At 46.6% G+C, this 144,179-nt stretch overlaps 1 protein-coding gene across 1 annotated transcript; it reads left to right on the forward strand.

Annotated features, from left to right (window-relative positions):
• Positions 1-18,958: 18,958 nt before the first annotated feature.
• On the forward strand, positions 18,959-19,921 carry LOC123065132 (uncharacterized). The gene has a single exon (XM_044488490.1). The coding sequence runs from the start codon at positions 19,075-19,077 to the stop codon at positions 19,627-19,629; it is 555 nt and encodes a 184-aa protein (XP_044344425.1). The 5' UTR covers positions 18,959-19,074; the 3' UTR covers positions 19,630-19,921.
• The last annotated feature ends 124,258 nt before the right edge of the window (positions 19,922-144,179 follow it).

The following is a 144,179-nucleotide window of genomic DNA, read 5'->3' on the forward strand; positions in this document are numbered from 1 at the left end:
GGCGCTCTGTCTACACTATAATAAGACCGCACGCCAAGTTTCAACTCATTCCGAGAACATTTTTATGCCACTAATAAAATAATATTTCGGAGGTGCCGCAGGCGCGTGCGAGTGTGAAAGGGCTCGGAACGGACAACGGAGAGAACCGGGGAAACCCGAACGGATGCAAGTTTTGAAAAAACATGCATATGCAATGCAGATGATGACATGGCAAAATGCAACACACAAGCAAATGACATGGGAACAACGATGAATAACTGGAAGACACCAGGCGCATCGGTTCCGGGGCGTTACAATGCCCATGGCACCCCAAGATATTCAAGAATAGCCAAAAACCTAAGCTTGGGGATGCCCCGGAAGGAATCCCCTCTTTCGTCTTTGTTCATTGGTAACTTTACTTGGAACTATATTTTTATTCGCCACATGATATGTGTTTTGCTTGGAGCGTCTTGTATGATATTAGTCTTTGCTTTTTAGTTTACCACAATCATCCTTGTTGTACACACCTTTTGGGAGAAGCCCACTTGATTGGAATTTATTAGAATACTCTATGTGCTTCACTTATATCTTTTGAGCTAGATAATTTTTGCTCTAGTGCTTCACTTATATCTTTTAGAGCACGACGGTGGCTTAATTTTGGAGAAATTGTTGATCTCTCATGCTTCACTTATATTATTTTGAGAGTCTCTTAGAATAGCATGGTATTTGCTATGGTTATAAAATTGGTCCTAGAATGATGAGCATCCAAGTTGGGTATAATAAAAACTATCATAGAAAGTGAATTGGATACTATGATCAATTTGATACTTGATAATTGTTTTGAGATATAGAGGTGGTGATGTTAGAGTCATGCTAGTTGGGTAATTGAGAATTTAAAGAAAACTTGTGTTGAAGTTTGTGATTCACGTACCGTGCACATATGGTGAACCGCTTTGTGATGAAGTTGGAGCACAATTTTATTTATTGATTGTCTTCCTTATGAGTGGCGGTCGGGGACGAGCGATGGTCTTTTCCTACCAATCTATCCCCTTAGGAGCATGCACGTCATACTTTGTTTTCAATGGCTTGTAGATTTTTGCAATAAGTATAGGAGTTCTTTATGACTAATGTTGAGTCCATGGATTATATGCACTCTCACCCTTCCACCATTGCTAGCATCTCTTGTGCTGCACAACTTTCGCTGGTACCATACACCCACCATATACCTTCCTCAAAACAGCCACCATACCTACCTATTATGGCATTTCCATAGCCATTCTGAGATATATTGCCATGCAATTTTCCACCGTTCCGTTTATTATGACACACATCATCATTGTCATATTGCTCTTTGCATGATCATGTAGTTGACATCGTATTTGTGGCAAAGTCACCTCATAATTTTTCATACATGTCACTCTTGATTCATTGCATATCCCGGTACACCGCCGGAGGCATCCATATAGAGTCATATCTTGTTCTAAGTATCGAGTTGTAATTTTGAATTGTAAATAAATAAAAGTGTGATGATCTTCATTATTAGAGCATTGTCCTAGTGAGGAAAGGATGATGAAGACTATGATTCCCCCACAAGTCAGGATGAGACTTCGGACTTTATAAAAATAAAAGAGGCCAAAGAAGCCCATGAAAAAAAGGGAGGCCAAAAAAAAGAGAAAGGCCAAAAAGAAAAAAAAAAGAAAAAAAGAAAATAAAAAAATGAGAGAAAAAGAGAGAAGGGACAATGCTACTATCTCTTTTTCCACACTTGTACTTCAAAGTAGCACCATGGTCTTCATGATAGAGAGTCTCTTATGTTGTCACTTTCATATACTAGTGGGAATTTTTCATTATAGAACTTGACTTGTATATTCCAATGATGGGCTTCCTCAAAATGCCCTAGGTCTTCGTGAGCAAGCAAGTTGGATGCACATCCACTTAGTTTCTTTTGTTGAGCTTTCATATATTTATAGCTCTAGTGCATCCATTGCATGGCAATCCCTACTCACTCACATTGATATCTATTAATGGGCATCTCCATAGCCCATTGATACGCCTAGTTGATGTGATACTATCTTCCCCTTTTTGTCTTCTCCACAACCACCATTCTATTCCACATATAGTGTTATGTCCATGGCTCACGCTCATGTATTGCGTGAAAATTAAAAAAGTTTGAGATCACTAAGGTATGAAACAATTGCTTGGCTTGTCATCGGGGTTATGCATGATTAAATACTTTGTGTGATGAAGATAGAGGAACAGCCAGACTATATGATTTTGTAGGGATAACTTTCTTTAGCCATGTTATTTTGAGAAGACACGATTGCTTTGATTAGTATGCTTGAAGTATTACTATTTCTTATGTCAATATGAACTTTTATTTTGAATTATTTAGATCTGAACGTTCATGCCACAATAAAGAAAATTACATTGAGAATTATGCTAGGTAACATTCCACATAAAAGATTCTATTTTTATCATTTACCTACTCGAGGACGAGCAGGAATTACGCTTGGGGATGCTTGATATGTCTCCAACATATCTATAATTTTTGATTGTTCCATGCTATTATATTACTTGTTTTGGATGTTTATGGGCTTTACTTTACACTTTTATCATTTTTTGGACTAACCTACTAATCGGAGGCCCAGCCCGTATTGCTGTTCTTTTGTGCCTATTTTAGTGTTTCGAAGAAAAGGAATAACAAACGGAGTCCAAACGGAATGAAACCTTCGGGAGTGTGATTTTCTGAACGAACGTGATCCAGAGGACTTGGAGTGCAAGTCAAGAACCTTCCGAGGCGGTCACGAGGGTGGAGGTCGCCCCCCTACAGCCCCCCTATCTCGTGGGCCCCTCGGGCGTCCACCGACGTACTTCTTCCTCCTATATATACCCACGTACCCCAAAAACATCAGAAGCGACCATGAAAAGCTATTTCCACCACCGTAACCTTCTGTATCCGTGAGATCCCATCTTGGAGCCTTCGCCGGTGCTCCACCGGAGGGGGAATCGACCATGGAGGGCTTCTACATCAACACCATAGCCTCTCCGATGAGTTGTGAGTAGTTTACCACGGACCTTCGGGTCCATAGTTATTAGCTAGATGACTTCTTCTCTCTCTTTGAATCTCAATACAAAGTTCTCCTTCATCTTCTTGGAGATTTATTCGATGTAACTCTTTTTGCGGTGTGTTTGTTGAGATCCGATGAATTGTGGGTTTATGATCAAGTTTATCTATGAGAAATATTTGAATCTCCTCTGAATTCTTTTATGTGTGATTAAGTTATCTTTGCAAGTCTCTTCGAATTATCAGTTTGGTTTGGCCTACTAGATTGATCTTTCTTGCAATGGGAGAAGTGCTTAGCTTTGCGTTCAATCTTGCGGTGTCCTTTCCTAGTGACAGCAGGGGCAGCAAGGCATGTATTGTATTGTTGCCATCGAGGATAAAAAGATGGGGTTTATATCATATTGCATGAGTTTATCCCTCTACATCATGTCATCTTTCTTAATGCGTTACTCTATTCTTATGAACTTAATACTCTAGATGCATGCTGGATAGCGGTCGATGTGTGGAGTAATATTAGTAGATGCACGCAGGAGTCGGTCTACTTGTCACGGACGTGATGCCTATATACATGATCATGCCTAGATAATCTCATAATTATTTGTTTTTCTATCAATTGCTCGACAGTAATTTGTTCACCCACCGTAATACTTATGCTATCTCGAAGAAGCCACTAGTGAAACCTATGGCCCCCGGTGTTGGGGAACGTAGTAATTTCGAAAATTTTCCTACGCACACGCAAGATCATGGTGATGCATAGCAACAAGAGGGGAGAGTGTGTCCACGTACCCTCGTAGACCGAAAGCGGAAGCGTTATGACAACGCGGTTGATGTAGTCGTACGTCTTCACGGCCCGACCGATCAAGCACCGAAACTACGGCACCTCCGAGTTCTAGCACATGTTCAGTTCGATGACGTCCCTCGAACTCCGATCCAGCCGAGTGTCGAGGGAGAGTTCCGTCAGCACGATGGCGTGGTGACGATCTTGATGTACTACCGACGCAGGGCTTCGCCTAAGCACCGCTACGATATTATCGAGGTGGATTATGGTGGAGGGGGCATCGCACACGGCTAAGGAACGATCCGTAGATCAACTTGTGTGTCATGGGGTGCCCCCCTGCTCCCGTATATAAAGGAGGGAGGGGGAGGTGCGGCCGGCCTAGGAGGGGGCGCGCCAAGGGGAGTCCTACTCCCACCGGGAGTAGGACTCCTTCTTTCCTAGTCCAACTAAGAGAAGGGGGGAAAGGAGGGAAGTGGAGAAGGAAGGGAGAGGGGGGCCGCGCCCCAAACCCTTTGTCCAACTCGTACTGGGCTTGGGAGGGGCGCGCGCCACCTCCTGGCTCCTTCCTACTAAGGCTCATTAAGGCCCAATACTCTTCCCCGTATTCCTGTAACTCCCCGGTACTCCGGAAAATACCCGAATCACTCGAAACCTTTCTGAACTCCGAATATAGTCGTCCAATATATCGATCTTTATGTCTCGACCATTTCGAGACTCCTCGTCATGTCCCCGATCTCATCCGGGACTCCGAACTCCTTCGGTTCATCAAAAATCATAGTCTCATAATAAAACTGTCATCGAAACCTTAAGCGTGCGGACCCTACGGGTTCGAGAACTGTGTAGACATGACCTAGAAATATTCTTGGTCAAAAACCAATAGCGGAACCTGGATGCTCATATTGGCTCCTGCATATTCTACGAAGATCTTTATCGGTCAAACCGCATAACAACATACGTTGTTCCCTTTGTCATCGGTATGTTACTTGCCCGAGATTCGATCGTCGGTATCCAATACCTAGTTCAATCTCGTTACCGGCAAGTCTCTTTATTCGTTACGTAATGCATCATCCCGCAACTAACTCATTAGTCACATTGCTTGCAAGGCTTATAGTGATGTGCATTACCGAGAGGGCCCAGAGATACCTCTCCGACAATCGGAGTGACAAAACCTAATCTCGAAATACACCAACCCAACATGTACCTTTGGAGACACCTGTAGTACTCCTTTATAATCACCCAGTTACGTTGTGACGTTTGGTAGCACCCAAAGTGTTCCTCCGGTAAACGGGAGTTGCATAATCTCATAGTTACAGGAACATGTATAAGTCATGAAGAAAGCAATAGCAACATACTAAATGATCAAGTGCTAGGCTAACGGAATGGGTCATGTCAATCACATCATTATCCTAATGATGTGATCCCATTAATCAAATGACAACACATGTCTATGGTTAGGAAACATAACCATCTTTGATTAATGAGCTAGTCAAGTAGAGGCATACTAGTGACTATATGTTTGTCTATGTATTCACACATGTATTATGTTTTCGGTTAATACAATTCTAGCATGAATAATAAACATTTATCATGATATAAGGAAATAAATAATAACTTTATTATTGCCTCTAGGGCATATTTCCTTCAGTCTCCCACTTGCACTAGAGTCAATAATCTAGTTCACATCACCATGTGATTTAACATCAATATTCATATCTGTATATGATTAACACCTATAGTTCACATCGTCATGTGACCAACACCCAAAGGGTTTACTAGAGTCAATAATCTAGTTCACATTGCTATGTGATTAACACCCAAAGAGTACTAAGGTATGATCATGTTTTGCTTGTGAGAGAAGTTTAGTCAACGGGTCTGTCACATTCAGAGCCGTATTTATTTTGCAAATATTCTATGTCTACAATGCTCTGCACGGAGCTACTCTAGCTAATTGCTCCCACTTTCAATATGTATCCAGATTGAGACTTAGAGTCATCTAGATCAGTGTAAAAGCTTGCATCGTTGTAACTTTTTACGACAGGCTCTTTTATCACCTCCATAATCGAGAAACATCTCCTTAGTCCTCACTAAGGATATTCTTGACCGCTGTCCAGTGATCTACTCTTAGATCAAAATTGTATTCCTTTGTCAAACTGAGAGCAAGGTATACAATAGGTCTGGTTCACAGCATAGCATACTTTATAGAACCTATGACTGAGGCATAGGGAATGATTTTCTTTTCTATTTTCTGCCGTGGTCGGGATTTGAGTCTTACTCAATTTTACACCTTTGCAACACAGGCAAGAACTCTTTCTTTGACTGTTCCATTTTGAACTACTTCAAAATCTTGACAAGGTATGTACTTATTGAAAAACTTATCAAGCGTCTTGATCTATCTCAATAGATCTTGATGCTCAATAAGTAAGTAGCTTTGCCGAGGTCTTTCTTTGAAAAAACTCCTTTCAAACACTCCTTTATGCTTTGCAGAATAATTCTACATTATTTCCGATCAACAATATGTCATTCACATATACTTATCAGAAATGTTGTAGTGCTCCCACTCACTTTCTTGTAAATACATGCTTCTCCAAAAGTCTGTATAAAACCATATGCTTTGATCAACTCATCAAAGCGTATATTCCAACTCCAAGATGCTTGCACCAGTCCATTGATGGATCGCTGGAGCTTGCACATTTTGTTAGTACCTTTAGGATCGACAAAACTTTCTGGTTGCATCATATACAACTCTTCTTTAAAGAATCCATTGAGGAATGCAGTTTTGACATCCATTTGCCAGATTTCATAAAATGTGGCAATTGCTAACATGATTCAGATAGACTTAAGCATCGATACGACTGAGAAAATCTCATCCTATTCAACACCTTGAACTTGTCGAAAACCTTTTGCAACAAGTCGAGCTTAGTAGATAGTAACACTACTATCAGTGTCCGTCTTCCTCTTGAAGATCCATTTATTTAACATGGCTTGCTGATCATCGAGCAAGTCAATCAAAGTCCATACTTTGTTCTCATATATGGATCATGTCTCAGATTTTATGGCGTCAAGCCATTTCGCGGAATCTGGGCTCATCATCGCTTCCTCATAGTTCGTAGGTTCATCATGGTCTAGTAACATGACTTCTAGAACAGGATTATCGTACCACTTTGGTGTGGATCTTATTTTGGAAGACCTACGAGGTTCGGTAGTAACTTGATCTGAAGCTTCATGATAATCATCATTAGCTTCCTCACTAATTGATGTAGGAATCACAGGAACTGATTTCTGTGATGAACTACTTTCCAATAAGGGAGAAGGTACAATTACCTCATCAAGTTCTACTTTCCTCCCACTCACTTCTTTCGAGAGAAACTTCTTCTCTAGAAAGGATCCATCTTAGCAACGAATAACTTGCCTTCGGATCTGTGATAGAAGGTGTACCCAATAGTTACCTTTGGGTATTCTATGAAGATGCACTTCTCCGATTTGGGTTTGAGCTTATCATGCTGAAACTTTTTCACATAAGCATTGCAACCCCAAACTTTAAGAAACGACAGCTTAGGTTCATTGCTAAACCATAGTTCATATGGTGTCGTCTCAACGGATTTAGATGGTTCCCTATTTAACGTGAATGCAGCTATCTCTAATGCATAACCCCAAAACGATAGTGGTAAACCGATAAGAGACATCATAGATTGCACCATATCCAATAAAGTGCGGTTACGACGTTCGGACACACCATAATGCTTGTAGTGTTCCAGGTGGCATGAGTTTGTGAAACTATTCCACATTGTTTTAATTGAAGACCAAACTCATAACTCAAATATTCGTCTCCATGATCAGATCGTAGAAACTTTATTTTCTTGTTATGATGATTTTTCCACTTCACTCTGAAATTCTTTGAACCTTTCAACTATTTCAGACTTATGTTTCATCAAGTAGATATACCCATATCTGCTCAAATCATCTTGTGAAGGTCAGAAAATAACGATACTTGCCACGAGCATCAACACTCATTGGATCGCATACATCGGTATGTATTATTTCCAATAAGTCAGTAGCTTGTTCCATTGTTCCGGAGAACGGAGTTTTAGTCATCTTGCCCAAAAGGCACGGTTCGCAAGCATCAAATGATTCATAACCAAGTGATTCCAAAAATCCATCTTTATGGAGTTTCTTCATGCGCTTTACACTGATATGACCCAAACGGCAGTGCCACAAATAAGTTGCACTATCATTATTAACTTTGCATCTTTTGGCATCAATATTATGAATATGTGTATCACTACGATCGAGATCCAACAAACTATTTTCATTGGGTGTATGACCATCAAAGGTTTTATTCATTTAAACAGAACAACAATTATTCTCTGATTTTAAATGAATAACCGTATTGCAATAAACATGATCAAATCATATTCATGCTCAACGCAAACACCAAATAACATTTATTTAGGTTCAACACTAATCCCGAAAGTATAGGGAGTGTGCGATGATGATCATATCAATCTTGGAACCACTTCCAACACACATTGTCACTTCACCCTCAACTAGTTTCTGTTTATTCTGTAACTCCTGTTTCGAGTTACTAATCTTAGCAACCGAACAAGTATCAAATACTCAGGGGTTAATATAAACACTAGTAAGGTACACATCAATAACATTTATATCAAATATACCCTTGTTCACTTTGCCATCCTTCCTATCCACCAAATATTCAAGGCATTTCCGCTTCTAGTGACCATTTCCTTTGCAGTATAATCACTCAGTTTCAGGCTTTGGTCCAGCTTTGGGCTTCTTCGCGGGAGTGACAACTTGCTTGCCATTCTGCTTGAAGTTCCCTTTCTTTCCCTTTGCCCTTTTCTTGAAACTAGTGGTCTTGTCAATCATCAACACTTGATGCTCTTTCTTGATTTCTACCTTCGTCGATTTCAGCATCACGAAGAGCTCGGGAATCGTTTTTGTCATCCCTTGCATTATAGTTCATCACGAAGTTCTACTAACTTGGTGGTGGTGACTAGAGAATTCTGTCAATCACTATCTTATCTGGAAGATTAACTCCCATATGATTCAAGCGATTGTAGTACCCAGACAATCTGAGCACATGCTCACTAGTTGAGCGATTCTCCTCCATCTTTTAGCTATAGAACTTGTTGGAGACTTCATATCTCTCAACTCGGGTATTTGCTTGAAATATTAACTTCAACTCCTGGAACATCTCATATGGTCCATGACGTTCAAAACGTTTTTGAAGTCCCGATTCTAAGCCATAAAGCATGGTGCACAAAACTATCAAGTAGTCATCATATTGAGCTAGCCAAACATTCATAACGTCTGCATCTGCTCCTGCAATAGGTCTGTCGCCTAGCGGTGCATTAGGGACATAATTCTTCTGTGCATCAATGAGGATAAACCTCAAATCACGGATCCAATCTGTATCATTGCTACTAACATCTTTCAATACAATTTTCTCTAGGAACATATTAAAATAAACATATGAAAGCAACAACCAAGCTATTGATCTACAACATAATTTGCAAAATACTACCAGGACTAAGTTCATGATAAATTTAAGTTCAATTAATCATATTACTTAAGAACTCCCACTTAGACAGACATCTCTCTAGTCATCTAAGTGATTACGTGATCCAAATCAACTAAACCATGTCCGATCATCACGTGAGATGGAGTAGTTTCAATGGTGAACATCACTATGTTGATCATATCTACTATATGATTCACGTTCGACCTTTCGGTCTCCGTGTTTCGAGGCCATATCTGTATATGCTAGGCTCGTCAAGTTTAACCTGAGTATTCCGCGTGCGCAACTGTTTTGCACCCGTTGTATTTGAACGTAGAGCCTATCACACCCGATCATCACGTGGTGTCTCAGCACGAAGAACTTTCGCAATGGTGCATACTTAGGGAGAACACTTCTTGATAATTAGTGAGAGTTCATCTTATAATGCTACCGTCAAACAAAACAGAATAAGATGTATAACAGATAAACATCATATGCAATCAAAATATGTGACATGATATGGTCATGATCATCTTGCGCCTTTTGATCTCCATCTCCAAAGTACTGTCATGATCTCTATCGTTACCGGCACGACACCATGATCTTCATCATCTTGATCTATATCAATGTGTCGTCACATGGTCGTCTCGCCAACTATTGCTCTTGCAACTATTGCTATCGCATAGCGATAAAGTAAAGCAATTATTTGGCACTTGCATCTTATGCAACAAAGAGACAACCATAGGGCTTTTGCCAGTTGCCGATAACTTCAACAAAACATGATCATCTCATACAACAACTTATATCTCATCACGTCTTGACCATATCACATCACAACATGCCCTGCAAAAACAAGTTAGACGTCCTCTACTTTGTTGTTGCAAATTTTACGTGGCTGCTACGGGCTGAGCAAGAACCGTTCTTACCTACGCATCAAAACCACAACGATAGTTTGTCAAGTTAGTGCTGTTTTAACCTTAGCAAGGACCGGGCGTAGCCACACTCGGTTCAACTAAAGTTGGAGAAATAGACACCCGCTAGTCACCTGTGTGCAAAGCACGGCGGTAAAACCAGTCTCGCGTAAGCGTACGCGTAATGTTGGTCCGGGCCGCTTCATCCAACAATACCGCCGAACCAAAGTATGACATGCTGGTAAGCAGTATGACTTGTATCGCCCACAACTCACTTGTGTTCTACTCGTGCATATAACATCAACGCATAAAACCTAGGCTCTGCTACCACTGTTGGGGAACGTAGTAATTTCGAAAAATTTCCTACGCACACGCAAGATCATGGTGATGCATAGCAACGAGAGGGGAGAGTGTATCCACGTACCCTCGTAGACCGAAAGTGGAAGTGTTATGACAACGCGGTTGATGTAGTCGTACGTCTTCACGGCCCGACCGATCAAGCGCCGAAACTACGGCACCTCCGAGTTCTAGCACACGTTCAGCTCGATGACGTCCCTCGAACTCCAATCCACCCGAGTGTCGAGGGAGAGTTCCGTCAGCACGACGGCATGGTGACGATCTTGATGTACTACCGACGCAGGGCTTCGCCTAAGCACCGCTACGATATTATCGAGGTGGATTATGGTGGAGGGGGCACCGCACACGGCTAAGGAACGATCCGTAGATCAACTTGTGTGTCATGGGGTGCCCCCCTGCTCCCGTATATAAAGGAGGGAGGGGCAGGTGCGGCCGGCCTAGGATGGGGCGCGCCAAGGGGAGTCCTACTCCCACCGGGAGTAGGACTCCTTCTTTCCTAGTCCAACTAGGAGAAGGGGGGAAAGGAGGGAAGTGGAGAAGGAAGGGAGACGGGGGCCGCGCCCCCAAACCCTTTGTCCAATTCGGACTGGGCTTGGGAGGGGCGCGCGCCACCTCCTGGCTCCTTCCCACTAAGGCTCATTAAGGCCCAATACTCTTCCCCGTATTCTCGTAACTCCCCGGTACTCCGAAAAATACCCGAATCACTCGGAACCTTTCTGAACTCCGAATATAGTCGTCCAATATATTGATCTTTACGTCTCCACCATTTCGAGACTCCTCGTCATGTCCCTGATCTCATCCGGGACTCCGAACTCCTTCGGTACATCAAAACTCATAAACTCATAATAAAACTGTCATCGAAACCTTAAGCGTGCGGACCCTACGGGTTTGAGAACTGTGTAGACATGACCTAGAACTATTCTTGGTCAAAAACCAATAGCGGAACCTGGATGCTCATATTGGCTCCTACATATTCTACGAAGATCTTTATCGGTCAAACCGCATAACAACATAAGTTGTTCCCTTTGTCATCGGTATGTTACTTGCCCGAGATTCGATCGTCGGTATCCAATACCTAGTTCAATCTCGTTACCGGCAAGTCTCTTTACTCTTTACGTAATGCATCATCCCGCAACTAACTCATTAGTCACATTGCTTGCAAGGCTTATAGTTATGTGCATTACCGAGAGGGCCCAAAGATACCTCTCCGACAATCGGAGTGACAAAACCTAATCTCGAAATACGCCAACCCAACATGTACCTTTGGAGACACCTGTAGTACTCCTTTATAATCACCCAGTTACGTTGTGACGTTTGGTAGCACCCAAAGTGTTCCTCCGGTAAACGGGAGTTGCATAATCTCATAGTTACAGGAACATGTATAAGTCATGAAGAAAGCAATAGCAACATACTAAACGATCAAGTGCTAGGCTAACGGAGTGGGTCATGTCAATCACATCATTCTCCTAATGATGTGATCCCATTAATCAAATGACAACACATGTCTATGGTTAGAAAACATAACCATCTTTGATTAATGAGCTAGTCAAGTAGAGGCATACTAGTGACTATATGTTTGTCTATGTATTCACACATGTATTATGTTTCGAGTTAATACAATTCTAGCATGAATAATAAACATTTATCATGATATAAGGAAATAAATAATAACTTTATTATTGCCTCTAGGGCATATTTCCTTCACCCGGGTCTATCTTTTATCATATAAGCTTTCAATCTACTTTTATTTGCATCTTTACTTTTCCAATCTATATTATAAAATACCAAAAATATATTTATCTTATCATATTATCTCTATCAGATCTCACTTTCGCAAGTGGCTGTGAAGGGATTGACAACCCCTTTATTGTGTTGGTTGCGAGTTCTTTGTTTTTTTGTGTACGTGCGTGGGACTTTTGAGGAGCCTCCTACTGGATTGATACCTTGGTTCTCAAAAACTGAGGTAAATACTTACGGTACTATTGCTGCATCACCCTTTCCTCTTCAAGGAAAACCAACGCAAGCTCAAAACGTAGTAGTGCTAAACACGTGCTCTATGCTACATTATAGACACCTAGCATTCTACCACCGAATGGCTCGGGTGGTGAGAAATACGAGAATGATATGTTATTGGTGACTATCTTGCCTGACATGGGCTCGACCCTAGGGTAGGGCGAGCGGAGCGACTCCCTTGGGTGCTCTTATGGCAAGGGCACCGACCAAGTGTTGTCATTATAGATGTACCAGTACCAACTTAAGGTCCAAAGCAAAAAAAATATCTTAAGCTCACAATGGGAGGTAATGACCCACAAGTGTAGGGGGTCTATCGTAGTCCTTTCGATAAGTAAGGGTGTCGAACCCAACGAGGAGCAGAAGGAAATGACAAGCGGTTTTCAATAAGGTATTCTCTGCAAGCACTGAAATTATCGGTAACAGATAGTTTTGTGATAAGGTAATTTGTAAGGGTAACGAGCAATGAAAGTAAATAAGGTGCAGCAAGATGGCCCAATCCTTTTTTTAGCAAAGGACAAGCCTGGACAAGTTCTTATATGAGAAAAGCGCTCCCGAGGACACATGGGAATTATCATCAAGCTAGTTTTCGTCATGCTCATATGATTCGCGTTCGTTACTTTGATAATTTGGTATGTAGGTGGACCGGTGCTTGGATACTGCCCTTTCTTGGACAATCATCCCACTTATGATTAACCCCTATTGCAAGCATCCGCAACTACAAAAGAAGTATTAAGGTAAACCTAACCATAGCATGAAACATATGGATCCAAATCAACCCCTTACGAAGCAACGCATAAACTAGGGTTTAAGCTTCTACCACTTTAGCAACCCATCATCTACTTATTACTTCCCAATGCCTTCCTCTAGGCCCAAATGATGGTGAAGTGTCATGTAGTCGACGTTCACATAACACCACTAGAGGAAAGACAACATACATCTCATCAAAATATCGAACGAATACCAAATTCACATGACTACTTATAGCAAGACTTCTCCCATGTCCTCAGGAACAAACGTAACTACTCATGAATCATATTCATGTTCATAATCAGAGGGGTATTAATATGCATTAAGGATCTGAAAATATGATCTTCCACCAAATAAACCAATTAGCATCAACTACAAGGAGTAATCAACACTACTAGCAACCCAAGAGTACCAATCTGAGGTTTTGGGTTTGAGAGGAGATGGTGCTGGTGAAGATGTTGATGGAGATTGACCCCCTCCCAATTAGAGGATCGTTGGTGATGGCGATGATGATGATTTCCCCCTCCCGGAGGGATGTTTCCCCGGCAGAACAGCTCCGCCGGAGCCCTATATTGGTTCCGCCAAGGTTCCGCCTCGTGGCGGCGGAGTCCCGTCCCGTAAGCTTGCTAATGATTTTTTCTAGGGTAAAATACTTCATATAGCAGAAGATGGCCACCGGAAGGCTGCCAGGGGGCCCATGAGGCAAGGGGCGCGCCCTAGGGGGGGGGTTGCCCCCACCCTTGTGGACAGGGTGTGGGCCCCCTGACATTGATTCTTTTGCCAGTATTTTTTATTAATTCCAAAAATGACTTTTATGGAGTTTCAGGACTTTTGGAGTTGTGCAGAAGAGGTCTCTAATATTTGCTCCTTTTCCAGCCAAGAATCCCAGCTGCCGGCATTCTCCCTCTTCATGTAAACCTTGTAAAATAAGAGAGAATAGGCATAAGTATTGTGATATAACGTGTAATAATAGCCCATAATGCAATAAATATCAATATAGAAGCATGATGCAAAATGGATGTATCAGTAGGCCACAAACCCCTAATGTATACTGCCTTTGTTCTTTCCTCTTCCCCTTACCCGGGTCGCCGCCATCAACGAAGAAGGTAGGATTTGCAATTTCATATGCTAAAGGCTCATAATCGATCCCACTTTACTAATATCACACATGTTTGGTCCCAATCAATTCCACCCTCCCCTCTACGTGATGTGAACCCCCCAAGTCTATGATGACCATGCCTACTCGGGTGTCCTCATAGAATCCATGGAGGGGCTATGGCTATTCTGCTAAAATGTGTCTTCTTCGCCAAAGGTTTCCTACTACCCGTTATGCTCGGTACAGTAAGTTCAAACTCGAAGGAAACACAAAAAAGTTGCTTCATAGTTGATTTACTTAAACTTCCATCCACCTATTTTCTTCATGGATTTGTTCCTATGTAGCCATCCAAATGTTAGGTTGGTTCATTATCCCGAACAATGCTTGCAAAAATCGAATGTTCAAATAACTTGTTTGCTTTATATCCCGAATACAATCAGGAATTTCTTATAAGTATATACTTCAATTATTCTACGATTATATACAGAGAGAGAGAGAGAGAGAGACTTTTTTTCCAGTGTCTTGAATAAAAGGCCTTGTATTCCAATCTCGTCGTAAACTCTGAAATCTTAGGACCGACCCCAGCTTGACATGGCACCAAGGAGGTAAAATTGGCTGATTGGGTAGCTTAAAATCGTTGTGAATCTCTACAACTCACACTATGCTAGGATAAGTATGGCCTCCTCTCGCAATTCGTGAATGTTAGACACATGATGATTGAGTGTAAGTTTAGCTTGTCCGGGTCGAAATTAGAGTAGTATATTTTATTGTGAGGGTATTACCAAAGACTAAAGAAGTAGACTTTTTTTCCTTCTTTTCTAAAAAAAAAACTTTAGGATAAATTCCAATTTGTACCCTATGTTTCTGTATTTTGGATAGGAATTGTCACATTTAAAGATTTTCATCAAGATTACCTCATTTGGGGAAGCCACATTTTACCCTTTTTAGTTTTTAGCACATTTATATCATGTGGGTCCTAGCAGTTGGCGTGCCAATTCGACGGATTTCCTCTACAACTTGTTTCTTCCACGCACCCGAGAAAATCTTTAGAGTTCTAGAATGAATCATAGTGTATATGTGAATTTCTCACTGTATGTTGTATGTAACATATACCTACAATCAGAGCATGCAATATATAAACTTATTTTTCAAAACGAAGACATGAAGCGTATAAATTGACTACAAATTTAGAATGTACAAATCATCTTGCCAGAGAGAAACTTGTCTTTGACATGGTATGTTGATGTCTGCCACACAACTACACTATGTCTAGGTGTGTATGTGATTTAGTCGAGGATGACATCATATCGTTTATTTGCATAGTTCAAGAACCAATGACAAAGGATTGGCTTTTCACTGTCATGGAAGCTTTGAGCATGAAATCATGGACACGCGTCCTTGTCATGCTTTGGGCTGTATTGTATCCGAGAAGGAGATTAATCCATGTGGGCAAACATCAAAGCTGTTCGCCAGCTATTTTTGGAGAGAACTTGACCTAGTTCAAGACAGTGTGAAAGTGACCAGGGGAGGGGCGCTTGTTGCCAATGTTCAGAATTGGATTGCACTACCATCGGGATTAGTGAAGATCAATATCCATGTGGCGGTGAGAAAAGGAGGTGGGTCTAGGGTAGTGGTTGCAATCTGTAGGACCATCAATGGCGCGTTCATTGGGGCCTCGTCCATCACCATCGTGGGTTGCTTCGATCTGACAATGCTCTAGGCCATGATGCGCAAGGAGGCGCTTGCTCTCACTATGAATTAGGGTGTTATGCATGTGTGGCGTTGCCTCAAATTGCCTTTAGGTCATTCAGAACCTCAAGTGACCGTTTCTGGGCTCATACGGTCATATTGACTATTGTTTGGGAGACAGAGGCATCAACAGCAGTTCACAATGACATCCATCCATCATGAAAATCGAAGCAACAAAGAGATCACAACCTCGCACGTTCTTTGACCTTGCTTCTTACGAGATGTCAATTTTGGTTTGATGAACTACCTTCGGGTTTATGCATTGCTGTCGATTTTAGTTTGATCAGATTTTGAACTAAAACCATGACATTTATTTCAAATTTGACGAAGTATAGTACGTATGTGATAGTGCGAGTTTGTTCCCTAAAAAAATACGAGTTTGGTACTACTTTCGATCAATCTTAGTTTAAAACTGCGACACTTATTTTGAATTAGATGGAGTATTTAAAAAACAATCCATCGTAGCAAAAAAATGTAGTGAAAAAAACAAAAAGGTCCACCGGTTGGCTGACACGAGTCCAAGACCGGAAGATCCAAGCGCAGGAGCGAGAGGGTGAGAGAGAGAGTGCGCAATCTACACAGCCGCAAAAACCCAATGACGAGGGCGTAGCTGTCGGAGCGTGACGCGCGGGAGTGGGGAGTCCAAGTGCAACGAAAAAGAGCCATGCACGCATGCACATCTTCTCGGCCCGGTCGAGCCTCTCGTGATTGCGCACTCCTTGTTTCTTCCTTTTTTTTCTTCATGCAACGCACGGCACGTCGGTACGTACTTACCCGCTTTGCTTGGCCTAGGGTGGCTGGGCAGTTCTGTGGATATCGTCGCGCACAGTGCGGCGGTATGTGGTACAGTCACACCACAGTGCCCGTGATCGATCACTTGCTTTGCTGTGAAGAATTTCATTTTGGTTTCTCCAAATCTTGTTTTTATCGTCGAAAGACATGTTCACTTCACTACTTGTTTAGGGTCAGAAGAGAGGAATGCCCATATACTTTTGGTTGATATAACTGTCTTTCTACTTGTACTAGCATTTGTGTCTGATCTGCCGTATGTGGGGGATTACTGGCAGTTATTATTATTTTCTAAGAAAATGTGTCTTTCTCTAACAGTTTTAAGTCTCGGTGCAATCGTAGTTCTTCACGCACGCATCATTTCCACCATGTCTCGCTCTTGATCCTGGAGAGGACAGGAAGTGACCAGCGCGACAGATCCGTTAGTGTCGATTGCAACACACTGCAAGTTGCAACCATGCACGAATGCAGTGGCGGAGCTAGCGAGATATTACTGAGGGGGCAAATAGCCAAATATAATTGTCTGGAGGGGTCATATATTGTATTTATCTTAACTTGTGTCATCCTAAACAATGTTTCTTCACAAAATATTCTTAGGCTGGGGGGCCATGGCACCTGCAGCATAACAAATAGCTCCGCCAGTGCACGAATGGTGTTCTCTTGCAATTCAGTCTCGAAGTAGGATTATTACTCGTGGCCCAGAAAATTCGAGCAAGTCCATCAACTTACTATCTGCACAAATGTCTATCACGATGACCAAGTGTAACAGTCGTTCTTCATCGTGGAGACTGGAGAGGACAAGTAGTAACCAGCCTGCGACTTTCAATAGTTTGGAGATGAAAAATAAAAGCAATGGTACCACTGAAAGTTGAGACCATGCATGCATAAATAACGGGCTTATGTCTTTCCAATTAAGATTTTTCGCGTACCACAAACACTAGCTACTACTCCAGCCTACTGCTACTGCTACTTTTTTTTTAAATACGGTACAAACGCAAGCATTTATATACACACGTATACACTTATCCCTAAATGCGAGCATCATCATTTAAACCCTGGTGGGCTGGAATACCATAATCCCTCTAATCATTCAATCACGGATTGGTTCGCGCTGCTACTGCTACTAGTATATAGGGCCTGTTTGGTTTCAAATAAGTCACCAACTTATAAGTCGAAAAGTAAAAAAAGTGACTTATTTTGCCAAACAGACCCGACTTATAAGTCACTCCGACTTATAAGTCATAAGTTGCTCCACCCCAACTTAAAACTTATAAATCACCTCCTTTTGCATGGGTCCCACCACTTGCATGATGTTGATTGGTGTGAAAAGGTATGGAAAGGTGACTTATAAGTCAGGTGACTTATTGGAACCAAACATGCCCTAAGTCATAAGTTGCTCCACCCCAACTTAAAACTTATAAATCATCCCCTTTTGCGTGGGTCCCACCACCTGCATGATGTTGATTGGTGTATGAAGGTGTGTTAGGTGACTTAGCCAGGTGACAACCAAACAAATGTGACTTATAAGTCACTGGTTTTAAGTCACCGGACTTATAAGTCAGGTGACTTATTGGAACCAAACAGGCCCATAATTACTCGTGGATAAGAAAATTCGAGCAGGTCGATCAGGTAGCTCTGCCACCTTCCCAAGCTACATTAAGATCTCGCTGACGGGTCACGAGCATGAGACGTTGAGGCCAGCTAGCTCAGCACTAGCTGAACCAAGTAACCGTTAGCTAATCGTAGCCATAGGAATGTTGAGAGATCTACGGCTTCCAGGTGATCCCTCTCGCCTTCTTAATTATGAATGTCACGAGCAGAGACGAGGCACCGACTCGTCCGCTCCACACGTATCGGCGGCGCTCCGTGAGCGGCGAGGTGGATGCATACGTACCCTATCCCTCGACGGTATAAAAAGCTCGCCCCCTCCTTCACATTGATATTCAACTCGCACTTGCAATCTGTCAGAGTTCACTAGCTGCTATACATCAGCTGCTTGATAATCTGCCAGAGCTTTCCACTTAGTTTGCGGTTGGTTTCTTGCATCAAGGGTAGCTTAGCTGCTTAGCTAGATCGATGGCGCCTAATGGTGACGCGGCGGTGGCGGCGGCGGCGGAGGCGGTGCCGATGGGGCGGCCGAGGCAGCAGCCGAAGCCGCGGAGGATCTCGATGGAGGGGCTCCAGCGCGCCATGTCCGACCTGGCCCTGGAGTTCACCAAGAAGGCGGCCGTGTTGGACGCGGCGGCCAAACTGCCGGCGGTGTCGGAGCAGGTGGACGACGCGCGCTGCGAGTGCTGCGGCATGACGGAGGAGTGCTCGGCCGAGTACGTGCGGCGCGTGCGGGAGCGGTACTGCGGGCGGTGGGTGTGCGGGCTGTGCGCGGCGGCGGTGACCGACGAGGCGGACAGGAGCCGGAGCACGACGGAGGAGGCGCTGGCTGCGCACATCGCCGTGTGCGGGCGGTTCAACCGCCTGGGGCGCGCCAACCCGGTGCTCATGCAGACGGAGGCCATGAGGGAGATCTTCAGGAAGAGGGGCAAGTCCAACAGCCCCAGGGACAGCGCAAATGCCGGTGGCCTCACCAGGAGCTCCAGCTGCATGTCTGCCATCACCAAGGACCTCATGAAATAGTCAAGGAGTATCCGACCTCTTTTTCAGCCGGCGGACGCAAGAGGATCGTGAAATATATATATCTCATCTCATAAAGCTACTCCGTCCGTTCCGATTTACTCGTCCTGGTTTTAGTTCAAATTTAAACTAAAATCACGACGAGTAAATCAAAATGGAGGGAGTATGTATGTATGTACATACAGCTGAAGCTCAGTGTGGAATCGTCAGTGGTATATGCTGCATGATATTAGTATAAGGTTTAGCTAAAGAAAGAAAAAAAATCAGTATTAGTAAAGGGCTCGTTCAAAACGAAGGAAATTGGGAGTACCTAGAACTCATCTAGATGAGATATAATTTGGTCTCATTCACTTTGTAAATAAAAAGAAATACAACTCACGTCAGCAACACGCATCTTATAGCATCACATTCAATAGCTATAAAAGGTGAATGAGACCAAATTATATCTCATCTAGATGAGTTCTAGCAAAACTGAAGGAAATTTGTCTACGTGTAGAGCCTTTCGGCCTGTTTTTTTTTTTTTTTGGTTTCTGCGCTCGGCTTGGTGTATACGATGCATGTATATATACCACCCTGTCTTTGTTTTAGGGCACCATGTGTGTATGTGTGTTGACTGAACCTGTTGCAAGTATATACAGTTTCTGAGGCTCGTTACGAAGGAGAAAAAAAGAATCAGATATTAGATTTTCCTTTTAGGAGAACATGCAACTTTATTAGTACTTAAAAGTTAAAACATGTATGGGATTTCATCTGATACAATTTGCAAAATGCAATCAGGTGGATCTTGGAGCCACAACTTGCACATCACATGACTTACACCTTCCTAGCTAAAGACTCTCTGTTTCGCATATTAGCTTTCTTTTGGGTCAAACTTGCTAAACTCTGACTAAGTTTATAAAAAGAGAATCAATATCCGCAGTACCACGTCAATGCCATTAGAATCATCATTCAATATATTTTTGTACCATATATATTTTTCATTATGAAAGTTTAAATTGTTTTCGATAAACTTGATCGAATTTTATAAAGTTTGACTTAGGTTAAAACTAATAAAAACGGAGGGAGGAATAAGCAACTTTGGCCTTCTTCTCATGTCTCGAATGCCATTCCTGTATATGGTTGTACACCGATTCCGCCACCACACGCGCACAGCGACCCCCTTTCCATCGTTGGCGTCATATCTGCTATCCATAGACCATACACCGTTCTGGATCATCACTTCATTTTCCTCATCACTCACATAGACAATCCACTCCTGCAACCAAATGGATAGAGCGCCTCCGGAGTTAACTCACACTCGTGGGATCGCCACCGAAACCCCCCTCTCGAGTGAAGAAATTTCCAAAACATCGCAAGTGCGGACAAGCCCATAACCTATGAAATATTGTTTCCTTTCTCCCACAGGCAGTACAGAACACACCTTGCTTGATTCTTCGACCATGTAACTTCACGCGAAAAGCCATTCCGTTTCTCATCAACCTCCACATGTGAATCTTAGCTTTGCCTGGTGCGTTCATATCCGACAGCAACAACCAGCTCCTATGCTCCTATCCGACAGCAACAACAATCTTAGCTTAGGCCGCTCAGACCTCGCCATGTTGATCCCCATACAGAGACTGTTTCAGAATGAATGAACTTTACATGTTCTTTTTTTGCGGGATAACTTTACATGTTTTCGAGAGAAAGATCAAAGGAATTTTTCCATCGGTGAAGTTGTTTCCCTTGTTTCCTCTATGATTTGTTTGCTCTGTAAGAGCATCTACAACTGCATTTGCTTAATATGATTCCCTATACGTGGCATGTTTGCGAACAACGACTGGTCACCCCTCATTTGTTCGCGTTCACAGTCGTCCCCCTTACATGCAAACCTCCAAATTCATACAATCTCATGCAACATAGATTAGATGATGTACTTCATAGTTCATATATGACATAGGACATAGTTAGGACATACCATACGGGAGTTCATTATACATGCCATCGGTCTATCAAAATTAGGCATGTTCTATTAGTTAAAATCGGGCTATAGAAAAAGTTCACCCACAACTGCCCTTGCCCTTGTCTTCTTGGTCGAGATAGTAGCGCTAGAAGACGACATAGGGGTCGAGGCGGGTCTGCTCGGCGGGAGGTGTTGGATGTAGCACATAAAACCCGGATTTTCTCCACCGCGAGGGCATGCGCCACCCAGGCTTGCCGCTTCACCATGATCCCGGCAAGGGTGTCATCCACGACCTTGTCCACCACAACACGCCTTCACCCTCTCACGCCAGGCACACCAGGCCTCGATCTTGGCTTTGCCACCATAGCTGGTGCATACCTGGTCATACATACATGCGGAGTTCACCTCGGACTTGGAGTCCGACTTCGTAGGGACTAGGTGCCAACTTCGAGGTTGCTCGGATGCCGCGGGGCCACCCTCGGGGGTGCGTCATTACCTCCAGCCGCCTCTCGCCAACTCCAGATCGAAAACGTACACGCGCCTCGATCCACCGATGTATGCATTGATGCTGCTAGATCAAAGCCCCACTGGCTCGTACGTTGCAAAGGCACGGGTGAGGGCGCGCCCGACCCTTCAATAGGTGTGCGCCTATTACTCCATTCACCGCGAGCTTCAGATGATGGATTCAAGCAGCGAGGCAGCCGGAGCTTGGGTTTCCTCCCGGGGCCGGCGAATAACCAACCGGACGGTTATCTCCTTCCATCCGAGTAGTGGACGAGGTCCCAGTCGACGGATCCGAAGTTTTCGGACTCACATCCACTACCCGCCATGCCGGAAATGGTCGAAGGTCACTGGAGAGGAGCTTTCCGGAGCGGACTGGAAGTTGAGGGGGAAATGGCTAGGGTTCAGACCGAGGTGCAGATAAGGACGAAGTATTTTTTAGGACCGGGGTGGACAGGTCCAATATGGCGGACGCACCTAGGTGAGTCTGGGCACCCCAAAAATGTTCATGAAGCTTTAATAAGTGTTGTGAAATTTGAAAAGGTGTCAAAGGGTTTTGAAAGGTGTTAATGTATTTTTAAATGTTCATGTATTTTGAAAAATGTGTGTGAAATTTAAAAGTGCTCATTTTTCTAAATTTTTGGAAAAAAATTCTGTTCATGGAAATAAAAAGTTTCAAATGTAAGAAAGAGTTCAAAATCTGTAGAAAACATTTGTATATTTTAATTTAATGTAATTCTAATAAAGTGTTCATGTAGTATAAACAATATTTGTGCAAATCTAAAAATATACATTTTAAGAAATTTTTGTGTAGTTTTTTAAAACTTCCATGTCAAAAAATCATTTTTAAATAATACTTTTCAAAATTTACTGTTCATGGGATGGAGATGAGCCCGAGTTCATAAATGGTTATTCATATCCCAGCCCACTATCTTACACGATAAAAATTTGTTTGTTTAGCTAGCCTAGCCCACTATCCCGAAGTTTCCGATCCGTGCACTATGGGGAGGTAATATGTGTCGGTTATAGCGGTGCATACACTCAGCAGGTCTATATGTCGCCCGTACCAATTCCTGGGAGTTCCTATGCGCCGCTTGCTGCGGCAAACAGTCCCTCCCGCACAGGAGTGGCCCAACTGGGCCGGCCCATGTATAGCACAGCAAAAAATCAAGCCATCCAGCTCTCTACGCGCGATACTAGCCACCACACCAACTTTTCTGCTTATAACAAGTCACCAGCAGCATCGTATTTACTGTCGTGTACAGATTTTTCAATTATTGCACACATTTTAGGAAACACGGATTTTTTTTGGAAAATTTAACATTTCGAAATGGTATTTGAATTATACAAAAAGAATTAGAATTAGAAACAGTTTTTGAAAAAAAATCAGAACATTTTCAGAAATAATAACAAATTTTTAAACACGTTTTTTTGAATTACGAACATTTTTACAAATGATTCGAACATTTTCTGAAAAAGTGAACAAATTTCAAAATACTGAATGTTGTTGAAAGAGTGAACAAATATGTGAACCGAATAATTTCTGAAATGTTCAAACAATTTTTGAATACTTGCACATATTTTGTAAAACTAGACAATTTTGAAAATTCCAAACCTTTTCCTAAACGTGATTTTTTTTGAAAATCCTGAACCATTTTGGAAAAAGTGAATAATTTTCAATATGCCGACCATTTTTTAAAACGTGAACAAAAGTCGAAAATTCTGAAAAACTTTGGGCAAAATGAATAATATTCATAATTCCGAACATTTTCTAAGACTCGAAGAAAATTTGAAATTCCTGAACATTTTTGGACAATAATGTTTCAAAAATTCTGAACATTTTTTAAAAACATGAACATAATTTGAAGGTCTTGAACATTTTTTGAACAGAAGAGAATAAAATTTGAATTTATGAACAATTTTTCAAAACATGAACAAAATTTGAAATTTCTGAACATTCTTCGAATACATGGGAACATAATTTGAAATTATAAATATGTTTTGAAGAGTTGAACAGTTTTTAGAAAAATTTATTTCTAAAAGTTAAAAAAGAAACAAAAAAGGAAAAAGAAGATAAAGGTAACCAAAAAAGGAACAGATAACAAAAGCCAAAAAAAGAAAAATGGAAAATAAGGAAAAAGTTATGAAAACCGAAGAAAACAATAAAAAACAGCATGAAAAAAAAGAAAAAACCAGACCTGGACCGGTTTGGAACCTTCTAGAAGGTTCCCAAAACCGGGATCAGTGCAACGCGCAACGGGCTGGCCCATTTAGTCGCTCCCGTCGGCAGGTCTGTGCGTTTGCACGACAACTTGACGCAGTAAGCGTCGTATAGGGTTTTCCCCAATTCCTAATAGGAATTGCCTGCCTCTATGGGCGATGACTAGTAGGCCGGCCATTAACGTGGTTGCTCGCTGCGCGCTGTAGGTCTGCTATGTTCTGGTTTTCTTTGTTTTTCCCGTTTTTATATAATTTATTTTTTCATCGGTGTTCTGTGATTTTTTTTGTCATTTTTTGTTTTCTGATTTGTATTTTTGGTTTTATTTCTTTCTTCATTATACTTTTGGTTTTCTTTTTGTTTCCTTCTTGGTTTTCTATGTTTTTTTTCCTTTGTCAGTTTTATCGGCATTCCTTTTTTTTTCTAACACATGTCTACTTTTGCTGGTATACAATGTACATTTGCAGAGCACACGTGACACATATGCATGCTACACATTGGACATTTTTTTAATATATGATGTATATTTTTAAAACACATGTTTTGAACACTTTTTCAAACTCGCGATACATACATTGCACGTTAATATCAGGTAGAAAAGTTATTGCATATTAATATTAGTTAGGATCCGAATTACGAGTTAGTTACGTTGATGCTCTATATTTAATATACAATTGCTTGCACACTAAACATGCTATGCGCTCACCATTGGAGCAATATTGGTCGGTGGATTGACATTGTTTGATGGCTAAGATTTGTTGGATCTGCATCTTTGGGTCCTTTTACATTGGTACAGATACATGCTAACATCTTCTAAATGCACATGGTGCATTTTAAATTTTCTAAAACCGCACAAACATTTTTTTTCATTGTATAAATATTTTCGAAAATTTCACGGACATTTTTTGGAAACACGTGAAATTTCTTTAAAATGTCATGTAGATTCTTTTAATGGAAAAACATTTTTAACCTCCATAAATATTTTTTACATTGTATATAATTGTTTTATAAAAATCCATGCACATTTTTTTGAAACATGGTAAAATTTCCATAAAATGCACATATTTTTTAATGGTATGAAATATATTTACATTACGGGCAAAATATATTGTATACGCATTTTTCAAAATTCCACATATTATAGTTATAAACACGTGAACATTTCTTCATTGCACAGACATTTTTTCTGGAAGTCAACATTTTTGTTAAAGTGTGTCACAAATTTTATATATTGTGTTCACATTTTTACAATTTGTGGTTTGATATTTGTTGTGTAAAATTTAATTTTTGAAAATAGATACATTTAATATATAAATATAACTAAAAAAAGGAAAACAAGGAATTCGAGTGACATCAGTATGATATCATCATGACAAACCACATCCTACTGGGCCGGCCCACCACCAATGTCTTGTTGGCGAGGCAGCCGTCTGGCTTGCAGCAAGAGACACATAGCCCTCCCATATACACGAGGCATCGCTCATGTACTTCTTAGAGCATCTCCAGCCGCGCTCCCAACATAGCCTCTTCACGCAATTTTTTCGCACCGGGGCCCAAAAAACGGTCCAGTCGCGTCCCCAGCAGCCCGTTTTTCGCCGGTTTGGGCTGAAATCAGCGCCGGCGGACACAGGCCGAACCCGGTGCCCTGGGGGCGTCCGGGGGTGCCGGGGCAAGTGTTTTAACGCGAAAGAGCCGCGGGCACGCCGAGTCAGCGAGACGGCCGCTTCAACGCCCTCATCGCCTCGGTTCCCGCGGGAATCAATGCCAAGGCTGTCGCGCCGGTCAGCCTCCATTGATGCCTGACGGGCGGCGCAGTGAAGACGCCGACGACGCGCGTTCCGCCCGCTCCCGCCACGCGTCCTCCCGCATGCCGCCTCCCCGCCGCCCCGCTTCGGCTATAAAAGGCGCCCACTCCCCGCCGGTGAGCGCCACAGCCTCCCCTCTCCCTCTCGCAAAAGCCTTCTCCTCGCCGGTGAGCGCCACAGCCTCCCCTCCCCCACTCTCCCCCGCCGACGAGCAAGTCATGTCCGAGAGGTTCCCAGGAGAGGACGCAGCTGCGAACGGCTTCGACCGCCGACACCTCCAAGAGCCGGAGGCGTGCCTTCTCTACGAGGCTGAGTACCCGGCTCCCCCTGACATGCGCGTTCCGAGGGCATGGAGACTGAGCGCCGCCGGTGTCGTGGTTCTAAGACTGACAGTAGAAAGGGGGGTAGGTATGGAGAGGCAAGATCTCAGCTATGGCGAAGGTGTACACATCGGTTTTACGAGTTCAGGCCCTTCTCGGAGGAAGTAACAGCCCTATGTCTCGGTGGTCGATTGGATTATGTGTGTGATATTACAGGGGGTGCGAACCCTTGTCCCAGAGGAGGGGGGTGGCTTATATAGAGTGCGCCAGGACCCCTGCCCACCTCCATTACAAGGGGCTTAATGTACATAAAGTAAGGGGCGTTACTGGTAACGCCAACCTTAAGTGTTGTGATTGCTTATAAAGACTAAGGGGTGAACGTCCGACCGTTGTGGGTCCTTCTGACTCTTGGTCTTCGATATGGTCGAGTGACTCTTCATATGGTCGAGTGACTCTTCATATGGTCGAGTGATGGTAGCGAGGAGGACTTCCGAGTGATGTGGTCGTTGAGTGGATTGCACTCGACGTGTTCGACTGACGCTCCCCTATCGTCTGTTGGTCCTTTTGTCTTGCAGGGTAGTGACCTTGGGTAGGGCGTATAGGTCAGGCCTATGACCCTACCCCAGGTCTGTATCCTCATCAGTAGCCCCGAATGGATTAAGGTATGAGTGAAAAGTAGGTTGAAGTTGAACCTACTCCGAGCTTCGTGTCTTCACGAGTGTCTTCTGCAGGACTGAACGCCCACGTCGATACTTCGGTGTCGACTCAGTCGCCTTGATCCATTCAGTGAGCTGTCGATTGAACTGGTGACCTCATGTGTCGAATGCTCTGTTGGAGCGCGGGATCTTGGGCGCGATTGTCTGCAGTGTATCCCGGATTTAGCGGGATATGAAGTTTTAGGGAAGTGCGCGGGGTGGAGATCGCCGAAACGGGCAGGCCGGATAAGTAGCGATGCCTCGATTACCGCGCTACCTTTTTCGCCACGTACGCTGCGTGCAACTGTTGCGGGATTTGATGGGATTGCCTGGTCCCACGCGTCAGCCACTTGGAGGTGGCCCTTTATAAGGTGACGGGTCCGAGGCGCTGACACTGTGCATGCCTGCTCCTTCTTCTTTCTCCTCTGCTTCTCCATCGCGCCCAGCACCTCCGCTCTTGACGCCGCTGCTCCCCGGCCATGGTGAAGGACAAGACGGCGGCGCTAGAGCGTGCTACGAAGGCGACGGGGGCGGCGAAGGGCAAGAAGTAGAACCGCGGGTCATCGTCGCGTGTGGGGCTGCCGTCGGGCTGGATCCAGGGCGATTGGATCTGGTCTTCGGTCCGGCAGGAGGATCTAGCCGAACTAGAGGAGTCCTGATTGATCGCCAAGCGAGCGGCGAGGCTGCCGAAGGGGGAGATGGAACCGCAACCTCGACCGGGTGAGTGCGTTCTGCTCGCCACCCATGTCGACCGGGGTTTCTCGCTCCCTCCGCATCCTTTCTACCAGGGATTCTTGAACTTCTTTGGCGCTCAGCTCCACCCTTTTTCTCCCAACACCATCACATATTTAGCTGCGTTTGTATCGATGTGCGAGAACTTCTTAGGGTGTCGATCGCACTGGGGTCTTTTCAAACACATCTTCACCATTCGTTCCCAGTCGGTAAAAAAGGCGAAGTCAAGTGACTCGAAAACCCACGTCATCCAGATGTGTGGGGGTTTAGGTATCCAAAAGAGGAATAGGAGTGCCTTTCCCACCATGACTCTCCCTAAATCTATTAGAGGCTGGCAGTCGACCTGGTTCTACTGCCAGGACGTCGCAGCTCCAGGTCAGTCGACTGATCTTCCCCCTTTCTCGTTTGATCGTGTTCAGACTCCTGCTGCACTAAAAGTAACCGCTGATGAGACCATGGAGACGAGGATGTTGGTGGATAGAGTGGTCCAGCTCATCAACGATGGTGTTACCGGCATGGACTTGTTGGAAGTGTTCCTCAGTCGACGCATCCAGCCTCTCCAGGCCCGCGATCACCCGATGTGGTTATATTCCGGACCGGACGACACCGCTCAGGTCCATCCAGAAGAAGTGCAGTCTGAAACCGTAGCTTTGTGGCTAAGTAGCATCACAGGCAACCAGGACAACCCCATAGGATCCAGGAGAGTTGTCCCCTTCGGCGACGGAAACCCACCCGACAAGGTATACTTTTTGTTCCGACTATTTCCCGCTTACGCTCCAACTGTACTTGATGTTGACTGACTCTCGCTCGACCAATTTGTTCTGCAGGTATTCACTGAGATGCATTCGATGCCCAACGGTGAACAAGCTTTGGAGCAGGGCCAGGAGGGGGAGGACAGTGCGGAGGAGAGTGGCGAGTGGGAGTCTCTGGGAGAAGAGGAGGAGGAGGAGAGCGAGGAGTCGGACAAGGAGGAAGAAGTCGACTCGCCGCCGCGCTCTGAACATCGATCCAAACAACAGCAAGATCCGGCTGGCGGGCGCGGAAAAAGCATGGGCCCGAGTGTCAATACTCAGAAGCGCACTCGGATGTCGACTCCGGAGCCGATGGAGAAGGTGGCCAAGCAGCCTAAAGTTGCTCCTCCCAAGGCCCGGAAGACGTTGCCGCGAATTAAGATGGACGTCCCCATTGCTTCGGGGTGAGTATCTCGTCTGTGTTTTCATAGGTCGACTGAAGATTTTCTTGTTCTACCGACCAATTCATGTGTCTTTCCAGTCCCACCTCTGCTGCTACTGACATGGATGTCGACAAGGCTCCAGGAGACGAGGAATCCACCTCCCAAGCTGGTAAGTTCATTCAACCGAGTGTCATTTAGTCGAGTGGGCGGTCAATCGCCTGAAAATTTGATACTTCTCTCTTTATGTAGCTCCGCAAGAGATTGTTGTGCTCCCTGATGACAAAGAAGAAGAAGCGCCTCTACTGGAGAGGAGGAAGAAGAGTGGAGGCTCAAGCAGGAGGAGGCTTGAAATCCAAATCCCTCAGTCGACACCGGTGCTTGAGGCGGTAGTCGAACATTCCGAAGGGCCGGTTCGGACCAACGTCACATTCGCCAACCCTTCAACGACTGATCGTCCGTCGGGGTCGATTGCACAGACACCTGCTGCACCGGTGCAACTCCACTTGTCCGACCTGGTAACCACTTCGACCACTCTGGAGCCATCCCTCTTTGCTACATATCAAACTCCAGACGACTCGCCGGGCACCGCTAGGGAAGCTCTTCGTCAGGTGAACCTTGTCATGGAGCAGGTGAAAGTGATGCATGAAGCTAGTCAGGTAGCTTACAACGCCAGCACTGCCCTTCAGACCAATGTTCATGTCAGCAAAATTCTGACTGAACTTTTGAGTGTTGCTTTATATCTGATCACCCACTGGGTGTTCCTTCGTTTGGAATTTAGGAAATCTTCAACTCTGCTTGCCTCGAGCTGAGTCCCAGTAAACTGTTCGAATCAATGGGGGCACGCCGAGTGCACCCACTGGGTGTAGTCACCGAGACCACGGTTGACTGCTGGCAGTCGACTGAGGTCTAATGATGTATCTCTCTTTTTTGAACTCATGCTGGGCAACCCTTGCTGAGTATTGATCTGATTCAGTGGGGGCACGCTAAGTGTACCCACTGGGTGTAGTCCCCGAGACTACTGTTGAATATTTGATTCGGTAGTAGTCTTAGAGTAATTTTTCTCCATCACTGTCTCTTATTTCTGTCAACTGACATGTATCTCTTGCTGGCTGCAGAGGTCTTGTGATCTTGGAGCTCGGCTCACTGAATTAAAGAAGAAGCATATTAGCGTTGAACTTGACCTTGAACTCTTGAAGAAGAATCTCCAGACTGCTCAAGAAGAAATGACCATCATGGGAGGTAATCATTCGGCTGTTTGTCTGCTTTGCAGTTTGCACTCCGCACTGGTTTTTCTTTCAGTCTCTTTGAACCGAGTGGTTTCACACAAGCAGATGTGCGTAGTGAAAATCGCCAACTTCAATCTCGTCTTAAGAGTGTTGTTTTTTTAGAGAGGATGAAGGAGGCTTTGGAGAAGAAGGACCTGGACCTTGCCGCTGCTCAGAAGGAAGCACGTGAGAAGATGAAGCTTGCGGACCAGAAGCTGGCTTCAGTTGGCAAATTGGAGGAGGAGAACGCGTAGTTGAAGGCCACCATCTCGGAAGCTAATCAGGAAGTCGAGCAGCTTAGGAAGGACAAGGAGAACCTGACCACAGAAGTCTGTGGCCTCAGAGCCAAGACAGACAAGCTAGAGTCTTATCTGGAACAACTTCCTTCAACACTTGTTCTGAAGCTTGAAGGTATGTTCATTCGACTAATCAATCCGTTGCTGACTAAACTTTGTTGTTATGCTGTCGACTCATTGTTTTTCGCTATGGGACAGAACTGTGTCAGGACTTTGAAGCTGAAACTGGGCGGGTCGAGACGGGTCTCGACCCCATCAATTGTCTTGTGAAAGATGATGTTGCAATAAATCTGCCGCGATTGGAGTCGCGCTTAGATGGTGCGGTTACTTATCCTGCTCGACTGAAGGTGGCAATGACCCAAGTGGATGCTGAACTCTGGCCTCGGGCGGAGCTGTCTCAGGACCTTGAGTCCCTGATGTTTCGGCGCTCTTCTTCATGGTGTAGCCTTCGGGGTGGGGGGAGGGGCAGAACTTGCAAACTTAGGCAAGTGCTGGACTGCAGCTAGCCCCCGAGTGGGAGGATTGCTCCTCACTCGGTAGTATTTTTCAAACTTAGGCGAGTACTGGACTGCAGCTAAGCCCCTGAGTGGGAGGATTGCTCATCACTCGGTAGGATTTTTCAAACTTAGGCGAGCACTGGGCTGCAGCTAAGCCCCCGAGTGGGAGGATTGCTCACCACTCAGTAGGATTTTTCAAACTTAGGCGAGCACTGGGCTGCAGCTAAGCCCCTGAGTGGGAGGATTGCTCAGCACTCGGTAGGACTTTTCAAACTTAGGCGAGCGCTGGGCTGCAGCTAAGCCCCCGAGTGGGAGGATTGCTCACCACTCGGTAGAATTTTTCAAACTTAGGCGAGTACTGGACTGCAGCTAAGCCCCCGAGTGGGAGGATTGCTCACCACTCGGTAGGATTTTCAAACTTAAGCGAGCGCCGGGCTGCAGCTAAGCCCCCGAGTGGAAGGGTTGCTCACCACTCGGTATGATTTTTTGAACTGAGGTCCGGGCTGCAGCTAAGCCCCTGAGTAGAAGGGTTGCTCACCACTCGGTAGGATTTTTATCACTTAGGCGAGTACTGGACTGCAGCTAAGCTCCCGAGTGGGAGGCAGACTCACCACTCGGTAGGATTTTTATCACTTAGGCGAGTACTGGACTGCAGCTAAGCCCCCGAGTGAGAGGCGGACTCACCACTCGGTAGGATTTTTATCACTTAGGCGAGTACTGGACTCCAGCTAAGCCCCCGAGTGAGAGGCGAACTCACCACTCGGTAGGATTTTTATCACTTAGGCGAGTACTGGACTGCAGCTAAGCCCCCGAGTGAGAGACGGACTCACCACTTGGTAGGATTTTTATCACTTAGGCGAGTACTGGACTACAACTAAGCCCCCGAGTGAGAGGCAGACTCACCACTCGGTAGGATTTTTATCACTTAGGCGAGTACTGGAGTGCAGCTAAGCCCCCGAGTGAGAGGCAGACTCACCACTCGGTAAGATTTTTATCACTTCATCTGAGGCGAAACAGATTTGCAGCTAAGGCGATACGTACAAAAGAAATAAACAACAATCATTTGGAAGAAAGTAAAATTATGTCTTTTGATAGCCAAACTAAGAGGTATTTCTTATTACATCTCATCAGTCTAAACACTTAAGAGTAAAAAGGGCGAAGCAGATCCGCATTCCAAGTGGGCGGTTCATCTTTGTTGTGCTCGACATTGAAGAGGTGGTATGCTCCGTTGTGGAGCACCTTGGTGACGATGAAAGGGCCCTCCCAAGCAGGGGCGAGCTTGTGTGGCTTCTGCTGATCCTTTTGAAGAACCAAGTCTCCTTCTTGAAATGCCCGACCCCTTACGTTCCTGGCATGGATTCGACGCAGGTCTTGTTGATAAATGGTCGACCGGATCAAGGTTATTTCTCTTTCTTCCTCTAGGAGGTCGATTGCATCTTGTCAAGCTTGTTCTGCTTCCTCTTCCGAGAAGAGTTCAACTCGGGGAGGATTGTGGAGCAAATCACTCGAAAGCGCGGCTTCGACTCCGTAGACTAAGAAGAATGGAGTCCGTCCGTTCGACCGGTTGGGAGTTGTCCTTAGGCCCCAAAGCACTGATGGGAGCTCATCAACCCAAGCTCCTGCTGCATGCTTAAGGTCACACATCAACCGGGGCTTCAGTCCTTTGAGAATCAATCCATTCGCTCGCTCAGCTTGCCCATTCGACTGAGGATGGGCGACCGAAGCGTAATCGACCCTCGTACCTTGGGACGCACAAAAGGCTCTGAATTCATCGGAGTCGAAGTTCGATCCGTTGTCCATGATGATGCTGTATGGCACACCATATCTGAATATCAATTCTCTGATGAAACTCACGACAGTACTTGCTTCAAGGTTTTTAATGGGCTTAGCTTTGATCCACTTGGTAAACTTGTTGACTGCTACTAGCACGTGGGTAAATCCGCTCCTGCCAGTCCTCAGGGGTCCAACCATGTCCAATCCCCAAACAGCAAAAGGCCAGACGAGTGGGATAGTCTTCAGAGCTGATGCAGGTTTATGGGAGATGTTGGAGTAAAGCTGACAGCCTTCACACTTGTCCACTATTTGTTTTTCCATCTCATTGGCACGTGGCCAGTAAAATCTGGCTCGGTATGCTTTGGCCACGATGGTCCGAGAGGACGCATGGTGACCATAGGTCCCCGAGTGAATATCATTGAGGATCATTCGGCCTTCTTCTGGCATGATGCACTTCTGGCAAACCCCAGTTACACTTTCTCTGAACAACTGACATTTTATCACAGTAAAGGCTTTAGACCGTCGGCCAATCTGTCGACCCTCTTCTTCATCCTCTGGAAGTTCTTTCCTAAGAATGTATGCAATGTACGGCACTGTCCAGTCAAGAGTGATGACCAAAACCTCCGTGACTAAGTCGACCGCGGCTGGGATTTCAACTTCAGTCGGATCTGTGGCACTCTTGGGCTGTGGTGACTCTTCGGTGAAAGGATCTTCCTGAACTGAAGGTGAATGAATATGTTCCAAAAACACATTTCAGGGAATGGCCTCTCTCTTTGAACCTATCTTTGCCAACTCATCTGCAGCTTGATTTTTCAGTCGGGGTATATGGTGAAGCTCCAAACCTTCAAACTTCTTCTCTAGCTTTCTCACTGCATTGCAATAACCAGTCATGGCTAGAATCCTGACATCCCATTCCTTCATCACTTGATTTACCACCAAATCTGAGTCGCAGTGCACCATAAGGCGACGGAAGCGAGTGAAATGGCCATACGCAACCTGTATAAAAGTTATTCATATTCGGCTTCATTATTGGAGGAATCAAAATGAATCTGGAGAACATAACTAAGCTTGTCTCCACGGGGGGATACCAATACTACTCCAGCGCCTGAACCATTCAACATCTTGGAGCCATTAAAGAACATAGTCCAATGCTCCGAGTGAACTTGAGTCGGCAATTGCTGCTCAATCCACTCGGCAAGGAAATCTGCAATTGCTTGGGACTTGATAGCCTTCTTTGCCTCAAACTTGATATCCAATAGAAGGAGTTCAATCACCCATTTTGCCACTCGACTAGTTGCATCTCTATTATTCGGAATTTCAGATAGTGGCGCGTCGCTGACGACTTTAATGGAGTGATCAGAGAAATAATGCGCAACCTTCTTCATGGTCATGTATATTCCATAGACAAGCTTCTGATAATGTGGATATCATTGCTTGGATGGAGTCAAAACTTCAGAGAGATAATAAACTGGGCGTTGAACCTTGTAAGGTTTTCCTTCCTCTTCTCGCTCGACCGTGAATACTGTACTGACAACTTGTCCAGTGGATGCAATGTAAAGCAGTAAAGGCTCTTTGCTGGGTGGAAAGCAGGGCTTTGAGCTCTGCAAGCGCTGCATTAGCTTCCCCAGTCCACTCGAACTTATCAGATTTCTTCATCAGTCGGTAAAGAGGCAAGGCCTTTTCACCGAGACGTGAAATGAATCGACTCAAGGCGGCCAAACAACCAGTCAGCTTCTGAACATCATGCACTCGCACGGAGCGTTTCATTCGGAGAATGGTATGAACTTTTTCTGGATTGGCGTCGATCCCTCGTTCGGAAACGAGAAAACCGAGCAACTTTCCTCCTGGAACTCTGAATGTGCACTTTGACGGATTAAGCTTGATATCGTACCTTTTTAGGTTGGCAAAGTTTTCTGCGAGATCATTCAATAGGTCGGAACCTTTGCGAGACTTGACCACAATGTCATCCATGTATGCTTCCACATTCCGACTGATTTGAGTGAGCAGGCACTTCTGAATCATTCTCATGAATGTGGCTCTAGCATTTTTAAGACCAAATGGCATGGTAACAAAAGCACCCGAATGGGGTGATGAAGGCTGTTTTTATTTCGTCGGGACCATACAGTCGGATCTGATGATACCTGGAATATGCATCTAAGAAAGACAAGCGCTCACACCCCGCAGCCGAGTCAACAATTTGATCTATGTGAGGGAGAGGGAAGTGATCTTTCGGGCAGGCCCAATTGATATGCTTGAAATCAATGCACATACAAAGTGAATCATCCTTCTTAGGGACCATGACTGCATTGGCTAACCACTCGGAGTGGTAGATTTCACAGATGAACTCTACTGCCAACAGCCGAGCCACTTCTTCACTAATTGCCTTTCTCTTCTGCACGGCGGACCGCCGAAGGTGCTCTTTGATGGGTTTTGCCTTGGGGTCGACACGCAAACGGTGCTCAGCCAGTTCTCTGGGTACACCTGGCATGTCAGAGGGTTTCCATGCGAAGATGTCCCAGTTCTCATTGAGGAACTAGATGAGCGCTTCTTCCTATTTGCTGTCGAGTGTTGTTGATATATGAGTGGGTGCAGCATTGGGATCAGTCGGGTGAATATGAATTGACTTCGTTTCACCGGTCGACTAAAATGCAGAGTCTGTAGCAGGCTTCTTGGCTCGGAGCAAATCACTCGGATCTGCACTCTTCTGATAGTCTTGGAATTCAACCGCTGCCATCTATGCATCAGTGATTTTGGAACCTTTCTGGAAACATTCTTCTGCCTTCTGCCGATTGCCAGTGACTGTGATCACACCTTTGGGACCAGGCATCTTCAGCTTGAGGTACACATAACACGGTCGAGCCATGAAACGTGTGTATGTCGGCCTCCCTAGAATGGCATGATAAGCACTCTGGAAATCCACGACTTCAAATGTCAACTTGTATTTACGGTAATGCTTGGAATCACCGAAAACCACGTCGAGAGTGATCTGGCCGAGTGATTCTGCTTTCTTTCCAAGGATAACACCGTGGAAGCTCATATTGCTCTCGCTAAGCTTGGACATCGGGATGCCCATCCCCTTCAAGGTTTCAGCATACAGGATATTTAGACCGCTACCACCATCCATCAGCACTTTAGTCAATCGAGTGCCACTGACCACTAGGTCGACCACCAGCGCTTGCCTCCCGGGGGTGGCTACACGAGCAGGATGGTCTAACTGGTCGAATGTGATGGCTGTCTGGGACCATTTCAGGCACGTGGTCGTCGTCGCCGGAGCAACCATATTCACCTCTCTGTTGATAACCTTCAACCGGATCTTTCTCTCAACATCAACAAAAATCATGAGAGTGGAATTGACCTTGGGATAACCATCATCTTCATCTTTGTCCTCATCCATGTCTGACTCTTTCTCCTTCTCATTGGGTTGTTTCTCTTGGAACTGTTGGATCAGGAGTCGACATTGTCGAGTGGTATGCTTTGGGTAAATCAGATTGCCTTCTTCATCTTTCTTCATGTGGATGTGACATGGAAAACCCAGCACATCGTTTCCTGCTTGATCCTTTACCTTCTTAGGGGGCCAGGGCCCCTTAGGTTTTCCCTTAAACTTTCCTTGAGCCACTGCTGCAATCTCGTCGGGTGCCGCTGGCTCGGCTTTGCACTTCTATTTCCGATTGGAGTTACCCCCACCGGCCTCTTGGCCGACTGGTTTACTCTTCCCGCTACGGAGTCGATCCTCTTCGTCTCCGTTAGCCTACCAGGTGGCTATCTCCATCCTCCGGGTCAGAGTCATATCCCCAGTCCTACCGAATTTCAGAACCAACTCTCAATACTTGACGCCCTCCTTGAAAGCGCACACTGCCTGATGCTTTGATACATTCTCAACGGTGTGATGCAATGTGGTCCACCTCTGAATGAATTCCCTCAAAGTCTCATTCGGCTTCTGCACACAATGCTGCAACTCGGGCAACCCTGCTGGCCGCTTGCACGTGCCCTCAAAGGTTCTTACGAACACCCGAGATAGCTCCTCCCAACTATGTATACTACCTGGAGTCAACTGAGTCAACCAAGCTCGGGCCGACCCTTCCAACATAAGAGGGAGATGTTTCATTGCGATCTCATTGTTTTCGCCTCCAATTTGCACAGCCACTCGGTAATCTTCAAGCCAAGTTTCAGGCTTGGATTCTCCAGTGAACATACTGACTCCTATTGCCAACCTGAAGTTGGGAGGAATCACTGCTGCCCTGATGGCTCTGCTGAACCACTCTGGGCCTGAAACATGCAATCTGCTGCCACTCGGACGATTTCTGCCAGGGTCTTCTCTATGCGCTCTGTTTCGGTCGACCAGGCCTTGGACGAGAATGGATCTCGCATCAAAGCCCAGCTCTCTTGGGTCGACTGGAGCTCTGCGCTCGTCCCTGTGACGGCGTGTGTAATCGTTCTGCCGAGGCACGTACGACGCACTCCTCGGAGGAGGTGTAGGCACTCGACGATGATTGTCGCGGTCGAACTGACGATCATGCAGCCCACGGTCTTCACGTCGCAGGGGCGATCTTGGGCTATGGGCCGACTGGACTGTATCCTCCACCACGGATCTGCTATGGATCCTATTCCGCGACTGAGACACTGTAGAATTCTGCTCTCGTGCTGCTCGGAGCAAGGCCCGGATCTGCTCCAACCCTCGACCAGCCTCGAACTGGGAAGGTAGGATCGACTCTCCAATCCGGTCCGCAGCTATGAGGTTCTGAATCGGAGTATGGTATACCTTAGGTGGAGGCAGGAAAAGTTGCCGTCGACTGGACTCAGGGACCCGCTCCCGAGCCCGCTCGTCGAGAGCGTGCTGCAGGTTCTCCAGTCGAGTGCGCTCAGCCAAATTACCCAAGCGCGCCTCCTCCAAGGCCCGAGCCTCGGGAGTTTCTCGAATGATGGGCGTGTGGAGTGCATCCATGTTGCGGCGACGAAGTTCCTCTCTCTGCTGCAAAGAAAGAGGTTCGGGACGATACTCCTCGTGGACCCTTGACAGATCGCCGCCAGCATCTTCACCATCCTCACGGTGAAAGCCAGGTGGGCCACGTGGACCATCGACCATCAGGACTTCAGCTGTAGGATCGCTGCTATCGCACTCGGATGCAGTCTTCGTGGAGCCAGTCGACAGATCGAACAAGCCGTGAAGAGTTTCGTCGGGATCGATTGCCGCGACTTGATGGGTGGCCGAACGTCGAGCCACCACATGCTTCACCCACCGCTGAAGCCGCGATCGACCGGATCGCTTTCGGCGGCGGACATCAGGGAGGGAAGATATCATCGGAGCCGACTGATACTGGGTCGACGGCTATTGAAGAAAGACACCGTGAACGCACGCGTGGAAGTGTGTCGCCCCTCGGACGGGGAGCGCCTCAACATCGAGCAGAGCTTAGTTGAGTCGTCGGCGACGAAAACGAGCGTGCCGAGACGGATCTTGCGTCCCTTAGTCAACTCGCCGCTGGAAACCATGATGATGATCAGAAAAACTTGCAACTTCACCAATAAGTCGCTAAGACACCTGCCCCACGGTGGGCGCCAACTGTCGTGGTTCTAAGACTGACAGTAGAAAGGGGGGTAGGTATGGAGAGGCAAGATCTCAGCTATGGCAAAGGTGTACACACGGGTTTTACGAGTTCAGGCCCTTCTTGGAGGAAGTAACAACCCTACGTCTTGGTGGTCGATTGGATGATGTGTGTGATATTACAGGGGGTGCGAACCCTTGTCCCAGAGGAGGGGGTGGCTTATATAGAGTGCGCCAGGACCCCTGCCCACCTCCATTACAAGGGGCTTAATGTACATAAAGTAAGGGGCGTTACTGGTAACACCAACATTAAGAGATGTTAATGCTTATAAAGACTAAGGGGTGAACGTCCGACCGTTGCAGGTCCTTCTGACTCTTGGTCTTCGATATGGTCGAGTGACTCTTCATATGGCCGAGTGACGGTAGCGAGGAGGACTTCCGAGTGATGTGGTCGTCGAGTGGATTGCACTCGACGTGTTCGATTGACGCTCCCCTATCGTCTGTTGGTCCTTTTATCTTCCAGGGTAGTGACCTTGGTAGGGCGTATAGGTCAGGCCTATGACCCTGCCCCAGGTTTGTATCCTCATCAGCCAGCGTCCCGGTGCCGCCGGTACCCGAAGGGGCAGCACGACGGGTGGAGATCGCCCACATCCGCTCCTCACTAACGGAGGAGCAGCGGAACCAGCCGAGGTACGCGCCCGACAGCGAAACACTATGGATGATGTACTTCTAGCACCGCCGCAAGGAGCAGATCGCCTCCGTCAACGACATCATTCCCCGCGGCCATCTCAACGCTGAAGGACGGCACGAGTCGTGGGGTGTCCTTGGCCGCACCCTCGACGCCGTCCTCGACCACATCGAGACCAGCAACGTGTCGCGGCTGGAGTACCCGACGCGGCCGTCCTTCTCCCGCCGCCGCGGCAGTTCCTAGATGCCGTGGTGAATGGAGCCGGGGTCGTCCTTGTCGTCGGACTCTGGCTCGCCGGCCCTCCACCCCGTCAGGCCCGAGCCAGAGGGGACACCGCTCGGGCGACGCGCTCGCAGCGGCGCCCTCGTCATCAACGAGCCCTCACCGCCTGCAACGGCACAGGCGAGGCGCTCCCTGCGCCTGGTCGGGCCGAAGCCCAAGCCGAGCTTGCTCCCCGTGAATTCGGAGCACGTCGACATGGTGGCCCCCGATGACGAGTCCGCCCTCAAATGGGCGAAGGAGGACTACGTCCGCGAGCAGGTGCGCCGCCAGCGCCGGGCGTACCTGGAGCACCAGGCCCGTTGCCGCGCCGAGGCCTGTAGATTCTTGAACTTCTTTGGCGCTCAGCTCCACCATTTTTCTCCCAACACCATCACATATTTAGCTGCGTTTGTATTGATGTGCGAGAACTTCTTAGGGTGTCGACCACACTGGGGTCTTTTCAAACACATATTCACCATTCGTTCCCAGTCGGTAAAAAAGGCAAAGTCGAGTGACTCGAAAACCCACGTCATCCAGATGTGTGGGGGTTTAGGTATCCAAAAGAGGAATAGGAGTGACTTTCCCGCCATGACTCCCTGAATCTGTCAGAGGCTAGCAGTCGACCTGGTTCTACTGCTGGGACGTTGCAGCTCCAGGTCAGTCAACTGGTCTTCCCTCCTTCTTCTTTGACCGTGTTTAGACTCCTGCCCCACTGAAAGTAACCGCTGATGAGACCATGGAGACGAGGATGTTGGTGGATAGAGTGGTCCAGCTCATCAACGATGGTGTTACCGGCATGGACTTCTTGGAAGTGTTCCTCAATCGACGCATCCAGCCTCTCCAGGCCCACGATCACCCGATGTGGTTGTATTCCGGACCGGACAACACCTCTCGGGTCCATCCAGAAGAAGTGCGGTCCGAAACCGTAGCGTTGTTGCTGAGGAGCATCACATGCAACCAGGACAACCCCAGAGGATCCAGGAGAGTTGTCCCCTTCGGCGATGGAAACCTGCCCGACAAGGTATACTTTTTGTTCCGACTGCTTCCCGCTCACGCTTCGACTGTACTTGATGTTGACTGACTCTTGCTCGACCGATTTGTTCTACAGGTATTCACTGAGATGCATTCGATGCCCAATGGTGAACAAGCTTTGGAGTAGGGCCAGGAGGGGGAGGTCAGTGCGGAGGAGAGTGGTGAGTGGGAGTCTCCAGGAGAAGAGGAGGAGGAGGAGAGCGAGGAGTCGGACGAGGAGGAAGAAGTCGACTCGCCACCGCGCTCTGAACGTTGATCCAAACAGCAGCAAGATCCGGCTGGCGGGCGCGGAAAAAGCATGGGCCCGAGTGTCAATACTCAGAAGCGCACTCGGACATCGACTCCGGAGCCGACGAAGAAGGTGGCCAAGCAGCCTAAAGTTGCTCCTCCCAAGGCCCGGAAGACATTGCCGCAAATTAAGATGGACGTCCCCGTTGCTTCGGGGTGAGTAACACACTTGTGCTTATACATACCGACTGACTTTCTGTCCTGACCGATTGGGTTGTGCATCTTTCTAGACCCACCTCTGCTTCTACTGACATGGATGTCGACAAGGCTCCAGGAGACGAGGAGGCCACCTCCCGAGCTGGTAAGTTCGTTCAACCAAGTTCCATTTAGTCGAGTGGACGATCAATCGGATGAAAATTTGATACTTCTCTCTTTATGTAGCTCCGCAAGAGATCGTTGTGCTCCCTGATGACGAAGAATAAGAAACGCCTCTACAGGACAGGAGGAAGAAGAAGGAACAGGCGTGCACAGTGCCAGCGCCTCGGACCCGTCACCTTATAAAGGGCCACCTCCGAGTGACTGGCGCGTGGGACCAGGCAATCCCGTCAAACCCCGCAACAGTTGCGTGCTGCATACGTGGCGAAAAAGGCGGCGCGGTAATCGAGGCATCGCTACTTATCCGGCCCGCCCGTTTCGGCACTCTCCACCCCACGATCTTCTTGATGGTGTAGCCTTCAGGGTGGGGGGGGGGAGGGGCAGAACTTGCAAACTTAGGCGAGTGCTGGACTGCAGCTAAGCCCCCGAGTGGGAGGATTGCTCCTCACTCGGTAGGATTTTTCAAACTTAGGCGAGTACTGAACTGCAGCTAAGCCCCCGAGTGGGAGGATTGCTCACCACTCGGTAGGATTTTTCAAACTTAGGCGAGCACTGGGCTCCAGCTAAGCCCTCGAGTGGGAGGATTGCTTACCACTCAGTAGGATTTTTCAAACTTAGGCGAGCACTGGGCTGCAGCTAAGCCCCCGAGTGGGAGGATTGCTCACCACTCGGTAGGATTTTTCAAACTTAGGCGAGCGCTGGGCTGCAGCTAAGCCCCTGAGTGGGAGGATTGCTCACCACTCGGTAGGTTCAAACTTAGGCGAGTACTGGACTGCAGCTAAGCCCCCGAGTGGGAGGATTTCTCACCACTCGGTAGGATTTTTCAAACTTAGGCGAGCGCTGGGCTGCAGCTAAGCTCCCGAGTGGAAGGGTTGCTCACCACTCGGTAGGATTTTTAAACTGAGGTCTGGGCTGCAGCTAAGCCCCCGAGTGGAAGGGTTGTTCACCACTCGATAGGATTTTTATCACTTAGGCGAGTACTGGACTGCAGCTAAGCCCCTGAGTGCAAGGCAGACTCACCTCTCGGTAGGATTTTTATCACTTAGGCGAATACCGGACTGCAACTAAGCCCCCGAGTGAGAGGCGGACTCACCACTCGGTAGGATTTTTATCACTTAGGCGAGTACTGGGCTGCAGCTAAGCCCCCGAGTGAGAGGCGGACTCACCACTCGGTAGGATTTTTATCACTTAGGCGAGTACTGGACTCCAACTAAGCCCCCGAGTGAAAGGCGGACTCACCACTCGGTAGGATTTTTATCACTTAGGCGAGTACTGGACTGCAACTAAGCCCCCGAGTGAGAGGCAGACTCACCACTCGGTAGGATTTTTATCACTTAGGCGAGTACTGAACTGCAGCTAAGCCCCCGAGTGCGAGGTAGACTCACCACTCGGTAGGATTTTTATCACTTAGGCGAATACCGGACTGCAGCTAAGCCCCCGAGTGAGAGGCGGACTCACCACTCGGTAGGATTTTTATCACTTAGGCGAGTACTGGGCTGCAGCTAAGCCCCCGAGTGAGAGGAGGACTCACCACTCGGTAGGATTTTTATCACTTAGGCGAGTACTGGACTGCAACTAAGCCCCCGAGTGAGAGGCATACTCACCACTCGGTAGGATTTTTATCACTTAGGCGAGTACTGGACTGCAACTAAGCCCCCGAGTGAGAGGCAGACTCACCACTCGGTAGAATTTTTATCACTTCATCTTAGGCGAAACAGATTCGCAACTAAGGCGATACGTACAAAAGAAATTAACAACAATCATTCGGAAGAAAGTAAAATTATGTCTTTTAATAGCCAAACTAAGAGGTATTTCTTATTACATCTCATCAGTCCAAATAGTTAAGAGTAAAAAGCGCAGAGCAGATCCGCATTCCAAGTGCGCGGTTCATCTTTGTTGTGCTCGACATTGAAGAGGCGGTATGCTCCGTTGTGGAGCACCTTGGTGACAACGAAAGGGCCCTCCCAAGTAGGGGCGAGCTTGTGTGGCTTCTGCTGATCCACTCGAAGAACCAAGTCTCCTTCTTGAAATGCCCGACCCCTTATGTTCCTAGCATGGAATCGACGCAGGTCTTGTTCATAAATGGTCGACCGGATCAAGGCCATTTCTCTTTCTTCCTCCAGGAGGTCGACTGCATCTTGTTGAGCTTGTTGTGCTTCCTCTTCCGAGAAGAGTTCGACTCGTGGAGCATTGTGGAGCAAATCACTCGGAAGCACGACTTCGGCTCCATAGACTAAGAGGAATGGAGTCCGTCCGGTCGACCGGTTGGGAGTTGTCCTTAGGCCCCAAAGCACGGATGGGAGCTCATCAACCCAAGCTCCTACTGCATGCTTAAGGTCACGCATCAACCCGGGCTTCAGTCCTTTGAGAATCAATCCATTCGCTCGGTTAGCTTGCCCATTCGACTGAGGATGGGAGACCGAAGCGTAATCGACCCTCGTACCTTGGGAGGCACAAAAGGCTCTGAATTCATCGGAGTCGAGTTCGATCCGTTGTCCGTGATGATGCTATGTGGCACACTATATCTGAATATCAATTCTCTGATGAAACTCATGGCAGTACTTGCTTCATGGTTTTTTAATGGGCTTAGCTTCGATCCACTTGGTAAACTTGTCGACTGCTACTAGCACGTGGGTAAATCTGCTCCTGCCAGTCCTCAGGGGTCCAACCATGTCCAATCCCCAAACAGCAAAAGGCCAGACAAGTGGGATAGTCTTCAGAGCTCATGCAGGTTTATGGGACATGTTGGAGTAAAACTGTCAGCCTTCACACTTGTCCACTATTTGTTTTGCCATCTCATTGGCACGTGGCCAGTAAAATCTGGCTCGGTATGCTTTGGCCACGATGGTCCGAGAGGACGCATGGTGACCACAGGTCCCCGAGTGAATATCATTGAGGATCATTCGGCCTTGTTCTGGCATGATGCACTTCTGGCAAACCCTAGTTACACTTTCTCTAGAAAACTGACCTTTTATCACAGTAAAGGCTTTAGACCGTCGGACGATCTATCGAGCCTCTTCTTCATCCTCTGGAAGTTCTTTCCTAAGAATGTATGCAATGTACGGCACTGTCCAGTCGGGAGTGATGACCAAAACCTCCATGACTAAGTCGACCACGGCTGAGATTTCAACTTCAGTCGGATCTTTGGCACTCTTGGGCTGTGGTGATTCTTCGGTGAAAGGATCTTCCTGAACTGAAGGTGAATGAATATGTTCCAAAAACACATTTCGGGGAATGGCCTCTCTCTTTGAACCTATCTTTGCCAACTCATCTGCAGCTTGATTTTTCAGTCGGGGTATATGGTGAAGCTCCAAACCTTCAAACTTCTTCTCCAGCTTTCTCACTGCATTGCAATAACCAGTCATGGCTAGACTCCTGACATCCCATTCCTTCATCACTTGATTTACCACCAAATTTGAGTCACCGTAAACCATAAGGTGACGGACGCCGAGTGAAATGGCCATACGCAACCCGTATAAAGTGCTTCATATTCGGCTTCATTATTGGAGGAATCAAAATGAATCTGGAGAACATAACTAAGCTTGTCTCCACGGGGGGGTGCCAATACTACTCCAGCGCCTGAACCATTCAGCATCTTGGAGCCATCAAAGAACATAGTCCAATGCTCCAAGTGAACTTGAGTCGGCAATTGCTGCTCAACCCACTCGGCAAGGAAATCTGCAATTGCTTGGGACTTGATAGCCTTCTTTGCCTCAAACTTGATATCCAATGGAAGGAGTGCAATCGCCCATTTTGCCACTCAACCAGTTGCATCTCTGTTATTCAGAATTTCAGATAGTGGCGCGTCGCTGACGACTTTAATGGAGTGATCAGAGAAATAATGCGCAACCTTCTTCATGGTCATGTATATTCATAGACAAGCTTCTGATAATGTGGATATCGTTGCTTGGATGGAGTCAAAACTTCAGAGAGATAATAAACTGGGTGTTGAACCTTGTAAGCTTTTCCTTCCTCTTCTCGCTCGACCGTGAGTACTGTACTGACAACTTGTCCAGTGGATGCAATGTAAAGCAGTAAAGGCTCTTTGCTGATTGGCGCAGCGAGCACCGGCTGGGTGGAAAGCAGGGCTTTGAGCTCTGCAAACGCTGCATCAGCTTCCCCAGTCCACTCGAACTTATCAGATTTCTTCATCAGTCGGTAAAGAGGCAAGGCCTTTTCACCGAGACGAGAAATGAATTGACTCAAGGTGGCCAAACAACCAGTAAGCTTCTGAACGTCATGCACTCGCACGGGGCGTGTCATTCAGAGAATGGTATCAACTTTTTCTGGATTGGCGTCGATCCCTCGTTCGGAAATGAGAAAATCGAGCAACTTTCCTCCTGGAACTCCGAATGTGCACTTTGACGGATTAAGCTTGATATCGTACCTTCTTAGGTTGGCAAAGTTTTCTGTGAGGTCAGTCAATAGGTCGGAACCTTTGCGAGACTTGACCACAATGTCATCCATGTATGCTTCCACATTCCGACTGATTTGAGTGATCAGGCACTTCTGAATCATTCTCATGAATGTGGCTCCAGCATTTTTAAGACCAAATGGCATGGTGACATAACAAAAGCATCCGAATGGGGTGATGAAGGCTGTTTTTATTACGTCGGGACCATACAGTCGGATCTGATGATACCCGGAATATGCATATGAGAAAGACAACGCTCACACCCCGCAGTCGAGTCAACAATCTGATCTAGGCGAGGGAGAGGGAAGTGATCTTTCGGGCAGGCCCGATTGATATGCTTGAAATCAATGCACATACGACGTGAATCATCCTTCTTAGGGACCATGACTGCATTGGCTAACCACTCGGAGTGGTAGATTTCACGGATGAACTCTGCTGCCAATAGCCGAGCCACTTCTTCGCCAATTGCCTTTCTCTTCTACACGGCGGACCGCCGAAGGTGCTCTTTGACTGGTTTTGTCTTGGGGTTGACACGCAAACGATGCTTAGCCGGTTCTCTGGGTACACCTGGCATGTCAGAGGGTTTCCATGCGAAGATGTCCCAGTTCTCACGGAGGAACTGGATGAGTGCTTCTTCCTATTTGCTGTCGAGTGTTGTTGATATATGAGTCGGTGCAGCATTGGGATCAGTCGGGTGAATATGAATCAGCTTCGTTTCACCGGTCGACTGAAATGTAGAGTCTGTAGCAGGCTTCCTGGCTCGGAGCAACACTCGGCTCTGCACTCTTCTGATACTCTTGGAATTCAACCGCGGCAATATGTGCATCGGCGATTTTGGAACCTTTCTAGAAACATTCTTCTGCCTTCTACCGATTGCCAGTGACTGTGATCACACCATTGGGGCTAGGCATCTTTAGCTTGAGGTACACATAACACGGTCGAGCCATGAAACGTGCATATGCCGGCCTCCCCAGAATGGCATGATAAGCACTCTGGAAATCCACGACTTCAAATGTCAACTTTTCTTTACGGTAATGCTTGGAATCACCGAAAACCATGTCGAGAGTGATTTGGCAGAGTGATTCTGCTTTCTTTCCGGGGATAACACCATGGAAGCTCATATTGCTCTTGCTAAGCTTGGACATTGGGATGCCCATCCCCTTCAAGGTTTCAGCATACAGGATATTCAGACCGCTACCACCATCCATAAGCACTTTAGTCAGCCGAGTGCCACCAATCACTGGGTCGGCCACCAGCGCTTGCCTCCCGGGGGTGGCTACACGAGCAGGATGGTCTGACTGGTCGAATGTGATGGCTGTCTGGGACCATTTTAGGTACGTGGTCGTCGTTGCTGGAGCAACCATATTTACCTCTCTGTTGATAACCTTCAACTGACTCTTGCTCTCAACATCAGCAAAAATCATGAGAGTGGAATTGACCTTGGGATAACCATCATCTTCCTCTTCGTCCTCATCTCTGTCCGACTCTTTCTCCTTCTCATTGGGCTGTTTCTCTCAGAACTGTTGGATCAGGAGTCGACATTGTCAAGTGGTATGCTTTGGGTAAATCAGATTACCTTCTTCATCTTTCTTCGTGTGGATGTGACACGGCAAATCCAGCACATCATTTACCGCTTGATCCTTTACCTTCTTAGGGGGCCAGGGCCCCTTAGGTTTTCCCTTAAACTTTCCTTGAGCCACTGCTGCAATCTCGCCGGGTGCCGCTGGCTCGGCTTTGCGCTTCTGTTTCCGATTGGAGTTACCCCCACCGGCCTCTTAGCCGACTGGTTTACTCTTCCTGCTACGGAGTCGATCCTCTTCTTCTCCGTTAGCATACCAGGTGGCTATCTCCATCATCCGGGTCAGAGTCATATCCCCAGTCCTACCGAATTTCAGAACCAACTCTCGATACTTGACGCCTTCCTTGAATGTGCACACTGCCTGATGCTTTGATACATTCTCAACGGTGTGATGCAAAGTGGTCCACCTCTGAATGAATTCCCTCAAAGTCTCATTCGGCTTTTGCACACAATGCTGCAACTCAGGCAACCCTGCTGGCCGCTTGCACATGCCTTCAAAGGTTCTTACGAACACCCGAGATAGCTCCTCCCAACTGTGTATACTGCCTGGAGTCAACTGAGTCAACCAAGCTCGGGCCGACCCTTCCAACATAAGAGGGAGATGTTTCATTGCGATCTCATCGTTTCCGCCTCCAATTTGCACAGCCACTTGGTAATCTTCAAGCCAAGTTTCAGGCTTGGATTCTCCAGCGAACTTACTGACTCCTATTGCCAACCTGAAGTTGGGAGGAATCACTGCTGCCCTGATGGCTCTGCTGAACCACTCTTGGCCTGAAACATGCAATCTGCTGCCACTCGGACGATCTCTGCCAAGGTCTTCTCTATGCGCTCTGTTCCGGTCGACCAGGCCTTGGACAAGAATGGATCTCACATCGAAGCCCGGCTCTCTTGGGTTGACTGGAGCTCTGCACTCGTCCCTGTGACGGCGTCTGTCATCGTTCTGCCGAGGCACGTACAACGCACTCCTCGGAGGAGGTGTAGGCACTCGACAACGATTGTCGCGGTCGAACTGACGATCATACGGACCACGGTCTTCACGTCGCAGGGGCGATCTTGGGCTATGTGCCGACTGGACTGTATCCGCCACCACGGATCTGCTGTGGATCCTATTCCGCGACTGAGACACTGCAGAATTCTGCTCTCCTGCTGCTCGGAGCAAGGCCCGGATCTGCTCCAACCCTTGGCCAGCCTCGAACTGGGAAGGTAGGATCGACTCTGCAATCCGGGCCGCAGCTATGAGGTTCTGAATCGGAGTATTGTATACCTTAGGTGGAGGCGGGAAAAGTTGCCGTTGACTGGACTCAGGGACCCGCTCCCGAGCCCGCTCATCGAGAGTGTGCTGCAGGTTCTCTAGTCGAGTGCGCTCAGCCAAATTAGCCAAGCGCGCCTCCTCCAACGCCCGAGCCTCGGGAGTTTCTCCAATGATGGGCGTGTGGAGTGCATCCATGTTGCGGCGACGAAGTTCCTCTCTCTGCTGCGAAGAAAGAGGTTCGGGACGATACTCCTCGTGGACCCGTGACAGATCGCCGCCAGCATCTTCACCATCCTCGCGGCGAAAGCCAGGTGGGCCACGCGGACCATCGACCATCAGGACTTCAGCCACAGGATTGCTCCTATCACACTCGGATGCAGTCTTCGCGGAGCCAGTCGACAGATCGAGCAGGTCGTGGAGAGTTTCTTCAGGCTCGATTGTCGCGACTTGATGGGTGGCTGAACGCCGAGCCACCACATGCTTCACCCACCGCTGAAGCCGCGATTGACCGGATCGCTTGCGGCGGTGGACAGCGGGGAGGGAAGATATCATCGGAGCCGACTGATACTGGGTTGACGGCTATCGAAGAAGGAAATAGCGAACGCACGCGCGGAAGTGCGTCGCCCCTCGGACAGGGAGCGCCTCAACATCGAGCGGAGCTTCCTGAAGCCATGCCGAGTCGTCGGCAACGAAAACGAGCGCGCCGAGACGGATCTCGCGGCCCTCACCAACTCGCCGCCGAAAACCATGATGATGACCGGAAAAACTTGCAACTTCACCAATAAGTCGCTAAGACACCTGCCCCATAGTGGGCGCCAACTGTCGTGCTTCTAAGACTGAGAGTAGGAAGGGGGTAGGTATGGAGAGGCAAGATCTCAGCTATGGCGAAGGTGTACACACGGGTTTTACGAGTTCAGGCCCTTCTCGGAGGAAGTAACAACCCTACGTCTCAGTGGTCGATTGGATTATGTGTGTGATATTACAGGGGGTGCGAACCCTTGTCCCAGAGGAGGGGGTGGATTATATAGAGTGCGTCAGGACCCCTGCCCACCTCCATTACAAGGGGCTTAATGTACATAAAGTAAGGGGCGTTACTGGTAACGCCAGCCTTAAGTGATGTTAATGCTTATAAAGACTAAGGGGTGAACGTCCGACCGTTGCGGGTCCTTCTGACTCTTGGTCTTCGATATGGTCGAGTGACTCTTCATATGGTCAAGTGACGGTAGCAAGGAGGACTTCTGAGTGATGTGGTCGTCGAGTGGATTGCACTCGACGTGTTCGACTGACGCTCCCCTATCGTTTGTTGGTCCTTTTATCTTCCAGGGTAGGGACCTTGGGTAGTGCCTATAGGTCAAGCCTTTGACCCTACCCCAGGTCTATATCCTCATCAGTCGGCGTCCCGGTGCCACCGGTACCCGAAGGGGCAGCACGGCGGGTAGAGATCGCCCGCATCCGCTCCTCACTAATGGAGGAGTAGAGGAACCAACCGAGGTACGCGCCCGACAGCGAAACACTGTGGACGATGTACTTCCAGCGCCGCCGCGAGGAGCAGATCGCCTCCGTCAACGGCATCATTCCCCGCGGCCGTCTCAACGCTGAAGGACGGCACGAGTGGTGGGGCGTCCTTGGCCGCACCCTCGACGCTGTCCTCGACCACATCGAGACCGGCAACGTGTCGCGGCTGGAGTACCTGACGTGGCCGTCCTTCTCCCGCCACCGCGGCAGTTCCTGGATGCCGCGGCGAATGGAGTCGGGATCGTCCTCGTCGTCGGACTCCAGCTCGCCGGTCCTCCACCCCGTCAGGCCCGAGCCGGAGGGGACACCGCTCGGGCGATGCGCTCGCAGCGGCGCCCTCGTCATCAACGAACCCTCCCGCCTGCGACGGCATAGGCGAGGCGCTCCCTGCGCCTGGTCGGGACGAAGCCCGAGCCGAGCTTGCTCCCCGTGAAGTCGGAGCACGTTAACATGGTGGCCCCCGAAGACGAGTCCGCCCTCAAATGGGCGAAGGAGGACTACGTCCGCGAGCAGGTGCGCCGCCAGCGCCGGACGTACCTGGAGCACTAGGCCCATCGCCGCGCCGAGGCCGTCGCCGCGTCGAGGAGGGCGGTGTTATCATCATCGACAGCAACGAGGAGGGCGAGGTCGGGCCGTCAAGTGCCCCAACACGTGTCGGCAACCCCGGCCAGGGCTGCAGCAGGGACGTCGCAGGCGAGGCGCGCGACGACGACGACGACGGCAACAACGGCGACTACACCCGCTTCTACAGGCTTCTCGGTATGTAGACGACGACGGCGGCGACGGCGGCGGCTAGGATTTTTAGTTTGTTTTTTAAGTTAGGCGTAGTTCTTGCATGTTTTTTATGTTTTTGTATAAATTTCGATGAAGTATGGCCGTGTTTCTGCAAAAATCGCTGAGTTTGCAAAAATTTGAAACGAACTTCGCCAAACCTGCGTCGACCGTGGGCCTATGACTGAGAGCGAACCGAACCCCAGGGGCCAATCTAGCGCCGGTTCGCCCCCAGCCGCTCTTTTTCGGCACCCTGGGGGCCGAACGGCTGGAGATGCTCTTAATAGTGTCCCTCTAGTTGGGCTAGCGCAGTAACACCTCACCACTTTCACCATATTCTTTGTTTTAAAAAACCATACTGTAGAATCTGGGTGGATCCTTTTACATACATATCTATCTGCTGTGTCCAAGAATGTACCTTTTTTGTTTAACTAAGTAATTGCCCGTGCATTGCAACGGAAGAGCAACAATCATGTATGCATGGGTGATATATTTAGGGCATACTTTCTATAATAAATTTACTAAGAGCTCTTTACCATCCTACTGTTACAGTATAAAACATGTGCAATACATATATTAGTTGAAATAGACATATGTAGATTGTACATAGTTAAAATCCACATGCATTGCTACGGAGAAAATAATAATATGATCACCAAAATGCAACTTTCTCATTTCCTAATTAATCTGTGGCACCTTGTTCCACCGTGAATTATATTTTCACTCAAGAACCAACTAACCTAGTTTAGTGTTACAATCAAATGGCATCAAAGTACTAATAAAATAGTCTTTCATATCTACTTTCTTATGCATTGTTCGTGGACAGATTATGATAAAAAACAGCATTATTCAATTCCTTGTGTATATCTGAGTCAAAAGATGAAACCATGGTAATTATCCAATTCAAGGGCGAAGAAGATACATAATTTAGTTTATCGTGTATCTGCATGAAAAAAATAGCCATGGTTAAACTATACAAAACATTGCATCACTGCTTCTGCAGTTGTGTCCACTGTGATCTTTTCTCTAACAAAAGAAACATTGAATAACAACTTGTCAGGAAAGTCTACGGATGGGCAACATCCACTCTCCAAGGTCACAGCTGAACACAGAAATCACGAATATAGTTTATCACCTGTGAACTTGCTCTTGCGCGGCCAAGATAGTGTGTTACCTACGCGTACGCGCATAGGTATGAAATCAATCGGCCATGCTGCCACCGACAGGATCTGCTTCGACACAACCACCGACGCTCGAGCTCTACTTCTACACAGCCACCGACGCCCGAGCTCTCCACACAGAAGTATTCTGACTGGAAAAAGGAGCAGCAATGTCATGTTGTTTCCAATATAACTGAATGTAACAAGAATTAGCATGATCAATGGCAGATTGAATTAGCTAAACACAACCCCCATCTTTTGAAATCAACGAAGATTGCACGACGGGGATCGCGGTGCTCATGGGACCAGCCTAATTCGCACCATCGGACATGGATGCTCACCTTGGCCTATAGAAAATAGCCTCTATCGGAGGCGGCGGGGACAATGGATCATAGGAGGTCATCCTCGTTGGCATCGGATGACGTCAGGGTATGGGAAGGGGGGATCATCACCTCGGGGCATGTAAAATAGACGGCGGCTGGGATGAGGCCGATATTGAATTCATCCCAGCGAGATTTTGGATGATCGTGGCTGCATCACCTCCTTGGCATCGGATCACGCAGCAGTAGGGGAGGGAGTCTCTAGTGGTGGCTGCGGGCAAGGGTAGCGCTAGTTTTTTTGGGTAGCATGCCGCTAGGGCATTCCGGCGTCTCAAGGGAGTGAGGCTACGATCCCAGGACGGGATTGAAAACTGGGCTGACATGCTCTCATTGTTTTGTTTTTTTAATCGAGAAAACTAGCGCTCGCGAGGGGATGAGGAGCGACGAAGGACGAAGGTTGGGTCGACGTAAGGGGGGAGACGGAATCTTACGTAATTTTTAGGTATATAAGTAGAGATTGCGGCGACCTTCATTAAACAATAATCACTGTTACATGAGAGTAATTTAAGAAATCAAGCAGATGCTCCCATCACCCCTAGTACATTTCCCTGTGTAACTCTATAGAGCGAGACAATGCGCAACAACATTACTTTTATGAGCACAATGCTCTATCGTCGCCTGCCGAAAGAACTCATCACCTTTTGCCAATATTTTGTAACCACCGTTGCGGAAGCACGATACTCTCACGGATCCAGGGTGGCTTGAACAAGTTCCAAAGAATCACATTCCACTGCAACGGGCAAGATCCCCATATCGTCAGCTAGACGCAACCCTTCTCAAGCTCCCATCATGGCGACATCCCTAGCCTACTGCTTGTACGAGCAAGAAGCGGCAATAAAAACCCTTGTACAATCGGCAATCATGCTCTCGTACTTCCTGAGCTAGCATCAAGATGATTGCTAGCATCCACGTTCAACTTCACTACGCCGACCGTCGGTCTAACCCATCTTTGCGATCACATTGGTACCTTCACTTTAGTAGCCAGTGTGTTTACTACTATGCCTCTTATACTCATAGTCAATCAAACTAGAGAACCACAATTTCCATCATGGGAAATATTTCATTTGGTCACACCATAAGTACCATCCAGCCACCATAATCGTCTCAATTCCATTCGTAATTAATCATGCCACCTAGAATTTCTGCACACAACTGCCACCCCAAAATAACCAAACCAGACCGCTCATGAGCTGATGCAGATTCAATAGTTTCTCTCGGACCTAGTTCCTCTCACATAACTTTTGCTCTGTCACATGTGAATAGCATAGGCCAGAGATCCTCGGGATCAGTACGACACACATGACATATAACTAGAGTTTCTCTATGACGGCCCGATAATATACAGTAGCATGGTACAATTCCATGCAATACTCTTCAGTTGGAGGTATGCACTATTGGAGGAACTATTTTTTCCTAAATTTCCTTCCAAATTTGGTGAGGATCCACCCTTCCTTCTCCTTCATTTAAGCGATCTCTCAATCAACACTCTCATCTCCGGGCCATATAGTATGCCGAGAGCACTGTAAAACAACTAGATTCGGTATGAACCTATGAGATAAAATCAGCTTGTCCATGAGTTGATAGCGGTATTTGTAAAATCCTCTCAGCATCGACATGCCAAAAATGCCCCTGACATGTGCTCATCCCAGATTCCAATGATTGGGCCAATTAGATCTTGGAATTGCAGTAAGCACTACCCCTAGGGGTCATAACGTTGAGAGGAATCCACTGATCCTCCCAGATATTTATTGATGTACCATCCTCAGGTCGCCATATTGCCCCTTGTTTGAAAGTTTTCATCCATGCCATTATACTTTGTCATGTATAAGAAGACGCCTTTTCAATGTAGCATTCAACAAATCCCCATCCGGGTAAATACTTAACTCGGTAAAATCTGTGCACAAAGTGAATCTGGTTCAGATAGTTATCTCCAACTGTGTTTTGCTAACATCACTTGTTGAAGCTATGTAATTCTTGAAAACCCATGCCGCCTTCATTCTTTGGAAAACATCTTCCACCACGCTCTTCAATGCATTTTCTTTTAATCCCGTGTGTCCGCTCACCAGTATGTCGCAACATCATAGATGGCCCCGTAAATATTCTTTGGGATATTAAAAACTACATGGCATAGGCTGGAATGGCGCGTGCCACTGCCTTCAAAAGAATTTCTTTTCCACTAATAGAAGCATCTTTGAAATCTAACCATTAACAATCGCACAAACTCTGTCAACTAGATGTAGAAAGCAAGCACTATGGTCGATGCCAACCTTCGACGGTAATCCAAATATTTACAAAACCAAGCCCTAGAAACAATGTTAAGTTGTGTGCATACCTCAGCTTGGACCTCCACTGACGTATTAGGACTGAAAACACACTCGATTTGCCATTACTAACCAACTATCCTGAGCTAGCACAACCCAGGAATGTACACTGGAAATACTACGTGCATATTATATGTGGCCCCTAAAACAACTTAGTGTGTACGTATTGTAAAAGAAAGACAATGTATACATGGCCACGTAAAGGGATATGTTTTCCTTTTCAAACAATTAGTGTTTTTTTTGGGAAAATGATGATGTTTAGTGTCGGTGTTCTGGGAACGGGGGTATCCAGACTTGCCTGCCTGCGGCCTGCAGCGTGGCTCAAGGAGTGGCCCAGTGCAGCCCATCTTCGTCAACACATGCTCAAGACCCTCGCGAGGGGCCAAGCCTCGCGGGGCGGACGACAGAAAGCTTCCACAGGCGCAGCCTCGTCAGACTGGCTCGCGAGGAGGCGGAGAGTTCAAGGCGGGGTACCTCACGAGGTGCCCATGACGCAAGCCATGACGACCGGAGCCAGGCGGGCGCCAGGCGGGCGCCGGCCTGCGCAATATCCTTGTTTCCTCTTTGGTGCAAAGGGGGCAAGCGCAGGCCAATGTATCAAGCAAAGGGAAGCATTTCGGTGCAACAAGGCCAAGACCGGCAGAACGGCAGGATGGAGGTCATCGTGGAGCCCAAGCCGGCGTCATCATCAGAGCCTTTGGCAGGCGAGGACCAACTTTAGTCAGGATAAGTGTACTAGATGTTCCCCTTCAAAATGGCCAATTGTTGGCGCCCTTCCCGCTCAATATTTAGGACGAGGACCAGGGCCTCGCTGTATAAATAGGGCTAGCCACCATAGTATAGAGGCATCTAAAGGTCAACCAATCGAACCTGAGCCAGAACCATCAACACAAGAACCCCTCCCCTCACGAGGCAGTTCTTCCTTTGTATTGTTCATCATCAGCCCCCGAGGCAATCCACCACACCACAAACTAGAGTAGCGTATTACACCACAATGGTGGCACGAACTAGTATAAACCTTGCGTCTCTCGTGTTGTTCTTCATGTAGCCTAGATCCTTTGCGAGGCGACGAGGCGTGAGCCGGTAGAGGGGGTGATCTTCGTGCGCACCCCAGAGTTCGAACCTTAAGGGTCTGCCGGAACCCGAAATCCGATATTTGGCGCGCCAGGTAGGGGTGAGCCGGAGCTTTCCCTTCCGTCGACCCGCTCTTCATTAGCACCGCGCTTCGCCCTCATGACGGGCAACGCGCCGCCCGCTCCGGCTGCCGATGCCAGCACTGGGGCCAGGGGGCTCCGAGCCTTGGCCCCCGCCTTGTGGCAGGTGCAGTAGCCGCACAAGTTCAAGCTAGAGATGCCACCGCGCTACAACGGCATGGCGGATCCGCTGGCTTTCTTGCTGCCATACGAGGAGGCCGTCCTCAAGGCCGGGGGCGACGATAGGGTCATGGCTAACTGGTTTCCCATGGCCCTCACCGACATTCCGTGCATGTGGCTGCTCCACCTGCCAATGGCTTCTGTGGCCTCTTGGGAGGAGTTGCGCGGCCTCTTCCTCGCCCATTATGCTGCACCGACGCCCCCGGTCGTCGCAACTCTCTTGGGTGGCTCGCAGGCGCCACCCTCGGGCTGCCATATCAAGCCATTCATCCGCCAGATTGGTGCCGCCCTCGCGTGGCATGGGGCTCCTCCGGGTTGGGCGGCGCCCAAGGCCGATCTGACCTTCAGCTCGGATGACCACCCCTCCAACTCAGCCTGCTCGGGCACGCTCCCAATGTTGTGCACCCCCACCATCTGCCAGGTGATGGGGAACGTAGTAATTTCAAAATTTCCTACGCACACGCAAGATCATGGTGATGGCATAGCAATGAGAGGGGAGAGTTTTGTCTACGTACCCTCGTAGACCGTTAGCGGAAGCGTTATGACAACGTGGTTGATGTAGTCGTACGTCTTCACGATTCGACCGATCCAAGTACCGAACGTACGGCACCTCCGTGTTCAGCACACATTCAGCTCGATGACGTTCCCCGGGCTCCAATCCAGCAAAGCGTCGGGGATGAGTTCCGCCAGCACGACGGCCTGGTGACGATGATGATGTTCTACCGGCGCAGGGCTTCGCCTAAACTCCGCGACGATATGACCGAGGTGGAATATGGTGGAGGGGGGCACCGCACACGGCTAAGGAACGATCTGTAGATCAACTTGTGTGTCATGGGGTGCCCCCCTGCCCCCGTATATAAAGGAGCAAGGGGGGAGGTGGCCGGCCCTAGGAGGGGGCGCGCCAAGTGTGGAGTCCTACTAGGACTCCCTAGTCCTAGTAGGATTCCACCTCCCTTGTTGGAGTAGGAGAAGGGGGAAAGAGGGGGAGAGGAGGAAGGAAAGGGGGGCCGCACCCCTTGTCCAATTCGGACCAGAGGGGGGCTGCGCGCCTCCTTCCTTTCGGCCTCTCTCCTCTATTCCCGTATGGCCCAATAAGGCCCATATACTCCCCGGCGAATTCCCGTAACTCTCCGGTACTCCGAAAAATACCCGAATCACTCGGAACCTTTCCGAACTCCGAATGTAGTCGTCCAATATATCGATCTTTACGTCTCGACCATTTCGAGACTCCTCGTCATGTCCCCGATCTCATCCGGGACTCCGAACTCCTTCGGTACATCAAAATTCATAAACTCATAATATAACTGTCATCGAAACCTTAAGTGTGCGGACCCTACGGGTTCGAGAACTATGTAGACATGACCTAGAACTATTCTCGGTCAATAACCAATAGCGGAACCTGGATGTCCATATTGGTTCCTACATATTCTACGAAGATCTCTATCGGTCAAACCGCATAACAACATACGTTGTTCCCTTTGTCATCGGTATGTTACTTGCCCAAGATTCGGCCGTCGGTATCCAATACCTAGTTCAATCTCGTTACCGGCAAGTCTCTTTACTCGTTCGGTAATACATCATCCCACAACTAACTCATTAGTTGCAATGCTTGCAAGGCTTAAGTGATGTGTATTACTGAGAGGGCCCAGTGATACCTCTCCGACAATCGGAGTGACAAAACCTAATCTCGAAATACGCCAACCCAACATGTACCTTTGGAGACACCTGTAGAGCACCTTTATAATCACCCAGTTACGTTGTGACGTTTGGTAGCACACAAAGTGTTCCTATGGTAAATAGGAGTTGCATAATCTCATAGTCACAGGAACATGTATAAGTCATGAAGAAAGCAGTAGCAACATACTAAACGATCGTGTGCTAAGCTAACGGAATGGGTCAAGTCAATCACATCATTCTCCTAATGATGTGATCCCGTTAATCAAATGACAACTCTTTTGTCCATGGCTAGGAAACTTAACCATCTTTGATTCACGAGCTAGTCAAGTAGAGGCATACTAGTGACACTATGTTTGTCTATGTATTCACACATGTATTATGTTTCCGATTAATACAATTCTAGCATGAATAATAAACATTTATCATGAAATAAGGAAATAAATAATAACTTTATTATTGCCTCTAGGGCATATTTCCTTCAGTCTCCCACTTGCACTAGAGTCAATAATCTAGTTCACATCATCATGTGATTTAACACTAATATTCACATCTGTATGTGATTAATACCCATAGTTCACATCGTCATGTGATCAACACCCAAAGGGTTTACTAGAGTGAATAATCTAGTTCACATGGCTATGTGATTAACACCCAAAGAGTACTAAGGTATGATCATGTTTTGCTCATGAGAGAAGTTTAGTCAACGGGTCTGTCACATTCAGAGCCGTATGTATTTTGCAAATATTCTATGTCCAGAATGCTCTGCACGGAGCTACTCTAGCTAATTGCTCCCACTTTCAATATGTATCCAGATTGAGACTTAGAGTCATCTGGATTGGTGTAAAAGCTTGCATCGTTTTAACTTTTTACGACTGGCTCTTTTATCACCCCCATAATCGAGAAACATCTCCTTAGTCCTCACTAAGGATATTCTTGACCGTTGTTCTAGTGATCTACTTTTAGATCAAAATTGTATTCCTTTGCCAAACTCAGAGCAAGGTATACAATAGGTCTAGTACACAGCATATCATACTTTATAGAACCTATGACTGAGGCATAGGGAATGACTGTTCATTCTTTTCTATTTTCTGCAGTGGTCAGGATTTGAGTCTTACTCAATTTCACACCTTGTAACACAGGCAAGAAACTCTTTCTTTGACTGTTCCATTTTGAACTACTTCAAAATCTTGTCAAGGTATGTACTCATTGAAAAAACTTTTCAAGCGTCTTTGATCTATCTCTATAGATCTTGATGCTCAATATGTAAGCAGCTTCACCGAGGTCTTTCTTTGAAAAAACTCCTTTCAAACTCTCCTTTATGCTTTGCAGAATAATTCTACATTATTTCCGATCAACAATATGTCATTCACATATACTTATCAGAAATGTTGTAGTGCTCCCACTCACTTTCTTGTAAATACAGGCTTCACCGCAAGTCTGTATAAAACTATATGCTTTGATCAACTCATCAAAGCGTATATTGCAACTCCGAGATGCTTGCACCAGTCCATAGATGGATCGCTGGAGCTTGCACATTTTGTTAACACCTTTAGGATTGACAAAACCTTCTGGTTGCATCATATACAACTCTTCTTAAATAAATCCATTAAGGAATGCAGTTTTTTTATCCATTTGCCAGATTTCATAAAAATGCGGCAATTGCTAACATGATTCAGTCAGACTTAAGCATAGATACGAGTGAGAAACTCTCATCGTAGTCAACACTTTGACCTTGTCGAAAACCTTTTGCGACAATTCTAGCTTTCTAGATAGTAACACTACTATCAGCGTCCGTCTTCCTCTTGAAGATCCATTTATTCTTAATGACTCACCGATCATCGGGCAAGTCAATCAAAGTCTACACTTTGTTCTCATACATGGATCATATCTCAGATTTCATGGCCTCAAGCCATTTCGTGGAATCTGGGCTCATCATCGCTTCCTTATAATTCGTAGGTTTATCATGGTCTAGTAACATGACTTTCAGAACAGGATTACCGTACCACTCTGGTGCGGATTGTACTCTGGAAGACCTACGAGGGTCTGTAGTAACTTGATCTGAAGTTTCATGATCATTATCATTAGCTTCTTCACTAATTGGTGTAGGAATCACTGGAACTGATTTCTGTGATGAACTACTTTCCAATTCGGGAGAAGGTACAAATTACCTTATCAAGCTCTACTTTCCTTCCACTCACTTCTTTCGAGAGAAACTCCTTCTCTAGAAAGGATCCATTCTTAGCAACGAATGTTTTGCCTTCGGATTTGTGATAGAAGGTGTACCCAACAGTTTCCTTTGGGTATTCTATAAAGACGCACTTCTCCGATTTGGGTTCGAGCTTATCAAGTTGAAAACCTTTTTCATATAAGCATCGCAACTCTAAACTTTAAGAAACGACATCTTAGGTTTACTGCTAAACCATAGTTCATACGGTGTCGTCTCAACGGATTTCGATGGTGCCCTATTAAACGTGAATGCAGCTGTCTCTAATGCATAACCCCAAAATGATAGCGGTAAACTGATAAGAGATATCATAGATCGCACCATATCTAGTAAAGTATGATTACGACGTTCGGACACACCATTACATTGTGGTGTTCCAGGTGGCGTGAGTTTGTGAAACTATTCCACATTGTTTTAATTGAACACCAAACTCGTAACTCAAATATTCTCCTCCACGATCAGATTGTAGAAACTTTATTTTCTTGTTACGATGATTTTCAACTTCACTCTGAAATTCTTTGAACCTTTCAAATGTTTCAGATTTATGTTTCATTAAGTAGATATACCCATATCTGCTCAAATCATCTGTGAAGGTCAGAAAATAACGATACCCGCCACGAGCCTTAATACTCATTGGTCTGCATACATCAATATGTATTATTTCCAACAAGTTTGTTGCTCATTCCATTGTTCCGAAGAACTGAGTTTTAGTCATCTCGCCCAAAGGCACGGTTCGCAAGCATCAAATGATTCATAACCAAGTGATTCCAAAAATCCATCTTTATGGAGTTTGTTCATGCGCTTTACACCGATATGACCCAAACGGCAGTGCCACAAATAAGTTGCACTATCATTATTAACTTTGCATCTTTTGGCATCAATATTATGAATATGTATATCACTATGATCGAGATCCAACAAACTATTTTCATTGGGTGTATGACCATCAAAGGTTTTATTCATTTAAACAGAACAACAATTATTCTCTGATTTTAAATGAATAACCGTATTGCAATAAACATGATCAAATCATATTCATGCTCAACACAAATGCCAAATAACATTTATTTAGGTTCAACACTAATCCCGAAAGTATAGGGAGTGTACGATGATGATCATATCAATCTTGGAACCATTTCCAACACACATCGTCACTTCACCCTCAACTAGTTTCTGTTTATTCTGTAACTCCTGTTTCGAGTTACTAATCTTAGCAACCGAACAAGTATCAAATACTCAGGGGTTACTATAAACACTAGTAAGGTACACATCAATAACATGTATATCAAATATACCCTTGTTCACTTTGCCATCCTTCTTATCCACCAAATATTCAGGGCATTTCCTGCTTCTAGTGACCATTTCCTTTTGCAGTATAATCACTCAGTTTCAGGCTTTGGTCCAGCTTTGGGCTTCTTCACGGGAGTGACAACTTGCTTGTCATTCTAGTTGAAGTTCCATTTCTTTCCCTTTGCCCTTTTCTTGAAACTATTGATCTTGTCAACCATCAACACTTGATGCTCTTTCTTGATTTCTACCTTCGTCGATTTCAACATCACGAAGAGCTTGGGAATCGTTTTCGTCATCCCTTGCATACTATAGTTCATCACAAAGTTTTACTAACTTGGTGATGGTGACTAGAGAATTCTGTCAATCACTATCTTATCTGGAATATTAACTCCCACTTGATTCAAGCGATTGTAGTACCCAGACAATCTAAGCACATGCTCACTAGTTGAGCGATTCTCCTCCATCTTTTAGCAATAGAACTTGTTGGAGACTTCATATCTCTCAACTAGGGTATTTGCTTGAAATATTAACTTCAACTCCTAGAACATCTCATATGGTCCATGACGTTCAAAACGTCTTTGAAGTCCCGATTCTAAGCCGTTTAAGCATGGTGCACTAAACTATCAAGTAGTCATCATATTGAGCTAGCCAAACGTTCATAACGTCTGCATCTGCTCCTGCAATAGGTCTGTCACCTAGCGGTGCATTAAGGACATAATTCTTCTGTGCAGCAATGAGGATAAACCTCAGATCACGGATCCAATCCGCATCATTGCTACTAACATCTTTCAACACAATTTTCTCTAGGAACATATCAAAATAAACATATGAAAGCAACAATGCAAGCTATTGATCTACAACATAATTTGCAAAATACTACTAGGACTAAGTTCATGATAAATTAAAGTTCAATTAATCATATTACTTAAGAACTCCCACTTAGAAAGACATCCCTCTAATCTTCTAAGTGATCATGTGATCCAAATCAACTAAACCATAACAGATCATCACGTGAGATGGAGTAGTTTTTAATGGTGAACATCACTATGTTGATCATATCTACTATATGATTCACGCTCGACCTTTCGGTCTCCGTGTTCCGAGGCCATATCTGCATATGCTAGGCTCGTCAAGTTTAACTTGAGTATTCTGCGTGTGCAAAACTGGCTTGCACCTGTTGTAGATGGACGTAGAGCTTATCACACCCGATCATCACGTGGTGTCTGGGCACGACGAACTTTGGCATCGGTGCATACTCAGGGAGAACACTTCTTGATAATTAGTGAGAGATCATCTTAAAATGCTACCGTCAATCAAAGCAAGATAAGGTGCATAAAGGATAAACATCACATGTAATCAATATAAGTGATATGATATGGCCATCATCATCTTGTGCTTGTATCTCCATCTCCAGAGCACCGTCATGATCACCATCGTCACCAGCGTGACACCTTGATCTCCATCGTAGCATCGTTGTTGTCTCGCCAATCTTATGCTTCTACGACTATCTCTACCGCTTAGTGATAAAGTAAAGCATTACAGGGCGATTGCATTGCATACAATAAAGCGACAACCATATGGCTCCTGCCAGTTGCCGATAACTTCGGTTACAAAACATGATCATCTCATACAATAAAATATAGCATCACGTCTTGACCATATCACATCACAACATGCCCTGCAAAAACAAGTTAGACGTCCTCTACTTTGTTGTTGCAAATTTTACGTGGCTGCTACAGGCTTAGCAAGAACCGTTCTTACCTACGCATCAAAACCACAACGATAGTTTGTCAAGTTGGTGCTGTTTTAACCTTCGCAAGGACCGGGCGTAGCCACACTCGGTTCAACTAAAGTTGGAGAAACTGACACCCGCTAGTCACCTGTGTGCAAAGCACGGCGGTAAAACCAGTCTCGCGTAAGCGTACGCGTAATGTCGGTCCGGGCAGCTTCATCCAACAATACCGCCGAACCAAAGTATGACATGCTGGTAAGCAGTATGACTTGTATCGCCCACAACTCACTTGTGTTCTACTCGTGCATATAACATCAACGCATAAAACCTGGCTCTGATACCACTGATGGGGAACGTAGTAATTTCAAAATTTCCTACGCACACGCAAGATCATGGTGATGGCATAGCAACAAGAGGGGAGAGTTTTGTCTACGTACCCTTGTAGACCGTTAGCGGAAGCGTTATGACAACGTGGTTGATGTAGTCGTACGTCTTCACGATTCGACCGATCCAAGTACCGAACGTACGGCACCTCCGTGTTCAGCACACGTTCAGCTCGATGACGTTCCCCGGGCTCCAATCCAGCAAAGCGTCAGGGATGAGTTCCGCCAGCACGACGGCGTGATGACGATGATGATGTTCTACCGGCGCAGGGCTTCGCTTAAACTCCGCGATGATATGACCGAGGTGGAATATGGTGGAGGGGGGCACCGCACACGGCTAAGGAACGATCCGTAGATCAACTTGTCTATCATGGGGTGCCCCCTGCCCCCGTATATAAAGGAGAAAGGGGGGAGGTGGCCGGCCCTAGGAGGGGGCGCGCCAAGTGTGGAGTCCTACTAGGACTCCCTAGTCCTAGTAGGATTCCACCTCCCTTGTTGGAGTAGGAGAAGGGGGAAAGAGGGGGAGAGGAGGAAGGAAAGAGGGGCCGCACCCCTTGTCCAATTCAGACCAGAGGGGGGTTGCGCGCCTCCTTCCTTTCGGCCTCTCTCCTCTATTCCCGTATGGCCCAATAAGGCCCATATACTCCCCGGCGAATTCCCGTAACTCTCCGGTACTCCGAAAAAATACCCGAATCACTCGGAACCTTTCCGAACACCAAATATAGTCGTCCAATATATCGATCTTTACATCTCGAGCATTTCGGGACTCCTCGTCATGTCCCCGATCTCATCCGGGACTCCGAACTCCTTCGGTACATCAAAATTCATAAACTCATAATATAACTGTCATCGAAACCTTAAGTGTGCGGACCCTACGGGTTCGAGAACTATGTAGACATAACCTAGAACTATTCTCGGTCAATAACCAATAGCGGAACCTGGATGTCCATATTGGTTCCTACATATTCTACGAAGATCTTTATCGGTCAAACCGCATAACAACATACGTTGTTCCCTTTGTCATCGGTATGTTACTTGCCCGAGATTCGACCGTCGGTATCCAATACCTAGTTCAATCTCATTACCGGCAAGTCTCTTTACTCGTTCCGTAATACAGCATCCCACAACTAACTCATTAGTTGCAATGCTTGCAAGGCTTAAGTGATGTGTATTACCGAGAGGGCCCAGAGATATCTCTCCGACAATCGGAGTGACAAAACCTAATCTTGAAATACGCCAACCCAACATGTACCTTTGGAGACACCTGTAGAGCACCTTTATAATCACCCAGTTACGTTGTGATGTTTGGTAGCACACAAAGTGTTCCTCTAGTAAACGGGAGTTGCATAATCTCATAGTCACAGGAACATGTATAAGTCATGAAGAAAGCAGTAGCAACATACTAAATGATCGTGTGCTAAGCTAACGGAATGGGTCAAGTCAATCACATCATTCTCCTAATGATGTGATCCCGTTAATCAAATGACAACTCTTTTGTCCATGGCTAGGAAACTTAACCATCTTTGATTCACGAGCTAGTCAAGTAGAGGCATACTAGTGACACTATGTTTGTCTATGTATTCACACATGTATTATATTTCCGGTTAATACAATTCTAGCATGAATAATAAACATTTATCATGAAATAAGGAAATAAATAATAACTTTATTATTGCCTCTAGGGCATATTTCCTTCACCAGGTGGCCGTCACCAGGACCCTCATCGACGGTGGTGCAGGCCTCATCGTGCTCTCGGTGGAAGCCTTCAGCCTCCTCCAAGTGCCGCCAGAGCGGCTTCAGCCCAGCCGGCCCTTCTTGGGCGTCGGAGGCGGTTTCACCGGCTCCCTGGGACAGATCTGCCTCCCGGTGACCTTTGACACCTAGGACAACTTCCACATAGAGCTGATCGACTTCGACATCGCCCCCATCGGCCTCCCGTACAACGCCATCCTCGGCTACCCGGCCCTAGCCCAGTTCATGGCTGCAACTCACCCAGCGTACAACCTCATGAAGATGCCCAGAAGCAACGGCGTCCTTACCGTGTCCGGAGACACCGAGGATGCATTGCAAGCGCTCAAGCTTGCCTTCAAGACTGCGGTGGTGGCGCAGCCTGCCGGCTCAGTCGCCCCCAAGCCCAAGAGGGCTACGCCGGCCAAGAAGAAGCAGCTATTCAGCCAAGACAAGGCTGAGACCAAGCAGGTACCAGTCGACGAGGACGAGCCCACCGGTGCTACCTTCATGATAGGCACCAACCTCGAGCCTGAGCAGGAGAAGGCCCTGGTCAGTTTCCTGCACGCGAACAGGAAGGTGTTTGCATGGGAGCCTAATCAGCTGGCGGGAGTCCCGAGGGATGTAATTGAGCATCATCTCAACGTGTGCCCCAACGTGCACCCTGTGAAGCAGAAGGCAAGGCGGCAGTCCACTGAAAAGCAGGCCTTCATCGTCCAAGAGACCCGCAAGTTAGAAGGAGCAGGGGTCATTCGCGAGGTCCGCTACCCTGATTGGCTGGCCAACCCTATCGTCGTGCCAAAGAAAGGAAGAAAGGAACACATGTGTGTCGACTTCACCAACCTCAACAAAGCCTGCCCGCAGGATCCATTCCCGCTCCCTCGCATCGACCAGATCGTTGAATCCACCGCCTAGTGTGACCTACTGTGCTTCCTGGATGCCTTCTCGGGCTATCATCAAATCAAAATGGCGATGGAGGACGTGGAGAAAACGGCCTTCCTGACCCCGTGTGGGGTATACTGCTACACCTGCATGCCGTTTGGGTTGCGCAATGCAGGCACGACCTTCCAGCGATTGATGCACATCACTCTGGGGTGACAGCTCGGGAGGAATTCTAAAGCTTACGTTGATGACATTGTGGTGAAGTCTCGGGAGGCGAAGACCCTGATACAGGACTTGGAAGAAACCTTCGCGAGCCTCAGCGAAGTGGACCTGCGGCTCAACCCAGAGAAGTGTGTGTTTGGAGTCCCCTCGGGCAAGCTCCTAGGCTTCCTCGTATCTCACAGGGGCATTGAGGCTAACCCAGAGAAGGTCAAGGCAGTCGAGGACATGAGCCCGCCAAAGACCCTCAGGGAAATGCAGAAGCTCAACGAGCGTGTAACCGCTTTAGGGAGTTTCATCTCCAAGCTGGGAGAGCGGGCGCTGCCTTTCTTCAAGCTGATGAAGAAGAAAGGCCCCTTCGAATGGACTGAAGAGGCCGACAAAGCATTCCAAGACCTCAAGAGGTACCTTACCAGCCCCCCGGTGATGGTGGCCCCTCGCCCTCGAGAGCCCCTGGTGCTCTACCTTGTAGCCACCCCTTACTCCGCCAGCGCAGCCCTGGTGGCAGTCAGAAAGGAGCGCCAGGCCTCGGCCGCCGTCGCACTCCCAGCCGAGGCAGAACAGTGCCAGGAAGGACTCGCAGAGACCACGACCTTAGCAGAGAAGGATCAGCCCCACCAAGGGAGCGCACCTGGAACAAAAGAGGCCCCTTCAGGCGACCAAGGACCGAGGGCCACGCCGCCTCAGGAGGCGCTCCGACCTCCAGAAGACGCGGGCCGCGCCAGCACCCTCAATCTCGTCGAGCACCCAGTGTACTTTGTCAGTACCTATGCTGCGGGACGCAAGGGCGCGGTACCCAATGCCTCAAAAACTCCTCCTCGCACTGTTGGTAGCCTCGCGCAAGCTGCGACACTACTTTCAAGGCCATCCCATCAAGGTCGTCTCAGCCTACCCCCTGGAAAGGGTACTCAGGAGCCCCAATTCAGCAGGGAGGGTCGCCGAATGGAACATCGAACTGCAAGCATTCAAGTTAGAATTCAGCACCACCAGGGTCATTAAGGGGGCTGCGCTCGCAGATTTCGTGGCGGAATGGACAGAGGCGCCAGGGCTCAAAATGGGCGAGGACTGGTCGCTCTCCCCGGGGAGCGAAGCGCTGGACGGTTGGGTAATGTACTTCGACGGAGCATTCGCTCGATAGGGCGCAGGGGCTGGTGCAATGCTCATATCCCCCACCCAGGACAAGCTTTACTATGCCGTGCAGCTCTGCTTCCAGCATGGGGAGAAAGTTTCCAACAACATAGCAGAGTACGAGTGCCTGATAGCGGGCTTGAGGGCAGCCATCGCCTTGGGAGTAAAACGAATCACCGTCAAGGGCGACTCGCAACTCCTCGTCAACTTCTCCAACAAGGTATACGAGCCGAAGGATGAGCACATGGAAGCGTACCTCGCGGAGGTCCGCAAGATGGAGAAACAATTTTGGGGGTTGGAGTTGCAGCATGTGCCTCGCGGTACCAATCAAGAGGATGACGACATCGCCAAGAGGGCATCCAGGCGGCTGCCTCAGGAACCTGGCGTCTTCGAGGAGCGACTCTTCAAACCCTCGGTGGCACCGTCATTATCAAGCACAGCGCAACCTAGGGAGGAGCTCCCTCAGCCACCTGCCTCGGGAGCCCTGGCCTGCGGCCTGGCCTCAGGAGCACGCCTGCTCCTGGCGTTGGAGCCTCAGGAAGGATGCTGGATGGCCGAATTCAAGGACTACTTGGCGCAAGGGACTCTGCCGGAGAAGGAGGAGGACGCGGAGCGCGTGGCACGGCAGGCCACGGCCTACAACATCAAGGATGGGGAGATCTACCGGAGGCGACCGAATGACGTGTCCCTGCATTGCATTCCCAAAGTGCAAGGGAAGGAGCTGTTGGCGGACATACACGATGGAGACTGTGGGCACCACTCATCTTCGCGAACCCTCGTTGGCAAGGCGTTTCGCAGCGGGTTCTACTGGCCCACGGCTCTCAACGACGCCGTTGAGCTGGTGAAGGCTTGTGAAGCCTGCCAATTCCACGCCAAGCAGATCCACCAGCCGGCGGGAACACTACAGACCATACCCCTCTCATGGCCATTCGCAGTTTGGGGGCTGGACATTCTGGGCCCGTTCCCTCGAGCGCTAGGGGGCTACCGCTACTTCTACGTCGCCGTGGACAAGTTCACCAAGTGGGCTGAGGTGGAAGCTGTCCGCACCATACCCGTGGGCTCAGCGGTTAAGTTCATCAAGGGCCTCGTGAGCCGATTTGGGGTGCCTAACCGCATTATCACCGACAACGGCTCACAGTTCACCAGCAATCTCTTCAAAACATATCGTGCTAACCTGGGAACGCAGATAAGCTACGCCTCGATGGCACACCCCCGGAGAAACGGCCAGGCCGAACAAGCCAATGCGGAGGTCCTGAGGGGCCTCAAAACCAGGACCTTCAAGAAGAAGCTGGAGGCCTGCGGCAGGGGATGGTACGACGAGCTCCAATCCGTGCTGTGGTCTATCCACACGACCGCGACCAAGCCGACTGGCGAGACCCCGTTCTTCCTGGTCTACGGAGCTGAGGCCGTTCTCCCTCACGAGGTTAGGCGTCATTCCGCACGGGTCCTGGCGTTCGACCAGGCGCAGCAGGACGCCATGCGGGGGATGGATCTCGTGCTGGGGGAGGAACATCGTCGAGAAGCCGCACTACGAGCGGCAAGGTACCAACAGGCGCTACGGCGATACCACTGCCGCAACATCCGCCCCAGGACTCTTGAGGTAGGGGACCTCATGCTCAGATGGGTTCTCAAGGAGGGGCTGCATAAGCTCTCTCCCATGTGGGAGGGCCCATTCAAGGTTGTTCATGTTTCCAGGCCCGGCTCCGCGTGCTTGGAGACCCAGGAGGGGGTGCTCATCCAGAACGCGTGGAACATTCAACATCTCCGAAGATTTTACCCCTAAGCAAGGCCCAGTGCCTGAGAAGAAGGCGAATGCTTGTGAAGTTGCTGCATTTTGGAAAAGGCCCGGTGCCTGTGAAGAAGGCGAATGCCTGTGAAGCTGCCGCATTTTGGAAAAGGCCTGGTGCCTGTGAAGAAGGCGAATGCCTGTGAAGCTGCCGCATTTTGGAAAAGGCCCGGTGCCTGTGAAGAAGGCGAATGCCTGTGAAGCTGCCGCATTTTGGAAAAGGCACGATGCCTGTGAAGCTGCCGCATTTTGGAAAAGGCCCCGTGCCTGTGAAGAAGGCAAATGCCTGTGAAGCTCGCCGCCCGTGACACTCTCACGTAATAATGAGTGGGGCTGTACACGCCCTGGAGTCTCTGGAGTGCTGCCCTCGGGCCTCGGGGGCTCCCGCCCACGCCCAGTGGCAGCACTTAGCTCCGCACTGGTGAGAAGACGTCGGAGACTAGATTAGGTGCCGGACGCGGCTTTTCATTTGCTTTCTGCAGTTGGTTTGTTCATTCCTATTTGAAGTTTTATTGAAGCTATTACCGTCTCTAGATCGTGACCCTTTGTCCTTTTCACTCGTTTGCTTCGTTTTCTCCCGCAAGTCTCGTGAGGGAGGTACACGGGCACCCTCGCGAGTGTTTTCTGCCCCGGTGGTTTGAAACTTCCCTATCCGAATATGCTGTGGGAGCACCCCTCCCAGTCCATGCCCACGGGCATCGCGACGCGATCGCGGAACCTGGGTTGGTCGTCCCCGCTACCAAGGTTGGAAACTACCCCTACTGACAAACCCTTGCAGGACATAAGACGCATGGTGAGGCCCTGGCCTCAGGAGGCGAAGACCACGACGAGCTCCCCCGGGCTAAGTAATTTTCGCACATGAGCACGCGGAACGAAAACATAGCGCAGAAATAGCAGGAACAATGCGATAATTAAACAACAACAGTTCAACACGCCCCCGCGGGACCCCAGACTACCTTCTTTTTGCGCAGGGAAGGAAGAAAAGCAAAATGGGCGCGACTTGCTCGGCACCGACTCACGGCAAGGGCTCGTACTGCCTCCGGAGCTTAGCTGGATTCCATCTCCCGCTTCACCGGGGCGCGGAGGTGGACTGACCCACTGCCTTCTCCCAGGCGGGCGCGACAGTGCGGGGGCTGGTCGCGACCACCGCTGGAGGAGCTGCCGTCTGAAGGAGAGTCACCAAAGCTTGGCGGGCCTCGGGCACCGCTGCCCGCGCGCCTGCCACCACCTTCATCCTTATCAACACTGAGGCTGGGCGCACGGCCGCGTCATCGTCTTCGAGGCAGCACCCAGCGTGGCGGCCGTCCTCCCCGAACACCCTCACGTAGAGGATGGCATCGCCGTCAAACTTGAAGTGTAGGGTGCACCGTCGGCTCAGGCCACGCGCACGGGCAAACGTTTGCCAGCCGCGAGTCAGAGCCACCTCCCCGGCGGTGGAGACCTCCAGCGTGGCCCAGGAGGCCTTGCTGCAGCAACCATCCGCCTGAAGCCAAAGGCCCCCCGGAGCACCAGCCAGAAGTTCACCTACAAAGAAGTGGGGGAGATGGAGCCAGGTGCTGATCGGGTCCGCTGACCACACGGCAAACTCCGACAGCACCTCCGCCGAGCAGGAACGCGGCCTAGGAGGTCGCGCAGCTGCAGCGTACCTCCCATCGGTAGCCGGGCGCGCACCGCCGCATAGAGGACTGCCTCTACGACCGCAGGAAGCCGCCGCGGGGGCCGTAAGATGCTTGCGGGGGCGGCCCCGGCTACGCTTGGTCGGGGGAGAGCCAGGCCCTTCCTGACGAGCTTTTCCCTTCTCCACGGCCGAGAACCTCTTCGGCAGGGCCATGGGGATGGCGAGTGGTTGGGAAGAAGAAGGAGAGTAGCAGGAAGGGATGGACTGGAAGGGCTCGCGTCGTCCGTACATATAGCCGGAGGAGGCCAACCGTCGGCCTCCACGATCACAAGTAATCATGACCCGTTTTGCATGCAGGGACTTGTCAAATCGTGCGGTTGCCGAGGCGTCGTGGGGAAGCGGGGACGCCCATGTCCAATCAACCGCCATGCGGCGCCCAAGGCCACAGGCTGTTGGGGCCCACAGAGCTTCGCACTTGCCCCTTCGCTTCTCTGCTAAGCCAAGTCCGGGCGCGCCTTGGGCCCGGGGGCTACTGTCGGCGTTCTGGGAACGGGGGTACCCAGACTTGCCTGCCTGCGGCCTGCAGCATGGCTCAAGGAGTGGTCCAGTGCAGCCCATCTTCGTCAACACATGCTCAAGACCCTCGCGAGGGGCCAAGCCTCGCGGGGCGGACGAGAGGAAGCTTCCTCAAGCGCAGCCTCGTCAGGCTGGCTCGCGAGGAGGCGGAGAGTTCAAGGCGGGGTACCTCACGAGGTGCCCATGATGCAAGCCATGACGACCGGAGCCAGGCGGGCACCGGCCTGCGCAGTGTCCTTGTTTCCTCTTTGGTGCAAAGGGGGGAAGCGTAGGCCAAGGTATCAAGCAAAGGCAACCATTTCGGTGCAACTAGACCAAGACCGGCAGAACGGCAGGATAGAGGTCATCACGGAGCCCAAGCCGGCGTCATCATCAGAGCCTTTGGCAGGCGAGGACCAACTTTAGTCAGGATAAGTGTACTAGATGTTCCCCTTCAAAATGGCCAGTTGTTGGCGCCCTTCCCGCTCAATATTTGGGAAGAGGACCAGGGCCTCGCTCTATAAATAAGGCTAGCCACCATAGTATAGAGGCATCTAAGGGTCGACCAATCCAACCTGAGCCAGAACCATCAACACAAGAACCCCTCCCCTCGCGAGGCAGTTCTTCCTTTGTATTGTTCATCATCAACCCCTGAGGCAATCCACCACACCACAAACTAGAGTAGGGTATTACACCACAATGATGGCCCGAACTAGTATAAACCTTGCGTCCCTCGTGTTGTTCTTCGTGTAGCCTAGATCCTTTGCGAGGCGACGAGGCATGAGCCGGTAGAGGGGGTGATCTCCGTGCGCACCCCAGATTTCGAACCTTAAGGGTCTGCCGGAACCCGAAATCCGACATTTAGAAATATATTTGTGAATTTAAAATTGCTCATGAATTTGAAAATTATTCATAAACTTAAAAAATCAAAAAAGAAAATATAGCCGCCAATTTGAAAATTTTCATGAATTCAAAAAAATATCCATGAATTTGAAAAGTCTCCGCTAATTCTAAAAATGTTCACGAATTTAAAACATAGTCAAGAATTCAAAAAGATCATAAATTTGGAAAACATGCGCACGAGCTTGGAAAATGTTCTCGAATTAGAAGATGTTCACCAATTTGAAAAATGTTCATGAACTCAAAAAAATGTTTGCAAATTTGAAAAGTGTTCATGAATTTAAAATTTTGTCACAAATTTTGAAAGGTCCAGTAGTTTAATTTTACATCAATTTGTAAAAATGTTTAAGAATTGGAATTTTTTCATGAATTTGAATAAAATGTTCACAAATTTGAAAAGTATCCGTGAACTAAAAAAATCAAGAATTTTAGAAAAAAAATCCAAATTTTGTAAAAATGTTCGCAAGGTTTGAAGAACATTCGAGAACTTGATTTCTTCCGCAAATTTAAGAATGTTCCCGAAAGTGGAAAACAAATCATGAGTATGAAGAATGATCATGAATTCCAAAAGGCGTTCATGAATTCCAAAGATAATCCCAAATAAAAAAAATATCACAAATTTGAAAAGATGTTCACATTTGGAAAATGCCCACGAGTTCGTAAGAGGTCCAGGAATTTAAACGTATTCACAGATTTAAAAATGTCTACAATTTCCAAAAATTATTTCAGAATTGTTAAAATGTTCATGAATTCTAGAAAAATATTGAAACTTTTACAATATTCACTACTCCCTCCATTCCTAAATATAAGTCTTTCTAAAGATGCCAACAAGTGACTACATACAAAGCAAAATGAGTAAATCTACACTCTAAAATATGTTTACATACATCCTTATGTTGTAGTCCATTTAAAATGTCCAAAAGACTTATATTTCGGAACGGAGGGAGTACCAACAAACTGAGAAAGAAGCAATAAAGAAAAAAGGAATGAAAAGGAAAATTATTAAAAACGGAAAAGAATAGTAGAAAATAAAACCAAATGAAAAAGAAAGGCCAGGCAAGGAAGAAAAAGGTACAAGACCGGTCAGAGTGTCGAATCGATTAGAAGCTTTTTTCAGCCCCGGGCTTATTGGGCCGCTGGAAAACCAGCGTGCCAAGGGGCGAAATCACTAATTAAGGAGTACTTTTTGCGGAGATCGCTCCAACTTTTCGCGCCACTTGTTGTAACCTGGGTGTTTTCGCTTTTTTCATAGATCCGTTTATGCAAAACGTTTTATCTCTTAAACCGTGCGTCCAAATCTCGAACCGCTTTCGCTGTTGGATTCCCCGCGTCAAGATCTTCAAAACTAGATCCCATGTTGATAGGTTTTGACGAACTTTTTTTTCACGAAAAAACCGAACGAAAAAAAAACGACGAAAAAACCGAGTCAGGAACACGGGTTTTTTCAGTTTCCGAAAGAGGCACGCCCGTGCCTCTGACGAAATCACAACCGTGCCTCTCGCGGAAGAAAAACCGTGCCTCTCACGGAAAAAAACAGAAAACACGTTTTTTCCTTTTCGAAAGAGGCATGCCCGTGCCTCTCGCGAAAGCACAATTGTGCCTCCTGCGGAAGCAAACCCGTGCCTCTCGTAAAAGAAAAAAAAACAAAAAACGCATTTTTTCCCTTTCCGGAAGAGGCACGCCTGTGCCTCTCGCGAAAGCACAACCATGCCTCCCGCGGAAGCAAAACTGTGCCTCTCGTGAAAGAAAGAAAACAGAAAACGTGTTTTTTTTCGTTTCCGAGGAGGCACGGCCGTGACTCTAACGAAAGCACAACCGTGCCTCTCGCGGAAGCAAAACCGTGCCTCTCGCGAAAAAAAAAACAGAAAATATGTTTTTTTCGTTTCTGAGAAGGCACGGCCATGACTCTCGCGATAGCACAACCGTGCCTCTCGCGGAAGCAAAACTGTGCCTCTCGAAAAAGAAAAAAACAGAAAACACATTTTTTTTCCGTTTCCAAGAGGCACGGCCGTGCCTCTCGCGAAAGCACAACCTTACATCTCGCGAAAACAAAACCGTGACTCTCGCAGAAAACATGCGTTTTTTTGGGTCTAAAAGTTAGGGAAGACCAGTGGAAATCCAAAACATAAAAAAACCCAAAAAAACCCGTTTAAAAAGTCGAAAACGCGTGCAGAAAAATAAAAAAATCGGAGGGAGCGCCCAGAGCGCCATGTGGCGAATAGCTGAGAGCACGCCAAGTAACGCTGATCGTTGCGACACTCCCAAAGGAGCGCTCGTTAATTAGTTGCTCCCGCCAAGGGGGAAACCGCAACCAACAGAAGAAGTCGAGAAAGCTGGGCCGGCCTAGATTGTGTTCCGAGCAATACGGTGTTTCTCACTATAAGCGAGATATACCAATTCCGGTACCATGAGTCGATTCCTGAAATCACTAATTGAGGAGTACTCTTTCCAAAGGTTACTTCCAGCTCTCCGGGTTGTGACAAGTGGCGTGCTGCATGTGTGCCATTTGTCGCAACCTAAGAGTTTTCGCTTTTTTGCAGATTTGTATATTCAAAACGTTGTATCTCCTAAACCATGCATCCAAATCTTAAACCGTTTTCACCGTCGGATCCCTCGCGCCGAGATCTTGAAAACTAGATTTCATGTTGATAGGTTTTGATAAAAATCCATGCCTCTCGCGGAAGGAGAAAAAAATTAGAAAATATGTTTTTTTGTTTCTAAGAGGCATGGCCGTGTCTCTCACGGAAGCAAAATCGTGCCTCTCGCGGAAGCAAAATCGTACCTCTCATGAAAGGAAAAAAAAGAAGAGAAAATGCATCTTTTTTTCGTTTCCTAGAGGCACAACCGTGCCTCCCGTGAAAGCAAAATCATGCCTCTCGCAGAAGCAAAACCGTGCCTCTTAGGAAAGGAAAACGAAAAAAAAAAACACATTTTTATTCGTTTCCGAGATGCAGGACCGTGCTCCTGTGAAAGCAAAACCGTGGTTCTCAGGGGAAAAAAAGAAAACATGTTTTTTTCGTTTTCGAGAGGCACGGAAGGAAAAAGAAAGAGAAAATGCATTTTTTTCTGTTTCCGAGAGGCACGACCGTGCCTCGCGGAAGCAAAACCATGCCTCTCACGGAAGGGGAAAAAGATAAAACACATTTGTTTTTTCATTTCGGAGAGGCACGAACGTGCCTCTCGCGGAAGTAAAACCGTGCCTCCCGTGGAAGCAAAACAGTGCCTCTCATAGAAGGAGAAATATGAGAAAACGCATTTTCGCACAAAAATAATATAAAAATCGATTTTTTGTCTAAAAGCTAAGAAAGACTAGTGGAAAACCAAAAAGCCAAAAAAAATCGTTTAAAAGAATGAAACGTGTGCAGAAAAATGTTTAAAAAAATATGAAGGGAGCGTCCAGAGCGCGATACATGGTGGCGGCTGAGAATGCGCCAAGTGACGTGCTCTTCACTCTTCAGCCCATCCCAAGTGATCGTTGGAAGGCTTCTGAAGGAGCGTTCGTCAACCAGTTGCTCTCGTCGATTCCAAATTGACGCATTTTTAACTCCAAAATGGCGATCCTTAAAACAAACAAATAAATCCAAAATGTCACGATAACATCTACTAACTCTAGTCTTGCTCTTTCTTTTTTGCTCGCCTCGTCGCTTGCTCTTATTGGCTCAGCAAAAATACTGGCAACATTTTTTGTTAGTTTTGGAAATGTTGATGAAATCAGAAAACCTTCATGAATTTTAAAAGTTGTTTACGTATTTGAAAAAATGTTCACGAAAGTTGGAAAAGTTCATGAATTTAATAAATGTTTACAAATTTTAAAATATATATTCATGCATTTTAAAAATGTTCATGAACGAAAAAATTACTGAAAAATGTACAAAAATTTAAAAAAACTCTCAATTTTTTTATAAATTCATGAATTAAAATATTTCAGGGATTTAAGAAATTTTCATGGATTTAAATAAAATTATTAAAAATAAAATAAAATGAACATAAAATCAATAAAAACAAAATAAAACCCAGAAAAAACTGTAAAAAGCAAAAAAGAAAAATTGTTCCAAAACCCAAACCGGGTGGAAGCTAGATGGGTTGGCTCATTATCAAACGTAAGTGTGTGTGGGGGGGGGGGGGGGGGGGGGTGTGCTTGTTTCTATGGATAAGGCACCTCACACAATAAGGGCCAAATAGGAGATTCCTCGATGAACATGGAGTTTGTGAGCTCAAGCTCACATGCACTCTTTGCTACAGTAAGATCCAAAAAAATATTTTGCAGGAAAAAATCTTATTTTTTTCGGAAATATACATTGATGTGTTTCTCACATGCGTGTAAATTTTGGCGATGGATTGACATTTGTGGAGGTCCGGGAAAAACTAAAATTGATGCTCTGTTAAGAGTATTTTTGGAAGTATTTTGGAGAATAAATTTTGTTTTTATTCCCGAGACCTACATGAATGTCATTCCATCGTGAAAATTTTCAGGTATGTGAAACACTCATCAACGTTCATTGCCGAGAAATTTCAGTTTTCTTAATTATTTTAGTATTTCTTTTGTATTTTACTGTAGCAAAGGGTGCATGTGAGCTCAATCTCACAAAGCACTTTCTATTCCTCCATGTCCAACCCCCTCTAGGACATAGTTGCACCACCTTTTGTGGGACGACGAGAATAGAACAAGGCGATAATATATACATATGAGACCACCAATACTACTAAAAACTACAACTTATTTCACTTTTGGTTTTATTTTTGCAAAAAGGATTTAGGTTTATTACAAATGTTCATCGGAAATATAGAGCATCCCAAACATAATAAAAATACATAAAGGTCTAATGACACTGAACAACACTACCATCGCCAAAGCGAGTCATTGGCGCACCACTGTAGTCGCTCCCATACCGGAGCTGGCTTGACCTCGTCGATGACAACCGGAAAGTCTTCCTGCACGTGTCCCTAAGAAGCAGCGTCCTGGAGACATCGTCGTTGTCGTTGAACCCTTGAATCGATCTGAAAAACCTAGCACCAAATTAACCTCGCCATCACGTATGCATGACGAGGAACACTATCCTCCCTATCCCCAAGGAGTCTGCAAGAATCTATGCCGGAGCTTTGTCGAATCTGTCCTGACAAATGAACTTGAGGATGATCAAAGCCTAGAAGACTGGCTCAAAGATGAAGCATCACCATCCGCCCATGCGTCGCCCCTGCAAGGAGTATAACCCTAGCCTATCTACTAGCCAGAGCGAGACAACATGATTCCCCTTCCCGCCACCGATCGCAGAGGGGAACCGAATCCATAGGCTTGCCGATGGAGATTTAGGGAATGAACTTTCTATTCCATTTTTAGGGCTTGTTCCCTACTTTCGAAATTAGCTTCATTCCACCAAATTCATTTTGGAGCAAATCCACCTAGGAGTTGCAGCTGCACCATAGAGTAGTGCATCATGTTTGGCTTCCAGCTAGCTCCAGCTTAAGAAAAATGAAAAGTTTTGGTGGGAAAAGGTCTATTGTGAGGCTATATGACACGGGAAAAGAAATAAAGAGCTATCCACTTACCTGTGATAGTGGTGGGTAATTTCTCCCAACTCCACGAGGACTATTCGAACTGAGTTTTTGAACAACCCCTTGAAGAGCTTGACGAAATACAGGGAGTTGGATCCCAGATTTCAGTTTTTCATGGAGTGGGACATCATGGAGCTACCATGTTTGGCTTAATTACGTTTTTAGAGTGGGGCTGAATTTTAGGGAGCGAAATGTCTCAAATAATCCCTTAAATTCTTAGCTACTCAATTTTCTGTGTGTTGCAGCTGAAGTATAAACATATAATGAGGCAATATTATTGTGTAAAGATAAATTATAATTATTGATTGATTCAACACTTATTAATTTACCAAAAGATATATGATTTTATTTAATGCACTTTGCTATCAAACTCAACCTCTGAAGTTAGGGTTTCTGCCTCGCGCCGCCGCCACCGCAGGTCCGCCTCCTCTCCGGTGGCCCTAGGGCCATGGGGGCGCGGTGGATCTCGGCAAGGGCCGGCGGGAGGGCTCCGTTTTTGGTCGTTTCTTTCAGTTTTGCTAGGGTTTGTGTCCTGCTCAGGAAGACGAGACGGCGGCGGCTCCCTGAAGATGGAATAAAGGTCTCCCCGCCTATACCCCGTTCCGGCGGCGCGTCTAGCACCGTTGGTGGGTGTGTGGAGGTGTGTCTCCGGCGGATCTATCTTTGGTGGATTTGCTTGGATCTCATCGTTGTTCGTCTACGTTCGCGTGTCTTCGGATTGGATCTTTCTGATCTACGTTATTCTTCATCTGTGGCGATTGTTGTTCTGGTGCGCTGGTCCTACGGGGCCTTAGCACGACGACTTCCCGACTGTCTACTACAACAAGTTGTGCCCGACTCCGGTGATGGAGGGGCGATGACGGCGGCGCGCCTTCGGCTCGCTTCAGTGCTGGTAGTCGTCGCTAGGTGGTCTATGGATTTGAATGTAATTTTTATTATTTCTGGTATTCGTTGTACTGCCATGATTGAAGATGAATAGATCGGAAATTTTCTCGCAAAAAAAGATATATGATTTTATTTGGTAAGAAAATAAACAGTGGGCAGTTGAGTTTAGAAAAATTGACAAAATCAAAAGTAAATAGTATGGGACGGAGGACAAAAGAAAAATAGTAAGATGGAGCCTTACGTATTTTTTAAGTATATATATAAGAAAAATACGTATCGGATAGGTATTGTCGTTACCGCTAAATCACTCTTCTCCTAATTAGACATACAATCTCCGCCCCATGCCTCCCCGGTGCAACCTCACTACCTCTGTCCGTCTCCCCCCCTCCTCCCCCTCTCCCTCTCAAACATAGATCAAAGCATGACTCACTGTACCATATGACTTCTAGATAGTAACAAACGAAGAGGGAGTGAGGTTGCAGAGGTAGACAGGTAATTACAGTGATGCCGATAATTACCAGTGTGTATGCTCCGAAAGTCCGAATTTTTGGGCATGTTTGGTGTACCTGGATCACCCATTGCCTCCGCAGAAACGGTGCATCTCATGGATCATGTTTCGTTTCCGCGATGACGTGCGAGCTATATACTCTCTCCTTATTTTTGTTCTTTTTTTTTGCGCATTTCTTCTCTGGGCATGGCCAGTTGTCACCACACGGGCCATACAGTGCGCTCTTCACAGTGCAGTCGATGGAGGCAGGCAGTCCGGCCGGCCGGCCGGCCACCTCCTGCATGCAATTTCCCTTGATAGGATCGACGAGTCCGACTGCATCGATCCCGGCTGTAACGTCGTTCTCACCCTCCCTGCTGCCTTGGCCACTCCGATCTCCTTTGCGCTACTGTGACAATTTCATGGGGGCGACGCACCCTCTCGCTCTCCTACCTATAAGGCCAACTTCACCGCGCGACCTTAAACGGACGTCTGAATTGGTTCGAATTTGTCCCTTTGGAACGCCGATGGGTTCACCCGTGTCCGGCCGTGTCCGTTGGGTCGTACGTGCGTCCACCGCGCGGCCGCACCCCAAATCGAGTCCGGGGTGGACGGGAATAAAAAAATTAATGAAATAACTAAAAAAGCAAATAAACACATTAAAAAAACATAAAAAATATATATGGGTTGGCCACAAAACGGCTCAGTTTCAACGGTCACTTAAAAAGCCCAGATTCATAATTAACATAATAAGAAAATAAAAAAAACTCCTCCCGCGCGCTGCTGCCGCGCCCGTCGGTGCCGTGGCCGTCGCCGTCTTCACTGGCCGCCGGTGTCGTCGTCGTCGCTGACGAGGTCGACGTACTCCGGCGGCGTCCAGAGGTGGGACGGCGGTGCGTGGTAGACAGGGCCGGGCTGGACGGCCGGAGGTGTCTGCACCACCTCCTCCCGCGGCGACGCCTCCCGCTCCGGTGACCGCGGCGGAGTGGGGCACCAGTTCACGCCCAGGTCGGCGGCCATCTCCGGCGCAGCGCAGGACCAGCCCCACCCCTGGCCCAGGAGCTGCTCGAACGCGGGCGGGTCCTCCTCCATCGGCTCCTCCGTGACGGCCGCCGTGACGGCCGCCAGCTGCACCTCCGGGAAGGCGACGTCCCCGACGACAGAGAGGGCCATGGCCTCCTCCAGGCCGTCCCGCTGCCGCTCGTCGTGCGTGTTCATGGAGTCGGCCATGACACGCTGCAGGAGACGGGCGTCCTCCTCCTCTGTCATGCGAGGAGGGGGAGGGGGCGAGGGAGACGGGGAAGGCGACGGCGTGGGCGTCAGGCCGCGCACCCGCGTACGCCCGCGCGGCTCTGCACGTGGCCTCCGCGGCCCCGACACGGTGCCGGCGAAGTAGGACGCGCGCCGCACGTCGTGCTCGTCCTGGAGCCATGTGTCCCAGAGCGGAGAGTCGGGGGCATACCTGTGGTCGTAGTACAGGTCGTCGGGGAGGAGGCGGCGGCGGCGGTTGATCTCATCGCGCCGTGCACGGCCGATCGCCGGCACTGGCGGGATGGGGACCCGGTCCGCGGAGAGGTGCCACCTGTTGGGGAGGTGGGCGTCGCTCCACGGGACCGGCGTCCTCGTCTCCCAGTACCTCCGGCACACGTCCGCGCAGAGGTACTGCCGGTCGCGCTCGCCGGAGGGCCTAGGGGCAATGGTGAAGGGGGCCGGCGCGGGGGCTCAACGGGAGGAGCGTGGCGGTGACGCGGGGGCTCGACGGGAGGAGCGCCGCGGAGACACGGGCTCCTCCTTCTTCACGGATCCGCGACGGCGCCCTGAGGAGGAGCCGGCCTCGCGGTCGTGCTTGCCCTTGCCGTTCGAGAAGCCCATGGAGAGGTGGGCGGCCGGCGAGCTCGAGGACAAAGGAAGGCTAGGGTTCGGCGCTGTCGGGGTTCGAGGAGGCCGCTGGGTGGCGTGGGGCAGTGTGGACGACGACCCGTCCACGCTTCCCACTTTAAAGAAGGACGGCGACCGTTCAACGTGCGGATGACAGGTGGGTCCGCCAGCTCGTGCGCATTGATGTGGGCGGATGGGAGGTAGGTGGCCGCCTGCCACGCGGCCCTGGAGCGGACGAGGCGCGCGTCCGTTTGGTGTCCGCCGCGACCCAAACCTGGCGCAAGTTTGCGCTTGAAATGGGTCGGCCCGGACACAAAACGGAAAGGATGAATCCGGGCCGTCGCGCGCTGGGCCGCCTCCTTTGTCCCTTTTGCTCCAAACGAACAGGGCCGGACAGAATGGGTCGCGCGGTGGAGTTGGCCTAAGCAACTATGCAAGATCCAGCGGAGCGAATGGGCAGCACGACACGTTCGTCGCGTGTACGTGCAGCACACGCGTGGCACGCCGGCAATGGAGCCTTGTACCCCAACGACTGATTAGCTAGAGCTTACGCGGCGATCGATCACGGCACTGCGACAGTAGCAGTGTGCATCGCCAGTTCACCAACGACATGCATTGATGCATAGTCCTGTGTGTGCGCCGTGATCACGTCCGTGGCACTGTAGCTAGTTAGTACGTTCGGTGCGGGGAGCGGCCGAATTCGATGTTTTGACTCTTTTATCAAAATTTAGCATGGTGTGATCATACTTTGTAAATTTTTTAAGATCTAACCTTTTTTCTACCGTCATCGTCAGCAGCGGTAGGATATCACTCGCTAATCATGACACGTTCGTTCGATGCACACATGCATGTTCCTTTATAACTTAAAAAATGCATGTTCAACCCATTTTGCTGCGAGTGGCTCTTCGTGCAAGTGCTCCATGCATGTAGCCCTAGCCAAGGTAGCTACAGGCCTATGCATGCATATGCAGGTCCTGCCGGCTAGCTGCGATCTATGCGACTGCTAGCTACCTAGCTAGCAGTTGTGCTAGATACACGGAACAAACAAAAAGGAGAAAGTACGCATGCAGAAGAAAAAGAGGTTGCAAGGCTATCACCAACGAACTTTGGCGGTAGGGTTACACAGCCTATCGCCAAAGTCCCTGACGGTAGGATATTTTTTATGTTAAATAGATGTGATGGTGCAGTTAAGTCCTATCATCATTAACCTCGGCGATAGGTGGTGCAATCTTACCGCCAAAGACGACGGTGGTAGAGAAAAAGGTCAGATCCCGAAATTTGTACGAAGTGGGGTCAGATCATGCTAAACTTTGACAAAAGGGTCAAATCATCAAATTTGGCCGTAGGAGTAGCTGTAAGCTAAGGGCATCTCCAAGGCCGACTCGCAAGCTTTCCGCATGCGTCCGGAGCGTGCTGTCAGGACAGCGGAAGCCATCCAACATGGGCCTGTACATATCCGTGTCGCGGTCTGGATGCGATTCTCCCGCAAACCAGAGACAAACATTGGGGGAGGAGGCTTTGCGGGAGTCCGGACTGATACCACGCCCGCTTCTGACCGCCCCGACCCACCAAAACCCCACCTCCCTCGCCCGCGCACGTTCCCGCCCGGCGCCAACTGCCCGCATTCATGCCGTTGTAGAGCACACCGCTCGACATTGAAGACGGCTCAGGACGGACGCGACCTCTCACTGCCTTCGCCATTGAAGCGGTGCGCCTACCGAGCGCGTCGCCCGCGATGCATCTCTGCTGTCCGCGCATGTTCAATGCCGGAGACACGTGTCTGGATGGGACGGGACGGATATCTACCACACCCGTTCAATACTATTGTCCGTCCGTATGCCGCCATTAAGCAGGCTCGCCGACCAAGAAACCCACTCCGGCGCCGTGTTTTGACGCACCAGGACACCTCACCTCACCGGAATCTGCTATTTAAATGTGGCCACACCCAGCTAACTCCACACCACGACACAAGCCCCTCCCATCCTCCTCCCTTGCACTACATCCGCCATGACTGCAGGCGGCGAAGCTCCGTTAGAGAGCCTTTGCACGGAGATGAAGCATGCCGTGGTCGCCCTTATCGCCGCCTAGCAGAGCCGCCGTGCCAGGCAGATCGAGGTTGGCTTGCCGGCCAGCTTGCCCGAGGTCTATGACGAAGAGGACAAGACCACGTTGGAGACGGGCGTCGACGACACCGTCCTGGCTCCCACGCCTCCTGCGCACGCCGGCTTCACCATGGAGCAGGCACAGACGCACTACAACGCTACCATGGCGGAGGTGCAATCTGCACCGGCGCCTTTGTCGGCATTTCAGCACGCGTAGGAGGAACAGCGGTACAACCTATTCCTCCTGGAGCAGCACCGGCAGGTACAGGGCCAAATCTACGGGGAGCGGGTGAGCAAGGAGGCCGTGGCGAATCCCAACTTCATCGCGGAGCAGCGTGCCATCTACGATGCCGTACGCGCTCAAGCCGCCTTCACGAGGAAGCGGCGATCGTGGAGGCACAGTTGCAGGCGATCGCGGAGGAGAGCAACGCCAGTTGCGCCTCCTCCATTGCGCCCCACAACACCCGGTCGTAATAGGGAACCGAACTCCTTGGCCACCATAATCATGCCAGAGTCCCTCACGTCACGCCGATGAACCAGGCCGTGCCGCAGCTTGAACAACTGATTCCCCACCTAAACTCAAATGCAAACAGACCAAATCCAACTGGGATGCGAAGCCAAGAGACCCTTGAATCCAAACCTCATGATGGTTGATCATGTGAATTTGGAGTTGAGTAAAGGGGAATGGGGAGATAGCTGCTCGACCAGCATCAACCTCCCTCCAGGCCAAGGATTAGCATCAGAGCAACAGTGGCAACACAGAGGATACTGGAGCACGCGAGAGGGAGCAGCGCCGGCATAAATAAATAAAGCAGAGGAGATACCAGTCTTACATTCTGCTTTTCCCATGTATTCGTGAATTTTCACTACAGGAGCGACATGAAGCAAATGTTTGACCAGCTCAAAACCCCATGCCCTCCCAATGACCAGAGGGGTCCAGCTCATACAAAAAAAGCTCGAGAGCTCCCAGGCCTCCAATTCCTGGGATCTTGGAAATTGTAGTGATATTAGAATGGAAATACAAATGTGCATTATTTAGAAACCAATGTTTTGTTAGCAGCCACACTGCAAACATCGACCAGAGCATGCAATGCTCACGCATATGGATGCCTCGTGGCTCCTCCGACTTCATCTCCAAGTCTCCTGGTTGTCTTCTGGTCCAAGAAAAATCATCGTGAAGGTTTCATTCCGTTTGGACTCCCTTTGGTATTCCTTTTCTGCGAAACTCAAAAATAAGGAAAAAATAGGAACTCACACTGGGCTCTAGGTTAATAGGTTAGTCCCAAAAATAATATGAAATAGCATATTAATGCATAAGAAACATCCAAAACAGATAATATAATAGCATGAAACAATCAAAAATTATAGATACATTAGAGACGTATCAAGCATCCCCAAGCTTAATTCCCGCTCGTCCTCGTGTAGGTAAATGATAAAAACAAATTTTTGATGTGGAATGCTACCTAACATATTTATCCATGTAATTTTCTTTATTGTGGCATGAATGTTTAGATACATAAGATTCAAAACAAAAATTTAATATTGACATAAAAACAATAATAATTCAAGCATACTAACAAGGCAATTATGTATTCTCAAAATAACATGGCCAAATAAAGCTCATCCCTACAAAATCATATAGTCTGGCTATGCTCCATCTTCATCACATAAAATATTCAAATCATGCACAAACCCAGTTTCAGCCAAGCTAGTATTCTCAAAAAAATTCACCTTTCACGCAATACATGAGTGTGAGCCATGGAGATAGCACTATAGGTGGAATAGAATATGGTGGTTGTGGAGAAGACAAAAAGAGGGAGATAGTCTCACATCAACTAGGCATATCAACGGGCTATGGAGATGCCCATCAATAAATATCAATGTGAGTGAGTAGGGATTGCCATGCAACAGATGCAATAGAGCTATAAGTTTATGAAAGCTCAAAAAGAAAAACAAAGTGGGTGTGCATCCAACTTGCTTGCTCATGAAGACCTAGGCCAATTTGAGGAAGCCCATCACTGGAATATACAAGCCAAGTTCTATAATAAAAAATTCCCACTAGCATATGAAAGTGACATCATAGGAGACTCTCTATCATGAAGATCATGGTGCTACTTTGAAGCACAAGTGTGGAAAAAGGATAGTAACATTGCCCCTTCTCTCTTCTTCTCTCATTTTTTTTCATTTTTCATTTTTTTATTTGGGCCTTTCTCATTTTTGGGGTCTTTTGTTTTTCGTCCGGAGTCTCATCCCGACTTGTGGGGAAATCATAGTCTTCGTCGTCCTTTCCTCACCGGGACAATGCTCTAATAATGAAGATCATCACACTTTTATTTACTTACAACTCAAGAATTACAACTCGATACTTAGAACAAACTATGGCTCTATATGAGTGCCTCCGGGGGTGTACCGGGATGTGCAATGAATCAAGAGTGACATGTATGAAAGAATTATGAAAGGTGGCTTTGCCACAAATAAGATGTCAACTACATGATCATGCAAAGCAATATGACAATGATGAAACATGTCATAATAAACGGAATGGTGGAAAGTCGCATGGCAATATATCTCCGAATGGCTATGGAAATGCCATAATAGGTAGGTATGGTGGCTGTTTTGAGGAAGGTATATGGTGGGTTTATGGTACCGACGAAAGTTGCGCGGCACAAGAGAGTCTAGCAATGGTGGAAGGGTGAGAGTGCGTATAATCAATGGACTCAACATTATTCATAAAGAACTCACATACTTATTCCAAAAATCTATTAGTCATCGAAACCAAGAACTATGCGCATGCTCCTAGGGGAAGGGTTGGTAGGAGTTAACCATCGCGCGATCCCGACCTCCACACAAAGGATGACAATCAAAAAAATATATCATGCTCCGACTTCATCACATAACGGTTCACCATATGTGCATGCTACAGGAATCACAAACCTCAACACAAGTATTTGTAAAATTCACAATTACTCACTAGCATGACTCTAATATCACCATCTTCATATCTCAAAACAATCATAAGGAATCAAACTTCTCATAGTATTCAATGCACTCTATATGAAAGTTTTTATTATATCCCTCTTGGATGCCTATCATATTATGACTAAATTTATAACCAAAGCAAATTACCATGCTGTTTAAAGATTCTCAAAATAATATAAGTGAAGCATGAGAGTTCAACAATTTCTATAAAATAATACCACCGCCATGCTCTAAAAAGATATAAGTGAAGTACTAGATCAAAATTGCCTACCTCAAAAGATATAAGTGAAGCACATAGAGTATTCTAATAAATCATGATTCATGTGTGTCCCTCTCAAAAGTTGTGTACAACAAGAATGATTGTGGCAAACTAAAAAGCAAAGTCTCAAATCATACAAGACGCTCCAAGCAAAACACATATAATGTGGTGAATAAAAATATAGCCTCAAGTAAAGTTACCGATAGACGAAGACGAAAGAGGGGATTCCTTCCGGGGCATCCCCAAGCTTAGGCTCTTGGCTGTCCTTGAATATTACCTTGGGGTGCTGTAAGGGCATACTTGTCCCTTAGTAGTTTCGGTGATTGATGACAATGCTTTTGCGGACTAATCGTGTGTATTGAGCTTTTCAGATATATCACAACTAAACACAAGACGATTTGATGCCCCTCGAAGATTATTGAAGACAACGTTTCTCTACGTTTCTTTTTGGTAGATTTGAGTCGTAGGAAAGCCGTACTATTAAGAGGGGGTCCGCTTTGGAAAGGTTTGGGTGGAATCTCACGTACACGTTCCCTTTGCACCACCTTTCCTTTGGCTCTTTGGAGTTTCCTCCGTCTCACCATGTCTCTGCGAAATGGAGGACTCCGAGTGTTGTTGTTCACAGGCTAGCAGTAGTACTGCTCCCCAGAGCGGTACTACCGCAGGCGCCAGCGGTACTACCGAGATCCGGCTGTAACGCCCCGAGACCGATCCGCCAGGTGTCTTCCAGTTGTTCACCATCGTTGCCATGTCATTTGCTTGCGTGTTGCATTTTGCCATGTCATCATCTGCATTTCATCTGCATGTTTTTCAAAACTTGCATCCGTTCAGGTTCCCTCGGTTCTCTCTGTTGTCCGTTCTGAGACCAACCACACTCGCATGCACCCGTCGCCCCTCTCAGACCTTGTTTCAGGAGCGGGAGAAAAATGTTCTTGAAATGGGCCGAGATTTGCCGAGTGGCCTTGGTATATCACCGGTAGACCGTCCGTCAAATTTCGTTCCATTTGGAGGTCGTTTGATGCCCCAACGGTTGACCGAGTTAACCGAAACCCCTCTCTCTTTGCGGCCCAACACCCCTTCACCATAGCCCGCTAGCCCATCTAAACCCCCTTCATTCTCTCCGCCATTCGATCACGATCGTGTGGACGAAAACCGCACCTTTTTGGACTCTCCTGGCTCCCTATACCTATATAAACACCCCTCCCCCAAAATTTCAGATCAAACCCTAGTCCTCTTCCTCCTCGCGCCGCCGGACACACCCAACCTCGCGCTGGACATGTCCGCCCCGCCGCCCCTCATCCACTCCAGCTCCGCCACGTGGCACTACGCCGCCTCCGTCCGCCGCGGCCCGCTCAGGCCCACGGGAAGCCCCCCCGGGCCGCGCTGGGCCCGAGCCCCCTCTGCCGCCCTCGCTCCCGGGCCGCACCCCGCGCGCCGCCTCCGCGCCCGACCTCGCCGTCGGTCACCCCGCTGCCCGGCGCCGGCGACCACCGTCGCCCGGCCACGCCTCGCCGCGCCTCTCCCTCGCCGCTCCGCCGCCCGCCGCCTCACGTCGGCCGCCGTCCGGCGCCCGCCTGCGCTGCGGCGTCCCCCGCCGGCCCTCTCCTCCCACTCCGTCCAGATCCGGTCACGGGTCGACCGGATCTGGCGCCCCCTCGCTGGAACGCCCCTCTCCAACCCCGCCGGCCACCTTCCCTATCGTCTTCTTCGGTGAACCTCAGGAACCGTGCCCGACCCTAGATCTGGAAGGTTGAACCCCCCTCGTTTTTCTCTAAGTCCCTGGATTTCTACTTCATGTGCCCCTGTTCATCATGCCATAACTTGATGCTAGGTGCTCCGTTTTGCGCATATAATATGTCAAAATGTTCATCTCAAAGTGCTCTTCATGATGGAGTAGTTTGCATGCATGTTAGGTTTCGTCTTGATGCCTTAAATTTCGTTGCAAAACTGATAATTGATATAAACTGATGTAATTTGCTGATTGTTAACATCATATAGCTTTCTTGTGAGTGCTATAACTTTGTACCTGCTGATGCCATGATGATGATCTTGATATGCACATGTTCGGCTCTTCATTCTACACATGTTGGTGTGCTTCGCATCCATGTTAGTCTGCATCTTGGCATATTAATCCCTGTTGCAAAAGTGCATGTTGTTGTTAACTGCTGAAAACTGCTGTAACTTGCTGATTTGTCATTTTTGTTGCATTTTTGTGTGTGCATCCTAAGAGCATGATGTCTATATGTTTTAGGAGCATGTTCATGCCATATTTACATTGGTGCAATCCATGTATTTTTATATGCCCTGTAGTGAGTGCATCAAGCTTGTGAAGTGGGCTACTTGCTGTTAACTTTCTGTCAATGCTGAATCTGTAATATCATGATGCCATGTTTACTTGATACTACCAATTAATCCATGCATAATATGGAGATTCTTATTTGACATGTTTTTATGAATATGTTATGATATATCTTGCCATACCTTTGGATGCCTCATATATGTCCTGTAGCATATGTTTTCATTGCCATGAAGATGCCTACATGCTGTTCCAGTTTTCTGTTAACTTCATGATGTCTTGTTGTGAGCTTGTTATTGAGTATCCATGCCTATTCTGGAGTTGCTCCAATTACATGTTTTGAATTATGTTATAAGTACTTTGTTCACATGCCATGGTTATTACTTGTAAATATCATATGCCTCTGTTTCATGCTTGCAAACATGCTATCATAATGTTGCTGTTTTATACTTGCTGAAACTGTTTCAACATTCAATCTTGTCATGTTGGTTCCTACTAATCCATGAGCCATATGCCTATGATTCCATGATGTTATTTGTTCTTTGTTATGTGTAATTGATGACATTCCCACAGAATCTATATAAACTTGCTCTAGCTTGTCTCTTTCTTGCTCTCAAGTTGCCATCATATTAACTCTGTTCATGCATATGGTCCTGTGTTATAAAGTTGCATTTTGCATTGATCATAATGGTTTAATCTTGATACCTATGAACTTGAACCTTAATGATATTTGAAGTATGTTATCTGTACATCAAGTGTATGTCAAGTTTGTGCTCATATGATTCCTGTAGCATGTTGTTTTGATGTTTGCAAAGTGCCTACTTGCTGTTTTGGACAGATTGTTGTTATATCTTGTTTGGAGTGTATGTGTTGCACCGTTGCTCCGTTTTGAGCATGCTCTATATGAAACTTGCTTGATTTTGCATGTAGTTTCATATTATCATGTTGCATCCTTGTTTTGAGGTGTTTGCTTGATGTTTGAATGCATTTTGCATCAATGCCATGTTTAACTTGTTTTGCTCATATCTTCTAGGCTGTAGCTCCGAACTAAATGAACCTTAAATGTAACTTGACTAGAATTTCATGTACATCATCTTGGTGCATCTTAACTTGCTGTTTAACAACTTGAAATAAGGTTTTTTCAGATCTGGACCAATTTCGAAATTTGCATATGAGGACTTACCGGATTTGTTATATGTTATTTCCGGCCTCATTTAAACTTGCTTTGATGTGTTGTTCTTGTTTGCGTCAGCTCTTGCCATGAGTAGCATCATATAGCCTTGTCATGCATCATACTTGGTTGAGCATCATGTCATGCTTATGTGTTGTGTGTTTACCATGTTGTTTGCTTCTTTCCAGTTGTGCTTCTTCTCGATTCCCGTTTCGTTGTGATCGTGAGGATTCGTTCATCTACGCTTGGTTTGTCTTCATCCATTTGTCTTCTTCATGGACTCGTTCTTCTTCCTAGCGGGATTTCAGGCAAGGTGACCGTTACCCTGGATCTCACTACTATCATTGCTATGCTAGTTGTCTCGATGTTATCATTATGTCGCGCTTCCTACCACTTGTTTATCAAGCCTCCCAAATTGCCATGTCAGCCTCTAACCTTTTCACCCTTCCTAGCAAACCGTTGTTTGGCTATGTTACCGCTTTGCTCAGCCTCTCTTATAGCATTGTTAGTTGCAGGTGAAGCTGAAGATTGCTCCATGTTGGGATATCACAATATCTCTTATTTAATTAATGCATCTATATACTTGGTAAAGGGTGGAAGGCTCGGCCTTATGCCTGGTGTTTTGTTCCACTCTTGCCTCCCTAGTTTCCGTCATACCGGTGTTATGTTCCTTGATTTTGCGTCCCTAACACGGTGTGGGTTTATGGGCCCCTCTTGACAGTTCGCTTTGAATAAAACTCTTCCAGGAAGGCCCAACTTTGGTTTTAATATTTGCCATAATAATACTTAAACTAAATAATAAATTTGCATAGGGCGTCATGAACCCGAGGTTTTTTTCTACATAGTAGGGGGGGCCATCCTTGATGGTGTTGGTCCCAAATGGGTAGACTGCGGGGCCACCACCGGGCAACCCGAGGATCTGATTTTACTCATAGGATGTCCCATCCGGACGTGTCCTGAGACTAGATATGCGCGGCTACTATCTGGGTGTCGACACGCTGGGAGGCTTTGCTGGATTAGTTTTACCATTGTCGAAATGTCTTGTGCACCGGGACCCCGAGTCTGATCGGATGTCCTGCAATGGAGGATTGTCTCCGCGGATCATGAGCTTATAATGGGCTAAGTCGGGACACCCTGCAGGGTTTAAACTTTCGAAAGCCGTGCCCGCGGTTATGTGATAGATGGGAATTTTTAATGTCTAGTTGTAGATAACTTGATACTAGATTTGAACCAAAATACCCAACCGCGTGTGTAACCGTGACAGTCTCTTTTCGAGAGGGTCGAGAAGAGAACACGGTGCGGTTATGTTTGAATGCAAGTAGTTTAGGATCACTTCTTGATCATTACTAGTTTGCGACCATTTGCGTAACTTCTCATCTTACTCTTGTACTCGTAAGTTAGCCACCATATCATGCTTAGTCGCTTGCTGCAGCCTCACCACTTATCCATTCCATACCCATTAAGCTTTGCTAGTCTTGATACCCATGTTAATGAGATTGCCGAGTCCTCGTGGCTCACAGATTACTACAACAATAGTTGCATGTAGATGTAATGCGATGATCATGACGCGAGAGCGATGTTTACTTGTTTTGGAGTTCTTCTTCTGCTTCTTCTTCGATCAGGGGATAGGTTTCGGGTCGGCAGCCTGGGCTAACAGGGTGGATGTCGTTTGAGTTTCTATTTGCGTTTCATCCGTAGTCGGATGTAGCTCTTATGTATGAGTTTGTTGTATTCATGTGGCATTGTATGCCTTTTGTATGTATCCCCAACTATTATGTAATAGTACGATATAATGATATCCACCTTGCAAAAACGTCTCCAATATGCGCTTCTATCCTTGGTGGGACCTTCGAGTTCCTTTAGGATAGGGTCACATATTGGACGTGACAAGTTGGTATCAGAGCCTCGACCGATCATAGGAGCCCCCTTGATTGATCGTAGTTGGCCGTTGTCGAGTATAGAAGAAAAACTGATTTCGGAGTCTAGTTGTATTGGAGAGTAGGAATTCTTTTTACTCCACAACCCCTTCGCCGCTCTGGTGAGGAATCTTGACGTAGGTGTTTTGAATTACTCCTCTTCCCCTTCGAACTTTCTTTAGGATCATGCGGTTAGTTTTTTTTGTTCGTTGGTTCTCAGCTCTTTTCATCCGGTGCATTTCTCGTCAAGACGATTCGACCCTCTTTGTTTTTGCAAGTTCAATCCTCAGTTCTTTTCCCCCACCCACCCACAATTTTTCTTCTCGGAGCCGGAGTCCGTAATTGAGTATCCATCCTACTCGTGCAAAGTCTTTGCATTCTTTCCTCAATTATTTTCAACCGGTGTCTTCTCTTCAAGTTATTCGTCGGTTCTCCCTTCCAAGTTGCTTTGTTTTTCCCGCCCTCCCACCCCTTTTTCTTCCCGGAGCTTGAGTCTCTTTCGAGCATCAACTTCATTCGTGCCGAGCCTCTTTAATCTTTCGTCAATTGTTTCAACCAGTGAATTCTCGTCAAGTTCATCATTGATTCATCTAGTTTTCTTTCCGGTGGATTCAATTCAAGTTTTTTTCATTGTTGATCATATTCCTTTCCTCGATTCAAGTGTTTCCCTTGCTCATCCGCCTCTCGCCATTTAATCATTCCAAAGTGCGGAAGACATCTCAGGAGATCCGTCTGTGTTCCAATTAATTCGAGGCTATCACCTCATTAAAATATTTCAATTATTCCGGTGCATCATTTCTCATTCAACAATCCTTTTCAACGTATTTTATTTTTAGTGGGCCCTAACCCACAGGTCTTTCCCCAGGATCTTACCTGACTCTTCTAATTATTACAGAGTTAATACCAAATTATTTTTGGAGTTTGACGTAAGAATGAATTTCATCAGTCAGATGCATTTCCAAGATCGGTTTCAAATCATTTCATCGTTGGCTCAACCTCTTCGCTTCCCATTCTCCCGGAGCATCTCAACAATTTTGGTGGTGTTTCTCGCCGTCATTCTTGACAATTGAAGACCGAAGAAGAGTTCCTCTAAATCTTGCCCGTTCTCTCGAAGATTCATGGTTCTAGCTTCATGTTATCCTCTCGAATTACTCCATTTGTCAAATATTCTTTCTTACCCATCCAGAGTATGTCAGGAGTTGTTTTCCGTTTCTTTCACCGGAGGCCATCATTCTAGAAGAATTCTTCATCCTCACATTCCAGCTGTCGTTCTCCAATCACCCCGACACATCTGTCAAGTGCTCTTTTATCAGCTCGTGTTCCTCTAATTCTCCCCGGTGATTCATTCTCTTTCATCAGTCATTTTCAAATTCTTATGGTGGTTCCTTCAGATTCTTTTTCCTTTGTTATAATATCAATTCATTCATTCTTTCCAATCCTACCGGTGGTTCATTGAAGACCTTCCGCAAGGTTGCACCATATACTCCTCAATCCTTTCAAGGGGAATAAGTTGCATGCCAAATCCGGTTGTCATCAATTTAATTTGATGAAGGAAAAGCATACAATAAATCTTATTCTTATTTCCTCCAAGTGATTAATCCCTTCCTTCGGAGTTTGTTCTTGATGAATAAATTCTAGTTCCAAGTGTTTTCAGCTTTTCTTTTCTGGAGTTCAAATTTCCTCGGCCATTTCGTCGGAACCTCCATCTAAATCATCGCAAGGCATCATCGTATTCTTTTCATCCTTCAGTTTTATCTAATCATCCGTTTGTTACCGGAGTTCTTGACGACGGTTCTTCTTTCTTCAAGAGTTCATCAGATTCTTGTTGAAGGAGTTGAAGTATCTTTTCTTCTCATGTCTCGAAGTGCAAATAATTCTCCATTTTCTTCTGAAGTGGAGTTTTGCATTTCTTCGTTCTTCTCAGCTATTCAAACATTTGGTTGTGGTATAATTTCACCTCAAGTTTTGAGATGTTTTTGATAAGTCCACAACAAGCTATTCTTTTGTTGTTGATTTCTCAATAACTCTGTTCTAACCTTCTTCTAAGGATGCTATCGTATTCATTCGTGTTGGAAGTTGTTGTTCTCTCATCCTTCTTTTCATTCCATTCTTTCAATTCTTTCGGAGGCATTGCGTTGTTCATCTCGTCAAGTGTCATCCCATCAGGTGAAGTTCATGTTTACATTTCTTTCATTTTTAGCAGGAGTGCTGCCGGAATTCTTTCGTTCTTAATCCTTTCGAGCTTCTTCTAACCGGAGTGGTTTCAGAGTCTATCTTATTCCTTGAGCTTTTCATTCTTGTCATATTCGCCGTTCCTCTTTTCTACCCGAGTGCTCTCGACTTTTCTCATCTTCTCTCTTGCGTTCTTGCTTCACCTCTTCCTCTTTCTCTTCCATCTCGTTCCTAAGATCTCGGGACAAGATCTCTTGTTAGTGGAGGAGAGTTGTAACGTCCCGAGACCAATCCGCCAGGTGCCTTCCAGTTATTCACTGTCGTTGCCATGTCATTTGCTTACATGTTGCATTTTGCCATGTCATCATCTGCATGTTTTTCAAAACTTGCATCCGTTCGGGTTCCCCCGGTTCTCTCTATTGTCCGTTCTGAGACCAACCAGACTCGCATGCACCCGTCACCCCTCTAAGACCTTGTTTCAGGAGCGGGAGAATTTTTTTCTTGAAATGGGCCAAGATTTGCCAAGTGGCATTGGTATATCACCGGTAGACCGCCCGTCAAATTTTGTTCCATTCGGAGGTCGTTTGATGCCCCAACGGTAAACTGAGTTAACCGAAACCCCTCTCTCTTTGCAGCCCAGCACCCCTTCACCACAGTCCACTAGCCCATCTAACCCCCCTCCATTCTCTCTGCCATTCAATCACGATCGTGTGGGCGAAAACCACACCTCATTTGGACTCTCCTAGCTCCCTATACCTATATAAACACCCCCTCCCCGAAATTTCGGATCAAACCCTAGTCATCTTCCTCCTCGCGCCGCCGGACACAGCCAACCTTGCGCCGGACATGTCCGCCCCACTGCACCTCGTCCACTCCAGCTCCGCCATGTTGCACTGCACCGCCTCCCTCCGCCGTGGCTCGCTCAGGCCCACGAGAAGCCCACCCCGGGCCGCGCTGGGCCCGAGCCCCCTCCGCCGCCCTCGCTCCCGGGCCGTGCCCTGCGCGCCGCCTCCGCACCTGACCCCGCCGCCGGTCACCCTGCTGCCCGGCGCCGGCGACCACCACTGCCCGGCCGCGCCTCGCCGCGCCTCTCCCTCGCCGCTCCGGCACCCACCGCCTCACGCCGGCCGCTGTCCGGCGCCCGCCTGCGCCGCGGCGTCCCCCGCCAGCCCTCTCCTCCCACTCCGGCTAGATCCGGTCGTGGGTCGACCGGATCTGGCGCCCCCTCGCCGGAACGCCCCTCTCCAACCCTGCCGGCCACCTTCCCCGTCGTCTTCTCCGGTGAACCTCGGGAACTGTGCCCGGAACCCTAGATCTGGAAGGTTGAACCCCCCTCGTTTTTCTCTCTGTCCCTGAATTTCTACTTCATGTGCCCCTGCTCATCATGCCATAACTTGATGCTTGGTGCCCCGTTTTGCGCATATAGTATGTCAAAATGTTCATGTCAGAGTGCTCTTCATGATGGAGTAGTTTTCATGCATGTTAGGATTCATCTTGATGCCTTAATTTTCGTTGCAAAACTGCTAATTGATATAAACTGTTGTAATCTGCTGATTGTTAACATCATATAGCTGTCTTGTGAGTGCTATAACTTTGTACCTGCTGATGCCATGATGATGGTCTTGATATGAACATGTTCTGATCTTCATTACCTATATGTTGGTGTACTTTGCATCCATATTAGGGTGCATCTTGACATATTAATCCCTGTTGTGAAAGTCCATGGTGCTGTTAACTGCTGAAAACTGTTGTAACTTGCTGATTTGTCATTTTTGTTGCATTTTGTGTGTGCATCCTAAGAGCATGATGTCTATATTTTTTAGGAGCATTTGCATGCCATATTTACAGTGGTGCAATCCATGTATTTTTTTATGCTTTGTAGTGAGTGCATCAACCTTGTGAAGTGGGCTACTTCTTAACTTTCTGTCAATGCTAAATCAGTAATATCATGATGCCATGTTTGCTTGATGCTACCAATTAGTACATGCATAATCTGGAGATGCTTATTTAACATGTTTTTATGACCATGTTATTCTCTATCCTGCCATGCCTTTGGATGCCTCATATATGTCCTGTAGTATATGTTTTCATTGCCATGAAGATGCCTACATGCTGTTCCAGTTTTCTGTTAACTTCATGATGCCTTGTTGTGACCTTGTTATTAAGTGATCCATGCCTATTTTGGAGATTCTCCAATTACATGTTTTGAATTATGCTATAAGTACTCTGTTCTCATGACATGGTTGTTACTTGTAAATGTCATATGCCTCTGTTTCATGTTGCAAACATACGATCATAATGTTGCTGTTTTATACTTGCTGAAACTGTTTCAACATTCAATCTTGTAATATTGGTTCCTACTAATCCATGAGCCATATGCCTATGATGCCATGATGTTCTTTGTTCTTTGTTATGTGTACTTTGATGACATGCCCCTGGTTGCTATATAAACTTGCTGTAGCTTGTCTCTTTCTTGCTCTCAAGTTGCCATCATATTAACTCTGTTCATGCATATGATCCTGTGTTATAAAGTTGCATTTTGCATTGATCATAATGGTTTAATCTTGATGCCTATGAACCTGAACCTTAGTGATATTTGAAGTATGTTATTTGTACATCAAGTTGTGCTCATATGATTCCTGTAGCATGTTGTTTTGATGTTTGCAAAGTGCGTACTTGCTGTTTTGGGCAGATTGTTGTTATATCTTGTTTGGAGTGTATGTGTTGCAGCGTTGCTCCGTTTTGAGCATGCTCTATATGAAATTTACTTGATTTTGCATGTAGTTTCATATTATCATGTTGCATCCTTGTTTTAAGGTGTTTGCTTTATGTTTGAATGCATTTTTCCATGTCATGCTTATGTTTTGTGTGTTTACCATGTTGTTTGCTTCTTTCCCGTTGTGCTTCTTCTCGATAGTTCCTGTTTCGTTGCGATCGTGAGGATTCGTTTGTCTACGTTTGGTTCTTCTTCATCCATTCGTCTTCTTCATTGACTCATTCTTCTTCCTAGCAGGATTTCAGGAAAGATGAGTGTTACCCTAGATCTCACTACTATCATTGCTATGCTAGTTGTATCGATGTTATCGCTATGTCGCGCTTCCTACCACTTGTTTATCAAGCCTCCCAAATTGCCATGTCAGCCTCTAACCTTTTCACCCTTCCTAGCAAACCGTTGTTTGGCTATGTTACCGCTTTGCTCAGCCTCTCTTATAGCGTTGTTAGTTGCAGGTGAAGCTGAAGATTGCTCCATGTTGGAACATGTTTATGTTGGGATATCACAATATCTCTTATTTAATTAATGCATCTATATACTTGGTAAAGGGTGGAAGGCTCGGCCTTATGCCTGGTGTTTTGTTCCACTCTTGCCGCCCTAGTTTCTGTCATACCGGTGTTATGTTCCTTGATTTTGCGTCCCTAACACGGTGTGGGTTTATGGGCCCCTCTTGACAGTTTGCTTTGAATAAAACTCTTCCAGCAAGGCCCAACTTTGGTTTTAACATTTGCCATAATAATACTTAAACTAAATAATAAATTTGCATAGGGCGTCATGAACCCGAGGGTTTTTTCTACATAGCAGGGGGCCAGCGCTGATGGTGTTGGTCCCAAATGGGTAGACTGCGGGGCCACCATGGGGCAACCTGAGGATATGGTTTTACTCGTAGGATGTCCCATCCAGACATGTCCTGAGACTAGATACGCGCGGCTACTATCAGGGTGTCGACACGCTGGGAGGCTTTGCTAGATTAGTTTTACCATTGTTGAAATGTCTTGTGCACCGGGTCCCCGAGTCTGATCGGATGTCCCGCGATGGAGGATTGTCTCCGTGGATCGTGAGCTTATAATGGGATAAGTTGGGACACCCATGCAGGGTTTAAACTTTCGAAAGCCATGCCCGCGGTTATGTGGCAGATGGGAATTTTTAATGTCCGGTTGTAGATAACTTGACACCATATTCAAACTAAAATACCGAATCGCGTGTGTAACTGTGACAGTCTCTTTTCGAGAGGGTCGAGAAGAGAACATTGTGGGGTTATGTTTGAACGCAAGTAGTTTAGGATCACTTCTTGATCATTACTAGTTTGCGACCGTTTGCGTAACTTCTCATCTTACTCTTGTACTCGTAAGTTAGCCACCATATCATGCTTAGTCGCGTGCTATAGCCTCACCACTTATCCATTCCATAGCCATTAAGCTTTGCTGGTCTTGATACCCATGGTAATGGGATTGCTGAGTCCTTGTGGCTCACAGATTACTACAACAACAGTTGCAGGTACAGGTAATGCGATGATCATGACGCGAGAGTGATGTTTACTTTTTTTGGAGTTTTTCTTCTGCTTCTTCTTCGATCAGGGGATAGGTTCCGGGTCGGCAGCCTGGGCTAGCAGGGTGGATGTCGTTTGAGTTTCTGTTTGCGTTTCATCCGTAGTCAGATGTCGCTCTTATGTATTAGTTTGTTGTATTCATGTGGCATTGCATGCCTTTTGTATGTATCCCCAACTATTATGTAATGGTGCGATGTAATGATATCCGCCTTGCAAAAGTGTCTCCAATATGCGCTTCTATCCTTGGTGGGACCTTCGAGTTTGTTTAGGATAGGGTCGCATATTGGGCGTGACACCGGCACGGTACTACCGTGGGCTCCCACGGTAGTACGGCTCCTTCTGAGCGGTAGTACCGTGAGCTCTGGCATGGCGCTGCTGCGCAAGCAGTAGTAGGGGCGGATGTAATTTTTTACATTCGCGCCCTACGCGGTAGTACCATGCTCTAGCGCGGTATTACCGTGTTGCCTGGCCAGGCACTGCAGCATGGGCAGAGGTAGGGGCGGATGTAATTTTTTACTTCCGCACCCTGCACGGTAGTACCGCACCTGGGTTGCGGTAGTATCGTGTCTAATTTTTGCATCGATAAAATCTCAGCGGAGGTAGTCACGGATGTAATTTTATATATCTGTGCCTACTGTGCCTAGACCGTGGCTTGCCTGCTGTAGTACCGCATGGTGTCGCGGTAGTACCACGCCAGCGGTTCTACCGCGCCCTGTCAGTGCTCTTCTGTTTAGGTCCAGGCTCTACTGCGCACACGGTAGTACCGCGAGACACCGCGGTAGTACCGCAGGCCCGTACGGTAGTACCACTCCTGTGGTGCGGTAGTACCGCGGGTCGCGGGCTGAGTGGTGGGTAACGGTTGGAATTGTCCCCCCACTATATAAGGGGGTCTTCTTCTGCAAGAAGACGCACCTCTTCCATCCCTAAGCTCCATTGTTGCTCCAAGTCCATTTTCGCCCGATCTCTCTCCCTAGCCAATCAAACTTGTTGATTTTCTCGGGATTTGTTGAGAAGGCCCCGATCTACACTTCCACCAAGAGAAATTTGATTCCCCCACAAATCCCTAGCGGATCTTGTTACTCTTGGGTGTTTGAGCACGAAGCTTCGTGGTGTCGTTGGGAGCCTCCAATTAAGTTGTGGAGATTTCCCCAACCTTGTTTCTAAAGGTTCGGTCGCCGCCTTCAAGGTCACCAATAGTGGAATCACGGCATCTCGCATTGTGTGAGGGCGTGAGGACAATACGGTGGCCCTAGTGGCTTCTTGGGGAGCATTGTGCCTCCACACCGCTCCAACGGAGACGTACTTCCCCTCAAAAGGAAGGAACTTAGGTAACACATCCTTGTCTTCACCGACTCCACTCTTGGTTATGTCGTGCCTTTACTTGTGCAAGCTTATTAGTGTTGTATCCCATGCTTGCTTGTGTGCTTGTTGTTGATTGCATCATATAGGCTGCTTACCTAGTTGCATATCTAGACAACCTACTTTGATGCAAAGTTTAATTTGGTAAAGAAAAGCTAAAAATTGTTAGTTTCTTATTCACCCCCCTCTAGTCAACTATATCGATCATTTCTTAGTATCAGAGCCTCATCTCTTTATTAAGGACTTTGCCATCCGAAGAGTATGGTTGACAGCGTAGATGGTGGGGAGGAGCACTCTGGTGTGAATCTGAGCTCGTCTACGGCTGATGGGGGAACCGCGGTTTCTCTTGAGGAATTCAATGCTGCTTTGGACACATTGACAACCTCCATGACAACCGAGGTTGAAAGCATGTTTAATAAATTCTTAGAAGGAATTAAACTATCTACCTCGCCGATGAAAGTGGGTGATCCCACTAACAAGGTGACGGATGCTAACTCCGATAAGGGGGAAGCTACTAGTGAAAAGGGTCCTTCTACTAGTGGTAGAAATGGCACCGACATCTTTGCCCATGCGGAACCTCCAATTTATGGAGGACCGATTCCATCTACTCATTTAAATCATGCCGGCCCTCCTCCTAAGATTGTGAAAAATGAGGACTTTGAATCTTGGATTTATCTCTTTAAGCGTCATTTAAATCATGTGAATACTAATCTCTGGAGAATCATTGAAGAAGGTTTCTATCCACATGACCGAAGCAACTTCACCCCTAGAGAAGCCGTGGATAATTAATTCAATGAGAATGCTCTCTTCATCATCCAATATGCAATTCCACCCGAAGATCTCCCTCATCTTCGACCCTTCGCCATGGCCAAAGATGTATGGCATTGTGTTGTTTCCCTCTATAGGGGAAAGCGCAAGCATCCAGTGCTCCAACTATGAAGTGGTGAAAGATGGAGCCGATGAGTTTGCAATGAAAGAAGATGAAGAACCTTGTGAGCTCTTTCGGAGAGTAACCAAACTTGCGGTCTCACTCCGAGATCATGGGAGCAGGGACACATATGACAATTGGGTCAAGCGCAAGTTCCTCAAAGCAACGATGCCTTACCACAAGGCCATGTCCTCTGTCATCCATCAAAGACCGGACTTCCACTCCTTGTACTAAAATGAAGTGTTGGATGAGTTTGTGACAATGAGGATCTTGGACAAGACCACCGACAATGCGGTGTTGCATTCTCAAAGAGCAAAGAAGCCCAACCTTGCCTTGAAGGCCAAGGTTATTGTGGAATAATAGGAAGAAGAGAAAGATGAGGAGAGCACCCTGAAGATACAAAATATGAGTATCATGAGCACATGACTCTTGCTTCAAGGAAATTTTGGAGCAAGAAGAACACAAGGCCCAACTCCAACAACAACAACTCAAGTGGGTTCAAGGGCAAGCAACATGTGAGAACATGTTACAATTGTGGAAATGTGAGCCACTTTGTTGTGGATTGCCCTTACGAGAAGCGGGAAGACAATGGTGGCAAGCTCATTCGAAAAGACAAAGCCAACTCCTTCCCCAACAAGAACAACTTCACCAAAAAGACTCCTACTCGAGGGTTGGTGGTTCAAGAAAAATACCATGAGGATGACGATGATGATGAAGATAGTGAAGCCATGGCCATGGCCTCCGTTGCCATTGCCACAACTCCACGGGTGTCCCTCTTTGACTCACCCAATGAGAACATCACCGCCAAGTGTCTCATGGCTAAAGCCACCAATAAGGTAACCCCCAACATCAAAACCACCATCATTACTAATCCCTCCTTGACGGATGGCATTGATGAAAGTGAGGGGTCTAATGAGGAAGTGAATGAATTTGACTCTTTTACGAGTAAGCTCAAGGGCAAATCCAAGAAGCACTTCGTTGCTCTCTTGGAACAACTTGGTGAAGCCAATGACAGAATCGAGGCTCATGAAGAAACCATCTCTAAGATGGAAGGTCATAGTCGTGACTATGCCGATGAGATTTTGGATCTCTCTAATGATCTTGAGGAAGAGCGTGGCCATCGTTTGGCTCTTGAGGAGTCACACAATGATGATCATGCTAAATTATAGAAAGATCTTAATCATGCTCTTGTTGTATCTTGTGTGCTAAATTCCGAGAAGGCTAAACTTGGGGTTGACCATGCTAGACTCAAGGATGAGTTTGATATACTCGACAAGGCCCAAAAGGTCTTGAAGGGTGATCATGCTAGCCTCAAGGAGTCTCATGATCAACTCCAAGTGAAGTTTACCAAGGAGAAAGCCACCTTTCCTCATATGGTATTAATAGATAATGCAAATACCACTAACCCGTGTTGTGAGCATGTGCATCTTGTGGAGGAGAATGCCAAGTTGAACGAGCAACTTGAGAAAGGCCTTGATACGTCTCCAATGTATCTATAATTTTTTATTGTTCCATGCTATTATATTACCCCTTTTGGATGTTTATGGGATTTATTTTACACATCTATATCATTTTTGGGACTAACCTACTAACCGGAGGCCCAACCCGTATTGCTGTTTTTTGCCTATTTCAGTATTACGAAGAAAAGAAATATCAAACGGAGTTCAAACGGAATGAAAGCTTCAGGAGCGTGATTTTTGGAATGAATGTGATCCAGAGGACTTGGAGTGCAAGTCAAGAAGCAGCCGAGGCGGCCACGAGGGTGGAGGGCGCGCCCACCCCTACAGGGCGCCCCCCTGTCTCGTGGGCCCCTCGGGCAGCCACCGACGTACTTCTTCCTCCTATATATACCCATGTACCCCGAAAACATCCGAGGAGCCAACGAAAAACAATTTCCACCGCTGTAACCTTCTGTATCCGCGAGATCCCATCTTGGAGCCTTCGCCGGCGCTCCGCCAGAGGGGGAATCGACCACGAAGGGCTTCTACATCAACACCATAGCCTCTCCGATGAGTTGTGAGTAGTTTACCACAGATCTTCGGGTCCATAGTTATTAGCTAGATGGCTTCTTCTCTCTTTTTGGATCTCAATACCATGTTCTCCCCCTCTCTTGTGGAGATCTATTCGATGTAACTCTTTTTGCGGTGTGTTTGTCGATCCGATGAATTGTGGGTTTATGATCAAGTTTATCTATGAGAAATATTTGAATCTCCTCTGAATTCTTTTATATGATTGAGTTATCTTTGCAAGTATCTTCGAATTATCAGTTTGGTTTGGCCTACTAGATTGATCTTTCTTGCAATGGGAGAAGTGCTTAGCTTTGGGTTCAATCTTGCGGTGTCCTTACCCAATGACAATAAGGGTTGCAAGGCACATATTGTATTCTTGCCATCGAGGATAAAAAGACGGGGTTTATATCATATTGCATGAGTTTATCCCTCTACATCATGTCATCTTTCTTAATGCGTTACTCTGTTCTTTTGAACTTAATACTCTAGATGCATGCTGGATAGCGGTCGATGTGTGGAGTAATAGTAGTAGATGCAGGCAGGAGTCGGTCTACTTGTCGCGGACGAGATGCCTATATACATGATAATGCTAGATAATCTCATAATTATTCGCTTTTCTATCAATTGCTCGACAGTAATTTGTTCACCCACCGTAATACTTATGCTATCTTGAGAGAAGCCACTAGTGAAACATATGGCGACCGTGTCTATCTTTTATCATAAGATTTCAATCTACTTTTATTTGCATCTTTACTTTTCTTATTTATACTATAAAATACCAAAAATACATTTACCTTATTATACTATCTCTATCAGATCTCACTTTCACAAGTTGCCGTGAAGGGATTGACAACCCCTTTATTGCATTGGTTGCGAGTTCTTTGTTTGTTTGTGCAGGTGCGTGGGACTTTTGAGGAGCCTCCTACTGGATTGATACCTTGGTTCTCAAAAACTGAGGGAAATACTTACGCTACTATTGCTGCATCACCCTTTCCTCTTCAAGGAAAACCAATGCAAGCTCAAGACGTAGCAAGAAAGATTTCTGGCGCCGTTGCCGGGGAGGTCTTCGCTCAAGTCAAGACAAACTAAGTACCCATCACAAACTCATCTCCCTCGCATTTAAATTATTTGCCATTTGCCTCTCGTTTTCCTCTCCCCCACTTCACCCTTGCCATTTTATTTGCCCTCTCTTTCCCAATCTTCTCCTCTCTTTTTCGCTTGCCTTTTTCTGTTTGCTTGTGTGTTGGATTACTTGTCGCCATGGCGCAAGATAATACCAAATTGTGTGATTTCTCCAATACCAACAATAATGATTTCCTTAGTACTCCGATTGCTCCTCTTCATGATGTTGAGTCTTCTGAAATCAATACTGCTTTGCTGAATCTTGTTATGAAAGATCAATTCACCGGCCTTCCTAGTGAAGATGCCACTACCCATCTAAACAACTTTCTTGATTTGTGTGATATGCAAAAGAAGAAAGATATGGATAATGATATTGTTAAATTGAAGTTATTTCCATTTTCACTTAGAGATCGTGCTAAAGTTTGGTTTTCGTCTTCGCCTAAAAATAGTATTAATTCTTGGAACAAGTGCAAAGATGCTTTTATCTCTAAATATTTTCCACCCGCTAAGATTATCACTCTTAGGAACGATATTATGAATTTTAAACAACTTGATCATGAGCATGTTGCCCAATCTTGGGAAAGAATGAAATTGATGATTCACAATTGCCCTACTCATGGTTTGAATTGATTGATGATCATACAAATTTTTTATGCCGGATTGAACTTTGCTTCTAGAAATCTTTTAGATTCAGCCGAGGGAGGCAAGTTTATGGAAATCACATTAGGAGATGCTACAAAACTCCTTGATAATATTATTGCTAATTATTCTCAATGGCACACCGAAAGATCTACTAGTAAAAAAGTGCATGCTATAGAAGAAATTAATGTTTTGAGTGGAACAATGGATGAACTTATGAAATTGTTTGCTACTAAGAACGCTCCTCTTGATCCCAATGATATGACTTTGCCTACTTTTATTGAGAATAATAATGAATCTATGGATGTGAATTTTGTTGGTAGGAATAGTTTTGGAAAAAATGCTTATAGAGGAAACTTTAATCCTAGACCGTTCCTTAGTAATTCCTCTAATAATTATGGAAATTCCTACAATAATTATTATGGTAATTTTAATAAGATGCCCTCTGATTTTGAGAATAGTGTGAAAGAATTTATGATTTCTCAAAAGAATTTTAATGCTTTTCTTGAAGAAAAATTGCTCAAAGTTGATGATTTGGCTAGGAACGTTGATAGACTTTCGTTTGATGTTGATTCTCTTAAACTTAGATCTACTCCTCCTAAGCATGATATCAATGAGTCTCTCAAAGCAATGAGAATTTCCATTGATGAGTGCAAGGAATGAACCGCTAGATTGTGTCCTAAGAAAGATTGCTTTGTAAAGGCGTGCTCTTCTAGTTTCAATGAAAATAATGATGAAGATCTTAAAGTTATTGATGTGTCTCCTATTAGATCTTTGTTTTGCAATATGAATCTTAATAATAATGGGACTGGAGATGAGTCAACTTTAGTTAGAAGGCGTCCCAATAATTCGGAGTTTTTAGATCTTGATGCTAAATTTGGTAAAAGTGGGATTAGAGAGGTCATGACTTTAAGTAGCATTGAACCCACTATCTCGGATTTCAAAGAATTTGATTATGATAATTGTTCTTTAGAAGGTTGTATTTCCTTGTTGCAATCCGTTGTTAATTCTCCTCATGCTTATAGTAAAAAAAAGCTTTTACCAAACACATCGTTGATGCCTTGATGCAATCTTATGATGAAAAACTTAATTTGGAAGTTTCTATACTTAGAAAACTTAATGATGAGTGGGAACCTACTATAAAGATTAATATTAAAGATCATGAGTGTTTTGCTTTGTGTGATTTGGGTGCTAGTGTTTCCACAATTCCGAAAACTTTATGTGAGATTCTAGGTTTCCATGATCTTGATGATTGCTCTTTAAATTTGCACCTTGCGGATTCTACCATTAAAAGGCCAATGGGAAGGATCATTGATGTTCTCATTATTGCAAATAGAAATTTGGTGCCCATAGATTTTATCGTTCTTGATATAGATTGCAATCTTTCTTGCCCTATTATTCTTGGCAGACCTTTCCTTAGAACGATTGGCCCGATTATTGATATGAAGGAAGGGAATATTAGATTCCAATTTCCATTAAGGAAAGGCATGGAGCACTTTCCTAGAAAGAAAATTAAATTACCTTATGAATCTACCATGCGGGCTACTTATGAATTGAGTGCCAAAGCGTTAAACGATAGCGCTAGTTGGGAGGCAACCCAATTTTATTTATGATTTTTGTTTTTGTTTCTGTTTAGGAATAAATTTTGCATCTACCTTATGTTTAGATGTGTTTTTTTGTTTTAATTAGTGTTTGTGCCAAGTAGAACCTATAGGATAACCTATGGTGATAGTTGATTTGATTCTGCTGAAAAACAGAAACTTTGCACGCACGAAATTCATTTTGTTAAATCATAGAAATGTCATTTTGTGTTGATTATATTTTCTGTAGATCAACAGAAAAAATTTCTTGGACTTCCTATTTTGGTAGGATTTTTAGAGTTCCAGAAGTTTGCATTAGTTACAGATTGCTACAGACTGTTCTGTTGTTGACAGATTCTGTTTTTCGTGTGTTGTTTGCTTATTTCAATGCATCTATGGCTAATAAATTAGTTAATAAACCATAAGGAAGTTGGAATACAGTAGGTTTAACACCAAAATAAATAAATAATGAGTTTGTTACAGTACCTTATGTGGTGGTTTTGCTTTCTTTCACTAACGAAGCTTATGAGATTTCCTGTTGAGTTTTGTGTTGTGAAGTTTTCAAGTTTTGGGTAAAGATTTGATGGACTACGGAATAAGGAGTGGCAAAAGCATAAGCTTGGGGATTACCATGGCATCCCAAGATATTCAAGAATAGCCAAAAGCCTAAGCTTGGGGATGCCCCGGGAAGGCATCCCCTCTTTCGTCTTCATTCATTGGTAACTTTACTTGGAGCTATATTTTTATTCGCCACATGATATGTGTTTTGCTTGGAGCGTCGTGTATGATATTAGTATTTGCTTTTTAGTTTTCCAAAATCATCCTTGCTGTACACACCTTTTGGGAGAGCCCACTTGATTGAATTTGTTAGAATACTCTATGTGCTTCACTTATATCTTTTGAGCTAGATAGTTTTTGCTCTAGTGCTTCACTTATATCTTTTAGAGCACGGCGGTGGCTTAATTTTGTAGAAATTGCTAGTCTCTCATGCTTCACTTATATTATTTTGAGAGTCTTTTAGAACAGCATGGTATTTGCTATGGCTAAAAAATTGGTCCTAGAATGGTAGGCATCCAAGTTGGGTATAATAAAAACTATCATAGGAAGTGAATTGGATGCTATGGTCAACTTGATACTTGATAATTGTTTTGAGATATGGAGGTAGTAATATTAAAGTCATGCTAGTTTTGTGATTATGAATTTAAAGAATGCTTGTGTTGAAGTTGGCAAGTCCCGTAGCATACACGTATGGTGAAAGTTGTGTAACAAATTTATTGCATAGGGTGCTCTTTTGATTGCCTTCCCTTGAGTGGAGGTCGGGGGCGCGGGATGGTTAACTCCTACCAACCTCCCCCTAGGAGCATGCGTAGTAGTACTTTGCTTCGAGGGCTAATAAAACTTTTGCAATAAGTATATGAGTTCTTTTGACTAATGTTGAGTCCATGGATTATACACACTTTTACCTTTCCATCATTGCTAGCCTCTTCGGTATCGTGCATTGCCCTTTCTCACCTTGAGAGTTGGTGCAAACTTTGCCAGTGCATCCAAACCCCATGATACGATACGCTCTATCACACATAAACCTCCCTATATCTTCCTCAAAACAGCCACCATACCTACCTATTATGGCATTTCCATAGCCATTCCGAGATATATTGCCATGCAACTTTCCACCATTCCGTTTATCATCATGACACACATTACTATTGTCATATTGTCATTGCTTGATCATGTAGTTCACATCGTATTTGTGGAAAAGCCACCATGCATAATTTTTCATACATGTCACTCTTGATTCATTGCTCATCCCGGTACACCACCGGAGGAATTCATATAGAGTCATATCTTGTTCTAGTTTTGAGTTGTAATTCATATGCTGTAAATTAATAAAAGTGTGATGAGCATCATTATTAGAGCATTGTCGCCAAAAAGAAAAAAAATAAGAAAAATAAAGAAAGGCCAAAAAAAGAGAACGACCCAAAAAAAAAAGAAAAAGAAAAAAGGAAAAAGAAAAGAGAAAAAGAAAAAAGGGGCAATGTTACTATCTCTTTTTCTACACTTGTGCTTCAAAGTAGCACCATGTCCTTCATATAGCGAGTCTCATATATTGTGCTTCAAAGTAGCACCATGTTCTTCATATAGAGAGTCTCATATGTTGTCACTTTCATATACTAGTGGGAATTTTTCATTATAGAACTTGGCTTGTATATTCCTACGATGGGCTTCCTCAAATGCCCTAGGTCTTCGTGAGCAAGCAAGTTGGATGCACACCCACTTAGTTTTTTGTTGAGCTTTCATACATTTATAGCTCTAGTGCATCCGTTGCATGGCAATCCCTACTCCTCATGTTGACATCAATTGATGGGCATCTCCATAGCCCGTTTATTATCCTCGTCAATGTGAGACTTTCTCCTTTTTTGTCTTCTCCACACAACCTCCATCATCATATTCTATTCCACCCATAGTGCTATATCCATGGCTCACGCTCATGTATTGCGTGAGAGTTGAAAAAGGCTGAAGCGCATTAAAAAGTATGAACCAATTGCTTGACTGAAACCGGAGATGTTCTTGATGGGAGTATTTTGTGTGATGAAAATGAAACACAACCTAACTATATGATTTTGTAGGGATGAACTTTCTTTAGCCATGTTATTTTGAGAAGACATGATTGCTTTTATTAGTATTCTTGAAGTATTGCTATTTCTTATGTCAATATGAACTTTTACTTTGAATCATTTGGATCTGAACATTCATGCCACAATAAAAAAATTACATTGAGAATTATGCTAGGTAGCCTTCCACATCAAAATGTTTGTTTTTATCATTTACCTACTCGAGGACGAGCAGGAATTAAGCTTGGGGATGCTTGATACGTCTCCAACGTATCTATAAATTTTTATTGTTCCATGCTATTATATTACCCCTTTTGGATGTTTATGGGCTTTATTTTACACATTTCTATCATTTTTGGGACTAACCTACTAACCGGAGGCCCAGCCCGTATTGCTGTTTTTTTTGCCTATTTTAGTATTTCGAAGAAAAGGAATATCAAACGGAGTCCAAACGGAATGAAACCTTCGGGAGCGTGATTTTTGGAACGAACGTGATCCAGAGGACTTGGAGTGCAAGTCAAGAAGTAGCCGAGGCAGCCACGAGGGTGGAGGGCGCGCCCACCCCTACAGGGTGCGCCACGTGTCTCGTGGGCCCGTCGGGCGGCCACCGACGTACTTCTTCCTCCTATATATACCCATGTACCCCGAAAACATCCGAGGAGCCAACAAAAAACAATTTCCACCGCCGTAACCTTCTGTATCCGCGAGATCCCATCTTGGAGCCTTCGCCGGCGCTCCACCGGAGGGGGAATCGACCACGGAGGGCTTTTACATCAACACCATAGCCTCTCTGATGAGTTGTGAGTAGTTTACCACAGACCTTCGGGTCCATAGTTATTAGCTAGATGGCTTCTTCTCTCTTTTTGGATCTCAATACCATGTTCTCCCCCTCTGTTGTGGAGATCTATTCGATGTAACTCTTTTTGTGGTGTGTTTGTCGAGATCCGATGAATTGTGGGTTTATGATCAAGTTTATCTATGAGAAATATTTGAATCTCCTCTGAATTCTTTTATGTATGATTGAGTTATGTTTGCAAGTCTCTTCGAATTATTAGTTTGTTTTGGCCTACTAGAATTATCTTTCTTGCAATGGGAGAAGTGCTTAGCTTTGGGTTCAATCTTGCGGTGTCCTTACCCAGTGACAATAAGGGTTGCAAGGCACGTATTGCATTGTTGCCATCGAGGATAAAAAGATGGGGTTTATATCATATTGCATGAGTTTATCCCTCTACATCATGTCATCTTTCTTAATGCGTTACTCTGTTCTTATGAACTTAATACTCTAGATGCATGCTGGATAGCGGTCGATGTGTGGAGTAATAGTAGTAGATGCAGGCAGGAGTCGGTCTACTTGTCGCGAATGTGATGCCTATATACATGATCATGCCTAGATAGTCTCATAGTTATTCGCTTTTCTATCAATTGCTCTACAATAATTTGTTCACCCACCATAATACTTATGCTATCCTGAGAGAAGCCACTAGTGAAACCTATGACCCCCGGGTCTATCTTTTATCAGATAAGCTTTCAATCTACTTTTATTTGCATCTTTACTTTTCTTATCTATATTATAAAATACCAAAAATATATTTACCTTATCATACTATCTCTATCAGATCTCACTTTCGAAGTGCCAGTGAAGGGATTGTCAACCCCTTTATTGCGTTGGTTGCGAGTTCTTTGTTTGTTTGTGTAGGTGCGTGGGACTTTTGAGGAGCCTCCTACTGGATTGATACCTTGATTCTCAAAAACTAGGGAAATACTTACTCTACTATTGTTGCATCACCCTTTCCTCTTCAAGGAAAACCAACGCAAGCTCAAGACGTAGCAGGCCTTGTGACGTGCATACAAGGTGAGAAGAACCTCAATGACCTTTTGAGCAATCAAAAGGAAGTTGTGGACAAGGAGGGGGTTGGGTTCGCACCCAAGTCCAAGAACAAGAAGAAGAATGACAATACCAAATGACCTCCCCCTCTCAGGCAAACTTTTGTGAAGGAGTGAGAGGGTGATCCTAAGGAGAAGAAGAACAACGTGAAGGGTGGTGATGTCAAAAAGGGCAATGCCACCCCTTCCAACAAATCCGGCGACTTTAACCCTTCTTATGTGTTGTGCCGTGCTAGTGATGGGCATGTTTATGCTAAATCTGTTGGTTCTCCTTATGAGTACATTGAAAGGTCTATTTGGGTTCCTAAGACCCTTGTTACTAACATCAAAGGACCCATTACAAAATGGGTACCTAAAACCAAGCATTGATCTCTTGTAGGTGTTTGCTTCCGGTGGGGGATCATGGTTGCTCGATAGTGGAGCAACAAATCATATGACCGGAAGCAAGGACTTGGTGGTGGACGTGCACAAGATCCCTTCTATGCCCACCAACGTCGAGTGGGGTGATGCCTCGTCTTCTAAGGTATTGAGTCTTGGCAAGGTTGTCATTTCTCATTATCTAACGATCGAGAAAGTCATGCTTGTTGAGTCCCTTGCTTACAATCTACTTTCCTTTTGTCAACTTGCACTCATGGGCTTTGCCACTTTCTTTGATATTGATACCGTGGCCCTCTTGTGGAGCAAGACTCTTAAAGTAGCCTTTGTTGGGCATGTCGAGAATGGTCTTTATGTGATTAACTTTTCGGAGCGACCCACTAAGACCGCGACATACCTAATGGCTAAAGTTGATGTGGGATGGCTTTGGCATCGCCGTTTAGCCCACGTCAATATGAGATCTTTGCAAACTCTTCTCAAGGGGGACCATGTCCATGGACTAACAAATGTTAGCTTTGCCAAAGATCATACTTGCAGTGCTTGTATCGAAGGAAAGCTAGATGAGAAGGCTCACCCTCCCACGACTATCATCTACTCGAAGAGACCCTTGGAGCTCCTTCACGTGGATCTCTTTGGGCCTCCATCCTTTGATAGTCTTGGAGGTAGAAAGTATTGCTTGGTGATTGTGGATGATTATTCAAGATACACTTGGGTATATTTCTTCAAGAGGAAGAATGAGACTCAACAAACCGTCATCGACTTTGCAAATGAATCTCAGCGTCAACATGATGCAAAGATCTTGACAATAAGGAGTGACAATGGCACTGAGTTCAAGAACTACACCTTGGATGAGTTTCTTAGTGATGAGGGGATCATGCATCAATATTCTGCACCTTATACCCCTCAACAAAATGGTGTTGCGGAGAGGAAGAACTGGATGTTGATGGATGCGGCAAGGACCATGATGGAGGAGTTCAAGTCTCCATACAACTTTTGGGCCGAAGCCATCAACACCGCGTGTCATGCATCAAATCGGCTCTATCTCCGCAAAGGCTTGAACAAGACTCCATATGAGATACTCACCGGTAACAAGCCCAACCTCAAGTACTTTCGGGTGTTCGGGTGTAAGTGTTTCATTCTCAAGAAAGGTGTTCGTTTGTCTAAATTTGAGGCTAGAGCTTATGAGGGCATATTTGTTGGTTATGCTACAAACTCTCATGCTTACCATGTCATCAATAAGTCCACGGGACTTATTGAGGAGACATGTAACATGGAGTTTGATGAGAATAATGGCTCCCAAGTGGAGCAAAGTGGTACTTGTGATGTAGGTGATAAAATTCCTCCCCAAGCCATAATAATAATGAGTGTTGGTCATATCATACCCATTGAGGAACCCCTTGTGGCCGAAGGAGAAGGACAATGCACCACTCAAGTGGAGCCATCACCAACCCAAGACCCACACGCTTCCGAAGAACAAAGTGAAGGCCCTCTACCTCGTGAACAAGATCAAGGGCAAGATCAACCTCAAGATGGTGGTGAACCACCAAATGATGCACAAGGTCAAGTTCTCTCCGTCGAGCAAGTTCAAGATCAAGAGCAAGCTCAAGATCAAGAACGATCTCAAGTCGGCGTTCAAGATGATCATGTTACCCCTTCTCTTTTCACATTCGAGGAGGAATTAGAGCATCGTGCCACGAAGATTGCTTCCAAGCTCACTACCAAAGGTCATCTCATGGAGAATGTGGTTGGAAGCCTAAGAAAGGGGGTAAGCACTCGTAGACAATTAGCAAACTATTGTGAACATCACGCGTTTGTCTCTTGTGTTGAACCCCAAAAGGTCTATGAGGCACTCGAAGATCCGGATTGTCTCAATGCAATGCATGAACAACTCAAAAACTTTGAGTACAACAAGGTGTGGAGATTGGTGAAAAGGCCATCGGGGAACCACAATGTCATTGGAACCAAGTGTATATTCAAGAACAAGCAAGATGCTCATGGGACCATAATTCTCAACAAGGCAAGGTTGGCAAGGCTACTCCCAAGTCGAGGGTATCGACTATGGTGAAACCTTTGCTCCCGTTGCTCGCCTTGAATCCATTTGTTTGTTGATTGCTTATGCTTCTCATCATAATTTCAAGTTGCAACAAATGGATGTGAAGACTGCTTTTCTTAATGGTCCTATTAATGAGTTGGTATATGTCAAGCAACCACCCGGGTTCGAGGATCCCTACTTCCCCGATCATGTGTATCAACTCAATAAGGCACTCTATGGCCTCAAGCAAGCCCCACGTGCGTGGTATGACCACCTTACCGAGTTGTTGCAAGATCATGGATTCAAAGTCAGGCAAATCGATCCCACTCTTTTTACTAAGAAGGTAAAAGGGGAGTTGTTTGTGTGCCAACTATATGTTGATGATATTATCTTTGGTTCCCCTAACAAAGCTTTCAATGAGGAATTTTCCGCTCTCATGACCTCTAAGTTCAAGATGTCTTCGATGGGAGAGTTGAAGTTCTTCCTCGGTTTCGATATCAAGCAAAGAAGAGAAGGTACCTTCATCAACCAAGCCAAATAGACTCAAGACATGCTAAAAAGATTCAAGCTAAGTGATGTTAAGCCGGCTTCCACTCCAATGCCCACCAAGTGCCAACTTGACATTGATCCCAATGGTAAAGCGGTGGATCAAAAGGTATATCGCTCCATGATTGGCTCCTTGCTTTACCTTTGTGCATCTAGACCGGATATCATGTTGAGTGTGGGAATTTGTGCACGGTTTCAAGCCGCACCCAAGGAAAGTCACTTTGTGGCGGTCAAGCGTATCTTTCAATATTTGGCTCATACCCCAAACTTTGGTGTTTATGGTACCCAAGAGGAGCTAGCTTTGATCTTTTGGGCTATACAAATTCATATTGGGCGGGAGACAAAGTGGATAGGAAGTCCACCTCAGGAGGGTGCCAATTACTTGGTTGCTCTTTAGTGAGTTGGTCTTCCAAGAAGCAAAGTTGTGTATCTCTCTCGTCCACCGAAGCGGAGTATGTGGCTGCCGGTAGTTGTTGTGCTCAACTTCTATGGAGGAGGCAAACTTTGAAGGATTACGGTGTCATTTGTGACGAAGTGCCTCTTTGGTGTGACAATGAAAGTGCCATTAAGATCTCTCTCAACCCAGTGCAACACTTCAAGACAAAGTGCTACGTCTTGAGCTAACGTTGGTTTTCCCCGAAGAGGAGAGGGTGATGCAGCAAGTGTAGCGTAAGTATTTCCCTCAGTTTTTGAGAACCAAGGTATCAATCTAGTAGGAGGCTCCTCAAAAGTCCCCCGCGCCTACACAAACAAACTGAGAACTCGCAACCAACGCAATAAAGGGGTTGTCAATCCCTTCATGGCCACTTGCGAAAGTGAGATCTGATAGAGATAGTATGATAAGATAAATATATTTTTGGTATTTTATAATATAGATGCAAGAAGTAAAGATGCAAATAAAAGTAGGTTGAAAGCAAATATGATAAGAGATAGACCCGGGGGCCATAGGTTTCACTAGAGGCTTCTCTCGAGAGCATAAGTATTACGGTGGGTGAACAAATTACTGTCGAGCAATTGATAGAAAAGCGCATAGTTATGAGATTATGTAGGCATGATCATGTATATAGGCATCACGTCCATAACAAGTAGACCGACTCCTGCCTGCATCTACTACTATTACTCCACACATCAACCGCTATCCAGCATGCATCTAGAGTATTAAGTTCATAAGAACAGAGTAACACATTAAGCAAGATGACATGATGTAGAGGGATAAACTCATGCAATATGATATAAACCCCATCTTGTTATCCTTGATGGCAACAATACAATACGTGTCTTGCAACCCTTTTTGTCACTGGGTAAGAACACCGCAAGATTGAACCCAAAGCTAAGCACTTCTCCCATGGCAAGAAAGATCAATCTAGTAGGCCAAACCAAACCGATAATTCGAAGAGACTTGCAAAGATAACTCAATCATACATAAAAGAATTCAGAGAAGATTCAATTAATATCCATAGATAAATCTGATCATAAACCCACAATTCATCGGATCTCGACAAACACACCGCAAAAAGAGATTACATCGAATAGATCTCCACAAGAGAGGGGGAGAACATTGTATTGAGATCCAAAAAGAGAGAAGAAGCCATCTAGCTAATAACTATGGACCCGTAGGTCTGTGGTAAACTACTCACAACTCATAGGAGGGGCAAGGATGTTGATGTAGAGGCCCTCCGTGGTAGATCCTCCCTCCGGCAGAGTGCCGATGAAGGCTCCAAGATGGGATCTCGCGGATACAGAAGGTTATGGTGGTGGAAATTGTGTTTCGTGGTGCCCGTGGGTGTTTTCGGGGTCCGTAGGTATATATAGGAGGAAGAAGTACGTCGGTGGACGCCCGAGGGGCCCACGAGACAGGGGCGCCCTACAAGGGGGGCACACCCTCCTATCTCTTGGAGGCTCCGGTTGTTTCTTGACTTGCACTCCAAGCTCTCTGGATCTTGTTCGTTCCAAAAATAACGCTCCCAAAGGTTTCATTCCGTTTGGACTCAAGTTTGATATTCCTTTTCTTCGAAATACTGAAATAAGCAAAAAAACAGCAATATGGGCTGGGCGTCCGGTTAGTAGGTTAGTCCCAAAAATGATAATAATGTATAAAATAAAGCCCATAAACATCCAAAACAGGTAATATAATAGCATGGAACAATAAAAAATTATAGATATGTTGGAGACGTATCAAGCAACCCCAAGCTTAATTCCTGCTCGTCCTCGAGTAGGTAAATGATAAAAAGAAGAATTTTTTATGTGGAATGCTACCTAGCAAATTCTCAATGTAATTTTCGTTAATGTGGCATGAATGTTGAGATCCAAATAATACAAAATAAAAGTTCATATTGACATAAGAAATAGTAATACTTCAATCATACTAAGCAAAGTAATCATGTCTTCTCAAAATAACATGGCCAAAGAAAGTTATCCCTACAAAATCATATAGTCTGGTTGTTGCTCTATCTTCATCACAAAAAGTATTTAATCATGCACAACCCCTATGACGAGCCAAGCAATTGTTTCATACTTTAATAATCTCAAACTCTTTCAACTTTCGCGCAATACATGAGCGTGAGCCATGGACATAGCACTATATGTGGAATAGAATGGTGGTTGTGGGGAAGACAAAAAAGGAGAAGATAGTCTCACATCAACTAGGCGTATCAACAAGCTATGGGGATGCCCATTAATAGATACCAATGTGAGTGAGTAGGGATTTCCATGCAACGGATGCACTAGAGCTATAAATATATGAAAGCTCAACAAAAGAAAACTAGTGAGTGTGCATCCAACTTGCTTGCTCACGAAGACCTAGGGCATTTTGAGGAAGCCCATCATTGGAATATACAAGCCAAGTTCTATAATGAAAAATTCCCACTATTATATGAAAGTGACAACATATGAGACTCTCTATCATGAAGATCATGGTGCTATTTTGAAGCACAAGTGTGGAAAAAGAGATAGTAGCATTGTCCCTTCTCTCTTTTTCTCTCATTCTTTTTTTCTCTCTTTTTTCTTTTTTTCTTTTCTTCGGCCATCTCTTTTTTTCTTTTTTCTGGCCTTTCACCTTTTTTTTCTTTTTTTCTTTTTGTAAAGTCCGAAGTCTCATCCCGACTTGTGGGGGAATCATAGTCTTCATCATCCTTTCCTCACTAGGACAATGCTCTAATAATGGAGATCATCACACTTTTATGGATTTACATCTCAAAAATTACAACTCAAAGCTAGAACAAGATATGCCTCTATGTGAATGCCTCCGGCGATATACTGGGATATGCAATGAATCAAGAGCGACATGTATGAAGATTATGATGGTGGCTTTGCCACAAATACGATGTCAACTACATGATCATGCAAAGAGCAATATGACAATGATGAAACGTGTCATAATAAATGGAACGGTGGAAAGTTGCATGGCAATATATCTCGGAATGGCTATGGAAATGCCATAATAGGTAGGTATGGTGGCTGTTTTGAGGAAGTTATATGGTGGGTGTATGGTACCGGCAAAAGTTGCACGGTACAAGAGAGGCTAGCAATAATGGAAGGGTGAAAGGGTGCGTATAATCCATGGACTCAACATTAGTCAAAAGAACTCATATACTTGTTGTAAAAATTTAGAAGTCATCAAAAACCAAAGCACTACGCGCATGCTCCTAGGGGGATAGATTGGGGAAAAGACCATCGCTCGTCCCCGACTGCCACTCATAAGGAAGACATTCAATAAATAAAATTGTGCTCCAACTTCATCACAAAGCGGTTCACCATACGTGCATGCTACGGGAATCACAAACTTCAACACAAGCATTCTTTAAATTCATAATCACCCAACTAGCATGACTTTAATATCACTACCTCCATATCTCAATACAATTATCAAGCATCAAATTGATCATAGCATCCAATTCACTTTCTATGATAGTTTTTATTATACCCAACTTGGATGCTCATCATTCTAGGACTAAATTATAACCATAGCAAATACCATGCTGTTCTAAGAGACTCTCAAAATAATATAAGTGAAGCACGAGAGACTAGCAATTTCTTCAAAATTAATCCACCACCATTCTCTAAAAGATATAAGTGAAGCACTAGAGCAAAAACTATCAAGCTCAAAAGATATAAGTGAAGCACATATAGTATTCTAGCAAATTCTAATCAAATAGGCTTCTCCCAAAAGGTGTGTACAGCAAGGATGATTGTGGTAAACTAACAAGCAAAGACCAATATAATACATGACGCTCCAAGCAAAACACATATCATGTGACGAATAAAAATATAGCTCCAAGTAAAGTTACCAATGAATGAAGACGAAAGAGGGGATGCCTTCCCGGGGCATCCCCAAGCTTAGGACTTTGGATATTCTTGAATATCTTGGGTTGCCTTGGGCATCCCCAACCTTAGGATCTTGCCACTCTTTATTCCATAGTCCATAAAAGCTTTACCCAAAACTTGAAAACTTCACAACACAAAACTCAACAGGAAATCTTATAAGCTCCGTTAGTGAAAGAAAACAAAACCACCACATAAGGTACTGTAATGAACTCATTCTTTATTTATTTTGGTGTTAAACCTACTATATTACAACTTCCTTATGGTTTATAAACTAATTTATTAGCCATAGATGCATTGAAATAAGCAAACAACACACGAAAAATAGAATCTGTCAAAAACAGAACAGTCTGTAGAAATCTGTAACTAACGCAAACTTCTGGAACTCTAAAAATCCTACAAAAATAGGAAGTACTGGACAATTTGTTTTTTGATCAGCAGCAAAAATAATCAATGAAAAATCACGTTTCTGTGATTTATTGAATTTTTTCTCGTGAGCGCAAAGTTTCTGTTTTTCAGCAGCATTAAATCAACCATCATCATAGTTTATCCTATAGGTACTACTTGGCACAAATACTAAAAAAAAGATAAAAACACATCTAAACAGAAAGTAGAAACAAAATTTAACACTAAACAGGAACAAAAACAAAGAACATAAAGAAAATTGGGTTGCCTCCCAAATAGCGCTATCGTTTAACGCCCCTAGCTAGGCATAAAAGCGAAGATAGATCTAACGAGTGCCATCTTTGGCACTTGATTCATAAGTAGCACGCATGATAGAGTCATAAGGTAATTTTACTTTCTTTCTTGGAAAGTGCTCCATGCCTTTCTTTAAGGGAAATTGGAATCTAATGTTCCCTTCTTGCATATCGATAATCGCACCAATCGTTCTAAGGAAAGGTCTACCAAGAATAATAGGGCAAGAAAGATTGCAATCTATATCAAGAACGATAAAATCCTCGGGCACCAAATTTCTATTTGCAACAATAAGAACATCATTGATCCTTCCCATAGGCTTTTTAATGGTGGAATCCGCAAGGTGCAAATTCAGAGAGCAATCTTCAAGATCATGGAAACTTAGAATATCACATAAAGTTTTCGGAATCGTGGAAATACTAGCACCCAAATCACACAAAACAAAACACTCATAATCTTTAATTCTAATCTTTATAGTAGGTTCCCACTCATCATTAAGTTTTCTAGGTATAGAAACTTCCAAATTAAGTTTTTCATCATAAGATTGCATCAAGGCGTCAACAATATGTTTGGTAAAAGCTTTGTTTTGACTATAACCATGAGGAGAATTAACAATGGATTGCAACAAGGAAATACAACCTTTTAAAGAGCAATTATCATAGTCAAATTCCTTGAAATCCGAGATATTAGAAGTTGAGGATTCTCCAATCTCACTTTTACCAAATTTAGCATTAAGATCTAAAGACTCCGAATTCTTGGGACGCCTTCTAGGCAAAGTTGATTCATCATCAGTCCCATAATCATCAAAATTCATATTGCAAAACGTAGATCTAATAGGAGACGCATCAATAACTTTAAGATCCTCATCATTATTTTCATGTAATTTTTCTGGTTTAGCGGCCATCTTATTGACTAAGGTGGCTTGCTTGTCAGAAATTTTGGCTATATCATTTTCAAGCCGGGTAATTTGAGCGTTAACACCATAGAATTCTTTATTCATATCATCAAGCTCTTTGTTCATAAACCCCCAAAAACTTTTTTGTTCCTTAAGATCTTTTCTAAATAAATTATTATGCTCAAATTACAAATTCATAAAGCTTCTTGATTCAATCTCATCCATCCTTCTGAGAAGGTGGTCAGGACCTTTAGGCAAAGCCATAAGGACAAACAGGCACACAAGCAAACAGAAAAACGGCAAGCAAAAAAAGAGGAGGAGATTGGGAAAGAGAGGGCGAATAAAACGACAAGGGTGAAGTGGGGGAGAGGAAAACGAGAGGCAAATGGAAAATAATGTAAATGCGAGGGAGATGGGTTTGTGATAGGTACTTGGTATGTCTTGACTTGAGCGAAGACCTCCCCGGCAACGGCGCCAGAAATCCTTCTTGCTACGTCTTGAGCTAGCGTTGGTTTTCCCCGAAGAGGAGAGGGTGATGCAGCAAGTGTAGCGTAAGTATTTCCCTCAGTTTTTGAGAACCAAGGTATCAATCTAGTAGGAGGCTCCTCAAAAGTCCCACGCGCCTACACAAACAAACTGAGAACTCGCAACCAACGCAATAAAGGGGTTCTCAATCCCTTCACGGCCACTTGCGGAAGTGAGATCTGATAGAGATAGTATGATAAGATAAATATATTTTTGGTATTTTATAATATAGATGCAAGAAGTAAAGATGCAAACAAAAGTAGATTGAAAGCAAATATGATAAGAGATAGACCCGGGGGCCATAGGTTCCACTAGAGGCTTCTCTCGAGAGCATAAGTATTACGGTGGGTGAACAAATTACTGTCGAGCAATTGATAGAAAAGCGCATGGTTATGAGATTATCTAGGCATGATCATGTATATAGGCATCACGTCCATAACAAGTAGACCGACTCCTGCCTGCATCTACTACTATTATTCCACACATCGACCGCTATCCAGCATGCATCTAGAGTATTAAGTTCATAAGAATAGAGTAACGCATTAAGCAAGATGACATGATGTAGAGGGATAAACTCATGCAATATGATATAAACCCCATCTTGTTATCCTCGATGGCAACAATACAATACATGTCTTGCAACCCTTTCTGTCACTGGGTAAGAACACCGCAAGATTGAACCCAAAGCTAAGCACTTCTCCCATGGCAAGAAAGATCAATCTAGTAGGCCAAACCAAACCGATAATTCGAAGAGACTTGCAAAGATAACTCAATCATACATAAAAGAATTCAGAGAAGATTCAATTAATATCCATAGATAAATCTGATCATAAACCCACAATTCATCGGATCTCGACAAACACACCGCAAAAAGAGATTACATCGAATAGATCTCCACAAGAGAGGGGGAGAACATTGTATTGAGATCCAAAAAGAGAGAAGAAGCCATCTAGCTAATAAGTATGGACCCGTAGGTCTGTGGTAAACTACTCACAACTCATAGGAGGGGCAAGGATGTTGATGTAGAGGCCCTCCATGGTCGATTCCCCCTCCGGCAGAGTGCTGACGAAGGCTCCAAGATGGGATCTCACGGATACAGAAGGTTACAGTGGTGGAAATTGTGTTTCGTGGTGGCCCTGGATGTTTTCGGGGTCCGTAGGTATATATAGGAGGAAGAAGTACGTCGATGGATGCCCGAGGGGCCCACAAGACAGGGGGCGCTCCCTACAGGGGGGGGGGCGCCCTCCTATCTCGTGGAGGCTCCGGTTGTTTCTTGACTTGCACTCCAAGCTCTCCGGATCTTGTTCGTTCCAAAAATCATGCTCCAATAGGTTTCATTCCGTTTGGACTCCATTTGATTTTCCTTTTCTTCGAAATACTGAAATAGGCAAAAAAACAACATTATGGGCTGGGCCTCCATTTAGTAGGTTAGTCCCAAAAGTTATAATAATGTATAAAATAAAGCCCATAAACATCCAAAACGGGTAATATAATAGCATGGAACAATCAAAATTTATAGATACGTTGGAGACGTATCACAAAGCATATTGAGATTCGGTATCATATCATCAGGGATCACATTAGGCGAGGGGAGATCAAGCTCAAGTATGTCAACACTCATGATAACCTTGCAAATATTTTCACGAAGCCCTTGGATGAAGCAAGATTTCGCGAGTTAAGGCATGAAGTAAATATCATTGATTCGAGCAATGTGGTTTGAACCCTTGCACACCCCACCATACTCATCATGCTATCTTGTCTAGGTGTAGGCATGGACATAGGGGGAGTATTGTTCTCTCAATGAACTTTCCCTCCCCCCATTATGCATAAATTGATCAAACTATTTCACATTAGCCATTTTCGATGGTACTTGTGCTTCAAAGACGAGTCTCGGTCATGGGACCAAGGATAATTCTTCGCGGTGCCATACCAAGTGACTCATACATAGGTGGCTTCGGCCACCACCCTCTCTTCCTGAGAGTTGTGGTCAGTTTGTTGGTCTCCGTTGTCTTGTGCTTTCTTCTCTGTGCCGTGTTTGTGTCTTCGTTTGTGCTTGCTTCTTGGCTGTTCGACATTTTTGAAGGTTGTCTTGCAAATGCCTTTTTCCCTCTCGTGTGAAACTTGCACTTTCTTGGGGTTACGGTACTACCATGGCAAGCCACGGTACTACCACATGAGTTGGTGGCTCTGTGCGTGCACAGTTGCTTTCCAGGGGCACGGTACTACCGCTACCATCGCGGCATTAATTTTTTACTACCGTTAGAAGAGCGGTACTACCGCCCAGCATGCGGTACTTCCGCCCCGACGGTACTACCGCGATGACCCGCGGTACTTCCACGCCCACGCGAGCGGATGGGGTTAAGAGCGGGGCAGTGGTTGTTCTAACTCCCCCATACCCATTCATCTCTATTCCCCACCCCGTCTCTCTCTCTCTCCTGCCCAAGAACGGCGCTGGAGGCCCTCGCCAGATCTTCATCTCCGATCGCTCTCCTCGGATTCCGATCGGTGCGATCGTTCCCCACCTCGCCCTCTTGCCATGGACCAAGGTTTTTCCCCAAGTTCCTCTCTTTTTCTTCCTTTCTTGTGCTTCTAGGTCTTGGGGAGATGCATGTGGTGTTCTTGAGATTTTTGGCTAAATCTATGCAAGTGGGATTCGTAGGAGAGTGGTAGTGTAGTAAACATGTTCTTTGGATTGTCAAAATAGTTCCATTTGATCAACGGTAGTACTGATGCAGACGTGCGGAGGTTCTAGATCCAGATCCGTGGCTCCGGTCGCATTTTTTCGATCTGTGCGGTACTACTGCTCCTCCTAGAGCGGTACTACCGCACCCTCGCTCGTAACCGGCTCCACGCGGTACTTTCGCTCCTTGGAGCGGTATTTCCGCTCCTTGGTGCAGTACTACTGCTTGGAGCACAGAAGTAAAAAATTACTTCTGCTCCAGGCGCGGTACTACCGTGCCTCCACTACCATGGCTGGTGTGGATGTAATTTTTTTACATCCATACAGCGGACCACTACTACCGTAGATGCATCCTGAGCTCTTTTTCTGTCCAGATCTCGTGCTTATTTGTTTATTTTGGCTTTGGCCTTGGCATTTGCATTGATCTTTCTTGTTTCTCGTGTGTGTTCTTGTGTTTTGTGTTTAAGTGGTGGTGGCTCCGGTTCTCATGCTCGTCACTCGAATCCCAGCCATGACACAGGGTCAAAGCGGCTGCGCAACCAAGACGAAGCTCTAAAGGGGTCATCTGCTTCCCAACGCAGGACCAAGCACACTGCCACCAAGCAGAAGGAGCCCGTCATGGGCATGGATGAGATGCCTCAGGCCGAGTTCGTCATTCGAAGGAAGCTCAATCCATATGTGAATCCCTGGGCTAACTTCTGAGGCAATGATCTCTTTTGGACCAAGCAGTAGAATCTTATCTATCTTGATGTGATCAAGGCCAAGCAGAACATCTATGTGGAAGTTCACTGGATTGACATGCATCATATGAGGCAGGACAAGAACCATGGCTACTTTGGAGAGGCCTTGGATCTAGTGGAGCAGTTTGGCATTGAGCACATACTCACTTTTCACATGGACTTTGATCCAGAAATTTTGGCACAATTCTTTGCTTCGGTTCACTTTGACTTCGATGAAGCAAGGACCATGACTTGGATGACCAATGGTCGACGGATGTCTTCTAAATGTAAGGAGTTCATGGAGTTGCTTCAAGTTCCAGATGAAGGGCTCGACACGCCCGTTGGAGTCCACCCTCATGCCAACTCTGAGTCTGCCAACAAGAACAAGCTCATGCCTTTCCTTGTTCAGAAGACTCTTCCCAGCAAGAAGCAGGTGTGGGTGCTGAACCCCTTCCTTGAAATCATGCATCGGCTCTTCCGCAACACCCTCTTCCCATGCATTGGTGACATGGGCCAGGTGCATGCTTACCTTGTTGACATGATGCCCATTTGTGTGGAGGCTCGTCAGACTCAGACTCAGCCACTTGATGTCTCACATATCATGTGGTGTGAGCTTCAGTTTGCTGTGTTCAACCGTAAGGTCCCCATCTATGGGCCTTACCTATTTCACTTGATCTCCAAGACTTGGGAGAAGCTCTATCCCAATGATGAGTTTGAGCTCCAGGCTGGATTCGTCATGAGACCATCAAGCTCCACATTAAGAGTCAATGGGCTAACACCACCACTACCGCTAAGGCTGCCAAGATGGCTGTGGATGAGGAGGATATTGAGGAGGAAGAAGCTGCTGAGGATCGTTTTGCTGGTTACACTCCTCCCTCTGTTGAGCCCTCTTGGGCGAAGAAGCTGAAGATCAAGATGAAGAGGCTGTTCTGCATGCAGACCCAGGGTCAGTACAAGGCCCATGTTGCTCAGAAGGAGTGTCGCTGTCGCGACAAGAGGATCTTGAGGGCGTGCGGCGAGGACGTGTCTAGCGGATCTGAGAAGCACATCACCCTCGAGGCTGCCTGGATGGCTAAGCAGGGCTACAAGTGGAGTGATTCTGAGGAGGAGACCATTCCTGCTGCCGAGTCTGGCAACAAGGAGTCGTTCTCCGCCTGAGCTACCACCTTTGTTGTAGGTGCCCTCTCTGTCTTTTTGGTGTCTCGATGCCAAAGGGGGAGAGAGTGTAGGATTTGCGTGTCGTGTGTCATGTGTTTCGCCTTGTCGCTTTGCTTTCTGTCTGTTGAACTTCGTTTGCTTTGGTTTGGTTGTGCTTGTGAGACTAAGTTCTATCATATGGTGTAAGACATATGCACTCCTACTTATCTTTATGTCTTCGTTACTTAGTCATATCTATATTCTTGCCTACTTCCTTAATGATGTTTTTACTATTGCAAGAGATGCCTTGTCTATAAAATATAGGGGGAGTGTTGATCCTAGTATGTGTGCCGTGCTGTCCAAATACATCTCTAGAATGCACACATCTAGGGGGATCCCGTCTATATTTTATAGATGGTGGGTTTGCCGATGCCTCATCTGTTATCTCTATGTGCAAATCCCGTATTGTCATCAATCCACCAAAAAGGGGGAGATTGTAAGGGCATACTTGTCCCTTAGTAGTTTTGGTGATTGATGACAATGCTTTTGCGGACTAATCATGTCTATTGAGCTTTTCAGATATATCATGACTAAACACAAGACGATTTGATGCCCCTCGAAGATTATTAAAGACGGTGTTTCTCTACGTTTCTTTTTGGTTAGGAAAGCCGTACTATTAAGAGGGGATCCGCTTTGGAAAGGTTTGGGTGGAATCTCACGTACACGTTCCCTTTGCAGCGCCTTTCCTTTGGATCTTTGGAGTTTCCTCCGTCTCACCATGTCTCTGCGAAATGAAGGACTCCGAGTGTTGCCGTTCACAGGCTGGCGGTAGTACTGCTCCCCAGAGCGGTACTACCGCAGGTGCCAGTGGTAGTACCGGGCTCCGGCACGGCACTATCGTGGGCTCCCACAGTAGTACCGCTCCTTTTTGAGCGGTAGTACTATGAGCTCTGGCCTGGGGCTGCTGCACAAGCGGTAGTAGGGGCGGATGTAATTTTTTACATCCGTGCCCTACGCGGTAGTACCGTGCTCTAGGGTGGTAGTACCGTGCTGCCTGGCCAGGCACAGCAGCATGGGCGAAGGTAGGGGTGGATGTAATTTTTTACATCTGCACCCTGCATGGTAGTACTGCACCTGGGCTGCAGTAGTACCGTGTTGGATTTTTGCATCGATAAAATCTCAGCGGAGGTAGTCATAGATGTATTTTTTTATATCCGTGCCTACCGTGCCTGGACCGTGGCTGCCCTGCGGTAGTACCGCATGGTGTCGCGGTAGTACCGCGCCAGCGGTTCTACCACACCCTGTCAGTGCTCTTCTGTTCAGGTCCAGGCTCTGCCGCACCCACGGTAGTACCGCGGGACACCGCGGTAGTACCGCAGGCCCGTGCGGTAGTACCGCGAGTCGCAGGCTGAGTGGTAGGTAACGGTTGGAATTGTCCCCCCACTATATAAGGGGTCTTCTTCTCCAAGAAGACGCACCTCTTCCATCCCTAAGCTCCATTGTTGCTCCAAGCTCCATTTTCGCCCGATCTCTCTCCCTAGCCAATCAAACTTGTTGATTTGCTCGAGATTGGTTGAGAAGGCCCCAATCTACACTTCCACCAAGAGAAATTTGATTCCCCCCTAATCCCTAGCGGATCTTGTTACTCTTGGGTGTTTGAGCACCCTAGACGGTTGAGGTCACCGCGGAGCCATAGTCCATTGTGGTGAAGCTTCATGGTGTCGTTGGGAGCCTCCAATTAAGTTGTGGAGATTGCCCCAACCTTGTTTGTAAAGGTTCGGTCGCTGCCTTCAAGGGAACCAATAGTGGAATCATGGCATCTCGCATTGTGTGAGGGCGTGAGGAGAATACGGTGGCCCTAGTGGCTTCTTGGGGAGCATTGTGCCTCCACACCGCTCCAACGGAGACGTACTTCCACTCAAAAGGAAGGAACTTCGGTAACACATCATCGTCTTCACCGGCTCCACTCTTGGTTATCTCGTGCCTTTACTTGTGCAAGCTTATTAGTGTTGTATCCCTTGATTGCTTGTGTGCTTGTTGTTGATTGCATCATATAGGTTGCTCACCTAGTTGCATATCTAGACAACCTACTTTGATGCAAAGTTTAATTTGGTAAGAAAAGCTAAAAATTGTTAGTTGCCTATTCACCCCCCTCTAGTCAACTATATCGATCCTTTCAGGTGCCTTGGGCATCCCCAAGTTTAGGCTCTTGCCCCTCCTTGTTCCATAGTCCATCAAATCCTTAATTACCCAAAACTTGAAAACTTCACAACACAAAACTCAACAGAAAATCTCATAAGCTCCGTTAGTATAAGAAAATAAATCACCACTTTATTGTACTGTTGTGAACTCATTATTTATTTATATTGGTGTAATATCTACTATATTCCAACTTCTCCATGGTTCATACCCCCCGATACTACCCATAGATTCATCAAAATAAGAAAACAACACAAAGAAACAGAGTCTGTCAAAAACAGAATAGTATGTAGCAATCTGGAAACTTCGAATACTTCTGTAACTCCAAAAATTCTGACAAATTAGGACAACCTCGGCAATTTGTGTACCAATCTATTACAAGAAGAATCAAATCAAAAGCACGCCTCTATGAATTATTAAAATTATTTTCGTGAGCGAAAAGTTTCTGTTTATCAGCAAGATTAAAACAACTATCACTGTAAGCTATCCCAAAGGTCTTACTTGGCACAAACACTAATTAAAACACAAAAAACATCTAACTAGAGGCTATATGAATTATTTATAAAACAGGAGCAGAAAGCAAAGAAAAAATAAATTTGGGTTGCCTCCCAACAAGCGCTATTGTTTAACACCCTTAGCTAGGCATTGATAATTTCAATGGTGGTCACATAAAAGAGAAGAATTGAAGCACAAAGAGAGCATAATTAAAAAATTGACAAACACATCTAAGTCTAACATACTTCTTATGCATAAGTATTTTATAAGCAAACAAATTATCAAGGCAAGCAAAAACTAGCATACGCAAGGAAGAAGAAAGAGACGATAAGAATCTCAACATGAAGAGAGGTTATTTAGTAACATGAAAATTTCTACAACCATATTTTCCTCTCTAATAATAATTACATGTAGGATCATAAGCAAATTCAACAATATATATATCACAAAACATATTCTCAACACGATCCACATGCATGCGAAGTTGACACTCTTCCAAAATAGTGGGATCAACATTAACTAAAGTCATGGCCTCTCCAAACCCACTTTTCTCAAAACATTCATAAGACTGAACATTCTCCAAATATGTGGGATCTAAAGTTGACACTCTTCCAAACCCACTTTCAATATTATTGCAAACATTATTATCAATCTCATATTCATCATGGGGCTTAAATAAATTTTCAAGATCATAACAAGAATCACCCCAATCATGATCATTGCAACAAGTAGTGGACATAGCAAAACTAGCATCCCCAAGCTTAGGGTTTTGCATATCATTAACACAATTAACATTAATATAATTTATAATAACATTATTGCAATCATGCTTTTGATTCAAGGAACTATCAAGTATGGTTGCAATAGCAACAATCTCATGTTTAACATAAGGAACTTAGCAAATTCATCTCCATAAATATTGGCTTCACGGACATAAGAATAGCAAGCATCATGTTCATCAAGGGATATTTCAATCAAATATCCGGAATCATAATTATCTATAGATTCATGCATATCATTATTTTCTTCCAAAGCAATGGTCATTCTCTCAATAAACTACTTAACATAGGCATTATGAGCATAGTTCTCATAGCAATAGTTAAGTATGTCGGAATTTTCAGATTTGTAGAGAGTAATATCATACTTTTCAATCAAAGAATGAACTTCATGAACACCCTTAAAAGCAACAAATTCTTCAATTTGTTCAATATCATAGTAACTATAAACACCCTTTTCATAAGAATATAAGATTTCATTATTATTAAACTCACATAGGTAGGGAAGGTGTTTTTAGGGTTCTTAGAGCAACAAGTAAAATCATAAATTTCACAAAGATTCCAAGCATAACACAACAAATTGTTTATTTGATTCCATAAGAGTCTCTCTTTTTCCGACAAACGGTGACGCACAAAATGAGCATGCTCATCTAAAGATTTTCCCTCAACTAAACTAGTTGGGGTTTCAACACATATAGATCGAAGATGATCCAAGTAGAACACTTTAAGTGGATCAATATCAATAGATTTTTAGCAAGCAAAGATGCAAGCAAATAGAAGGCACATGGAAACACAAACAAAAAGACGTATGGAAAGGAAGCAAAGAAAAGGACGAAGAAAAGGGCGAATCTTTTCAAAAGGCATTTTAGAAGTGAGGGAGAGGAAAATGAGAGGCAAATGGCGATTAATGTAATGCAATAGATGAGAATTTTATGATGGGTACTTGGTATGTCTTGACTTGGTGTAGATCTCCCCAGCAATGGTGCCAGAAATTCTTCCTGCTACTTCTTGAGCTTGTGTTGCTTTTTCCCTCGAAGAGGAAAGGGTGATGTAGCAAAGTAGAGATAAGTATTTACCTTGGTTTGAGAACCAATCTATAAATCCAGTAGGAGACAACGCACAAATCACTGAATACCTGCACAAACAATCAAACAACTTGTACCCAACGCGATAAAGGGGTTGTCAATCCCTTCACGGTTACTTGCAAAAGTGATCTGATAGAGATAGATAAACGATAAAGTAAATATTTTTGGTATTTTTTGTTTATAGATCGGAAAGTAAAAGATTGCAAAATAGTAGATCGGAAACTAATATGATGGAAAATAGACCCGTGGGCCATAGGTTTCACTAGAGGCTTCTCCCAAGATATCAAATTATACGGTGGGTGAACAAATTACTGCCGATCATTTGATAGAAAAGCGCAAAGTTATGACGATATCTAAGTCAATGATCATGAATATAGGCATCACGTCCGTGTCAAGTAGACCGAAACGATTCTGCATCTACTACTATTACTCCACACATCGACCACTATTCAACATACATCTAGAGTATTTAGTTCATAAAGAACAGAGTAACGCATTAAGTAAGATGACATGATGTAGAGGAATTAAGTCTAGCAATATGATGAAAACCCCATACTTTTATCCAACAATACAATATGTGCCTTGCTGCCCCTACTTCACTGGGAAAGGACACCATAAGATTGAACCCAAAGCTAAGACTTCTCCCATTGCAAGAAAAGCCAATCTAGTTGGCCAAACAAAACCAATAGTTCAAAGAGAATTACAAAGATATCAAATCATGCATATAAGAATTCAGAGAAGATTCAAATAATATTCATAGATAAGCTGATCATAAATCCACAATTCATCGGTTCTCGGCAAACACACCGCAAAAAAGTATTACATCGAATAGATCTCCGAGAACATCAAGGAGAACATGGTGTTGAGGATCAAAGAGAGAGAAGAAGCCATCTAGCTACTAGCTATGGACCCGTAGGTCTGTGGTAAACTACTCACGCTTCATCAGAGGGCAATAGAGTTGATGTAGAAGCCCTCCATGATCGAATCCCCCTCCAGCAGGGTGCCGAATAAGGTCCCTAGATGGGATCTCACGAGTACAAAAGGTTGCGGCGGTGGAAAAGTGTTTTCGTGGATGCCTCTGGTGGTTTGGGGATATATGGGAATATATAGGCAAAAGAATTAGGTCGGGAGGGTCACGGGGGCCCCACAAGGATGGGGGCGCGCCCTACCCCCTGGGCGCACCCTCCGTCCTTGTGGCTGACTCGTTGCTCCTCTGACTTCATCTCCAAGTATTCTGGTTGTCTTCTGGTCCAACAAAAAGCATCGCGAAAGTTTCATTTTGTTTGGACTCCGTTTGGTATTTCTTTTCTGCGAAACTCAAAAACAAGGAAAAACAGGAACTGACACTGAGCTCTAGGTTAATAGGTTAGTCCCAAAAATAATATAAAATAGCATATTAATGCATATAAAACATCAAAAACAGATAAAATAATAGCATGGAACAGTCAAAAATTATAGATACGTTGGAGGCGTACCATGCTCTGGCGCTGATTGGTTGGCTCCGGCTGCTCTAGACGGTGTCTGGCTCTCCCCCACCTATGCCTTCGGCTGCTCGAGATTGGCAGCCTACGGGATCCCGCCACCAGCAGAATCCTTCGTGGCCTTGGCATCGGCCTCTGCCTGCACTGTCGCCTGATCTGCGGCCTATCGCTCCTCTCGCGCCTCCCACGCATTCCTTTCTGTCACCTCTCGAAGGGCGGCGATCGGGTCCACACGTCGGGCCTCCTCGGAGCCCCCTGCTGACCCGATCAGCAAGGCGGATGGAGCCTGCATTGTGGGGATGGGTGCCTTGCTCAGCAAAGCAAACAAGAATGAGAAACTCGCAAAGGGAAAGACAAAAAATATAAAGACCATGCAACTGATGCACTTACCCAGACACCATCGGCAACTCCTTTAGGGCCCTCCGGGTGGCGACCACTATCGGTGTCAAAACCGGCGGATCTCGGGTAGGGGTTCCCGAACTGTGTGTCTAAGGCTAATGGTAACAGGAGGCAGGGGACACAATGTTTACCCAGGTTCGGGCCCTCTCTATGGAGGTAATACCCTACTTCCTACTTGATTGATCTTGATGATATGAGTATCACAAGAGTTGATCTACCACAAGATCATAGAGGCTAAACCCTAGAAGCTAGCCTATGATTATCATTGTTGTTGTCCTACGGACTAAATCCTCCGGTTTATATAGACACCGGAGGGGGCTAGGGTTACACAGAGTCGGTTACAGAGAAGGAAATCTACATATCCGAATTGCCAAGCTTGCCTTCCACGCAAAGGAGAGTCCCACCTGGACACGGGATGAAGTCTTCAATCTTGTATCTTCATAGTCCAATAGTCTAGAACAAGTACATAGTCCGGCTGTCCGAGGACCCCCTAATCCAGGACTCCCTCAGTAGCCCCTGAACTAGGCTTCAATGAAGACGAGTCCAGCGTGCAAATTGTCTTCGGCATTGCAAGGCGGGTTCCTTCTCTGAATACTCCAAGGTAGATTTTGAACACATGAATCATGTCTGGCTCTGCAAAACAAATTCCACGTACCACCGTAGAGAGCATAATATTCCACAAATCTAATCTACTGACAACTTTCCATAGCGTGACATCATGCCGCGGCCCGGTCATTATACGAACCGTTTTTCTCAACCTTCAGCTGCATGTCTTGCGAGGCAGTTTTATTGGCATGTCTTGTCGAAGCAGAGATCGTGTTCCCCTTATCACGGGATTCTCATCAATACGGGCATGGGTAACCCAACCGTGCCATCAGTATGACTCCTCGGTTTTAGGCAAGTTCCAAACGGCCACGCAGAGGACGCTTGATATTCACCGTCTTTATAAAGAGGTCAAGACCGGTCCTTTACTTACCACGCCCGATCCTTCCCTTCCCCTACCTCGAGTTCCAACACCCAAGGTTCAGTCTAAGTGCTCCGGACCTTCAACCATGTCCGGATCCAACCTTCAAGGCCAGTGGATGGCCTCTTCTGTCACAGAGGAGGACATCAAGAAGCTTAGGGAGGCTAGGTATCTGACCGCCCAAATCCTTCACAGGCTACCTGCTCAAGGGAAGGTTATCCCCACTCCCGAACCCAATGAGAGTGTTGTATTCGTCTCCCACTTCCTCCGAGGGCTAGGCTTTAGTCTTGATCCCTTTGTTAGAGGGCTCATGTTCTATTACGGGCTAGATTTTCATGACCTAGCTCCAGATTCTTTCCTTCACATCTCGTCGTTTATCGTCGTGTGTGAGGCCTTCCTACGCATTACCCCACACTCCGGCTTATGGCTCAAGACCTTTAATGTGAAGCCAAAGATGATCGACGGGCGACACATGGAGTGCGGAGGCGCTATAATAAAAAAAGGTTCCGACGCCTTATGGCCAATGGGTTCCTTCCCGGAGGTGTCCGACCTATGGCAACGTGAGTGGTTCTACATCACAGCACCCCGAGGTACAAAGCAGGTAGCCGCCCCAGCCTTCCGCTCTGCCCCTCCGCCACAACTGGTATCATGGGTCAACAAGGGGCTGGACTGGGGACCAGTTAATGACGTGCTGACATTGCAAAGCCGCATCCGTGATCTCCTCAAAAGGGATATTAGTCTAGTTAAAGTAATTCAAGTAATGTTAGTTCGTCGTGTCCTGCCATGCCAACATCGATCTCTCCATATGTGGGAGTTCAACCCAGAAGGACTGTGAACCATTCAACACTTCTTCGGCGTAACGCTCGAAGGAATGTATTGTTTATTCTTCGGATCACGAATAAAGTGTCTGGACACCATCGAGGATGCGGGTATCAACTGCAACCGTCCAGGTACCCAAGTAAGTAACTCCGCAACCGAACATGATGTCATTATATTTGTTACACCATTATTCTGAAAAATTATCCTCGGCTAGGACTGGATAAGAAAGGCGGAGAGGATCAGGTGTTCGGCCCCTCTTCCCGAAGGCTCGCCGGATCCTGTACTAACCAGGATGCTGGCTCGTGCACCTTATCTAGTGCCCTTAGGAGAAGACGAGGGGAGGAATAGAGAAGCCAAAAGCGGGCTTCATACATTACGCATCCTACCCAGGGGAATTAATGCCTCCGTGTTGGAGGATGATCGGGGAGGTGAATCCAGAATCGCCTGTCCCTACGGGACGAAAAGGACCGCCTCTGAAGACTTGGAAACGGAGGTTTTCAAACAAGGGAAGAAACCTTCACCAGGGGGCCCTGCCCCAGCGGGCATCCTTACCGCATAGCGCCCGCAAGGGGGTCAGCCGTCAACCGAGCCGTAAGTGAATAAAGGCACTTTAGTAAATACTCCCTGCTCTTTTCTTGAGAATAACAACCGAGACATATGTTTTGCAGTCCGGCTCATAGCCCTTCTCAACAATGTTCGTCTTTAGGGGATCTTCTTCTAGAGATGATGGAGAGCGAAACGCCACCCCCTGCTTCCCCGCCTCATGAGGCGGACGACCCTGAGGTGTCGTCCCGGAGGATTTCTCCTAATCCGCAAAGGCCAGAAGGTAACTCTTCGGCCGCCCGAAATCCGAAGTTCTCGGCTCCTAAGGAGACCAACAGAAGAAGCCTGGGATTGTCCGGCGTACAACCGGACACAATGATGGGTCTTCTGGAGCAAGCGGCTATCTCAGAGGCACATCATACCTTAATGGGTATGGTGGTTGAGAGGATTTCATCCGCAAAAGGCAGGTTGAATGAAGCTTTTACGAGCCTGCTAAGAGGCTTTGAGGTACGCAAAGTGATATATATATATATATATATATATATATATATATATATATATTTGACTGTACCACACGTGCAAGGTGTGCTTTGTATAGATAGTAGCCCCTGAGACTCTGGTTGCCGTCCAGACGCGGCAAGCAAAGGATCATAGTCTCAGGTAATGATAGCGCTGCTTTCGTGCGCAGGCGGCTGAGGGTCCAGCGGCTGTCCGGACTGCTGAATTTGCCGAATTGAGGCGGCAACTTGACGTGGCGGATGCGGACATCATGCTTGTGAACAAGCGGCTTGATGAGGCACAGGGTATGTATGTTAGGGTGGTCAGCAAATATTAAGAAGAGCATGATGCTAGTATTTATAATATGCTTTGAGTGCAAATGGGGCTGCCGCCGTGGAGACCCTTCAGGCAGAACTTGCCCGAGCCAAGGAGCAAGCTAGGAGAAGTGATGCGGCCGCCCTGAAGGCAGATGAAGAATTAAAAGCCGAATAGGCTGCTCATCGCCAAAGTGAGGATAAAATAGCCAACATGACTATTGAGCTACAAAATGTCGCCAGCCGATATGAGCTTCTTGAAAGGGAAAACCAGACGAAAACGACTGACCTAGAGAAGACCTTGCAAGCAGCAAAGGAAACTCGCTCTGAAATCAGAGCGGCGCGGGAGGAGCTTCGGCAAGCCAGAGATATCGCGGCTGGGAAGCCCTTTTTATTGCAAACGAAGTTCGGTGATCCAAAATATGCCCCTCTTGATCAATTGTGGAGTTCTGCAGACGCATACTTGGATTTAGCAAAGAGTGCTGCTGATGCGACGGAGTATTTCAAGGATATGATGAGGTGGAAATATTGTTCTGGTCGCAGTTTAGTGCTCCAAAGCGTCCGCTGCTGTTGAATGAGCAAATGGCCGAGTGGGCCGAGCTCCATATGTTGTCCGGGCTTGCCATGAAGGCTGTCGTGGATCACATGTGGTCGAAGGAACCGAGTTCAGGTAGTTATTTTGGTTTAGTGCAACGATTTCTTTGTGTTGTGCCTCATATCAACGTTGTCAAGAGGTCGGCGTGCATAGAGGGTGCACGGATGGCTCTTGCCCATGTTAAGACATATTGGGCGAAGATGGAGGCCACCGATGTTGCAATCAGGGATCCGTCTGGGGGTCAAGGCTCGCCCGAGCACTATTTTGAAGAAGTCCTAGAAGGTGCCCGTTTAATAGAGGCTCGGTGCTCAAAGAATACCATGTTCCAGTGACATGTATCTTTATTGTAAAAACAATGCTTTTTTGATAATAAAGGCTATATTTATACTTTTTCCCGTAAAGTATTATAGTGCCTCCTATGCGGTCATTTATGTATGTATGTATATAACCTGAAAGTTTGCAGTCGTCGGCTTTAGCCCCCACACATATAATGCGGGGGTGTTCGGTTAAAGCGCATAATCACACTTGATCCAACGTCTTGGCCCGTTAAGGAGGTGATAGCATGGCGAACAAGGCGATTAGACTATATAGCTTTAACACTTTCACTTAGCCATAGGAGTTTGACGGTGGGGCTACTATATAGCCCCTAGTATGTTCGCGCCCATCCGATTATGGTGCGTGTACATACGTGACCGAGAAACCGGTCCTTCGTTAATGCGGAGGAATCGTGAAGATTCCGCTGGGTCATCGAGTGGTTGACCAGTCTCTCGCTTTATCATGACAGTCAGTTTTCGACTTTCTCTACTGAGGTGCTCATCTAGATGAACTAGGGCACAATCGCAGTAGTTCTCCCGGTGCCACCTTAGCCGATAGAGCGGAATGTAAGGTAGCAAAACACGGGAGCCGGGCAAACCCAACTATTGACCAAAGACATGATTCAGAGCTGATGCATATAAGGCCAAACTCGCGACGCCGAACACTCCCGAAGGTATTCGACTTTACAACATATACTGGGCTGAGTACCGCCCTCGATAATGATCCTTGAATTTCCGGATACGTGCATAAATTTGATGTGATGAAAGAGCAGTTGTGGTAAGGGCATAAATCCCAAAAACACATTGGATGCTGCCCTTATAACGTCCATTTTAGATCGGCGAATAATAAGTTTGCCAATAATGCTGGTATCCCTCTTGGTCGTTTTAAGTACCAGGGGGGTGTGAGCCAACAAGAGACAGTGAAAAAGGTTTACACAGGGTCTTAATCTAAAAAGAAACCTTGGAACGGGTCCCTGCTGCACGTCTGCGCCTTTGTCTCTGTTGTGCCGTATCCTGGAAGGGTGTAGAACGATAGTCATCTGTAAAAAGAAGGAAAAACTCAAGTGAAATATTCTTTTGTGACCGTGCATAATGTTGGTTAAACTTAATGAACCGTGAAAATTCAATTTCTTAAGTGTAAATAGGATCCAACCGAACTATGGATTCTTTTCATGCAGGCAGCCCCTAGAACCACATATGGGGGCATAGCCCTCAGTCAAGCTCACGTTTATATGTGCTGCTACAAATAGTGGTGCACCGAACACATCTAGCAGTGTCCGTGGTCTCGACGACAGATTAGCTACTTGGGTTGGAGAGGCCGGTCAGTGTATCAGCTGCTAGAGCGGCCACATATTCTCCCGCACGCAGGGAACGCTATGTATTTCCGCTAATTGTGATGACGCCACATGGACCGGGCATCTTAAGTTTAAGATAAGCGTAATGCGGAACTGTATTGAAACGAGTGAAGGCCGTTCTTCCGAGTAGTGCATGGTAGCCGCTTCGGAATGGAACAAAATCGAAGATTAGTTCTTCGCTTCATAAGTTGTCGGGAGAACCGAATACAACCTCTAGTGTTAGAGAGCCCGTGTAGCAGGCCTCCACGCCTGGTATTACTCCTTTAAAGGTGGTATTGCTTAGGCTGATTCTTGATGGGTCTATCCCCATCTTGCGGACAGTGTCCTGATATATCAGATTAAGACTACTGCCGCCGTGCATGAGGACTCGGGTGAGATGGTATCCGCCAGTTATTGGGTCGAGCACCAAGGCAGCCGAGCCTCCATGCCGGATACTAGTCGGATGATCCTTGTGATCGAAAGTGATCGGGCAGGCCGACCATGGGTTGAATTTGGGGGCGACAGGTTCTAGAGCGTATACATCTCGGAGTGCGCGTTTGCGCGTCCTCTTTGGTATGTGGGTTGCGTAAATCATGTTCACTGTTTTGACCTCTGGTGGAAATGTTTTCTGTCCCCCAGTGTTCGACTGGCGAGGTTCGTCCTCGTCTCTTGGCGGCTCCCTCCCCTTGTGTGCGGCGTTTAGCTTGCCGGCCTGCTTGAAGACCCAACATTTTTTGTTGGTGTGATTCGCAGGTTTCTCGGGGGTGCCATTGATCTGACATGATCTGTCTAGAATTTTGTTTAGGCTGGATGGTCCATCTCTGCTGCCTTTAGATGGCTTTTTCCGTTGACCGGGTTGAGAGCCCCTGAATCTTGCGTTTACTGCCGTGTTGTATGGGCTGTCTTCATTATTTCGATGCTTGTTTTTATTGCATCGCGGATTCCCATTGCCGTCCCTGATTTCGGATGTGCCTGGGTCGCTGGTGCCGCTGCCGGCCAACCAACTGTCCTCGCCCGCGCAAAAGCAGGTCATAAGGCTTGTTAGGCTGCCATTGTCCTCGGTTTTTCCTGGCCGAGGTGTCTGGCGAGCCATTCGTCCTGGACATTGTGTTTGAAAGCCGCTAAGGCTTCAGCATCCGGGCAGTCGACGATTTGGTTCTTCTTGGTGAGAAATCTGTTCCAAAGTTTACGGGCTGACTCTCCGGGTTGTTGGATTATGTGACTGAAATCGTCTGCATCCGGAGGTCGAACATAGGCCCCTTGAAAATTAGCCCTAAAAGCATCCTCAAGTTCCTCCTAACTTCCAATTGAGTTTTCGGGGAGGCTTTTCAACCAGTGGCGAGCTGGTCCTTTCAACTTGAGGGGTGGGTATTTGATGGCATGGAGATCGTCTCCTCGAGCCATATGGATGTGAAGAATGCAGTCCTCAATCCAGACTGCAGGGTCTGTCGTTCCGTCATATGCCTCTATGTTTACAGGTTGAAATCCCTCTGGAAATTCGTGATCCAGCACCTCATCGGTGAAGCACAGGGGGTGCGCGGCACCCCTGTATTTGGATGTGTCGTGGCATGCTTCCGACGGATTTAGTGTTCGGTGTTGATTCCGAGCTGGTATTCGGTCAGTATAGTCATTTTGGTGTCCGTGATGCTACGTAGGAGCATGCTTCCTGGATCCATAGATGGACCTAGCCATACCGGCTCTTTTGTCCAGGTGCTCATGTAGATCGTGTGCTGACTTGTGTGCGGCGTCATTAGCCGCTTTGTGTCGGCCACGGGGTGGTCGGTCCGGCAGATCGTCCATATTGTTTTTCGGTGGGATGGGCTCTATGGCCTCGTCGTTGAATTCGAGCAGCAGCTTGTGCTTTGGGTAGCTCTTCGTGTGGCGATCGCCACCGTATATTTCGTCAATGTCGAGCACTTTGTTCCATCTGTGGTTGAGCGTATCCTGCGCGGCCTTAAGCCTTTGCTTCTGCTTCTTCAAGCTCCTCGCGGTGGCGATAAGCCTTTTGTGGAGGTTCTCTTGTTCCAAGTGCTTTTCCGGGATGATGAATGTATCGTTGTCCGGACTGTTATCCTCTTCGCAGACAGGTTTATGAGTTTTGTCTTTGGCATCGCTATGATCGGACAGCGGCCCCGGACTATGTTCGCCATCCACTGGCTCATCCTGCTCCATAGCTGGGTCCATGGGGTCGTCGTTACCTTTGGAATCGTCCGGGGTATGATTCTTTCTTGTGCCGTTATCGCTGTTTTTGCTATGGCGGGATTTAGAGCGGCGCCGCTAACGTTGGCGCTTTGATTGCTTCTCAAGAGGATTATCCTCCGTTGCATCCTTTCGTTCCTTGCCGTTGTTTTCTTTGGGTGTGTCCACCATGTATATATCATATGATGAGGTGGCTGTCCAGCGCCCTGTGGACGGTGGTTCCTGTTCTTCTTCGGAGTCGTCCTTCGTATCGTCGATGTCTTCGGAGTCGAAATCAAGCATGTCAGTTGAGTCGTCGACAGTGGCTATTAAGTGGGTGGTGGGTGGGAAATGTATTTCTTCGTCGTCCTCTTCCCACTCAAGCCGGTCATAGTTTTAATGAGCTTAGCACGTCGCCCAAGGGTGAGTGCTAAAAGATATCCGCGGAGGTAAACTCCATGTCTGGTTTGATAGGCACGGATTCGCGCGGTTCGGAGCCTATGGCCGAAGACGAGTCCGAGGGTCCGATGACACAGATCTCATTGGAGGCGAAGTATGTGTTCGGCTCTATCGCCAATGAGTGTGCGGCCTCCGTAGCGGGGTCTATCCACCCGTCCTCGGATGGCACGATCTGTTCCAGATTTAAAGCCAGGGCAGCTGCGGGTGCGTTCTCCTGAACACCGTCCAATGGCAGATCTAAGTCATGCTCATTGCCACTGTACGGCACACCTGTCATGGGCTCAAATCCGTCGAAGATCAAGTCTCCGCGGATATCGGAACTGTAGTTCAGGCTTCCAAACCTGACCTGATGGCTAGGGGCGTAGCTATCGATCTGCTCAGACGGCCAAGCTAGTTGGCTCGTAGTGCGAAGCCGCCGAATACAAAGATCTGTCCGGGGAGGAAAGCCTCACCCTGGATCGCATTGCTTTGGATGATTGAAGGAGCCATCAAGCCTTATCATGACGACACAATGGAACTCTCAATGAAATCACCAATGTCGGTGTCAAAACTGATGGATCTCGGGCAGGGGGTCCCGAATTGTGCGTCTAAGGCTAATGGTAATAGGAGGCAGGGGACACAATGTTTACCCAGGTTCGGGCCCTCTCTATGGAGGTAATACCCTACTTCCTGCTTGATAGATCTTGATGATATGAGTATTACAAGAGTTGATCTACCACGAGATCATAGAGGCTAAACCCTAGAAGCTAGCATATGATTATCATTGTTGTTGTCCTACGGACTAAACCCTCCGGTTTATATAGACACCGGGGGGCTAGGGTTACACATAGTCGGTTACAGAGAAGGAAATCTACATATCCGAATTGCCAAGCTTGCCTTCCACGCAAAGGAGAGTCCCACCCGGACACAGGACGAAGTCTTCAATCATGTATCTTCATAGTCCAACAGTGCGGCACAAGTACACAGTCCGGCTGTCCAAGGACCCCCCTAATCCAGGACTCCCTCAGCCACCTTCGCGGCCTCGTGTTGGTTGGTCGTAGCCGCCTGCTGGGCCTTCTTGGGCAGCTTGCTGCCGAACATCCCCTCGGCGCGACGCTTGGGCGCGCGAGGAGCGTCAGTCGGCGCTCCGCTAGACGGCCACTCCATTGAAGGGCCGACTCTCGTCCTCGTGACGCCTTCAGGGAGGCACTACCCCTCATCGTCTTCTTCGTCATCCGGCCAGGCCCGGACGTCGCCATCTCCTCCTGTGCCGCCTCCTGCGACTCCGCCTCCTCCAACGCCGCCTCCCTAGGCGGTGTCATCCTCGCCTCTGTGTTCCAATGAGGCTGTCCCTAGCTCAGGGTTGCCAGCGTCGCTCTCCTCGCAGTCCGACATCCATGGCTAGCTTGGAGTTGGTGCATTGGCCACTCCAGGAAAGCGCTGCCCCATGTCCGAATGGTCAGGTCGGATGAGAAGCACTACATAAGCAAAGAAGGAGGAATAGATACTAACCGACGGTGTAGGATTGGCGCGGCTATATGGTAGCTTGCCGAAGCTCCAGACGGCCTTGCTAAGCTTGCTGTTAGAGAAGAAGTTCATGTGGCGGACCACCTCAATCAGCGGAAGCTCCTTGGTCGACATCCGGCATGGATCCCGGCGGCCGCTCATGTGGCAGAACCGGTGAGGCCGGGCTTGGAGGGGTGAAACCCAGCCATAAATGGAGGCGGCCAGCAGGTCCACCGGCTTGAGGCCCTCCGTGTCCGTCATCTCCTGAAGCCGGACCAAGATGTTGGTGATGACAGCCGGCACCGGCTTCGGCTGCTACCCCCAGCTGTCGCGCAGCATGCCAGGCGGGCCGGTTGTGAAAGTCGGCATGTTGATGTAGTCCCTTTTCAGGTGGAGGTTGCAGAAGTAGAATTAGGACTTCTGCCACAACTTTGTCGATTCCAGTAGAGCGATGGAGGGGAACCGGGTCCCGGAGTCGCACTGAGCCAGCTCACACTTGGCCCAGGTCCCCGGTTTCAAGTAGAAGGACCTGCCCCATAGCTCGAGTGTGGGCAGGATGCCAAGGTAACCTTCACAGAAGGTCACGAAGGCGGAGAGAAGCACCACGGTGTTGGGGGTGAGGTGATGCGGTTGAAGGCGATAGAACTCGAGGAATGTTGGGGATATAGCTACCGGGTATGAACCGCCCAGGAGGGGCCGGGTCATACTGCTAGTGATAACCCATGAAGGGGGCGAGTCATAAGAAGCCCGCTGATGGCCCAAGACCCAGAGGCGACTTAGGGCCCAGAAGGATGAACCTCCATGAGGATAAACTTGTATTGTAAGGCAATGGTAGTTAGTCACCGAGTCGGACACGTTGTCTATGAGCCGGCCGAGACTCTGTAAGACGCTGGGTGTTAACCTGTGTATATAAAAGGACAACTCGGCGGCGAGTTAGGGAAGAAAAGAAAGAGGTTGAAAATTAGGTCAAGCGTATTCTCTCCCAGGTAATCGAAGCCCAAGCATAACCACGCTACACTGGATTAGGCCGTTACCTCCACCGCGAGGGGCCGAACCGGTATAAACTCTCCATGTCCCTTGTCCCGTTTAACCCCTTCAAGCTAACTACATTGCGATGGCTCCACACCTAAGTCATTATGCTAGGACATCTGACGTGATAATTCCACGACAGTTGGTGCCCACCATGGGGCCAGCGCGCAGTGGTTGCGAGTTCTTGAAGGGAAGCTTCGTAGGGCTTGTCGGTGTCAAAACTGGCGGATCTCGGGTAGGGGGTCCCGAACTGTGCGTCTAGGCGGATGGTAACATGAGACGAGGGACACGATGTTTTTACCCAGGTTCGCGCCCTCTTGATGGAGGTAAAACCCTACGTCCTGCTTGATTAATATTGATGATGTGGGTTACAAGAGTAGATCTACCACTAGATCAAGGAGGCTAAACCCTAGAAGCTAGCCTATGGTATGATTGTTGTTCGTCCTATGGACTAAAGCCATCCGGTTTATATAGACACCGGAGAGGGCTAGGGTTACACAGAGTCGCTTACAATGGTAGGAGATCTACATATCCGTATCGCCAAGCTTGCCTTCCACGCCAAGGAAAGTCCCATCCGGACACGGGACGAAGTCTTCAATCTTGTATCTTCATAGTCTTGGAGTCCGGCCGATGATGATAGTTCGGCTATCCGGACACCCCCTAGTCCGGGACTCCCTCAGTAGCCCCCGAACCAGGCTTCCATAACGACGAATCCGGCGCGTATGTTGTCTTTGGCGTTTGCAAGGCGGGTTCTTCTTCATGCTCCATGTGTTTGCCGGATATTTTCCGGTTGCTTCATAAATGCTGCGCTTCTTGGCTTCCGTCCAATAATGGTCTTCTTCCACGCGTCGCACGAATGTGAAAAGCCAGGGTATTTTTATGTTTTGCCCCCTAGCTGCGCAAATAAGCTGCCTATAAGGGAGGCGAGGATCTAGATCCAAATCACATCATCCTCCTTCTGCAAGCACCCACCGAGGCGCATCTGACACCAAACCCATTCCAACATGGACAGTCGACGCGGCTCCTCTTCTCGCGCTCCCAGCCCTAAGCCAGGAGATTGGAGGAGATGCTCAGTCCCGCACAACGAGTTAGTGACGCTCCAAGCAGAGGGATATCTTCCCCCGGCCTTCATGGTTCCGGTTCGAGCCGGACTAGCCACCTACAATGGTGGGAAGCAGGCGGAGAGCATCCCCAATCCCTCCAAAGGAGAGCGGGTGTGCTTCGTCTCCTACTTAATAAGGGGACTCGGATTTCCTATACATTCGTTTCTCCGGGGGCTCCTGGAGTTCTACGGACTCCAGCTTCATCACCTTATACCTGCCTCCATTTTGCACATCGCGGGCTTCGTAGCTCTGTGTGAGCTGTTCTTGGGCATTGAGCCCCATTTTGCGCTGTGGAAGAGGCTGTTTTGGCTTGTACCCCGCTCTCACGGGGGGTCGATATATCAAGTGGGCGGAGCCGAAATATGGCGCATCGCCGGGACCGGATACCTGTCCGGGACCCCGAAGAAGGCGTCCGAAGATTGGCCTTCGGAGTGGTTTTATATGGAGGACGCTCCGCTGCCGGATCTAGTCCGGATCGGCCTTCCGGAGTTCAGGAACGCTCCCCTGAAGAAACGCCTAAGTTGGCGCCCAAGGAGCCCTCGACGAGAAGATGATAGTAGCGTCCATTACTTGATGGGCCGGATACGGCTGCTAGCCCATTCCGGATTAACCATGATCGGAGTCATGGCCACATGCATTATGCGTGGGGTGCAGCCACTCCAATATAGGGGCCACCCCATGTGGGACTTCAACGGAGACGACGACGCCACCCGTCACGGCCGCAAGGGACCTGGCTCGGCCGATGATCTGGTGAAGATCCTGTCCGGCTTGTACAAGGGGGAGAAGGAGGACTTCCTCCGCATAAATCCTCTAAACGGATTTTCCATGAACAACCCTCGGAGCTGGGTAAACGGTCGCATGCATATCTGAACCGCGCCTTTAAAGGCAATTGTCTTATTGTATGATTTTGACACAGGAACTGCATCGGGATGTGGAAGGCATAAAAAGCCCAGCCCCACAACCCGAAGACCCAGAAAGGCCCCTCGATCCGGCCTCCGAAGAGGATCCGGACTTAGCGGTGGAACTGATCGATGGGGTGTACCACCAGCTCAGCATAGATAATGCTTTAGTCGCCATTATGGCTGACTACCCCGGTTTGTGTCCGGCTTCCCCGGTGAGTACGACCGAAGTCCTGTCGCCGTTACTTCTTTAATGCTTAGTTCTGACCACCGTGCCCCAATGGTGTTCGGCAGGAAGCGCCTTTACGGCAGGAAGTCGAGCCCGCGGCGACCGGACAACAAGGTTCAGTCCGGCCCAGCAGGCAGAAGAGGAGTGCAACGCGAACTGAAACATCGCCGCAACGATACGGGGCACCGCTATTTTTTAAGGGAAAGATTCCCAGGAGGTATATTAATGCTCATAACCTTTCCAGAAAGAGAGCTCGCCGGACAGTGTCCGGAGAGGTTGCCAATCAAGCCTCCGCCAGCCATGCTCCAACGCACGGCCCGGAAGGGGAGGCGAATACAAGGCATGAGTCGGACGCTCCTCCAACGGAGGATGCCGACAGGCTGTCCGCCACCCGGTCTGAGGTGGAGAGCGCCATGAATCACAGGCGTCGCCGGACAGTTCTTCGTGACGCGTGTTTCTCCCCGGAGGCGTTAAATGCCTTTGATGCGGGAAACGCGCACCTCCGTGCCGCTCAAGATGGGTTAACCAGAGCCACGGAGCAGTATGTGAAAGACATACGTGTAAGTAATTTTAATAGTTATATATGCCAGTAGCCCCCGAGACTTAAAATGGTTAAAATAACTGATTTAAGGATCAATTTTTATGCAGGATCTTATGGAGAAGAATACCCATCAGTCCCAGGAGCTCCAAGAGTGCAAGGCCCAACTTGAGGCCACACTGGCCGCCACAGGGAGAGCCAGAGAGACCCCCGCTGGTAGGACGTACTTTGAAAAGATAATTAATTAACAAAGTGCGGTGTGAATCTGACAATAATATTGCAGAGGGCGCCGGACCAGATCTGGACAAGCAACAGCTACTGCGTCAGCTAAAGGCTGGCGAGAGGGTGCTTATGAAGGTGCAGCAGGAGAAAAACAAGCTCCAAGATGCCCACACCCAGCTAGGAGAAGAGCTGAAAGGTGTTCGGGCCCAGCTGTGTGGCTCCTTGAAGGAGAATCAGCGACTTCGTCGCGGCATTTATAGTAAGTGCTTGAGCAAATTTCTTTGAAAAGAAG

The sequence above is a fragment of the Triticum aestivum genome, chromosome 3B, assembly GCF_018294505.1.
Source record: "Triticum aestivum cultivar Chinese Spring chromosome 3B, IWGSC CS RefSeq v2.1, whole genome shotgun sequence".
In the NCBI taxonomy this organism is placed as follows: Eukaryota; Viridiplantae; Streptophyta; class Magnoliopsida; order Poales; family Poaceae; genus Triticum; species Triticum aestivum.

Bases quoted from the DNA above. Each gene is read 5' to 3' on its own strand.
- LOC123065132 (XM_044488490.1), top strand. From the start codon at position 19,075: ATGGCGCCTAATGGTGACGCGGCGGTGGCGGCGGCGGCGGAGGCGGTG.